At 45.9% G+C, this 110,666-nt stretch overlaps 28 protein-coding genes and 1 non-coding gene across 29 annotated transcripts; 11 read left to right on the top strand and 18 right to left on the bottom strand.

Moving 5' to 3' along the window:
• Positions 1–3,395: 3,395 nt before the first annotated feature.
• On the bottom strand, positions 3,396–6,260 carry LHYA1_G006520 (putative transcriptional regulatory protein; the record flags this gene model as incomplete). The annotated part of the gene is made up of 6 exons (XM_031151457.1): positions 3,396–4,170; positions 4,244–4,983; positions 5,039–5,352; positions 5,408–5,623; positions 5,685–5,890; positions 6,160–6,260. 6 exons carry the CDS (start codon positions 6,258–6,260, stop codon positions 3,396–3,398), a joined length of 2,352 nt encoding a protein of 783 aa, XP_031004031.1.
• Positions 6,261–7,062: 802 nt separating this feature from the next.
• Positions 7,063–7,946, bottom strand: LHYA1_G006519 (uncharacterized protein; the record flags this gene model as incomplete). The annotated part of the gene is made up of 2 exons (XM_031151456.1): positions 7,063–7,432; positions 7,543–7,946. 2 exons carry the CDS (start codon positions 7,944–7,946, stop codon positions 7,063–7,065), a joined length of 774 nt encoding a protein of 257 aa, XP_031004022.1.
• Positions 7,947–8,348: 402 nt separating this feature from the next.
• LHYA1_G006518 (uncharacterized protein) lies at positions 8,349–9,471 on the top strand (the record flags this gene model as incomplete). The annotated part of the gene is made up of 4 exons (XM_031151455.1): positions 8,349–8,456; positions 8,498–8,756; positions 8,976–9,199; positions 9,250–9,471. The coding sequence occupies 4 exons, from the start codon at positions 8,349–8,351 to the stop codon at positions 9,469–9,471; spliced, it is 813 nt and encodes a 270-aa protein (XP_031004021.1).
• Positions 9,472–9,844: 373 nt separating this feature from the next.
• HET-E1_19 (Vegetative incompatibility protein HET-E-1) lies at positions 9,845–13,712 on the bottom strand (the record flags this gene model as incomplete). Its single annotated transcript, XM_031151454.1, has 2 exons — positions 9,845–13,132; positions 13,293–13,712. The coding sequence occupies 2 exons, from the start codon at positions 13,710–13,712 to the stop codon at positions 9,845–9,847; spliced, it is 3,708 nt and encodes a 1,235-aa protein (XP_031004016.1).
• Positions 13,713–15,154: 1,442 nt separating this feature from the next.
• On the bottom strand, positions 15,155–17,290 carry mtr_1 (N amino acid transport system protein; the record flags this gene model as incomplete). The annotated part of the gene is made up of 5 exons (XM_031151453.1): positions 15,155–15,618; positions 15,686–15,811; positions 15,867–16,579; positions 16,647–16,976; positions 17,112–17,290. 5 exons carry the CDS (start codon positions 17,288–17,290, stop codon positions 15,155–15,157), a joined length of 1,812 nt encoding a protein of 603 aa, XP_031004028.1.
• A 3,119-nt stretch (positions 17,291–20,409) lies between these two features.
• On the bottom strand, positions 20,410–22,249 carry TIM50 (Mitochondrial import inner membrane translocase subunit; the record flags this gene model as incomplete). The annotated part of the gene is made up of 2 exons (XM_031151452.1): positions 20,410–21,006; positions 21,059–22,249. 2 exons carry the CDS (start codon positions 22,247–22,249, stop codon positions 20,410–20,412), a joined length of 1,788 nt encoding a protein of 595 aa, XP_031004015.1.
• A 620-nt stretch (positions 22,250–22,869) lies between these two features.
• LHYA1_G006514 (uncharacterized protein) lies at positions 22,870–23,784 on the top strand (the record flags this gene model as incomplete). Its single annotated transcript, XM_031151451.1, has 1 exon — positions 22,870–23,784. One exon carries the CDS (start codon positions 22,870–22,872, stop codon positions 23,782–23,784), a length of 915 nt encoding a protein of 304 aa, XP_031004027.1.
• A 1,908-nt stretch (positions 23,785–25,692) lies between these two features.
• On the bottom strand, positions 25,693–26,412 carry LHYA1_G006513 (uncharacterized protein; the record flags this gene model as incomplete). Its single annotated transcript, XM_031151450.1, has 2 exons — positions 25,693–26,212; positions 26,264–26,412. The coding sequence occupies 2 exons, from the start codon at positions 26,410–26,412 to the stop codon at positions 25,693–25,695; spliced, it is 669 nt and encodes a 222-aa protein (XP_031004020.1).
• Positions 26,413–34,593: 8,181 nt separating this feature from the next.
• Positions 34,594–35,320, bottom strand: RPL23B (60S ribosomal protein; the record flags this gene model as incomplete). The annotated part of the gene is made up of 4 exons (XM_031151449.1): positions 34,594–34,626; positions 34,709–34,786; positions 34,950–35,196; positions 35,274–35,320. Coding segments are annotated over 4 exons (405 nt in total), but the record flags the coding sequence as incomplete, so codon positions are not given.
• Positions 35,321–36,449: 1,129 nt separating this feature from the next.
• Positions 36,450–38,507, bottom strand: RPD3 (Histone deacetylase; the record flags this gene model as incomplete). The annotated part of the gene is made up of 4 exons (XM_031151448.1): positions 36,450–37,301; positions 37,350–37,891; positions 37,942–38,242; positions 38,316–38,507. The coding sequence occupies 4 exons, from the start codon at positions 38,505–38,507 to the stop codon at positions 36,450–36,452; spliced, it is 1,887 nt and encodes a 628-aa protein (XP_031004018.1).
• Positions 38,508–39,184: 677 nt separating this feature from the next.
• On the top strand, positions 39,185–40,330 carry rpn11 (26S proteasome regulatory subunit; the record flags this gene model as incomplete). The annotated part of the gene is made up of 2 exons (XM_031151447.1): positions 39,185–39,256; positions 39,335–40,330. 2 exons carry the CDS (start codon positions 39,185–39,187, stop codon positions 40,328–40,330), a joined length of 1,068 nt encoding a protein of 355 aa, XP_031004017.1.
• A 2,909-nt stretch (positions 40,331–43,239) lies between these two features.
• On the top strand, positions 43,240–44,569 carry erd-2 (ER lumen protein-retaining receptor; the record flags this gene model as incomplete). Its single annotated transcript, XM_031151446.1, has 3 exons — positions 43,240–43,271; positions 43,408–43,789; positions 43,853–44,569. 3 exons carry the CDS (start codon positions 43,240–43,242, stop codon positions 44,567–44,569), a joined length of 1,131 nt encoding a protein of 376 aa, XP_031004004.1.
• A 3,950-nt stretch (positions 44,570–48,519) lies between these two features.
• On the top strand, positions 48,520–49,141 carry LHYA1_G006508 (uncharacterized protein; the record flags this gene model as incomplete). Its single annotated transcript, XM_031151445.1, has 3 exons — positions 48,520–48,635; positions 48,681–48,771; positions 48,842–49,141. 3 exons carry the CDS (start codon positions 48,520–48,522, stop codon positions 49,139–49,141), a joined length of 507 nt encoding a protein of 168 aa, XP_031004005.1.
• Positions 49,142–49,387: 246 nt separating this feature from the next.
• Positions 49,388–50,468, bottom strand: terH (NAD-dependent epimerase/dehydratase; the record flags this gene model as incomplete). Its single annotated transcript, XM_031151444.1, has 2 exons — positions 49,388–49,686; positions 49,742–50,468. 2 exons carry the CDS (start codon positions 50,466–50,468, stop codon positions 49,388–49,390), a joined length of 1,026 nt encoding a protein of 341 aa, XP_031004009.1.
• Positions 50,469–50,857: 389 nt separating this feature from the next.
• LHYA1_G006506 (uncharacterized protein) lies at positions 50,858–51,896 on the bottom strand (the record flags this gene model as incomplete). Its single annotated transcript, XM_031151443.1, has 3 exons — positions 50,858–51,351; positions 51,420–51,682; positions 51,802–51,896. 3 exons carry the CDS (start codon positions 51,894–51,896, stop codon positions 50,858–50,860), a joined length of 852 nt encoding a protein of 283 aa, XP_031004010.1.
• An 8,644-nt stretch (positions 51,897–60,540) lies between these two features.
• On the top strand, positions 60,541–63,566 carry ustP_0 (Peptidase S41 family protein; the record flags this gene model as incomplete). The annotated part of the gene is made up of 7 exons (XM_031151442.1): positions 60,541–60,691; positions 60,744–61,130; positions 61,185–61,534; positions 61,617–62,267; positions 62,320–62,457; positions 62,508–62,629; positions 62,678–63,566. The coding sequence occupies 7 exons, from the start codon at positions 60,541–60,543 to the stop codon at positions 63,564–63,566; spliced, it is 2,688 nt and encodes an 895-aa protein (XP_031004011.1).
• A 2,768-nt stretch (positions 63,567–66,334) lies between these two features.
• On the bottom strand, positions 66,335–68,336 carry LHYA1_G006504 (Uncharacterized protein; the record flags this gene model as incomplete). The annotated part of the gene is made up of 4 exons (XM_031151441.1): positions 66,335–66,944; positions 66,992–67,645; positions 67,694–67,920; positions 67,971–68,336. 4 exons carry the CDS (start codon positions 68,334–68,336, stop codon positions 66,335–66,337), a joined length of 1,857 nt encoding a protein of 618 aa, XP_031004012.1.
• An 832-nt stretch (positions 68,337–69,168) lies between these two features.
• On the bottom strand, positions 69,169–69,268 carry LHYA1_G006503. Its single transcript has one exon. It is a non-coding gene; the product is annotated as a tRNA-Pro (tRNA).
• Positions 69,269–69,764: 496 nt separating this feature from the next.
• Positions 69,765–71,216, top strand: SNX4 (Sorting nexin-4; the record flags this gene model as incomplete). The annotated part of the gene is made up of 2 exons (XM_031151440.1): positions 69,765–70,055; positions 70,083–71,216. 2 exons carry the CDS (start codon positions 69,765–69,767, stop codon positions 71,214–71,216), a joined length of 1,425 nt encoding a protein of 474 aa, XP_031004006.1.
• A 633-nt stretch (positions 71,217–71,849) lies between these two features.
• Positions 71,850–73,133, top strand: cys-9 (Thioredoxin reductase; the record flags this gene model as incomplete). The annotated part of the gene is made up of 4 exons (XM_031151439.1): positions 71,850–71,931; positions 72,030–72,133; positions 72,225–72,927; positions 72,994–73,133. The coding sequence occupies 4 exons, from the start codon at positions 71,850–71,852 to the stop codon at positions 73,131–73,133; spliced, it is 1,029 nt and encodes a 342-aa protein (XP_031004007.1).
• A 4,036-nt stretch (positions 73,134–77,169) lies between these two features.
• On the top strand, positions 77,170–79,586 carry gtaA_1 (Glutaminase A; the record flags this gene model as incomplete). Its single annotated transcript, XM_031151438.1, has 5 exons — positions 77,170–77,372; positions 77,422–77,717; positions 77,764–78,203; positions 78,251–79,317; positions 79,481–79,586. The coding sequence occupies 5 exons, from the start codon at positions 77,170–77,172 to the stop codon at positions 79,584–79,586; spliced, it is 2,112 nt and encodes a 703-aa protein (XP_031004008.1).
• Positions 79,587–80,534: 948 nt separating this feature from the next.
• E13B_0 (Glucan endo-1,3-beta-glucosidase) lies at positions 80,535–81,778 on the bottom strand (the record flags this gene model as incomplete). Its single annotated transcript, XM_031151437.1, has 2 exons — positions 80,535–81,229; positions 81,346–81,778. The coding sequence occupies 2 exons, from the start codon at positions 81,776–81,778 to the stop codon at positions 80,535–80,537; spliced, it is 1,128 nt and encodes a 375-aa protein (XP_031004013.1).
• Positions 81,779–83,836: 2,058 nt separating this feature from the next.
• chiB1 (Endochitinase B1) lies at positions 83,837–85,159 on the bottom strand (the record flags this gene model as incomplete). The annotated part of the gene is made up of 4 exons (XM_031151436.1): positions 83,837–83,926; positions 84,009–84,577; positions 84,634–84,865; positions 84,923–85,159. 4 exons carry the CDS (start codon positions 85,157–85,159, stop codon positions 83,837–83,839), a joined length of 1,128 nt encoding a protein of 375 aa, XP_031004014.1.
• Positions 85,160–88,535: 3,376 nt separating this feature from the next.
• yth-1 (mRNA 3'-end-processing protein) lies at positions 88,536–89,375 on the top strand (the record flags this gene model as incomplete). Its single annotated transcript, XM_031151435.1, has 2 exons — positions 88,536–88,899; positions 88,957–89,375. The coding sequence occupies 2 exons, from the start codon at positions 88,536–88,538 to the stop codon at positions 89,373–89,375; spliced, it is 783 nt and encodes a 260-aa protein (XP_031004025.1).
• An 870-nt stretch (positions 89,376–90,245) lies between these two features.
• SPBC106.03 (UPF0744 protein) lies at positions 90,246–91,863 on the bottom strand (the record flags this gene model as incomplete). Its single annotated transcript, XM_031151434.1, has 3 exons — positions 90,246–91,184; positions 91,241–91,744; positions 91,831–91,863. The coding sequence occupies 3 exons, from the start codon at positions 91,861–91,863 to the stop codon at positions 90,246–90,248; spliced, it is 1,476 nt and encodes a 491-aa protein (XP_031004026.1).
• Positions 91,864–93,767: 1,904 nt separating this feature from the next.
• WSS1 (DNA-dependent metalloprotease) lies at positions 93,768–95,144 on the bottom strand (the record flags this gene model as incomplete). Its single annotated transcript, XM_031151433.1, has 2 exons — positions 93,768–94,918; positions 94,967–95,144. 2 exons carry the CDS (start codon positions 95,142–95,144, stop codon positions 93,768–93,770), a joined length of 1,329 nt encoding a protein of 442 aa, XP_031004023.1.
• Positions 95,145–96,168: 1,024 nt separating this feature from the next.
• Positions 96,169–97,415, bottom strand: het-6_26 (Heterokaryon incompatibility protein 6,OR allele; the record flags this gene model as incomplete). The annotated part of the gene is made up of 2 exons (XM_031151432.1): positions 96,169–96,922; positions 97,054–97,415. 2 exons carry the CDS (start codon positions 97,413–97,415, stop codon positions 96,169–96,171), a joined length of 1,116 nt encoding a protein of 371 aa, XP_031004024.1.
• A 4,325-nt stretch (positions 97,416–101,740) lies between these two features.
• On the top strand, positions 101,741–102,351 carry LHYA1_G006493 (uncharacterized protein; the record flags this gene model as incomplete). Its single annotated transcript, XM_031151431.1, has 2 exons — positions 101,741–101,922; positions 101,970–102,351. 2 exons carry the CDS (start codon positions 101,741–101,743, stop codon positions 102,349–102,351), a joined length of 564 nt encoding a protein of 187 aa, XP_031004029.1.
• An 844-nt stretch (positions 102,352–103,195) lies between these two features.
• Positions 103,196–104,098, bottom strand: are_2 (Arylesterase; the record flags this gene model as incomplete). The annotated part of the gene is made up of 2 exons (XM_031151430.1): positions 103,196–103,364; positions 103,419–104,098. 2 exons carry the CDS (start codon positions 104,096–104,098, stop codon positions 103,196–103,198), a joined length of 849 nt encoding a protein of 282 aa, XP_031004030.1.
• Positions 104,099–110,666: the final 6,568 nt, after the last annotated feature.

Genomic DNA, 110,666 nt, shown 5'->3' with positions numbered 1-110,666 from the left:
TGTGCAGGTGGAGGGGGTGGGTGTTAGATTGGTTTTTGTTGGGATAGCGTGTGTTGGGATAGCGTGTGTTGGGATAGCGTGTGTGTTATCACAGTTGCGATGGGATGGGATGGGATATACCAAGGCCTCTTTTCTTTTCTTTCCTTTCCTTTCCTTTCCTTTCCTTTCCTTTCCTTTCTCCTCATACCCATCCCCACACATCCTCACTAGTCCGTCCGTTACTTACGAAATATAAAACACAATATCCATAACTCGCTTCCTTACTTTTGCCTACCTTTCCGGATCCAAATCATCGTCAAATAATGGACTCATACCGCACCTGCAACCGCCATCGCGGAATCGTATGTATATATTTATAACTTATAGGTTTTGAATGGGTGAGGTGAGGTGAGAAAGAATGTGGATTCTTTTGCAAGGGGTGGGTGGGTTTATATGTATGTATGTATGTATGTATGTATGTATGTATGTGTGTATAGTGAGGTGGGAGGTGTCACAGTTAGTGATAAGCGACCGTGCCAGTCAAGGTGAAGAGCCTCGATATTTGATACGCTATCATTACAGGAACGTAGACTTAGCAGTGTAAGAGATACTCATAGGATATAGAAACCAGTAGCTAGAGTCCCAATCAAGTTAGGAAAGTACAATTCGTTGCGCTGCGCCCATATTCAAGCATTCACCGTTCATCATTCCATGTATATAGCACTCACCAACAAGAGAGTACATCTCTACCACCGTATCCGCAGACTTCTCTTTTCGGATCAAGAAAGGCGTGGCTACACCATAGAAAATGGCAATGCGATCTTCAGCCTTCAAGCCTTCCGGACCAAGGCCTAGGTAACCCCGTTCAGTCATAAACACGGTCCTCTTCCCCACATCGGCGAGGGAGCGCGCGCAGGCTTGCGCCTTCCTCACATAATCCACAGGAAAGACCACCTGGTCCCATCCTTCACGAAATGCAAGTTCCGAGATCATTCTTCTCCACGCCAAGAAATTCTCGAAATCTTCAGCCGCTGCTGGGGTTCCAGGTCCCTTCATATATGAGATGTTTGCTGTAAGAGTAGCCCACAAGGCTCGGTCTCGACCTGCGTCGCTAACATATTGCGTTGAGGACCTAGCAAGCCCGAGGGATTCTACGAGCCATGCTTGCACCATCTGTTTAGCCTCTTTCTGGCGCCCTGGTGATCTGTAAACTGGGTCGAGCGGTCTTGGTGGGAAGATAAGTTTGACAGTATCGGCAATAACGCCGGTCAGCGTTACTATCTTACTTTCCTGATCAATCCTCACCCAAGGCTTGTTTGCGCCACTCGCAGTATATAGCATGCTTTTCGCGATGCCTCCGAAAATTGTCCTTCGCGGGATACTTCCCCAGTCCGGTACCCAAGATGGAAGATTGGTACATGTTGTTCTAGGATTACCGATACCTGCTGCGTGGAGGACGTCAAGAGATGATTCATTGGCTAACTGCCTGCTAGTCGTGACTGTAAAGACGTCTTGTGGCAGTATTTCGTAGTCAATATGCTCTCGAAACCATTCTGAATCAGTAGTCATTCCCAACAGAGCCCATATTTTATCTCTCGGGTCCGTTGCCTTGAAGTTGTAGCAGTTTAGCAGGTTATAATGAAGTTCAAGAGGGCTATGGTTGTCTCGAAGCACCTTCATGCTATAGACCATCTGTATGTTTGTCACTCCTTCAGCTTGTGAACGCTCTTGACCTTCCGATTCTACGACCAGAAGCTGGCCAAGACCATTTCCGGATATGATTGAAATAACATCAGCTAGGACTTTCCATTTGAGAGCACTACCGCCGCAGATCATCAAGACATCTTGAGCAAGGAAGACTTCCTGAACTATCCACATGCGCTGAAACCAGGGTCGCTGGAGGAAATGTGCGAGTGCAGTCCACCGCGGTGAAGGAAACTCGCAATTTGCTGACTGAGTTAAGCTATCCATTGTGACTGGGATATTGCGCCGAAAGAGATCCGTGATGGAATGGAAGAGGTGATCTGTGAAATCAATCGCCTCGTCGCTGTCGTCCGATGGCGATCCTAGCCATGCAATGACTTGTATGGCAGACGAGTAGATATCGCCCATCAAGGGGACTTGCTGGCTCTTATCGCTAGTATCCTTCTGATCAATACATATCGCATCAATCCAGAAATATTTATCTGACTTTTGAGCTGCAATGGCCTTCAAAATTGCTGCTGCAGAGCTATTGAGCTCTAAATACCGATCTTCTTCAACCCACACTCTATCTGTTGATACTGCGTCGCCCCAGCAGTAGGATATCGCTTTAAATACATCAGACAACTTGTCCAGCGACACGTTTGTAAACTTGCACGTCAAGCGATCGCTGACAGAATCGCTAGCGACTTGAATCAGTCTGATCTGTCGAGGCTCGAGTGGAGCAGGGTATTCGAAGCGCCTAGCTTCCTTTCCAGAACTATTAGTTGATGTTTGGACAAGAGCGAACACGAGGACTCACTTCTTGCTCCGAAGTCATTGTGCGAAAATAAATAGGGTTACAACTTACAACTACCTCTGTAAAAAGGTTTATGCCGGTAATGCATGCGAAACTGGTTGTAGAAGCAGCAAATAAATCCTAGCTGCTGTACGAGTAATTAGGCAAAACCCCGCATTCACGAAACGGGCGCTTTCTATCCTTAGGCAGCAAGTTGTCCCATCACACCTGCGACATAGGTAGGAGTGATTATCGAACCGACTCCGTTCTTGTTTTATATTTAGCGACAGTTCTCACTCAAATCTTGAAGATGACTAAATGGGATTCTTGAATACAATTAGACGACGAAGGTAATGTTCGACGGGCAACTAAGTCGGCAGGACTGGGGAAGGCGAAGGTCATGAGCTTCAGGAAGCATAAGCGAAGCGTGCTAATAAAGAGGCTGCCAAAGAAGCCAAAGGCAAAGGCAAACGTGGTCTGGTCTGAAGCGCAACACATGCGAAGGTGGTGCATATAAGCGGAATACCGGTCGTGGAAGATGAGATTGTGCTAGAACCATGGAGAGCCCTAATAGCGCAGATATATTAATGGAAGATATGAAAGATGGGATTATCATGAGGGCTAGAGGATTAATAGTCTCAGCTTGGGTCGGTTTCAGGCAGGCTCGCACTAGCTCCGCGACCTGTTGCTATATAGTAGAGTTGGGGCGGACGTTGATAACAAGGTGATTTCGGTGCGTGTTTAGATTATCATCTGATAAAAAAGACCCACTGCCTTCTGGTATCCCTCGTGTGAACGAATAGTTGCGTAATCTTCTTTCTTCCTCGCTTAATCCTGATCCTCCCCCCTTTCTTCCAATCTAGGAGCCCCTTACTAACTCACGGCACCTTGCCCTAATGAAAAGCCAAAACCAGTTTTTAATCATCCACTCATTTATTTATATAACATCAGGCCTAAATACAAATTCTTGATTCGCTTCACTCAAATTGTCTCCCTCTGTGGTGGCCCATAAATCGGAATCGGGGTTGGGATTAAGTGCGCTGGACATCCACGTGTTACTCATGTCTATATCCTTTATATTCATATCCATATCATCCATATTCATGTCTATATTCATATCCCAATTCCATTCATAGGTACTATTGAGATTCATATTCATGTTCATGGGGTAATCGTAGGTTTGGTCGGGGAGGAAAGGTGCGAAGTTTAAGGGACTGGTGTCTATGGTTGTGGGTGAGTGTGAGGGTTCGGGTATGATTTCCTCGGGTAATGTTGTTGGTTGTGTGTTTGAGGTTAAATTCAAGTCGGAATATAAAGATGAAGACTCGTCGGGTAGGGGTTGTGCGCGAGACGATGATACGGGCTGCGTTTGCGTTTGCGTGGTATCAGGATGAAGATCAAAATCGTCGGCGTTTTCATCACCCGGCATTCTGGTCTTCGTTCTCCCATTCCGGCTCAAGCTCGATTGAGGTAAATGTATATTCCCGCTAGCGTGTGCTTTTGCCACAAAACGTGTAGCAATACCGTAGAGCGCCTGGAACATACTCAGTGTCGGGGTAGCGGCGAAGGAACTCCCAGGTTGCACGGCGGCGTTGATGAAGGATGTGAGTTGGTTCATGAGCTGGATGTCGTGCTGGTGGTGGGTTTGGGGGTTCGAGAGGATGTGGGCGAAGAGGACGAGGGATGCGCTGAGGGGGTAGTAGAGTGCCATCCTAGATAGGGTGGTGGTTAGTATATAATCGATTAACGTGAGAAATATACTTAATTGGTTGATTGATGGATTACGGGGTATGGGCTTGAAAGAGGGTTACGAACCACATGATATGCTGATTTTGCAGGTTGTTGCTGCTAAACGTATGCAGCAGTTGAATCGAATGCCGCGCAGCAGCTAGACAGAGCACCTGGCTTGCGTGCCGGCTCTTCATATCCGTGGTATCGCTACGAGGAATTTTGGATGCTTCCTGGTGGCCTGATAGGCGGTGTAGCAGGATTATAGCGTCGAGATATATAAAGTGCATCATGACTACCGGAACGTACTGCTCATCCGAGCATCTGATGGGATGCTCCGGGCGGATATCAATCGGCATCGCATCGCGCCAGCGCTGGAGATGGTTGTCCAGTTTAGCTAGAACTTTCATGCGATCTGATTCTGATTTTGTCTGTGAACTTGCCGAGTATAGCTCGGTGTAGATGCGGCTTTTGATGATGGCCAGCGTAATTTGGTCCTGGAATATGTCGTGAACTTTGGCGCCGCTGGGGGATTGTATTAACCCGGGCTTCTTGGGTGGTAGGTCGATGGCAATATCATCGTCGGTTATGACGGATGGTCTGCCTAGGTTATGGCTTATTGCTTTCTCCATTAGGTAGAAGACCCAGAAGACATTCCGTCGTTGTTCAAGCTCCTCCGCCGCGAGACCAACGCAATCTAATCTCCGGTGGAGGCCTAGAGTATTTGCTAAATTTCCAGCTGCGCATGTCAGTGTGTAGGCGGGTTGGGGATTAGGACTTGATCGTGTGATGTATAGCTGTTCATGAGTTAGATATTATCACTACTGATAATGTAGGCAATAGGGTTCGTACCATCAGAGTCATGGCTTGCATTGCCATCAAGCTGGCCTCGTTGAAGAACAATTCGTGGAAACAGGAGCTTGCGTTGCGGAAATATTCGACACCAGTTTCCTGGTCGTTCGAAGTATAATCGATGAGACAGCTACCTCTTACGTGCATATCTCGCTCGCCTTCTGTTCTGATACTACCTAAACACAATACGGCATTAAACAAAGCATACCATGCGGTGCTTGCCGGTGGGTTTGCAGAGTATTGTCGTTCAAAGTAGGAGTTAAACACCTTCCGACTAACGATCGGGAAGACGTTGTTAAAAGTGATAAAGAAGCCTGTGGATAAGATAAGCTTAAATGTTAAGAGCTTAGTTTCAGCCTCTCAACTCACAATTAACGTATTGTGATGCAAGATCTTTCGGGGGAAGTGGAGAGTGTTGTGATCGTGGTGTGGGGTACCAGAGATCACCATCGGCGCGACCCCAAACACCGTAATCATGTTTGGACATTGTTTGCGCCAGTTGAGCTAGCTCGTCCTTGTCACCTACTCTTTCCGAGATCCACCGAACTCCTTGTGGAGAGAAAAGTGAGAATCCAGAGGCCCAGCCTAACAGCAGTGTCAGCGGGAACATGCAGTTGATACGAAAGGGTGTTCACTAGGTACATACCGATGAAGTTGGGAGACCCACTGGGATCAATGACTAGGTTTGACAGGTGATTGGACAATTCTGCCTGGCTTTCAATTTTATCAGAGCTCTTCTCTTCTTCCTTCCTTTCTACTGGCTCTGTTGTCCCATGTACTTCGGGTGCAATTATAGCAGACTCCATGCGCTTGATTCGGTTTTCCATTTCATCAAAGTATGCTTCTGTCTTACTTTGGTCAACATTAGCCTCCTCCCTGTTATATGAAACTGGATCCTCAGTACTTGGTCAATTTCCGCCTCCTCTTCCTTTCTACCGGCGTTGTAGTACAGCATAGTTTTCGCGAAACGCATCGCGCGCAACTTTCATCGTTGTTTCTTTGGCATTTTATCTGCATCCCCAAAGAAACTCAGTCAGCAGCTGTGTATAGCTCCGTGTATGTCTGTCTGTCGGAGTCTCGATGCTCGAGGACATGCCTTCATCTGTTTGCACGAGTCACACGATGTTCGGGGATTTCGAGGCCATGATAGTGGCTTTAGGGGAATAGTTGAAGAGGCCGCCGAGTCTTCGGTCGAAGCGACATTTGGCTCGGGGTCGTTCATGATCGTTCAAGAGAGAGAGCGCAGCCAGCGGAGGGAGATTGGTAAGGAAGAGATCGGGTCGAAGTGCCAGTGCGCAAGGATGGGACATGTAGAGTATATGGAAGATCGCGGTATGGGACTTGAGAGGAAGATCGAGGCTGACAGGTTACCTAAATTCATAGCCTCGTCGAAACCCATATATTAGGTAACGACCAACATCGTGTAAAAACTACTCTCTTTTAGGATTGAAATCTAAAACACACATATTATATGCTAGTTTACTATATTTCATACACATTTACAATGATGAAAAGTTATTTGCACTTTGCCTGACCGTCTTATTAAAGTCTATTCATAGCCTAAATTCAACTACGGTAGCCTATCTTGACACATGTGTCGCTGCTATAAATAGAGCGCCACACCTCCAGGTATATAAATATTTAAGTTTTTGGTATATTTTTTGTTATTTCCAAAAGGGGACATCTTCCCAGATCTCGCGATTTAAGTGGAATTCGATTTGGGGGGTGGTTGAAGGCTGAAGGTGTGAGGATACAAGGACCGCGGAAGGGCTGCCAAAGAGTCTAAACAGCGCTATGGAATTGATAAAAGCAAACAGAAGCACCCGTATACTAGGTATCAAATCAGATAATACTTGAACTTGAATTAGATAAAGAGAGTATATTAAAGTGTTCCGCCTGGCCAAAATCTGTTAAAAATACATTTTTGTCAAACACGTGACATAACCACGCTAGTGGCTATAACTCGCTTTCGCTCTCGCTCTCGCTCTCGCTCCTGTAGAAGCTTCCCATCATTTTATCATGCTTCAATTAAGTTTGCTCTTCTCCTTAACAGCCACTCGCTTCCCAATCCATTCGCTTTCGAGTCCCTTGTCCAAATCAGCAGCCATGAAATCCACGCAATTTTCTAGCACAGAAAAATAACTCTGCGCCTGCGCCATAACATTCAGATAATTCCCTATCAGCGGCACCTTTCGGTACTTTTCAGCCCAGGCCGGTGGGGCGTCTGCTTTTGCAACCAAGTTACTAGCTAAAGTGTCCACAGAGGGAGGGAATTGTGGCTTGTCATATTTTGGATTCATTTGGTTTGCACAGAAAAGCGACCAGGCCAAAGTATCAGCCGGTTGCGATTTGATGAGCTTATAGTTCCGCTTGTGGGATGGGAAGAGGGGAATGCTAGAGAGAAGCGTATCAGATCCAACAAGTTCACAAGCTTCCACAATCTGCAGACATCTGGCCTGGACATATGCAGAGAAACAGGATCAACGTGGGTGAGAATGGCTTACTAGTCAAGGAGCAAATATGGCTTCTTTGGACTATCCAGTATGCCAAAGCCACTCAAGAGCCAACACCTAATAGGCGCACCACCACGTTCTCGTCCCGCCTCCAAAGCCGCCTGCACGACAGCCGCAAAAATGGTTGGAAACTCGCCTTGAGAAGTCCAACCTGTCATCGCAGCCAAGCCAGCAGCATTTACGACAGCATCGCAGTTATGAGACAAAATAGCAGCTTTGATGGCGGCGCTGTCGCTGGCAGAGCCGACAACAATGGAATCCAGCTTAGACCTGGCTTCGGGGGAGATCTTGGCGGGCGCGCGTACGTAGCCAACTACTTGGTGCTTATGGGCGAGGAGTGCGGGGAGCATCCGAGAGCCAACGTTGCCAGTAACGCCCAACAAGAGTACTTTCATGGTGATTGATAGGATGGATGCGTAATAGAGGAGGGTAGTATATTTAATTATTAATGTTCAGTTTATCACGAATTAATGAGCTGAGCAGGCAATCTTATATGATTTAGGAAGCCTGCCTACTAGCCTACTCGCTCAAAGGGAGGTATACACGCTAGGTAGTTCGGACCCTCGCATAACCTCCGAGGGTCCCTTTATGATTCATAGACGAACTGATTACTAATAACTCGGTAGCAACGGAATCCGAGTCTCTTTGGACAATCCGAAGTTTTGAGACTCAGGGAATAATTAAATACGAAGCTGTCTACTGCTGGAAACCATGTTCCTTCGAAATTATCTGAATCAAAATTTAGTTGATTGGACATTTATTCCTTTACAATTATTTGAATAAAAATTGGCCCCATTATGACCGATCCAAATCCCGTGCAGCTGCGGCAATGGGCCGATGCTCCATATCCGTTGATCGAGACACCGAAGCATAAGGAAGGAAAGGCAGAGTTTAGTTCTACGAGAGTGCTGCATATCAGAAACAAGCAGAACTGACCGCTCTTTAGATTGGAAATACCGATCCGTACATGGAGGCTGCAAGTACAATGTGTGTAGTTCACAACTCACTCCTCCGTGGACTCAACAGCATATATATCCAGGGACCAAACATCCTACCTGCTGATTACGCGGATTTTATTGGCTATAGCTTGTGCTGGTATTCTGTTGTTCATGAACATCACACCAGCGAGGAAGATATGTTTTTCCCTCAGATCGAAGAAGCAGTCGGCGAGAAAGGCTTACTTGATAGCAATGTTGAAGAACATAGTAAGCATGATGACTTTCTTGATATATCTCTTGCATGATAGACATTTTTTATATCGAGCTTCTATAGTTTGACTCTTCTGTTTACAAGTTATGATTATGGTTAATATACATCCTCTATTCATTCTCCCCGGCCTATTTTCGAACTGCGCAAATACCTACTATCCTCGTTTTTGGTTCGCTTTTCTCATACAATCCATAACTTACATCCGCGAAATGCAGAATCCTTCCAATCAGGCTTAGATGAGTTTAATAATTATCTCTCCGGCCTAGTTGGAAAAGAATCATCATTCAATGCCGAGCATCTTAACAGCATCATCGCCTTATTTGCCCCAGCACTATGCAACCACCTCGCAGCCGAGATCCCAAGTCTCCTAGCACTCAGCAAATACGGCGCCAACCTTCCAATAGAAGATCTTTGGAGTAAAGAAGGAAAGCACACAGTAGTAAGTACCTTAATTCCCGTTGATTAGCTTTTGCTTACCTTATCAAATAGACAGCAATGACGAAATTCAACGCCCTTCCATTCTTCTTCCTCAATCTGGACGTTACGCATGAAGAGCACCTGTGGAAAGATTGGCCGCCTATTCCTGGGCCTGCGAGATGGATGATCACGCATTGTTTTACGTTGTGGCACCGCGGATACTGGAAGTTTGCTAGCTGTGATGCAAGTGGGGTGCCGAGGCCTCTGTACGCGCCAGGTCCACGTGGTGGGTGATTTAGTGCTAGAGTCTTACTGTCAGGTCTGTGTGTGTATGGATTTTCTGCTCAGCGGTGGGTAGGGGGCTTGGGGTTAGAGTTTCTATTTGCATCACGCGAATATGAGTGTATGTTATTGCTAATTTGCTATGTAAGCTGGTATATTATATATGAGAGTTCTGAAAAAAGAAAACATAAGAATGCAACCGTCATATGAATCATCCAATTAATCATTTACTCATTACTTAAAACTTCTGATAAATGGGGTCAGGGGTTCTTTATATCCTATTCTCACTATCAGCGGATATATAACTACCTTGGTATCCAAATATACTTACTACACTATACATAACTTAGCAACGAGTCCTAATACCTGTTATCTAATAACAATTCTAGCCCAGCAGCTTGGCCATCTCGGTGTATAAGTAATTTGGCGCTAGCTGGAGTGGCGTCCGTCCGTCACCATCAATCGCTGCCGCGTCGGCTCCCCCCTCGAGCAGCAGCTTAACCATGTCGACACGCCCCGTCTTTGAGGCCAGGTGTAATGGTGTCTTACCAGTATTATCTTTATGCTCCAGTTTAGCACCCTTCTCTAGCAATGGCTTTACTACTGCTATCCGCCCGCTCATTGCAGCCCATAATAAGGGCGTTCGACCAGATCTGTCTGCAGACTCTAGCTTAGCGCCTTTCTCTAGCAATAGCTCCACTACTGTCTTATTCCAGCTTCGTATAGCTGATAATAAGGGCGTTTGACCAGAATTATCTTTTAACTCTAGCTGAGCGCCTTTCTCTAATAATAGCTCCACTACTGCCTTATGCCCGCTTTGTACAGCCCATAATAAGGGCGTTCGACCAGAATCATCTGTAGAGTCTAGCTTAGCGCCTTTCTCAAGCAATAGCTCTACTACTGCTATCCGCCCGCTCATTATAGCCCATACTAAGGGCGTTTGACCAGATCTGTCTGCAGACTCTAGCTTAGCGCCTTTCTCTAGCAATAGCTCCACTACTGCCTTATTCCAGCTTCGTATAGCTGATAATAAGGGCGTTCGACCAGAATTATCTGCAGACTCTAGCTTAGCGCCTTTCTCTAGCAATAGCTTCACTACTGCCTTATACCCTCTCTCTGCAGCATATAATAAGGGCGTTTCACCATTATTGTCTGCACACTCTAGATTAGCGCCTTTATCTAGCAATAGCTTTACTACTGCCTCATGCCCGCTCTCTGCAGCCCATAATAAGGGTGTTCGACTAGAATTGTCTGCAGAGTCTAGCTTAGCGCCTTTCTCTAGCAATAGCTCCACTACTGCCTTATACCCGCTCTTTGCAGCCCATGATAAGAGCGTTCGACCGGACTTATCTTTCGATTCGACATCGGACTTGCCTAATGCACAAAGGAATGCAAGGATTACCTCTTCGCCGAGCTCCGCGACACTAAAAGAAACACCCCTTTGCCGCGAAAATTTAAAGTCGCGGCTAATATTGCTGGGCTTGTTCCTATTTTCAGAGTACTGTTTGCATAGATGGTGAAGTAAAGGCTTTTGTGGCTGGGCTTCGGCTGCCTGGACTTCTAAAAGTGTCTGGACCGCTTCATGACTCTTTGTGGCCAAAGCGGCAAACAATGGCAGTCCATAACGCTCAGATTCAACCTCAAAGCAAGATGTCCTCTGAGGATGGATTCGAATAAGATCGGCCATATCTTTTTCTGCAAGGATGTAAAGAAGGCTAACTGATGGTGTATAACGCCGGATGTCGTGCTTTTCCATAGTATTGTTGTGTAATATCCACTTTTCAAGAGGGAAATCCTCGAGGAAGTTTCTTTGATTCATTGCATTCCGCTGAGCGCTATTAGCGTGGTCAAAGATATTAAGAACTGAATATTCCAGGAATGGAAACTTTGAACTGATGGTTTCCCGCAATTGTGCTGCCTCGGAAGCCTTCGGTAAAGGGTTTGGTATAGTGATATCTTGGTTTATTGGAGCGTTTAGCTGAGCCAAGCAGCAATCCCTCAAAGTTTCGTGGCTATGACCAACGAAGTTCCCAGAGTCTCCAGTCCATTGGTCGCCGTATTTCCCTAGTAAAAAGTCTCGGACGGACTCGTGGATAAACTGGACTTGAGAGGTCTTATACCGCGTGACTTCGGCTAAGCCTTTGGAAGAACTTCTCACAAAGTCCTTTATCTGGTCCAATTCTTCATCTTCCTGGTCCCAGTAAGTGGAGCTGTCTTTGTCGAGACTAAGCTGGATAGCAAAGTAGAGTTCCTGCGGCTTGAGAGGACGAATTGCGAAAAGGATCCATTTGAGACAAACTTTTAACCGTTCGAGGTTCTCTCCATCGCGTGTAAGAATCACCTCAAATAATTCGGTCAGCTTTTGCGGGATTTCCTGAAGCCTCCCACGGATTTTTTTGATAGAAATAACGCTCTTGGGGTATTCAGAGTTGAGTATATCCAGAACTAAGACGACCCAAAGGAAAATCCCAGAAGATTTTTCGAAGATTTCGGATCGAAGCGACTCAGCTTGCTTTGACTTGCCTAGCCTGAGTTTCGACTTGATATAGTGTTTGATATCTTCTGTATGCCCAATTTCGTTTTCTAAGGTGACTTCGACACCCTTCTGGATAACTATAGTCGGATAATGGCGACTTGAGAAGCAAATTTGCAAGTGAACTTGCGCTTCTTTCGCGCGATCGCATAGCTCCTCAAAGAAGCCAAGCATGCCAACAACCTGATTCTGATCGCACTCATCCAGCGCATCAACAAATATCATCAACGAGCGATTCCCAAGTTTTTGAATGGAATGCGTAAACGTCTGCTTCAGCGCTTCTTCGTGCCATCCATTCCTTTCAACACTTTCCGCACCATCGGATGTCATCCAATCCAGACTATCTTTTAGATCTACCCCATTCTTAAAAAGCTGGTGAAGAAGAGAGCGGTAAAGACCCGTTGTCGACTGCTCCTCGGCTGTGCCCCGCGCGAGGAAGAAAAATGACAGCGTGATTTGCGAACGATCGCTTTTTGCGTTGTCTTTGCTGGTCTCGAAGAGAAATTTCATTAGAGTTGACTTTCCGGTACCAGGATTGCCTTTGATCCAGAGAAAGCCACCGTGGTCTGCTTGCTGTATCACATCGTGCCAGGATACGTATTCGGGTGTAGTAAAGAACCAGCGGCAGGTTGTTGCTTGGGCGGCTTTTAAGCTTGTTAGGTGTTCGTCGATTCTAGTGAAGTACAACTGTTCGATAAGAGACTGTTTTGTGGTGGCTTCGATGCTATCATTGGGTGAATCCTTCAATCGTTTAGCGATATTGAAAGTAGCATTTGTGACAGGTGCTACTTCGTCAAGGTGTCGTTTCCTTGTATTCTCGTAAAGCTCCTGTTGAAGTTCCCGGTGAAGCCTATTGAATGCCTTCTCTGCGCCCTCACCATAAAGAAGTGGCATTTGGATGTCGAAAATACCTAACAGGGAATAAGCCCTGTCTTCTTCACGCCTGGTCTGACGATGTTTTGCCCATGTCATTCGTTCCTCGATGCTAAACATTAATGGGGTAGTTCCTCGAAGAGCCGGGGCCGCAATCCCTGTGATATCACGAAGCTGTCTCTCCAATGATTCCTTGTCACCAAGTCGTTTGCCATTCGAGCAAAAGAATTCAACAGAGCGCGGAGCAATAAGTTCTTGAAGTGTCCACTATATCACGGGCAATTAGTTATTTCCTCTTCAAGAGTGTTTTGAGAGTAGAAGAACAGCAAGTTCCCTTTTTAGGGGCTATATAAATAGTATTTGGAGTACATGAGACGAAACATGATAGAAGGGGTTAGGGTAAAATTAAAGATCCAGTCATCCTTACCCCACGTTTAAACCATCGACTGTCTCGGAAGGCTAATTGCCACGACTGCAAAGACGGGTTGATCTGATCTTGATCATTTGTCGAAACATCTGACAAATATACGTAGCATCTGGCCGCCTTGTGGTACCAGCGAAACATAGAGTTGATGGCCTCGGAAAGCTCACTATGATTCGATTTGTCGATGCAGCATGTGTCCACCCAGGAGTATTTCAAGCGGTCGCGTCTTGCTTGTTCTCCGCAGAAACGTATCTTATCATAGCCAGCCTTGCTCTTGCCGGTACCATCCATCAGGTCTTGGAAAGTGACTTCCTCATTGTCCGCTCCCCATGTATGCGAAAGGATAGCATAGGAGTCGGGAATGTCGACACCGAAATCGATCAGGCTGAATTCGCCATCGTTGTTGTATTCCAAAAGACGCATTATTCGGCTAGAGGAGGGGTGTGACTCGTGTGAGGGAAATGATTCTCGATGGAAATTGAATCGCCGAGTTGGCAGTTGGGTTGAAGTTGAAGTTAGATTCAGGCTGGCATTCGTGTCGGTGTAGCAGGAGGCAGCCTCGTGGCAATGGTGCTACTGTCGTGCAACGCTGAGAGTGCATATACCCAGCCAATCGATAGTAAGGACGATATTGCTATTTTATAATCATTTGAATAAAATTATCGGCTTTATCAGAACATCAAAACTTGAGCGAATGAGATTGTGTATTACTCTATGAAACTATAGGGAATTAAATTATGGAAATTCTAAGCATAATTCTAGCTATTTTTATTTGTTTGACCATTACTCGAGTAGTTGCGTAAAGGACTCGTAGCGCAGTGCTTAGCGACATAATTTAAAGGGGTCGGGTCAAGATATGACAAGACAGGAAAGATATTAGATTTGCAGGATGATTTTCTAATCTATATATAGATTAATCTATTATCAAACTATGAAGCAAATGTTGTTAATTCATAACATAAAGAGCTGCAAAGACGATGATACCGGCGTTTGATGTTACCGGAAGCCATAAAGCTAGTACTATGATTCCTGAAAAAAGACACATGACTATCTGGGTGGTATAACGTCTGAACTTATCCGCGATATAGCCTAGTAAAACTCGTCCGATTATGCTGAAATTTGTTAACGGACCCTGTGTGAAGATAAAATATAGGCTTACCTTGCGGAATTTAATATCAGTATGAGGTTATCAGCGAGGGATAATTTTACTCCGTAAGATGATGCTTGTACCTTAATGTAACTAATCGGTAGGAATAGACCTAGATAAAATAGGAATGATGCGATGGTTGTGAGAACAAACGGAGCTTCCTTGAAAGCCTAGTAATAGCTGCTGACCTGTAAGGAAGACCAGAATTACAAAATCACAAATTCGTATGGCACAGCCAAAACCGACTCTGACCACAAGGTGATCAAGCAAGATAGGGAGAACCACTCCTCTAAAACTCAATCTGGCGACCACAATCCCAAGAGCAAACGCACGCTTCTTCATGAACCAAGGGTGGTACAGAGCACGGGCTACCTCTAAGCGAGTCAATGCCCCCTAATCTCCCTCCTGCTCTACCTTTCCCCTTTGGCTTTATCCTATGTGACCATATAAATACTCAAGTGGACGTAAGTCAAGTTACGGCTAGAGGTATATATTCAAAGTTAATTATTTTGAGATCTGGATAAGTTGTTCGACTTAGCTGCTTATATAAGTATACACAGGCTATAAAACTCTTCACTTCGGTTTTGTAGTACTTTGCAAGCACCGCGTCATTTCATCTCATCTTAACTCATCTAATTCCAACCTTCTTAATAGTCATTACCGCCAGATTATACAGTATATCCTCTCCCTACACATCCCACACCTCCCCATCCACCGCCTAACCATCCAACGGACTCTTACAAACAAACGAATTCGTCGCCCCGCTCTTAAACGCCGCAATCAGATTCTCAATCGCCGCATAACTGCCCAACCCCGCCATAGCCAGGGCGCCCAACATATACACGAGATTGAAGCAATTCAAGTACCACTTGTCGGCAAAGAAGCCCTTCAGGATCCCCTTCCCGCTCTTCGTCTCGGTGCCAGTAGCGGGATCAAACGAGCCTGCAGTGTTCTTGTTCATCATGTAAGCTATGGACAGCATGGGCGGGAAGGTGTATGTGAATTGTAGAATGCAGACGGCGGCGACGATGCCGGTGAGGCCGGAGAAATCGGGGATACCAGCTGCGATCACGAAGGCGATGGACCAGTAGACAGGGATTAGACCGACCCAGACGAGCTTTCCGGCTTTGGTGGAGAGAGGGGGTGCGTGGAATAGTTCGACGAAAATGCTGTTATACATGACTGGAAGAGGAATGTGTTAGAGTGTTTGTTCTACGGGGAACGGGGTTGGTAAATAGAGAGTTAGTACCTTTGATGCCAATGTTGCCATAGAGAGCGGCTGCGATGAGGGCGCTAATCATTGCGAAGACATTACCGGCAGTTTGGAAATTATACTTTCCGATTCCTAGGTAACTTGGGTTGATAACGTATTGGCCTGTAAGAAACTGTCAGTAATTTTATGGGATTGTCTCGGGAGGCGAGGAACTTACCTTGGTATCCATACATGAAGAGGCCATAAAACATATAGATGATATAGATGAACGACTGAGCAGCCCACATGCCCTTCAAGAAATCTCTCGGGTATCTCATCTCCGACATGAACTCGGGGAAGATCATAGCACCTCCATATGAGAAAACAGCTTGCATTGCACCGTTGACACTACCAGCAAAGCCACCGGAAGGAGGAAGTCCAGCCGAATGTTGAACCCCAGGGAAGACGCCATTGGAGTCGGGAGTGATGGATGTACCACCGTTAAGAGTTGCACCAGCGGACTCAGCAGCACCTTTATAATTAGGAGCGGTGTGAGCAGCAGCGCCCATAGTGATGATCATGCAAATAACATTGATCCACACAGCAGCATTAGCCAACCAGCCAAACTTCTGCAATGTGCGAACTTGGCCGAAGAAGAAGCCAGCGAGAGTCCAGACTAAGCAGCAGATGGCAAAGCAGAGTTTAAATTTGGCTGCTTGTGAAAGAGCCTCGCCGTTAGATACGATGATGAGTCCCACACTTAGGATCAGTTGGATCGATTGCAGGATGTTGAATAGGTAGCGCGTCCAGCGGCCCATGAGGCGGAATCCCATGTCACCGTAAGTCTTGATGGGAAATTCGTATGAATCCATGCCCATAAAAATGGTCCATAGCAGATATCCCGAGTATCCTGCAAGAACAGCGAAAACTGTAAAGAGGGTAATACCTGGACTGCAGAGCTTGTCAGTTTGCTATAATCCATCATTTAGAATTGCAAACAGGATTTCATTTTACTTACCCCCAGCCAGTGGTAGCAAAAGCATAAGGAAGTCCAAAAGGTCCCAGGATATCCGTAGTAATAAGGTAGAAGATTGCACTCTTCGTTGCAGTTCTCAATGCACGACTAGCATTCGTCCATTCTTCAGCAGTGATATGGTTGCGGTTCTCAGCCTTGGCCAAGTTCGTATTTGCATTGATTTCTGCACCCTGCTTCTCGGCGCCAGAAACATTGCTTGCTCCCATACCCGACTTGCTGGGGAAGATCATCTGGACCCAGCTTTGTGTCGCGGCGATGTCTCCCACGTGCTCTTCTTCTTCGGCGCGAGTTCTTGCGGCATAGTAGGCGTATCTGTAAGCTGTGGGTTAGCATATCTGCAGAATATTATGACCAAATAGTATAAGAGACTGGGGGAGAAGTGAGATCCGGTCTATTATTACACGATAGGTGATTCAAGTCGCAGAGATATGCTGGAAATATACTTACTCAGCAAAACTGATAGAGGCGTCATGTGGAACTCGATTCTGGGGTCGAATCGCAGGCGTGATACCTTGGTCTGAGTCTGTTGAGAAGACCCCCTCCTCCTTCCTCAACGCGGGATCTTCAGCATCTTTAGAGAGTCGCGGGTCCCCACCATCAAGAGCAAGGTTCGCAAGGTTGGACATGATGCCAATACGAGCTTAGAGTATACCAGTACTCTATTTTACCAATAATTAAGGTGTTGTAGTGGCGAGCAAGTGATCAATGTGTAGGAGAAAGAAGAGAGGAGCAGAGGTTGATGAGTAAAGTATATAGAAGGAACTCGGCGGTTCTTGGGAATACATATGGGGATCTCGTGTCAGATTATTTGTACTCACCGAAGCTCAGGCAAAGGAGAGAAAGCTAGCTACCAAGCAATATACCAGGATTGTAACATTTACCTGCCTATTCGAGATGTTGAACTGGTGATGATACCTAGTGGCGTGCCGTGCTTCTGCAGGGAAAGCATTGGACCAATCTACGAAGTACAATCGCCTACTACCTCGCTTCATTGATAAATATCTGATTGGCGAATCTCACAACCCTGTTCTATTCTATGGGGTACGGAGGTAATTTTCCCACTTGAAGATTTTATAAAGATTATTGCGACGCGTAAAGTATCGCGACTGACAAACCGCGGAAGGGATAGGAACATAAGAAGGTGCTCACCATCACCTCATCCTACAATTCATCCAGACCATCGAGTCCATGCCATGGTGTTGTTACTTTTAAATCATACGATATACGAGTATACAAGCTGGCGAATCACTACCTAAGTAGGTATATCTGCTAACGTCCCCGGCCCAGCCACACATTTGCCGCCTAACCAAGACCTTGGCAAAAGCTTAGCAAAAGCTTATCAAACGGCCCGGGTTCGAAAGGCGCACGAGGCTCGACGTCAAACTAGAGGGGTTGTAACGCCACTGGTTTCGAAACGGCACATATGTAATTTACGCTTCCCAGCAAAGAAGAAACCAAAAAAGAGGTTCAGTTTTGAGTATGACTCGATATCTTCTTGTGTGTTGTTTCGCGGCCTATAATATTTTTAAACCGCGTATTATTATCAAGCGATACACCAGATATAATGCTGTAAGACGGGCAGTTCTCACAATAATCATCCCGTCTTACATTTCTCCCTGCCCCGCTTCATCCCCCCCCCCCATCTCAAATACTAATTGCGGGAGGATGCTCCGAGGAAGGCTCTGTACACCGGGCCCTCGGCGCGCGCCCTTCCCTTATATATATATACCTTCCTCAAAAGGAAATCAAACTACTGCTGTCAGCCAGATATCTACCCATCTGATTCTTGATCGAAACATTCCCGGTCTAAATCCACAGGCTTGGACCAATAGATGATCTTTCCATATGTACTCCGCAGATTCTAGAAGGCTTCTAGCGGTCTTGATGTTATTGATTCGGATGCAGTCTTCCCATAACCCTAGTCTAGTCCAAAGAACCCGCCAAAGCAGCAAATTACATTGTTCATAAATAGTACCCAATCAGAACCCGACACTTGAAAGGCCTGGGAAATAGAGCTGATCACGCTCGAAACGTTACCTATAACTAGCATCGCTTCGTCTGAACGAAAGCGGAAGGTGTATATACTTACCAGACTGACACCCGTACCCGTCATTTTTCGAAGCAGCGTAATCAACGGAAGCGACTAGGTAGTAGGTATCGAGTTTCCGAAAGTGTGGGAGAGGGGCGCGGCTCTAGACGGCTTGTTCTAGTCTCACCGAGAGTCCGAAACTATGAAAGTGATCCGATGCTCAACGTATTATTCAAGAATGGCCTTCTAGCCGATCCACTTCTTACATGCGCACAAGTCCCACGCACATTCTAATTGGTTGTACCATAACGTTTATCATAAGTATTACATTGGCTTAGATCTCACTCCGGATTAACTGCCCATCGCAAGAAATAATCAGTACCGCGATTTTACAACTATCTAAGTAGTTCTCATGTAATCACATTACAGTTATTCTGCTCATAATGGGCCTATTATTAAGCTAGAGGATACATACCCGAAAGTCACGGAACATCTTCTTGGCACTGCAAGCAATGCAGGGCGTTCCATTGCCTCGGGATTCGGGACGCATGCTTGAACCATCAGGACGGTCCGAGTGTCTCTTATTCTATTTGCCTTTTACATGCATATATGCTTTAAACCTGCATATCATGTCTTCAATTGCTACAACTCAGCATCTATTTCATTCTCTCTTTTCAGAACTATATTAAAAGAACAAGGTTAAAAATAAAAGAAGTCACTAGTCAAAGCGCCATATAGTATATAGAAAAAGCAGCACTAATAGGTGAGGTTATAAAACCTATCCTGATTTTCCTCCCTTCCCCCTCCGGCTCCACTGACCTTACTCTCTCCCAACCCCCACCCCTCACCACCGCACTTATATCAAGGACTTCCCCCACCGCAAAAAGCACCATGAAATTGAACACCACACACTACCTGTCACGCTCCCTTAAACCCCTTTATTTCTTTCCGTCCCTCCTTCCTTCCTCCCTTTAAACAAACAAAAACATACATAGGATGTCATCATGTAAAAAAGAGAGAGAACTTACTTCCACCTAGCTATGCCACCAATGACATACATTCTCGCATCCCAGTCAGCTGTTACAAGTTTGCGGATAGAATGAGTGCTAGATATCGTTATAGCAAATACGAGAAAGAGCGTCCGTTAGAACATGTATGACGGTATGTTCATCATATTATAAAAGAGAGTTGAAAACAATGAGCAAGTAAAAAAGCCTTGTTTATATAGATTGCATGGTGCGATGGAAGCTTCGTACAGGATAGATAAGGTAGGATGAGGTGAGAAGAGACGACAGTGAGTAATCAATTCGTGTGTAGAGTTCAGTCATGAAAGGATGGATGTTACAATTTGCCCTTCCTGCTCCGCTAGAGTGGTGCAGTGAGCAGTGTACAGGGGCCAGAAAAATAGCAAGACATGCTGCATGCACGCAGGCTCGTAGATGCATAGGTACATATGCATGTAACCTAGCACTTGAAACGAAGTATACCCCACACCACAAAGACATTGAACTGATTGCAACACATACAAAGTCTACGTCATATTATTATAACATTCCTATAATACAAACCGAGCCCGCAAGCCCCCGTGGCAGCAGCCCGCCATCGATATATCCAGCCCGCTATGAGTAGAGAAGAGAGGATGAGGACCTAACCGGTCAAAACGCTCAAAATGATATACATGAAGCTTTTCATCTCCCATAAGCGTGGCGAGGCTACCTATGTTCCGGCATTACCGGTACCAAGGAAGCCCAAGAAGCCAGACTTCATAGCTTTCATACCCTCTTCCTCTTGTTTCTTCATGGCTTCCGCTTCTTCCTTTAGCCATTTCTCGCCGTTCTCGCGGATCTCCTTGTCAAGGGCTGCGTACGCTCGCTGGCCTCGCTCCCGTGCTACGTCTTGGAGCATCTTGCCTTGGGCAAAGGCTTCCGATGTGGATTGCTCGTTAGGGTCCCTTTCCATCATGCCCCCGGCCTTGATTCCTAGCGCATTAGAGAGGAAACTAGTACCGGAACCCCGAGGAGCCTTTCTTGATTTTAACTCTTCGTGGAACTTCTGTCGTGCAATTGCTTCGCGCGCAGCGAACTCTGTGGGAATATGTTTTCCTTCGAAGGATTTGAGGGCCTTTCGTACGTCGCTGTACGCCATCGTTGGCATGTATTCGAGGAAGGGGATGTATGAGACGAGTTCTTTGTCGTCGGCATTTCCTTCCCATGGCTTCAGGACAATCGCGTTTTCAGGTTGGTTTTGGACGTGTGAGGCTTTTGTGTCCATGATTATGACCTTGGAGAGATCACGGTTGAGATATGCGAGATCCTACCCACGTTAGCATTGATTCGATTCTGAAGTGCGTAATAATATAACATACCTTTACGTATGTGTTTTCTTCTGGTTTGTAAAGTGTCGCCTCGCGGAACAATTGCCATGTTGCTATGCGGAATGGGTCCAACTTCTTGATGACCGGATCCGCAATCATCCAAGGTTGACTGGTAAAGATCACAATTTCGTAATATAGACTGAGATATCGCAAGAAATAATCAACACCTGGTCGTTTCGCTATTCTCCATCCGTGTTCTCGGCTCCATTCAGCCTTAATCAGTAAGTCCTCCAAACTCAACACCAAAGTATAATCTCGTGCAAAGCTTGGGTCTACGTCAGGTAGAAGCTTTTGGAAGGTTGGCTTTTGGTAGTAGTCGAATAGATCATTATACCGAGCCTTTGCACGAGCCCACATCAACCCTGGAGTCATTCCATTTGGTACGTCTGGATGCTCTGACTCCAGTTCTGGTGTTTCCCAGTTGCGCCCAAGAAATAATGTGCCGCTGGCTCCTGCAAAACCAAAGAAGAGATACATATATGAGAATCGCTTATTCCGGTTTCGTTCCGCCGAGGAGACGTATGCAGAATCTGGGAGTTGCCCTTTTCCACCTCCCCCTTGAGCTTCTGTCAGGTTTAATGGCGAGGAGGATGCCTTCCGGCGCTGAGCAGCTTCAAATTCCCAGGTGGAGGGTATGCCTTTTGTGAGATCTGGTAGCGATCCAATCTGAGCCTCAGCTTGAGCTTGAGCTTGAGCTTCTGCAGGATCGATGGCAGACGGCGAGCTAGATTGAGGAGCGGTATTTTCGGATGGAGAGGCTGTAGTATTGAATTCTTCTTGCTTTTTCGAGAATGCTGGATCCTCCCCTTTCCTTGAAGCGGCGTTCACGCTTCCTGCACCCGTACCCTGGGATTTGGGTGTGGTATTCTGTTCCGGAGATGCATTTCCACTTAACTCCTCCTGCTTTTTCGAGAATTCGGACTTTCCCAACTTGCTGTTGACCTGCGAACCTTGCTGTGTGAAAGCTCCAGTCGCAGCAGCACCTGCAGCAACTGGTTTTGAGGGCTGATTATTTCCAGACTGTCTCCCATTACTCGAAGGCTTGTTCTGGCCATAATTTGGCTCGTGATTCTTGGCCATAGACCGGCTCCATAGTTGCGACGATGAGGCTATCCGAAGGGCTGCAGGAGATGCCCCGAGTCGTGGTGTTTGCACTGATCGGGCGAGTACTCTTGACAACATAATGGGCAGCACAGTAGAGAATGGCGTGGTAGACTTCAGCGAAGAAGGTACGAGGGGAGAAGGAGCATTGAGCGTAAAGTCAATAGTGATAATATAATCTCAATCACTAGGTACGTGTACCGCTTCCCTACTTTCTCTGGCGATGCTCTGATGCTCGTGAAATATTTATGCCGCTAATCTCAACAGGGAAAGGTGCGCGCCACTGCCGATTTTCGCATTCTTCCTTATAAGTCTTCCCCGCTCCTCTTCCCTTCTTCTTCTTTTTTTTCTTCAAAGTTGCACTCAGATCACGAAATTTGACACTGCGTTCCTGACCTCCTCCACGGACGCAAGGTTGTATAAGCTGAGGAGATGAACACTATGGCTTGTTCAAGAATTGGATGTTAGGCCGGTGCTTTTCGGAGCGCTGGTCAAGAGCAATTCGATCCCGTTACACGTCGACATTACATACAATACATACAACACCTACTTACGATCCCACAATACCCAATTCACTCCCTCTCCTACATAGCTGGCCTCTTTGCCAATAATACAATTGTACTTGCCCATAAGACTGAGATTCTCGAGACTGTGCCGCTCGATTGCCGTTCAATTTCATTTAAACATCGAGAGCCTTCACAATGACTGCGAGCAGTCGGCCACGCGCGAAGAGACGAATTGGAGCAGCACCACAACCCACGGCTGTGACAGAGAAAAGCCATGCCCCACCAAACAAACCCATTGCAAGCACGTCTACAACTCCACTGTCCTCCGCATATCCCTCCGCGTACCCAACCGAAGACGAAGATGAGACCCTAGGACCCAAAATCCAGTCATTTCGGTTTCTTGCTCTCCCCTCCGAGCTGCGCAACAAGATATACTCCTTCGTATACTCGACTGCTCCTACCGTAATTGATCTCGATCCTCATACCTTCGCTCTACTCAATCAACAGAAGCTCCTATCCCTCTTTCGAGTCTCGCGCCAACTACATCATGAAGCAGCACATCACTTCTTCAGCACACATACGTTTCGTCTCTTCCCTACGTACCCAGGCCGCTATTTGAAGACCAAGAAGCCTCTCCTTGCTCGCCTTCCCGCACACTATAGGGCCTCTATGACTTCTTTAGAGCTACGCTTGGGACCTGGATTCAATAATCCGCCACAGGGATGGATTGTGAATGATGCTTTGGGACTTGCTGATTGTACTACCGTGAGGGTCTTGAAGGTTTTTGTAGAATGCGATCCCAGTGATGCAATTTTCAAGGGGTTTCGAATGGGTGAGGGAGCATACGAGCGTTTCTCCGCAGAGCTATTGAATTCGGTCTTGGAGGTAGTTGCCAGTGTCACGACCGTGGAATTCGATGCTTGGCCTTCGGTCAAGAGGGGTGGAGATATGATGACCGGACTCGGCGAGGTAGTGGCTCAGCACGATAAAGTGGTTGGTTGGGGCCCTGAACGAGGTTGGGACAAGGATAGCGACCAAATATGGCTTGATGCAGTCCTTATGAACGGTCTTGGCAAGGCTCTTAGCAAGAGCGTTGCCATCTTCGGTTGATATTCGACTGGATGCTTGGTTCTGGACCAGCGGAAAGCATTACTACTTATCGTTCAAGGCTTCAAAGTTGATTGCCTTCTAGAATGATTACCAAATGAAATTTGTTAAACCCCCAATCTTCCTCATACTTTGGCCCTATGTGATGTATGCTGGGACCTTGTCTGTTTTCTTGTTGTGTTCACCGGGTTTGTTGCAGATCGCAAACGCTTTCGCCACATCTCTCGATCCTTTCGCTTCTTTCTCCTAGAGGCTCAGCTCATCTCATTATAAAGCGCACCGCAACGCGCACAGCCGCACAGCCGCGTTTTCCTCGCCTCCACAAAAAAAAATCTCCATATTCGAAGTGGCGGTGAAAATGGCTTCATTTTGTTGCACATCGCAGTCCACGTTTTCGTGTGAGCCAGCCACGTGGAATTCTCCACTCTCCCACGTGGCTGTCAGCTGCCTTCTCCAGTAACCTTTTAGGAGTGTTCAGGTTTTGGTGGTGAGCTCGGAGGTGCTATTTTATTGAAAGGAAGCCGTGCTGTGTATCACTCCCTCATGGCGATTAGAGCTCCGCTCCCAAGGCCAGTCAGGTTATATCTGGCAAGTCATTTATTTATACCCAAGAACCACTTTCCTAGGGAAGTGTACTTCGTGTTCTTCATTACTATTCGCTACCTGCTGTATATCAATCCATAGTCATCGCTGCAAATATTGCCTGCAAATTTCTACGGCTAAACAACCAACTCTTATATCTCCCATGGTCTATATGACCATAACACACGACTTAAGCCTTTTCCCTGGCTTGCCAGGCTGTCATTCATGCACCTATATCAGGAATGGTATGAACCTGTCGGAGAATTTGGATATATTGCGAAGTGCAACAATGTCTAGATTAGCTGCTGTCTAACACGCTGGGTTTTGCACTTTTATATAAGTACGTGTTGTTAAAGACCCCATGTAGCGTAATGCTACGCCCAATGAATGGACGTTTCGGTTTTTTTCGCTTGTTCACGAAACTTTGACCCTCGGGCACTTTTGAGTAGAAAAATCTTTTGAACTTTTCGTCGTTCAACAACTGGGGTGGGGAAGGTTCGCGAGTGCAGTCTGTTCGATGACCTGTGCGAGAACCTACTAGGGGAGTTCAATGTATTGGTTCTACCCCTTTCAGTGTGCTCTTGAATTATGATTTTGCTATCTGCAACGATACGAAGAGCATTGAATGGTCATGAACTCTTGGAATGTGCCTCGCCATTCCCAACTCTGCCCTACGAGGAAGTGGTGTGTTGAGGATGTTGGGGAGAGGAAGACGGCGAAGCGTTTGCTTGGGGTGGGGCGATGTTGGGGGTGCATTTTGAAGAGGGAGAAGCAATCCATATTAGGTTGGTAGCTTCAGGTTTGCTGGTGGGTTTGTTGGTGGGATCGTTAAAGTTGTTCTCAGGGGGGTGGGAGTTGAGCAGAGTCGGGATGGTGCAGATGAAAGTGCAACTATTTTTGGGTTAGATTCCTCGAGTTTATTGATAGGGTGGTTGGTGTGCTAATCTCCAGAGGCGGAGTGGTGGTTTGAGGGAGTTTAAACAGCGACTCTTATTGGTGTTGTTTAGAATGCGAGGTCTATTGGACCAGTGGTTCTCTTTTAAAATTCCCACATACAGAGCAGCAAAGTCTCAGGGCGGTATTAATCAATGGTATCATGTTCTACCGTACTCGTATACTCCTCCCATTCATCCAAAACAATACTGACTCGTAACGGACCAGCCGCCCTGTCATTGATATAGACAAAAGAAAGTTATCCACGCCACGCTAGTTCTGTTGCGCCCATCGCTAATTCACATCATTTCCCTAAGTCAATTATACAATACGCCCTCTCTTATATCTTATATCCCACAAAAACACAAGTGCCATCATCTTCAACCCAGCACTGTTTTAACCTCCACTCTCATTTCCCTTGCGCTCTCCCCGTTGCGCCCCAATGTCAATCCCCCTCAAACTAGACACCCTCCCCAACCCCACTGCCAGTCGTTCATGACTCTGTTGATCTAAAGCATATATCTGCAGTGGACTAGGTCCTTTCGGTATAACACCTCTCCCTGGCTTCATCCCAACCTTTGTAGGCTCTCTCAAGGAACCATCATGACATTGAGTCTCCAGCGAGTCTCGAGTGTAGCCTGTAGATTGCCTCTTTCTTTCTTTGCAGACTTTTGGGGGTATCAGAGGCCGAGATGATGGTAGGGACGGAAGTGGTCTCTTCTTATACAGTTCCGCGAAATGGGGCTCTTCGACGGATGTAGAAATGGAGGACGGGGAGGATGGGCAGCGGAGTGCATGCCAATCGTCAGAGTCTGTGGTAGAGGGCAGGCTTGAAGTGCTTCTTGAGGAACAGAAAGATGGTGAAGTGGTCGTCGTCGAGTTCCATTCTCGGAGACAGCGTTGTATTTGTGATGGTCTATAATTGTCATTATTAAGTGGAAGGAGAAAGCGGGGCGTAAGAGCCTACGTGACGGTGAGCCGGCGCTCATATAGCAAGTCAACGATTTCTTGCTCGTTCATATGGTCTTCGATATATAATTTTGTGATCCAATGCCTGTGTATCGACAGTACATCCTCGATGCTTAGTTCACTATGTTGGGTGTCCATCCTTGGCATGTTAGGTCCCGATGTTCTAGTTCACAAACGCTCGTGCAACTGGTGGTCCGAGAGAATGAGAGGCAGGGTGGGTGCGTAAGTCAAAAGAAAAAGAAAACGGTGGCGGAAGGCATATATACATCTGCAAAGTGCCGGGTACCATGCACCATGACAGGTGCAGGCATTTAGGAAATGTCCGCGGCTATATGGGAAAAGAAACAGGGTTTGTATTGTGGTGATTTGCAGCGCTTTGGGCCCGATCCTTTGATGCATAACACTATTCTATAGATCGCAAGGTATCGTTCATGATGTAAGCACAAATGTTATAAGGCAAGGGCTCGGAAGGTGGACTCGTCCAGGGCTCTGAACCCGGTACGTAACCGTACAGGGGATTCAGGGCATCACTGGATGCGTACTCTGTATATTACTTTACGATAGATGGGCTGAAGGGCAAGGGCCCCAGCTGATAACTTTCCCGTGGTTGTGGCCGCGGGGTACTCCGTATTCCATGACCGTGGATCTGGATCCTCGACTTTGTGTAATTTGCTCTGCTATGAAGCAACAAGTTTAAAAAGAAGACATGAAATATCTTTGTATTTGATATTTAAGATCACAATCGCTCGAGTATGAGAATCCCAGAACAGGGTGGCCAAAAACAGTAACTTTAATTCATCGGCGCACAACAACTTGTAAACGGCGTGGGGGTTCGCCCCTAAAGTCGGAAGGTGCCGAATAGCTCTGAACTAATAGAATATCAACCTATCAATTAATTCATATTTAAAAGCAGGAGTGATGAAACGCTGACTCGGGGTAAATGATTATGTGGGGGCCCTATTATGTGTGGAGAAGAAAGGGGCTCTTAGTCGGATTCGCAAGCTACTCCGTGTAGGTCATAGTGCTTCTATATGGGGTAACTTACGATACTTCGAACAACGGTTTGGGCTATGGACTATGCTGGGGACAAGGATAGATATGGAATCGTTATTTTCGAATACATTCTTAAATTCCGGAATCGATCAGGAATTAATCAGTTTAACCTTATTAAATACATGCATTATTCCTTATCACGTAAGCATAGATTAAGCCTAGTACGCATAAACTAAACCTATTTCAGCCGTTAAAAGACCACCTAGGCCAATTTTTACATAAGATACTATTTTATAGAACTATACTAGTGATAATTATCATGATATCACTTCTCTTTACTAAATAATAGCTAACCCTAACCTACTTTAGATATTATTATCCTCTATATAACTAATTAATAGATTCAGTAAGAGTTATTAAATGCAAGAATTCAATTCGTAAGAATCATTAAATTCAGCACTGAATTTAATAGTGCCGATAGCCTAGGTACTGCAAATTCAGCCTGAGTCCTGCCTGACCTTGCAACCGGAAAGTACCGTCTAAACTGGCCAGATCTTAAAAACCAACACGGATTGTCCACCCGAAAGTAGTGGACATTATGCAATTACCCAATCATGCGGCGAGAAGGTTTCCGGAAATAAGATAACTGTAGGGCAAGACACCTTAGCTTTATATCATCAGCGCCATATGCCGGTGGGAATAACGGACGCGTACCAGGAACCGGGTCACAACTAAGTTTTTTTTAAGTTTGCAACACTTATCGGTCTAGCATTGAAGCAATTGTTGTCGCGAACGGACGCCTCGTATGAGAAATGATCTCCATATCTTCTTTGTTTATTAACGCCTGGTATGGCTATATTATCCATACCATACATCTCCACCGTGTCAACGGCTGAATGATGCTACTGCCTTAAAATTTGAATCCAGGTGACTGGACTAGGCTTGCTAACATCCCTTTCCAGCTGCTAACATACTTCGAAGTAACCTCAGGGTTCTTCGCTTTTGTACCCGATCTTCCCTGGCCATGCATCAGATCTACCGTTTCTACTGCATTGCATATCGGTATCTCTTCACTTGATAGAGGGCTGACCAATCAGACAAAGAGAAGTGTTGCTAACAGCCGCCCAAATACAGATCCTCTAACTAAATACAGATTGCTGTTAAATATCAACTTTTCATTAACTACATTTCGTTAGAGTAATGTGATCAGGATGTAAGGAGCCGTACCAATCCTTTTGCCCCATTTCCGGAACAAACTCTGTAAACTCAGCTTGGCGCTCAGACTTAACAATGCATCTCCTTTCGGATGACGAGGAGCGTGAGGAGGCTACCAAAGAACCACGAATCGATTCCTTCTGGCTCGAAGATTTAAGTTAATGTAATATTAGACTAAAAAAAGAATGAGTAGGGACGAAGCACTTGCAGAGTCTACTATTGTAAGAGATATACGTCGTGTGGACAGATATTTCGGTAGTATAGATGTATAAAAAACACCGTTGATAACAAATTGCAGGCAGCAAAGGTGTTATGTCTTGGAATCAACTACCGAGTAGTAGCACTTTTCCACATACCGGCGTCTTCATTCCCCTCCCCTCTCCCGTCCTGTTTATAAACCCCTGTCCTAGCTCCTCACTGGCCCAACGCTAGTATTATAAGGCTATGGTTTTACAATTCCCCAACGCTCCTGCCTAGTGCTTACAGTCTTGAACTTCCAGGCTATAGAGACTTACAGTCCTCTGAAAGACTAAGTCCCTTGAAAACCTTACCGTATTCACATCACATACGCCCTCGTTGGTTATACAGCTATGTCCAAATCCCTTCCCTTCCTCTTGAGTTAAAAGGCTAGTGCTTATCTTCTACCCAATATAGTAAATCGTACCCTGGCTCGCCTGGCCAATCAAAGCACAAATTAACCAATATAGTCGCCACAATGAAGATCTCCAAATCCCTGGATACTATAGTGCGGAGTATCCCTAGGAGCGCATTTTTGACGCGGAAAGCACGTGCCATAATACGGGGCTTTGTACTTCGGTTTATATGGCCATCTACCGTTCCAGACGACTTCTTGTTAGACGGATTCGCCTATGCATGCTATGTCAAAAGGTTAAACGTGGGTAGGTATCATGCAGGGTGTTGGGATATACGATCCGCCCTGGGATCCGCCCTAGGATCCTCCCCAACCTTTCTAGTCATGTGATCTAGCTCATGTGATTTAGCGTAGCTTAGTCAGCGAAGAGGCATCACCTCTTCGCATCCATAACACCACCCAAATGCTAAGCATCAATCAACCAGCATCAAGTCTATACTACGTAGTAGAGAAGTGATCACGTTCTATGTATCACCGCCTGTGATACCAACACAGGGGGTGCCACGTGTACCACGTGCGCTCCATGCGATGCACTACTCGAGTAGATACGATATACGAAGTCAGGGGCGCCCTTACCGCGAAATTCTGTAAACGGTAACAAGTTAACAACAATTTACGCGTCAGATGAGAAGGCCAACACAAAATGGGAACCAAACAACATACATTTCAATATTTCAGTGCGGGGACAATGTAGATCAATTATCCGGTACAATTTTAACTCAATACAGCTGCCTGTACTCCGTCAATACCTTAGATCTCTTATTATTATTATTATTATTTTTTGCTTATTTGTGCACGTAATCGTTTTGAGATATGATACGACGAGTAGATATTCCGTCATATTTCATGCTTTTCGGATTTTGTTTTGTTTTATCTTTATTAGGAGTTTGAAACACAATTGGCCTCCAAAATGGGGAAATTGAGGACGCACGAAGCCGTGAACTTCTACACAAGTTCCTAAAATCCACAATCAAGAGGGGAAGGATATTGGGCTCATACGCAGAGTCCCTTCAGCTATCAAGCATTTTCTTAATCCAGGATTTAGTAACGCTAGTGTTTCTTACCTTATTTCTCAGATAGAGTGATCTGACTTTACTTTAGACTTTGTACTCGTCCTTTCGCCTTAGCCAACTACCTTATTTTGTTATATAAAGTCATCTTGTCCTTGATTTATCCTTCCTGGCTGACTGGCACTATGTAAAACAACTTCCGTTTCCGCTATCTTTTTGCTCTTGGATTCCGAGATTAGAACTCAGAGAAACTAAAATCTTTGGTCCAGCAATTGCAAACTTATCATTCCCGTTATCCCCCTTCAAGAATCTAGGTAAACGTAACTACTTGCTTTAGTTGGCAGCTTTGCAGTAGCCATAAAATCAACAATCCTTTAATGCACCGAGGGGAAATACAAAATAGCAACGTTGAAGTTCTCTCAATACTATATTACCATATACCTGGTGTACTTAACTCCAAGAACCACGCAAGAGAACTTCCATTCCCTAACACCTTCATATCATCCCAAATACCCTACAGCCCTAGCCCTCAACCTGTAGAAGCCCTTGAAACCAATTTTCTTGGGATCTGGCCTCAGACATCTCGTATTTTTAGCAGCTTGCTTATGGTGCTTCAGCGAATTCAAATAAATTTTACTTAGTCTACAACAAATCAAGAAGCAGTAATTAATACGGAAATTAGAGATTACTAAACAGCAACGCAATACTTTAGTTGCTACAAAATCAGGACTAACTAGGTTTAAAGAACAACGCAAAAGCCTTTTCAATTACAACGCATATGTCTCATCCCATCCCCATCTGACTCTAGGTTCGTAAAACCATGGCCCGATAGATTTTGCACTACTATGTCTAGAACATCTCGTACCCTTTGCATCCGCTTTATATAAACACTCAGCCATTTCAAACAAGGACTGTCTGTCATACAACAGCTCTTCCATATCCATCCACCCCGACGGATTACCTGGTACCTCTGGGACGCCGACAACTCGAAACGTTGTGTGACGCAATACGCTATCCTGCTTGAGTTCTTGAATCATAACCCATCCCGGCCGACCGTTGTTTGGTCGCCGACGTTTTGCGTGCTGGATTTCGCGATTATTCCAAGGAGAACGCGGTGTTGGCCCAGGGGGTTCACCGCATTTGCGACATCGGCAGCGCTCAAAGAGTTCTGCCCAGCTGCGATTAATGTACTCTTTCCAGATCTCCGCCATTTGGTTCCAGTATATGGCGTTATATTCGGGGCGAGGACGGCGTGGCTTCTTGAACTTATCTGGGTCCTCGCCTTCTTGCATTCGCATGTATTCATGATAGAGCTTCTTCAAAGATGATGTTTCTTCTGCAGTAGGCTTGAACGGTTCCCAATCCGGAAATGTACTTTCGACGATAGTGGACGGCTCGTCGGAGCTTTGGGCGCTGTTAGCATACCTCACCATGACGATGAGCTTTGAGTGATTTTGATTTGATTGGTGGTACTGTATTGTGTAGAAAAATACGGGCAAGACTTTGATTAAATACTATTCGAACAAGAGGCTGTTACTCATGAGTAATACATATTGACTAATGGCTAACGTGCAAGACTTAAGGCATAATGACGAAGAAAGTGATAAACAAATCACTTCCGTTCGCCATATCAACAAACAGGTGAAGTACAGATACCCAAGACTGACTGCAAACTAACGCAGCCACCCGAAACATCTATTGACAAGAGTTTAAATATCGTACCTAGGAGGAACGTTAGAAATCGTATAAACGCAATACTCTCTCCTTAATAACTCTGAGCGACCTATGAATGCTAAGTGGAAAACAACTTTCGCATAGAAGCTTACTTACAGTGTCAGGAAAACGTAATTTTCACTTCTCACTACTACTGCAACGACTTCCAAAGCTCTATCTCATCTCTATATCATTTTTACTATCTTGAGTACTGAAATCCAGAACATAATTAGCTTGCTGTCCAGGCCAAGAAAGCAAAGAGCGAACTATTGGACTTTCCATCCAAAGAAATGTGACTGTTCTGTGCAAAGAGTATACAATTCATTCCAAAATCTGGAGACAATGGTATTGTGCAATCATCCTACGCGATGCTTGCGTGGGACTATTCACAAAAGTCTGAAATCCTGAAAGTCGTGGCTTGCCGCCAAAGACCATATAACAAAAGAACACAAGCGCATTTCCATATCCAACCATCCATCAACTCCATTCCAAACAATAGCTAAATCCTAGCACGATACATCCCCATACCATCAGCACACTTTGTTTGCTTAGCCTCAAACATATAAGTACTCTCCGCAGCAATAAACCTCTGACTCAACGCCTTTATCAAAACGAACAAGACCTCCCCCGGCACATACATATGATCGATTTCCTGCAGGACGCACCACGACGGCCGGGGCCGCATGCGTACATGGCTTGTTGCAGCACCGGGAGGTTGCCCGGGGAGTTCGTGGCAGTTTTGGCATTCGTTGCGGTAGAAGAACTCTTGGCGGTAGCGGTGGGATATGGTAGTGAAGATGTGGAGTTTTTGTGAATGGAGGTCCAGCATTTCTTGTGCGCTCTGTACGTCTCGGGCGTCGAGTCTTGCTTGGATGTTGAATGTGAGGAGGTGTTCTGAGGCAGTGGGCATGTAGGGGGTCAGGTTTTGGTTGAAGGGTGTGTCGATGGGTGTGTTGATGAGGGTGTCGGAGAGCTGGCTAGTTGATGGGGTTTCTGTGGAGTATGCCATGGTCACCAGCATGAGTATTGACAGCATGGATTGATAGAATAGATTGAGGGGAGGGGAGGGGAGGGGGGGAGAAACTAGGGAGAACGTGGTTTATATACCTCTTAAGACTTTGCGAATTCCATGCCTAGGTTCCGTAGAACTGACAGTGAATGCCCGTTTTTTTTAAATGAGTCTGGAAGTCCATTTGTTATTGAGAAACAACATTCAATTCACAAAAAACGTGTTAAAACTTGCCGTTTTATACCAAAGTGACTTTAGCAGTAGAGGTGCAGACAGGCGCTAAGATGGAGGAAAGCGAAGAAATTATATCCGTTTCACTAGGTTTATCTACGTCCTTAGCTCTACAACAAAAAGAGATACTTGGAAAGATACGACTAGTATTTACTGATTCTGAGAAATAGAGACGAGATAAGAAAGAACTATCAATGAATATAAGCGCTGGCGGTGAGAATTGGAGAGGAGAATAAACGTTCCAACTCTGCATTACACCTATTGAAGCACACAGGCCTTCGTACAAATATCCCAATTCCATTTATGAACTGCGTGAATAGTCTTCCAATACCAATCTTACCAACCCTAGCCATCAATCTTGAAACAAGTGGTGATGCAAAACAAGCCATGTCCAACCATCTACTACTGTATAAAGATGAAAAGAGCAACCACTCAAAAGCAAATTGGTTATATACTTCCCCCTTTCTCCTACATGACAATTCCCCAGAGCTGAAAACACACGCAAATACCCACCCCACATATATCGCTCTTAAAACAGCAACTCCAAAGAGCAGCAATCAGATATATTCAGTCAAAAATCATTGCTAATATGAGGTCGACGCAATAGTATCTATCCTGTTTGTCTAATGATTCAAGCACCCGAGAAATGCAGTAAGGAAAGCTGGGCAGATATCTATAAACCCGCAGAGTGAGACACGAACAAGGAACGCTCCGAATCATAAATAACAAATCAAAGCCGACTTCAAAAGCGTTGACAAAATCGTGGATGGATCCTCGCAAGCAAGTACAAACGAGCAACTCCATTTCTACATCCACTTTCACAGATCCAAGCAAAAATTCCATCTGAGCCTCACTCATAGCATAATGATCTATTGTACTGCTTGCAAAGGGTAAGTAATTAAGGAGCAGGGTATAATGGCATGGATGATTGGATCGGTTTATGAGGAAAGGTGGAGAGGGAGAAAAAGTGCCGGTAGGTAATACTGGGTAGGATACGATGTAATGGAATGAGAGAAGGGGTGAGTGAAGTCTAGGCGATGTGGAATACTGGGCTGGGACAGGTAGTGAGTGGATCTGTAGCAGGAAAGGAGGAGGAAGGAGGAAGGGAAGGGTTGAACATCCCACTGGGAAGGTTCGCTCGTTTGAGATACTGCCTCTACCCACCTCGTCGCGCTTCCCTCGTACAAACCAACGAGCTTCTGTAACAAAGTATCCCTTCATCCATTTCATAGGACCGGACCAAACCCCTCCACTCTCGTTTCACAGACACAGACACATGTATATCGAATCAAATTACCAAGTCCAGCATATATCATTGTGATCGTGATCGTGATTGTGGTGGAATGCACTCAATTCTTTGTTTGTTTCTTGCTTTCATACCCATGCAATGCGAGCGCGAGTAGTTTCAAAAAGTCAAGTCAAGTATCAATCCCATGCCATTCCATTCCATGCTAGACCCAGAACCCCGAAGTCGAAATCGAAAGCGCAAAGAAGCGTAACCCTTTTTACATGACGACACCAGAGTTGCTTGCGATACGCTGGAAAGAAATAGTTAGCGGTGTCGAACGAAGGACAGGGAAAGGTGTAGGTGTAGGGGCAGTTTTGGGGGAAAGAACTTACTGGCCATAGTTCAGCTGCCTCCTTTCCGACGGGTCCTGTGATGGCTGAGCCCTTCATCTCGCCCTTGGGGTTGACGATCTGTTTGTACGAAATTAGCCATCCATCATTCATATCCCCTTAATTTCCATTCCATTCCCAAACATCCACTGTCCCCAATACCAATACCACACATATCTCACAACCCACCCCAAACTCCATTCCACACTAACCCGGCTCCCAAAGAAGGAAATTATAAACTCACCACACCAGCATTATCCTCAAAGTACAAGAAAACACCATCAGTGCGTCTCCATGGCTTGCTCTGGCGCACAATAACAGCAGGCATGACCTTCTTTCTTAGCTCGGGCTTTCCCTTCTTGACAGTGGCCATGACCATATCGCCGACGCCGCCGGCCGGGAGACGGTTCAGGCGGGCACCGATACCCTTGACGGAGATGATGTAGAGATTGCGAGCGCCGCTGTTGTCGCAGCAGTTCATGACTGCACCGCTGTTTGAGGAGAAGAGTTAGCGAAATGGAGGTGCAGAGAGAGGTAGACGGGTACAGGGAGGTATATGGGGACGTACACTGGGAGACCGAGAGTCATCTTTAGCTTGCCGCCGGGGGCACCACGTCTAGAAGGATATGAGAATCAGCAATCTGTTTCTTCCAATGCAATGCGCAATCCATTCTCCAAATCCGTATCCGTATGCCTCCACTTCAATCCCCTCATCTGCCACCTCTGCCATCCTCATCCTTCACCTCCATCTCCTCCTCCTCCCTTCATATTCTCGCGCACAAATGCCCTCCCTCTCCCCGTCCTCTCCATCAATCATCAACCCACCCTCCACGCCTCGCACATCCAAAGCCCCTCTCCCTCACATCCAGCGTCCTCGCATCGCACCGCAGAATCTCAAAGGAAAAATATAACATACGAGATCTTAGCCATTATTCCTACGTTGAATCTTGTTCGGGTCGATCAAAGATGTGCTTCGTAGCGGTAGTCGTTGAGTTGCTTGCGTTGTCGATGTCGCGGAAAGTAAAGTTTTGCGTTTCGAGGCAAGATTTTGGTGGAAACCCTAATCGCTTAAGCGAGCGCACTAATAATTTGATGAAAATTCATCATCGACATCAACTCATCGACTTCACTCTTTTTTTAATTCTATTCTATTCTGTCATTCTGTCCTTTTACTTTTACAGGAGTGAATATGGAATTTTCATAGGTTTGGGTTTATGACTTCTAGGGATATGGTGAGAAAATCAATTGGAACTTTTGCGAGTCACAAGAGACAATAACAAATATTTTGGTATTCCCTGATTTGATTTTTCAATTCAATTCAACTCGCTATTTTCTATGCTATAGAGATACAGAGCATGATGAGAGATCATTCAGTGGCTTGTGCCTGATATCATGAGCCAGCAATGGTTCAATGGTCAGTGTCGGCATATAAGTGATTGCAAAGTTCGTAAAGATAAAGAGCCGGAATGCAGTCTTGACCACCCTATATGCAAGCAAAACCTGCGCAAGCCTTATGAAGAGCCAAAAGAAACATCTTGATAGCCTGAATCAGCAAAATCACAATCGTGTAAATGCAACACCATTCCTCCAGCTTCCCTGTTGCCGAACTCCCAGTACGCCCTGCTAAGTTGCCCTTCCAGTGCATGAGTGGTACATGTGAATATAAAATCTAAAACGAGACGCTGTGCTGGCTGGGTATTGACGCCGAGTTCTGTATGAACAGTCTCTTCAGCCGTCGCCGTCTTCATGTTGGTTTTGAATGTGCCATCTCCGTGGATGTTTCACCCTTCTCCGTCCGCTCTGCTTCACCTTCTTGCTTGGGCACAATTGTATCTGGGACAGTAGTGGCAGTGGCAGCGGCAGGTTCAGAAACAGTCACAGCCGGTGTTGAAACTTCAGGCGTCTTCGATTTGGCAGCAACAGATGGTACAGCTGGGGTAACTGCCACTGCTGGTATAACTTCTGGTGCATCTGTCATGTCGACGTCATTATCAACAATCTCGATTGTCAGTTTCGCAGATTGAGCGGGAGATGGTGCGTTGGATGGTCCAAGTTCTCCAGAATCAACAGCCGCGACACCAAGCGTCTTCTTCTCCATTAATTCAGCGTTGACCTCAGCATTTGCCTCGGTCGCCATTGCGGTAACAATACCATCCAGAGGATGCTGGACTTCAGGAGTAACAGCACCACTATCCATTTCAATATCAGAAGCAGCAGCGTTGGCATTTTGGAAATCCATAATGTTTCGTCGCTTGATCTGCCCGTTCTGAGGTCGAACACCGTTGGCACGTGACTCTTCCTCATCTTCGCTCTCGTCAAGTTCATCATCTCGAGTGATGCGCTGGTCCCACTGGCGTTTGGTATGGCGAGTATCCTTATTCTCATCATCATCCAGATCATCAAGCTCGTCGTCGTCGTCATCAGCGCCTCCTGCCAAAGTATGACGTGGAACTTCTGTCAGTTGAACCGATGGCGCATGAGCGGTCTTTTTCAGATTCTCAATGACTTGAATCTTGATCTTCTCCAGATAGTCTTTTGAGTTGGCGTTTTCCATGTTCGAAGAACGAACATCAAGCTCGTAGTCAGGTCCATAGTACTGATTTTTGTTAGATTACGTCTCACGTGACTCGAAAATGAAGCTTACCTCGTAGTACTCATTGAAAGGAAGAACAGCACCCATCTCTTGGCCGACAAGAACACCAGTCTCGAATGCCCAGGTACGAGCAACATTGCGCATAGTGTAGCCACCACCACCTAGGACAAGCGTTGGCATGCCGAAACCCTTGACGAATTTAACGCAGTTGGCGTGACCACGCATGCTGAGGTTGAAGCAGCCAAGACGATCGCCCGACAAGCTGTCACCACCACATTGGAGGACGATAGCTTCTGGCTGATAGTAGTCCATGACATTCTGGATGACGGGTTCGAAGATGGACTTGTAGGTAACATCATCAATGCCGTCGCGGAGGGGAAAGTTGACAGCGTAGTTTTTGCCTTGACCAACACCAATGTCGCGAAGCTCACCAGTGCCCGGAAAGTACTCTCCATACTTGTGAAACGAAACGGTCATGACACGGTCGGTGGTGTAGAAAGCCTCCTCGACACCATCACCGTGATGAACATCAATGTCTATGTAGAGTACGCGCTTCTTAAAGCGAAGAAGCTCAATAATGCCCAAGACGATATCTGGAAAGGAGGTTAGGGTTTTGCTCGGCTTGGGATAGCAGATAACTTACCATTGACATAGCAGAAACCAGATGCCTCGCTCTTCTTTGCGTGATGAAGGCCACCAGCCCAATTGACTGCAATGTCGCATTTGCCGCGGTTGAGACGAGCTGCACCTTCCATACTGCCACCAGCACTGATACCACAGAACTCGAACAGTCCATCAAATACAGGACAATCATCTCCGACATTGTATTTGCCTTGTTCCTTTGCGAAAGAGTCCATGTTGTCCGGGGTCACCTTTTGCAGAAAATCGATGTACTCATCCGTGTGGAATTGGGTCATCTCATGACGGGTAGCAGGCTTTGCACGCTGGAGAAGATGTTAGCAGATGGATCAAGGTATCTGGCGCCATCCTCTCGAGAGCGCCCAGAGGTCGACCTACATAGATTTCCATCTTGGAATATACTCCATAGTTCATAATCAAGCTGTGCGCCAACCGGATTCTGTGAGGCTTCATAGGATGGCCAGCAACGTAGGCATAATTCCCGACATCAGAGTCGTAGAAGTAGGCAACCCTCTTCTTGCCACCGGAATTATTCATCGAAGGCGGATCAATGGGCGCGAAGGTAGCCATCTCGAAGAGCTTCTGGTTGTAACCAGCTCACAGGATTTAGGGATTTAGGAACGAGGTGGGTATTGGGAAGACAGACAGATTGCGTGGTTGTAGAAATCTATATGTAGATGCGCAGTTGTAGTTTGTGCGAATGTTATGGTATGCGAGGGAACAAGTGAGGTAATATGGAAAAGACCCAATACTGCAAGGGAATCTCGAAGCTTCAATAGCAGCTGCATCCGCATACAAAACTAGCGCCGGCCTTTACCGCCACCGATAGGGCAATACCTTGCTGAACTAACAACAGCAAAATATCTTCCTATTATGCGAAAGAAAGACAATAAGAAGCGTTCAAAGAATAGAAATTACTAATACTCATAAATTGATTTCATAACTTACCTGATGGCAAGATCACTCTTCCGAAGAAAGGCGGGGAAGAAGGATATCCGAATTGAAGAAGGCGAGGCTAACTGCAAGGCTGAGATCACGTGCACCAATCCCCCGCTAAACCCGAACAAGAATGGATTCCAGGCAAGCTGGATGCGCAAGCAAGCTGCTGGAGCTCAATAAACATCAGAGCCGCAATCTTGCTTCATCTTGAAGCAACAACTTGAAATCCCACCAACCCCACAACTACCACTCCTCTCGACCCTCTACGGACTCCCCTCAAGTCGATTATACCATACATACACTGCAAGATGGATAGATTAAATCGGATGCTGGCCTCCGCCGGAGGCATGGGAGGTCTTAACAGCGCCGCCCCAGGATCTGTAAGCTTTTCTATCCCCATGGCTTTGCAGAGGTTTTCTCTGGATTGAAGGATATAATGCTGACTCTCCATTTACCAGGATAACACAACCCTTATCGATAATTCCGAAACCGTCTACATCTCCTCCCTCGCGCTCTTGAAGATGTTGAGACATGGAAGGGCAGGAGTACCGATGGAAGTTATGGGTCTGATGTTGGGAGAATTCGTAGACGACTTCACAGTACGCGTAGTAGATGTGTTCGCTATGCCGCAAAGTGGTACAGGTGTCAGTGTCGAAGCAGTCGATCCAGTTTTCCAGACCAAGATGATGGATATGTTAAGGCAAACAGGACGGTATTATCCCCAAACATCTATATATTACTACAAAGCTGACAATCCCCGCAATAGACCAGAGACAGTTGTCGGCTGGTACCATTCTCATCCTGGTTTCGGCTGCTGGCTTTCCTCCGTCGATATCAACACCCAACAATCCTTTGAACAACTCACCCCCCGCGCCGTCGCCGTAGTAGTCGACCCCATCCAATCCGTCAAAGGCAAAGTTGTAATCGACGCCTTCCGCCTCATCAACCCACAATCCCTTATGCTCGGCCAAGAACCCCGTCAATCTACCTCGAACTTAGGCCACCTCAACAAACCCTCTATTCAAGCCCTGATTCACGGCCTGAACCGCCACTACTACAGCATTGGCATCAACTACCGCAAATCCGCACTCGAAGAAAACATGCTCATGAACCTACACAAGCAAGTCTGGACCGAGGGTCTACAAATGGACGATTTCCGCCTCGAGGACACGCGCAACAAGGACCGATTACAAAAACTTGTCGGGCTGGCAGACGGCTATGAGAAGCGCGTCAAAGAGGAGACGGAGCTGACAAAGGACCAGCTAAAGACGAGATATGTGGGCAAGGTAGACCCGAAGAAGCATCTGGAGGATGTGGGGCAACAGCTTATTGAAGATAACATTGTGTCGGTTTCGAGACAGATGATTGACAAGGAGGCGTCGGCGCCCAAGGAGAAGAGCGCGGCGAATGGGCATGCGAATGGTGATGCGATGGATGTGGAGGAGGAACTGTGAGGGGCGAAATATGAAAATGGCTTGTACAATAGGCGTTTGGCTTTTGGCTGAGCACGAGGATGCCGGATACTAGAAGCAATATCAGGCGTACTTTCCCAGTTCTTTTCGTATTTGTGCGTATTTTCGTGTTCAAGTATCTACTGCATACAAACCAACGTGAGTCACGGGCGAGACAACGCGTCGAGTGGTCTGCTCTTGTCCTCGACCTGGAATACTCGTAACAATGTCTGAAACTCGCATCATTCTTCAACCTCATGAAACCGATAAAAATACCACTTCTTGTATTTTCTACTCAAGACCACCGAGTCTCGCTCGCGCTCATCACATCAGGATCTATGCCAACTAATCCCTGTGTCTACGCGCTTATTCATTCATTCATTCATTCAGTACTCGATTTTCGATCGATATGCTTGAATAGATTAGACGACGCGATTCTCAGCCAAAAGGGGACAAACAGAATTTCTCGGCCCTATCCGTTGGAATCATAGTAAGCGTTACCAGTGCCGAGTACTAGACTGGAATCCATATGCGTGTATTCTGCGTCGAGGTTTGCGTTGGAATCTTTTGTCTTTTCAGCTTTTTGGACCCCGTACGAGACAAATCTTCAATATAGCTGGTCTATGTTATATATAGACCCTTTCATTTCAGATGCCATTGCTATCAAAATCTCCGCTTTTAGGACACACGTGCTTGTTTTCGAGCCCGGTGGCATGGCACGCGTAGCTGCTTCGTGGACCTAGAAAACAGCACAGAACTAGTACTTTTAGAGGCGGACTTTGCGCTTTCAGCAATTATTTTTATGCACGGAGAGCAGAAATCAAATGATGAGACATCAGCAAACGCTATCGTTGAGGAAGTTCTGCATTTGTGTTTAATGCCGCCTTTAATTTGCTTCGACTACCTTGATTTGGGGAAAGAAAGAGCCGCACGAGGAAATGAAGAAAATAGCTAAAAAAGCGGTGATGAATGCGGATTTGTGAATGGTTGTGTACCATTGCCTACAAAGTTATGCGATTGCCGATTTCTACAAATCGAGCGCTGCATTGAGCCCGGAGAGACCTTCATTAGAGTAAGAGAATTGCTATGTTTTAACACCTGCAGCATCCTAATGTCTCGATAGAGAAGAATATGTATTCTCGAGTTCTATCTGAAGCATAGCTTAAACGACCTGTTACATACCTAAATATCGCTATCTTTTTCACAAGACTAAACATTCCATACATGGCAGTTAGTACTAGGTCGCTCCACTATCAAGACAAAAAAACCTCTACGCTTCCATAACTAGGTCATTCCCTTAACCCTTTCCAAGAAATACCTATTCACAACGCTGCTCCTTTGCAGTCAATGAATACTAAAAAACGTCCTAAACAGGCAATCCAAACCTTTTGCTGCACGTCGCGCCAAAAATGACTTTTGGCGGCGACCAATAATTAGTTCCTCCCTTTGGTGTATTCACTCGCAAAATTCACATTAACCAAGCCACCGCGCCGAGGGTATGGTAGTGGGTATATATAATTGAATAAACAGTACGCAAAATACATCAAATGTGTAATGGTGTACTGGTCTAGGGTTCTGAAAAATCTAATCGTCGAGCTTGCTTGGGGGTGTCCTGACCTAATATTCTTTTTGCTCTTTTGGTGGTTTATTTATTAGCATCACGCGCTTTTTCGAATGTTGTATGTTTTTTTCTGGGGGCTGTAATTAGATTCGAGATGCAAGTATTATGAGATGTTTGGTTTTCTTTTTTGTCCTTTTAGGAGGGGTGACTTTTCAACGTGTCTTTTAGAGTAAAGGAAACTTTCTACTTTTCAACATAGCATTTCGACTCTTTATTCGTTATGATATGCATTTCTTCAGCCTACCTCTCTCTTGGAACTTCATTCACACCCTCTTATTCGAATGATCATGTTTGATGTCCTGCCACCAACATAAACTGATTCAATCCAGAATACCCTCCAGCATTAGTCGTTGCATTCGTAGCCCTTTTAGTGGGTGAAATTCCACATCTCCTACAATTCGAGTTGACATTCAAGTCATGGTTATCACAGGAGTTATTTCGTGATCGATGTATGCTTGCCGTTTAGAATAAAAAAAAAAATTGTGCGCTTAATCAGCTTTAAGAAAGATTTTGCTGTTGAGGCAGTTTTGAACTTTTGGTTGCTCGTTGAAGTGCTTGATTTGTTTATGGGGTACCACGATTTTCCCCGCCACTAAGACGCCAATTGTTATGTGAGTTTAGAAATAGTTCAGAGATCCATGCCTAGTGAGCTTATTCCTAGATAATAAGATTGATTTGGGAAGGAGCAGCAACTGCAGTAGGAGAAAATAGTGGACCTAGAAATAGTTGAGAATAAGATGTTAACTTGCTAGTATGACAGCTTTATGACATTGAGGGGCTTTGGAAACTAGGAAGCATAAGCACAAGATGTGTAAGTATCCAAAGAACGTATAAGACTGTCGTTCCATATAGATTCTGGGGGTTTTGAAACGTTTAAAGATAAGAATTGTGAATATCGTAGAAATTAGAATTGTTTCAACTTCGTAGTGATTTGCGAACTAACTCGCCCAGGATAACTTCCTTACATGTTCGAGATTTACACTCCACGTAAATAATTCCAAGAGTTCAAGTAAATCTAAACATTAGAGGACTCTTATAGGAAAAGCAATTACAGTAAATACTTCACAGCTTGTCGTTACAGAAAAGGGGGCGGGAGATCGACATACTAGACGAGGTGTGGCTGTGACATTACTGTGGCTGAAGCGAGGACAGCTGGCTCCCTAGATTCGAAACAACCTACGACATGATAACGACCTGAAGCTCACGACCTCGACCTGCTTTACACATTATACGAGAAGCTTAATCATTAAAGGCGTCTTGGACATAAAAAATAAGGTGGCAGGAACCTGCGATGTCCGCATACTGTAGCCTCGCCATCGACGCGTAAGCAAGCAACAGACCACGAGTTTCAACCTCGCAGCGCTTCCACAGCTCCTAACCGTCCCCGGATTGCTCCAAACCCGCCAAAATGGTGGGAATGAATGTATGTTCCCTTCCCAATACCCCCAGTACTGTGCAGTTATTCTAACCCTCACGATCAGCTGTTCCGTGTCTTGGGCGACATTTCCCACTTCCTCTCGAAATGCATCCTCATCTATGCCATCCACCGCAACTCCAGCACCGAGGGCGTGTCCCTTATCACTCAAGGCCTCTACTGCCTCGTCTTCATAACCCGATACCTTGATCTATTTATGGGCAGCTCGTTATGGAACCTTATGTTCAAGATCTTCTATATCCTGAGCTCCCTATACATTCTTTTCTTGATGCTGCGTGTGTATGCGCGGACACGGGAAAGGGAGAAGGCGTGGCAACTTGGAGGAGTATCGTTTGTGGGAAGCGCTGTTCTTGCTCCATTTGTCATGTTAATTTTCAGATCTAAGGAGGAATGGGGGTTCATGGAGGTATGTGTCCCCCTCCCCTCCCCCGCTCCCCATATCTAGTCTCAGGCTGACACTCCTACCTAGGTTTGCTGGACATTCTCCATAATCCTCGAATCCACCTGCATCCTCCCACAACTCCTCTTACTCCGACAAACAACAGTACCGACCGTTATCGATTCCTTCTACCTCATAATGCTTGGCTCCTACCGTGGTTTCTATATCCTGAACTGGATATACCGCGAATTCGACGACAGTCCCCGGAAACCTGATGCGCCATCCATCATTTTCGGTGTCATTCAGACAGCATTCTATGTTGACTTCTTCTGGGTGTACTACACGCGACAGCGCGTGAAGCTCCGACATGGCGGATTAGTCGATGCGGATGATATGCGTAGAGGCTGGTTGCTGCGGACTGTGTTTGGAAATAAGACGATTGTAGGAAATATCGGCGAAGACGATCATGCACCGGCTCTAGGGGATGAGGAGAATGGGCATGCTAGAACTGATAATGGTCCGAGGTCTAAGAACTCGAAGTGGGGTTCGAGAGGGATCAGCGTTTCTGCTGACGAGGGCGTGCTGGACGAGAACAGTGAGAGAAGAGTGGATCCATTTACTGGGCAGGAGGAAGGGATTATAGATACGGCGGAGGATTTTGAGCCGGATGCTAAGATGAAGGATCCGGATGAGCTGGCGAAGATTTTGGATGATGATGAGGATGATAGTGATGATGGGGTTTTGCCTGGTGAGGGTTCGGCGGCGGTGGGGAATGGCTCGGAATGGAGAGATGGTAGTAGTAAGTAGGATTTGGGGCTGTATAGTATGAGATTGCTTTGTTCATCAATGTTCATTATTCACAATGCCCAGGAGTGTACTGGCGTTACTTGAAGACTCTGATACTTTGCTCTCCGTACTCGTGCTCGTGCTTGATTGGCAAGTCTGCAGGCACTCCTAAAATGTTCGGCCGTGTAAAAGTCTTAGTACACAGAGAATCCAATTGTCAAACGCGTTTTAAGTATCCAAGCTCAGTACCAAAGCTTGATCGCCCACACACATTCACCAGTCTTTATCCATTGTATCCCATGGCAATCCTCGTCGCTGATTTCGAGGCAGAGGAAGTTGTTCATGTATCTCCCTTGGCCGGCCCGGACCCCTTTGAAATTTAGGACGAGATTATTTTTCATCAATCGCTCGATTGCTTTCTTGAAGATTTCTGGGACTGACTGTGAAGAGCGACTAGTTAGCTCTCGTAGAGTGGAACGAATTTTCAGGTGATATACCTTTTCGCGACTCTCGTAGAGATTCTCATAGAACAATGGGAGTAGGACTACAAATTTTAAGAATTTACCTGAGCCTTGAGTACCGCGGCATTTCGAAGCTGCTTCGTTTTCTGCGTTTTGGAATTCGCTTACTCGCACTTTTTACTCACTGTATAGATGACCCTTTTCATCGAGTATGGCATCGTGAACATCGAGGACCATGTGGAATATGGGTGGCCGGAGTCAGCGTTGGTTATAGATATATGGATCCAAAGTCTCGACTTGTCTCAAGAAGGCAGTCGGATGTTCCGACATCCCACCTACCAAGCTTTTCGTAGGTCCAATGTGGTATGCACCTCCAACTCCTGGTGTTTCTGTTTAGCCAGCAATATCTATACCCTTGACAACTCTCTGAAACTTTTAACCCCGAAAATGGGTCAGAAAGAATAAATAAACTGGTTGCCGGCCTACCTAGCATGTTGCCTTTCCGTTATAGTCGTCGTCAAAGTTGGGCTGTAAAAGGGAGTATGTTCTTGGGAGTCGATAGAAAAGGAATTCTTGTTTGCTAAATTGGCAGCTATCTATAGCGTCTATATGGATTGGTTCAATGACCAAGATGGATTGAACGATTAATTCTGAGATGGCCATGTGGTCGCGGACCCGCGGTCACATGATTATGCCCCCCTTAGCTTCACATTTTCACACCTGCACGCCATGGAATGCGTCGCAACAAGAATAAATAGGTAATATTCATGCACGAGAAAGAAAATCAATGCTCTAGAAAGAATATCGACAAAGTCAATTCACCAAAGCCAGGTGCGGTATCTCAGGCAAGTGGCACCTTCCTTTACTATAACTTGAACCGCCGAGCAAGAGGATCTCACATAACAATCCCAACATACAACGATACCTTCCCAACACACCAAGAAACAGAACAACAGCAGGGTTGTGCATCATGGCAATTTCCTCCACACCAGCGGCTAGCTCAAGCTTGTCTTCGAATCCTCCTATCAACGCTCCGTTTTCCGCGAAACCCTCACCCTCTGGTGGCACAGCGACTGCACCACCTGCTTCATCCTTTTCGAATACGACGGCCCCCAATTCCATTCTGGCAAGTCCTTTGGTGGATATACCTGGTGTCAAACCATCGCCGAAAACTTCCACACCAACCCCAAATCCACTAAACAAGAATCCAACTCCTGCACAGCCAACGACTCAATGGTTTGGGGGAGTGTCGTTTGGCAGTGTGGCAGCAGCACCTGTTGGGAATAACTCGAGTCCCTCAGCAAACATGCTATTTAATGGTACGGAAAGTCAACCATCTGTGCTCGTTACGGAGAATGCCTCTTCAGTGTCATTGGTCAATAGGCGTCCGCAAGGTGTTATTTTTGGCACCACGGCACCTTCATCTACCTTCGGGACTTCAAAAGCTGGACTGCCTGCCAGTGCTGGAGAGCCTCACCGTTCAACCACCTTCCCAAAAGATACCTCAACCCCCTCCAGCGCTCCAGACTTGTCTGGAAGTGGTTCAACATCAGGAGCATCAACCTGGCGGTTATTTGATAAGCCAACAACCTCTGGCACTGGGGCACTCTTTAGCCGTCTGACTGCTCCATCTACAATCAAGCCTTCAGGTAACTTAATTAACCAGTCTACAAATAGTACAACATCTGCAACAATCGTTCCTAGTGCCCCATTTGCAAGCCTTTTTCCTCCCACGACACTCGCATCCCCTACTTCAACGAATGACTCTGCGAAAGGGCCATTGAACGGCGTCGGAGGATTATCATACATACCGGCGGAAGATTTGCGGGCTCCTAGGCCCCTGATGTCGTGCTATAAGCTCGTCATGACGCCCCATGGCCTACAGCCCGACATGATTATTCGCGTATTTCGCTGGGAGTTCCATGTTCATTCGATTATAATGAAGAGCCATTCAGCATTTTTCCGAAAATCTCTGGATTCTCCCGATAAACCCTCATTAAAGCCTAACATTTTTACGGCCTTCAAGTATGAGTGGGATACACACGTTGGAAAAGATGGAAACTGGTCGCTTACATGCTACTCAAAGTTACCGGTACGTCTTGGCTTGAGAATGACTGTTGAATACAAATGTCTAACTATTGACAGGACACAGCAGACTACGACAAAATAAAGGCTACGATCGATGTGAACGCGGAGTGTCTTGCTTTTCACAACTTGATGCGAGCATTCCACAGTGAGCCTCTTTGTATTTACTCGACAGAGCAGCTCGATCGAGTCACCAGACTCGCAGGCTCTTATCGAGCTCTTCCTGTACTTTCTAGTGCACTATCCGCAAAACTTCTCGATTCACCAGCCTTAACTTCAGGGATTGCCGTTGATCCATTCCGTATTCTACGAATCGCAATAAAGCTCCACAACTCAATACTGTTTCGGGAATGTTTCATTCATTTGCTCGGTCCATTTCACAACCCCTCTTACAAGGAAACTGCTATGTGGGATGACAAAGATTGTCCTGGTCTTAAAAACCTCCTAGATTTTGTATACAACAACATCTGGGCACAAATCGCAAAGATCGAGCATGCGCTGTTGACTGCAGAAGCACCTACGCAGGCCGCGTATGTAGCGGCAGCAAAAGCTGCCGCGATCTCTTGCAGGACTGTGGATGACAGTGCAAACTCGGTTGTGAACTTGCCAGAGTATTATAGACAGTTGTATGAGTGTCGCCAGGTATCTAAGACGTTCAAAAAGCTCATAAAACCGTTGTTGAAGAACAACTTGAAACTCGATTCGAGGGAATCTCAAGCAGGAGAGAGTGGCAGGTACAAGAACTACTTTTTGTGTGTGAGTATTGATGACAAGGACTTACCATGGGATGTGAATAAGAGAGACTGGTAAGGATGAATGTTGTTCGTTTTTCTTCGGCCTGTTTTAGGACAGTTTGTTTATTGTAGCCAAGCAGGTCTATTACACGGAGGAAGACAAAATGTTAAATGTATTGAGTACATGTGCTCTAGACCTTATACTTCAAGAAAGCAGTTAAGAAGTGAGCTCTCGAGTAACGGTAACAATACTTTAGCTCCATGCGAGACATGATGAAAACGGTGAGGCAAGCCAAAGAACCAAGGGTAGGTAGTCCTAGTCACATGATCAATCTTTAAGCGAATTGCCCCTTTCTTCCGCCCTGCACTTTTGACACCTACTTCTTTCTTCTACATTCTCTTTTTTATAATTTATTCCTTATCTGCAACACCATAACTCCCATTGGCTTGCTGTTCTTTTAACAGCATCCTGAATCCTCCGCTTCGGTCGCGAACACTCTCGTTCTTTGGATTCACTTAAGCGCTCGCTGTTAGATCTTCTTTCACAAAAATTCCGATCTATATCATCTCCTCAGCTTTGGCGTTCTTGAGTTTCATCTTTCGACCAGCGCCGTCTCCAATCAAAGTAATTTCGAAATTCATCAAGCCACGTCAGCCTGTCAGACTTTCTACGACTTTCACATCAAGAAGAATGTCAACTTCAAACCCCATCGTCTTCACGGCTCCTGGCCTCAACCCTGATATGAGCATTGAGGTCTTCAAGCAGATCTTCCATGTCAAATCTTTTGTCCTGAAGGTTCATTCCGAGTACTTCTGAACTTATTTGGATTCACCGGATAAATCTCCTGCCAGCTCGATCTCTGGAATTTTTAAGTACCATTGGGTTACGCTGATTGATGAGGATGCAAACCGGTGGTCTTTAACAGCAAAGGAGAACTTTATGGTATGTGTAACAAACTTCTAAAATACATTCCCTCTGAAATACACAGGCTAACTAGTTTTCTCAAATAAAGACCAGTCCAGATAACAAGCCATATGCTGGAACTTCACAAGATCAGGTTGATGCTTTCCATGTACTTATTTCTGCACTTCATAGCGAGCCAGTCAAAATCACAACTGCCCACCAACTGTGCCTTATAGCTGAGCTTGCCGACTTCTACCGAGTTCTCCCTTTGATGTCCAATGCCCTCAATGGGGTCTTCTTTGACAACCCTGAGTTGGCTATGTCTATCCTTATTTTGCTCGAGGCTGCATACAAGTTGCAAAATAAGCTCCTGTTTCGGGAGTGTTTTGTTCATGTGATGGGCCCTTAGATCCATCCGAGATTTAAGCTGCTGCAGGAGAAGAAGCTGAGGGGCCTTACTGCTGTAACCCGTGCCAACACTACAGCGCAGATCGCGGTTACTCAGCACTAATTCTTTATCATGACTAGCATTTATTTTGATCCTCTTTCAAAAAATAAAGATCATCCGGTGCAATGTCGTCTTCCTAAATGTTTCAGTATATATATTCTAGTATTGACTACATATAAAATAGAGTTGTCTGTCTTGTTAAACAAGTCACTTGCAAACACTTAGATTGTCTGCAACAGTCTTCTCCAACGGCCTCCATCCGTCGTGATCACCCCAATGCTTCAGCAAGGCCAACGTCTCACTCTGATCAGTCGATATCGTGAGATACTCGGGAGTCGGAAATTCAGGAATGGACTCGTGGTCCGGGCGGAGCTTTCGCATAATGACAGCAATGTCGGACCAACTACTATGCTGGCCCCAAATATGGAAGCGGGCGTTCTTAACCTCGGGGTCCAGGACGGCTGCAACGTGGAGCAGCGCGACATCTTTCACGTCGACAAAATATACTATCACGAATAGATTAGCGACCTTGTGAAATGAGGCATTTGCTTGGGAACATACTAGAAACAGATGTGTCCAAGTAGGTTGTTCTGCCCTCGTATAGCTGCGGTATCCAAGAAGCCGTGAATCCAGGTTGCTTCTTGTTAAGCGGTTCACCAATGATTCCCGCGGGACTGATGACGTTGACCGTGAAGTGCGGCTTCCGCTCCTCAACAAACTTCCACACTGCTTTCTCTGCTGCGACCTTGCTAGCGAAGTATACGAGCATCCCGCGACTGGGCTCGTACGGAGGAGGAGCCCAAGCTAAATGAACTGCTTTGTCGTTCCAGGTGTCCCGTCCGATATTTGTGGCATCTCCTACGGAGGGGATCAAGGCGGCCCCCTTTGAGCTGGTATAAACAAACTGCAGCACCGACGGCTCCTTCATTGCCGCCTCCAAGGCCGACATGGTGCCAGCGACTGTCTGGGGAATGACTTTGTTTGGGTCCGGGTCGAAAGTGCCGATTGTGGCTAAGTGCACAACTGCAGAAACTCCCTTGACTGCTTCATCGAGGGCATGGTCAGCAGCTATGTCCGGCACGAGGGCCAGCTCGAAAGCACCCTCGTCAATGTAGGACTTGAGGACGTCTTCGACAAGCCAGGCTGCTTTCCCGATATCTCGTACAGTACCGCGCACTTTGTATCCGCGCTCTAGAAACTGCTTGGCCACCTGTGAAGCGACAAAACCTGTCACACCAGTTACTAGTACCAAGGAGCCCTTGGGAATAGTCGTTTTTAACTCGGACATGATAATAATAGAAGTATCGTATAGAATGAGATTCGCGTTATTGCTCTGGAGTATAAGTCTTAGGACCGGCTGAACGAGACTTATATAGGAGTGTAGATGAGATGATTATCAATCCTGTTCGGTCTTTCTCTTCTGACAAATGCATGTGAACTTTGCATTACAAACTATCTTTGTAAGGAAGACGCTATTAATAGCTGTTCTAGGTTGGATCTATCGTAGTCTCGTATGACTGATATGTACCCAAGTGGCAGATAAGAGTAAAAATTGTTATATGTCCGAGAAAGGAAACAGCAAGTCTTGGCATCATACTAAGATAAACGCCTATACAACTTGGCCATAAGAAATGTAGTTTAGCCGTGGTAGCATGAATTTTCTTCTTGTCTGTGCTATTAAACAGGAATGTAAGCGTGTGGGTCTTGATCTGTGCCTAAAAACCCTTTTTGGTAGATAAATTTACGGAGAATAAGCCTAATAAAACTGTTCGGATAGAGAGTTTGAGGTTCGCCGAGAAGTTGCACCATTTTCAGTGCCCCTAATACGTGGAATTTGGCTGCTACCATGTCACCGAACTGTGCCTCGTCGGAGGCTAGTTCTATAACGTTGGCAATACTCGAGTCATTGATGAAGGAGGGCCCAGCTGAAATGGTGGCACTAAGGCTCTGGAGGCAGACAAGTTTGAACCGGATGGCTAGTTGCGCATAGAACTGCTGCTGGGGGTGATTATTTAGGGACAGGTGGCGGCACGAGGCAAGTAAAAGGCCATTGCAGAATCCCACGTCAGTGAGAGCAAGCCGAGCCCATTGTTCAATCAGAAGCAATCGGATTTCAGGTCCTTGGAACATGGCGCAGTAGGTGTTTATAACAGGAATGACAGCTGTCACATCTATAGTAGGTTAGCTAATACCCTATGCACGATGACTACGGTGACGTGGATCAAGAGAGATCACTTACAGTGGTCAAATAAAAATTGTTCTACTGGCTCGAGAGACATTGCAAAACTATCAAAGGGGTCTCTACGATCAGATCCCAGCACGCTTACAGGGCTACCCATAGTAATCGTATTTACTTCGACGTTTTTTTCCGTACATGGAGCCTGATAGTACCGTTCCGGATCTCGTACAATGCTACCAGCCTGTTCCTGACCCCGACCCTGACTCTCCTGAGCTTGTTGTATGCTATTGTGTGACAGATATTCCGCGGTGCGGAGCCGCCTTCTGCAACTAATTAGCCAAGTTTCCAGTGAAGAGCGAAAGGCAGGGATGGTACACTCTTCGGAAGTAAGATACCAACAAAGTAAAATCGGAGATGGGAGATAAAGAAAGCGGCTACTTACTTCCTGGCATGCGCTTCTCGAGCAGCATGCGAGTGAGCCCGCTGCACGTTTGCCACGGCAGCGGTAGGTTGACTGGATATGTTGATGAACTGCATTTTACGATGTACGTTGGCATTATTAGGCAACATCGAGATTTAATGTCAAGTCTGATGATATAGTTGTTGACCAAGTGATAAATGAAACACGTGAAAGGATATTGCGCGCTTCATCTTCAATCTGGAAATTGAAGTGTATTTGTCAGACACGCGTACATCGTCTCGTGTAGTTACCTAGCTGGTAAACTTACGTATATATGGATGAGTGAGGAGTGACACTAGTAGCTTGCCAAGACTTGCTCCTTCTGAATCTGGAACACTATAAAAGCCACGGTCACATGCCGAAACTCAAGTGAGAAGTTTACTCAGGCGAGAGTCTCTTCAATTTATAATACCTCATTAATTGGGATAGTCCACACCCTGAGAATAAGACCGGTATACAGCACTCCTCCTGACAAAGTGTGATCGATCACGTGGTATGGAAAAGGGTAAATACGATGCAGCCAATGAACGCCAAAACACCTCGGATTGTGATTAGCCTCCACAACATGTTCCTTCTCCATCTCCCGCGCAACAACCCGAAAGGAGGTTAAAGATCTCACACCACTCGTAGTTATGTTTAACTGGGCGATTCTGTGCCTTTAACTGACGGGTAAGAATGTGCAGCCAATCAATGCATACGCTGCCCCCCTGCGGAGTTGGAAAAGCCGAAAAGGAGACGAAAAGGGGCTCCAAAGTCCAGAACAGGGTGTCTGACATGCAGGTCAATATGTCCTACCCATTTTCATAGAATACTTGCTAAGTTATAGAGCATACTGACATGATCAGAATTCGTCGAGTAAGATGTGATGAAACCAGACCTTCTTGCACTCCGTGCACTAAGACTGGTCGTGTGTGCGACTTTGTAAACCCCCAGGAGACCATTTCATCAGCCCGAGCCTCTAAACCACCCGCAAAAGTCAAACAGAGGCTACTTTCCTCTCCTAAGCCATGCCTGATTCAGCCCAAACTCCATTTTCCTCCAACTGTGTCGCTTTCCACCCATGAAGGCAATCACCTGGAGTATTTCCGTCTCTTATGCACTCGATCCTTCTCGAGGTATTTCGAAAATACGCTCTGGGATAAAACCTTGCTTCAAATTGCAACATCGGAGCCATCTATACGAAACGCTGTCATGGCGCTGTCCTTTCTTTTCCGGCACCAAACTTTCCAGGGCGAAGGACATAGTGCAGTGACTAGGCAAGCAATTACCGTCAACTATCTCGAGGCAGTAAAATCCCTTAATCTTCGTCTTGACACTTCGAGATCTAGTTGGGAGTTAGCTCTTCTCGGAAGCCTGGTATTTGCGGCATTTGAGACACTTCAAAGCAATCAAAGAATGTCTCTGAAGCACTTCAATGCCGGCCTAGCTATGCTAAAAGACCTTAAGTCCAGATTTCATGTATAGTCTTCCATTTGCCGGCTCTCCCCTCTTCATGTTTATACTAACAACTGTAGCATAACTCAGCTATTCTAGAGGAACATTTTTACGCTTCGACGCTCAAGCTTGCACCTTTGGAGTATTCTATGAGTCCCAATTTTCGGGGACTCCACTAGTCCCCGACACTTTTCGGACAATAGAGGAAGCCCGCAACGTGCTGGAAAGCACAATCACATATATGGAACGTCTTTTAAAGCCAATGAACAGTCGCTATCGTACGCTGCCTTACTCAGCGATCCCATCCACTGTCTCCGTTCAACTCACCAAAGTCGAAGCTCTCTTCAGGAATTGGGCTCTATCTCTAGGTAACTCACCATCGTTACTAAAGACAAACAATGTTGCAATTAAAGTCCTCGAAGTTCAACACCTTGCTGCAACTGTTCGAGTATCTTCTCTCTTCTATCGGGACGAGTTAGCCTACGATGCATTTACCATGCAGTTCAAAGAGATTATAGATCTTGCCCAATACATCATCGAGACTACCATGAAAAATAAGGTAGGCCTGAACTTCTCATTTGATCTAGGAGTTGTCTCGCCCCTCTACCTCACAGCTTGCAAATGCCGAAATCCAGTTCTTAGGAGGAAGGCAATTTCTCTACTCAATCGAAGCGGCATTGAAGGGCTTTGGGATGGTGACGCAATGGCTGCTGCCGCAACATGGGCTATGAACTCTGAGGAAGGAGTTGAAACTTCAAAGGACTGTGACGGATTTGTCCCAGAAGAATTCCGATTAAGAGAGATTGGCATGGCGATGGACAGGAATAGCAAGATAGTGAGCCCGGTCAGTACCACCAGGTCACCTGATGGGGTATTGAATTACGTTGGAGCCGCTATACGTTGGGGCGAGGAGGTTACTATCATGTCTGAGCATCCGAGTGCAACGGTCAAGGATAGAAGGTTGGAGCTTTGGATAATTCGGTGTCGTGCGCGTAAGTCAAGTCCTGCCTACCAAATGCAGGTTCTGAGCTAGGCCTATTCTGAGCATGAGAGCTCGAATCCACTCCCCTTAAATTGCAGGGACAGCCATACTGATCGTTCGATAGATGTCCAGAACACGAAAGTTCTATCAGAGGATTGGTGGTCTGAAGGCATGCCTGGAATGCGCATTGATGACCCTTCGTGCTTAAAGATAAATATGAATTGAAGATTATGTGTGGTAAGATATCATCATACAGGTCCACACAAGAACACAATCTCTAGCATACCAAACGCCAATCAATCTCCTGAATGTTCCGCCATCCAAAGTCAACCTACTATAGGTTCTTGCTTTGGTGTGATTCCGAGGCTGCGCCAAGCGCACGAAAACGCACCAGCTATCTGGGAAATGCGAGGGCAATTTTCTGTATGATTGTTCTGATCGGTTCAAATTGAACAAAGTGGCGAAGGGTAGAACTTGTGCGCTTACTATGGATAAGGATATGGGCTTTGCGGCACCATGGCCGGGGAAGTGTGTGCAGGATGTTGTGGATCCGAAAAATAGTTTGGGCACCCCGGATGATTGTAGTCATTGATTCAATGAATCGATGGGGGATGGGGACATGTGACAGGCAACTCAGATTACTTCTTCATTGCGTGGCAATTTGAGATTTGTCCCTGTTTGCTTTGCTTGCTAGCTAATGGGATTCTCTTGGCGGGATGTTATTAGTAACATCTCGCCTCCATCGCGAGTCACCAGTACGTACCTGCGCAGCCGACTTTCCACGCCATCGTCCAAGTTTTCCTATCACTTTCCCTTTGTTTTCATGTTCCTACACCACAAGCCAAGATCTTCTTACTACCCCCGTATCCAGATTGTGTTCTGCGAGCACTACGCAGCACATAACTTGTCTTCATCCAGTCCAGCCGGTCTTGGGAAGGCAGGTCTGTATGTCAATGTTTGTACCGCTTCCTCGTCATCCACCTCATCCACCTCATCCACCCCATTGACCTCTGATACCACGCTCTTGACTGCCGGTTTCACTGGTACTGCATGGTACATAAAACTTCGGTTCGATCGCAATATACTCAATATCCTTCCATCACCATTGTCAACCTGCTTAGCTATCATATCAGCCGTTCTTCCATACTCGTCTTGTGCCATGCGATCCGCTCCCGCCATCATCAGACTTCCAACCGCCTCGACGCTCTGGAATTCTATTGCGGCAAACAGCAGTTTTTGCATTGCGTATTTTGAGTCTCGAAGGCTTGCTCCTGCCCCGACAAGTGTAACTGCTATGTCAAGGTTGCCCAAGCGGCAGGCGATTTCCAATGGCGTGTCCCCGCGCCGATTTGCCAGATCTAGTTTCGGCTTGAACTTGAGAAGCATTTCCGTGCAAGCCAAACAGCTGCGAGCGGCAATGTGCAGCGGGGTCTGCTTCATGGCCCTGTTCGGTTCGTCGATATATTTCGCGTCGGCGTTGAGGAGCTCTTGTAAAAGTGGCGCCCTTTGTCGAGTGTTGCCATTGCAGGATGAGACCGCAAGGTGGAGCGCCGTGTTTCCAGTCACGGGTTCCTTGACAGAGAGGTCGAGTTTGCCTATTTTCACGAGGCTTGACCCTATGATTAGATCGAGACGAGATAATAACACTAGTGACCAAATGGGAAGCCCCTCTAGCTGGATGTCCTGCGCTGTATCGATTTCTCTGTTCGTTCCTTTGTCCCTGAGAAGATCCATGAGATTCTCGTTGTCATATTGCCAGGCGACCATGTATGGTGTTCTATCAAATTTGTCTTTGACAGAGCAGTCTGCTCCATTCTCAATGAGGAATTCTGCCGCATCGTATTGATCGTTCCTACAGGCGCTGTGCAGTGGCGTCATTCCGTGGAGGCAGGGAGAGTTCAACCCAAGACCGTGAGATTTGAGTAGCTCGAGAACATTAACATGTCCGTATTCTGCTGCGCCGTGTATCAGAGTACGACCGTCTTCATCGCTACACGAGACATCTGCCTTGTAGTTTATCAAGATCTCCAAGATTTCTATGAATCCCTTCTCAGCTGCGGCTAAAGCTGGTGTTACACCCCTGATATCCTTGGGTACATTGGGGTCGGCACCATGACTTAGCAAAGAAGATACAATGTTGGAATGATGCTTTTCTACAGCGATCATCATTGCTGAGCGGCCGCTGCTGGTCTCTGGCAGGTCCATTTTGGCATGAGACTCCAGTAGTATATTGACGATTTCTTTCTGGTCCTTCGAGGCAGCAAACCATAAAGCTGTGATGCCTCGCGAATCTCGCATATCGATATCGACTGAGGCGTTTGGTTCTTTCAGGAGTGTCTCGGCCATGTCGGTAGAGCCCTGGAGGATAGCAACCATAAGGGCTGATCGATCGAATGTCGTGGGGTTTCCTTTATTGATATCGAGATCTGGAGCATTTTCTAGGAGAATATGCACCATCTCATTATTTTTTCGAAGTACTGCTTCATGCAATGCAGTCCTACCTCTGGCACTGTGTATATTGACATTTGCACCCATTCTCAGCAAACTTTTAGCAACGTCAGTGTTACCCCTCCTGCATGCGTACATCAAGGGTGTTTGACCATATGTCTTCTCCTGAACATCCAATGGCGTCTGATCGACATATGATTTCTCACGACCATCAAGATGCTCAAGCGTTTCGAAGTTCAGTTCTGCAATAATCTCGGTCAGATCGAACCACGCACATACATGTAGAGCATGGATATTTCTTCGAACGTCCCACTTGTCCCGATCGTGAGTGTTGGTTTCCCAAGCGCCTTGGATATAAGCCTCCATTCGTGACTTATCTTCAAGGTACTTCACGGCTGCTGTTACAACTTCAGGATCAGCTGTTCGGACGTGATCGCCCCAATATTGGACTGCGTAAGCAAAGAACGGATGCTCATTGTCTCGTTTTGCGAACTCCCCTTCTGGACACCGCTTCGAGAATGTATCGAAGCCTAGATATCGGAGACATAATCTCGCAATGCAGTTCTCCCCTTCCGGAAACCAAATTTCTTGCTTCTTGTCAAAGTACTCTCGCAATGTTCTATCATCGAGTCGAACTAGTGTGTCTTCTCGTCCTACGGTAATGAATCCTCCAGTGCAATTCAAGATATCATCCTGATCGATCAAGTCATCTTTGTCGTAGTCTGTATCTTCCGGGTCTGCAACCTCTGCCGCCCAAACATGACGCAACTCATCTAATGAGAGAGCTCTGCGAGCAAAATAGACTATGGACAAGAGTTTGATGGCTCTATCAACTTTGTCGAAGTCCTGTTTCCTGATACGAGTGTCTAAATCTTTGTCGTATAAATTATCGATCCTATCGGACATGTCATATTGAGAACTGTTCAGCTTCTTCAAGGCACCCATGATTTGCTTCTTTGTAACTTTGTTTGCGATAGACTCTAAACATTTCTTCGGGAAGATATACTTGTTGCAAGAACTCTCTACAACCGCATGCACGAATTCTTCGAAGAATCTGTCATCCTCGGCGCAGAAGCGTCCTAATTTCGTGGAAGTACGGGCTTTACTTTCCATATCAGTATCGATATTGTCTTCGGGATATTGTTGTTTAATCACGGCCTTCACATATATCTTCAGGTCTTCTAGTGGCACTATCATCTGCACTTCGATGAATGACGGCAAGCAGACGTCGTGTTCAGGATCTGTAGTGCATTTTTGGCCCTGTTTCTTGCAGTCGGGACATAGATCAAATCGCGGTTTCTCGGCACAGTCTCTGCACCGGTAGTATACGGGAAGTGGTGCTTTCCGGCAGTTACTACACTGAACGTACTCGGGAGGCGGCTCCTCATTCGGCCTTGCCATTGTTAACAATTTTAACTTTGGGCAAAACTTTCGGATTTTCTTCTTCATAAGGCTATGAAGAACGGGAAGTCAGCTTTGTTTCTACTTTAGGAAGCTTTTAGGAACGCAGCAATATCTGAGGTGCCACGAGACATCTTTAGAGCATCTGCTCTAGAAGTATAGTGAGAGACTCCTGAAACATGCTGCAGTAGGAAATAAAGGGGATTCCTGTTATTCTTACTCCCGGGATTCCTCTGAAGCTTCATCCAGGGAATCAATGATAACAAAAACCCAGTCGTATACATCTGCTTCAGCCTGAGATCTAATTGTCAGTACACAGACTTTAGGGCAGTGAGATAAAGCATTCACCCACCTTGAGAAGCTTAGCGAGGTCGGCTTCACTTGGTCGCGCATCCACACGCTTATCTTTGTTCCATGCATCTCGGACCTCAGGACTAACGCCGGACACGTTGAGCTGCACCAATTGTTTTATCAAACTGCCCAGTAGGTTATTGGGCGAGTGTGCTTTTTCAATGAAAAGGCAAAGCACGGGGATGTTTGAAGAAGGCTTCTGTGCCAAGTGAGCTGCCACGATGGAGCAAAGCACAGTCTGTATGCCGCTTTGTCAGAAAAGCTTAGACGTCTTGACAGATACAATGTTATACCTTGCCTGTCCCAAAAGCCCCATGGCACCGAAGTACGTCCAATTCACCCCTCTCCCAACATTGAAACTGCTCAAGCTTCAAGAACCAATTATCAGTAGTGATAGCCCCTTCAAAAATCTGACGTTGGCGAGCTTGATTATCAAGCGGCGAGAGCCAACGCTCGATTGCTTTCCGTTCCTTCTCTTCTCGATCTTTATTCTCTTGCTCAATCTGCATATCCTGCTTTGCAGCCATCTTTTTTAGCAGCACATTATTTTCACTCGAAAGCCTGATATTAGCCGTACTCAGTACCAACGAAATACTCGTACAATACCCATCAATAGCAACAAAGAACCCCTCGAGCGACTTCTTCTCCGAATGCCACTTGAAATCCTTCCATTTCCTAGCCGTAGTTTCCTTCGTTCTCAATTTTTCAAGCATCTGGTTCATTATATCCAGAAGACCTGCAAGTGGGGAATCTTTTCTCTTCATGTCCAGAGTCTGTACCAAGTGCGAGTGCTCTGGATCCTCTTTCAGACAATCACCCAGGATCCGCTTGATATCAGCGACACAGCGGAGACGCCGCGTGAACTCATCGCGCTCGGTGGGGGCTTTGAGCACATCGTCGGCGAAGCGGTATGCTTCCTTGAGGGCATCGAAGATGGCGATGGTGCCAGCTATGATGGAAAGCGGATCCATTTTGGATTATTTTCTATTACAAATCGTCTCTTTATCTCTGTAGAGTAAGGGCTAGTAAGAATCAAAACGCATCTTTGGGTGAACAACAACATACCTTGGAGCATGTCCCAAGAAGGTTTCAGAGGCTGAGACTGGATTCGTAAAGACAACAGCACGAAATAAGAACTACCAAAGCTTTCCATGCGCAAATTATTATTGTCGCAATATTTATGAAACACGCCACGAAAATACCAGTTGGGCGGGTGGTAGTCACGACTGCTGACGGTGCCTAAGGTGCCACTGAAATCACCCGAGTGTGCAGTTCATTGGGTGGAGGGTATCACCGTAAGGCGGAACCCTCCTCAAGAGGAGAAGCTGAAAGCGCAGCCACTATTTATAGAACTACGCCGCACCCTGAAGTCCGGCAAATTTGGCTTACTGTACGAGCGGCTGCATCTCATAGGACCTTTATATGCTTGGCATAGTACCATGTGCCTCCGGGGGTAAAAAATGCTACGGAGGTAAAGAGGGGTCCCCAATAAGAGCCGCCTCAAGCGATGTTTCTCCAGTCTTTGGATCGCGCACAGAATCTCTTTTCTCTTCGTTCAAATTCGCTGAAGTTACTTGCAAGTCAGGGTCAAGTGAAGAAAGGTTGATTCCAATATTACTTCACATCTTATATTTGACTTTCCGGACCTCCTTCGGAATCATAGACTTAAAGTAACGCTAAAGTAAGATGCTTTCCAGCCCCCAACTCTAGGCTTCTGCATGCTGCTATGCCCTACCGGGGATTATAGTATTTGCCGGAGTAAGCAAATGCGAGCAATACGCCTAGTGCTTAGTAAAGCCCTACGTACAAGTGTCCTCGCCGCGAATAGTAAGCTGGTTTTAAGAGACCTGCAAGAGCGTTTGGCCATTTAGTTGTATGAAATCCTTCGTTTTATGGAGCCAGCCCACAGTTTAACAATTGTCCAGGGGGAGGGGTACCCCTGAACTATAAGCATCTACTCCGTAATGATCTGACCCGCAATGTATCTTAAATATTACTTGAAGAGGCGGTTCCTCCCGAGCGTTGTGGATCTTGAGGCTCTTCTCTTCTATATCTCGATGCTTGGAAGCCCCTCTCCACGTTCTTTGAATTTTTAATCTTTGAAGATGGCGCGCCTTTTACTCGTTTTCCACGCGTTGCTCTCGTTCTATGTGGCACTCTCGTGCGCCGCACCCTCCAATTACGAGCCTCCAACTGTGACGAAGAGGGCTGCCACACCTATATCGACAGTATGTGGTGATATTATCAGGAATGCTGGTATGTAATGCTTCGAGTGAGATTTTGTATGGGATTGACGCTTTGATCGTAGAACTTGTCTTCCCAGCCAAGCAGGCGTATGATTGCCTGACATCCGTTCCTTTCAACGCCGCAGTAGCGACTCGGTTCCTTCAATATTACAATGATACAATTCAGTTCCAATCAAATTTAGCGTATCTCAAGAACCCGCCCGCAAGCTACCAGCAAGCACCTGTAGATCTTGTTGAAGGCCTTGCCCAGATCCAAATAGCAATCGACAATAGCAAATTTGCAAACCAATATGAGTTTGAAGTTGCGCTTCAGGCCTTGATATTCTCAACACATGATGCGCATTTGAATCTCCTTGCTGGAATCATAGGCGTATTTACCTTTGGTACTGAATATGACATTGCCTCTGTATCCCTCGATGGGATCGAGCTACCCAAGGTCTATTTTTCTAGTAAGATGTTGCCGAATATCTCTTAATAGTGGTGACACTAATTGCAACAAACAGATGATTTGATTGACAGCGCAGTCGATGGAGACTGGCAGCCCTCGGCAATATCAAAAATTAACGACTTGGATGCTCAGGATTACTTGGAAGATTTTGCGGCCACGAATGCTATTGGGAGTCTTGAATCTCATGCGGATTTTAATCAGTTGATGACAAGTCCTGCGCAAGACATCCAGTCGATATTTAGTACCTGGGGTGGTAATTCGATGTTCTATCCGGGCGATGAGCTCACGTTTTTACTTGAAAACGGAACCCAGATCCCTACAAAGTGGCTGGCTGTCTACACCTATCCAAGTAGTACTGGTGCTCTCGAGACTGGTGGCGACTTTTACAACTTCTTCGTCTTGGGGGTAAGTTGTTTCTGCAATTTTTCTGTTCCTCTTCCCCCAACGTGCCCCAAAGAGCAGCAAGAATTGACTTTCAATAATTTAGTGGTATCCTGCTTCATACGACCCCAACGCAACGGAGTCGAGCACTGCTGCCCCAACTGCAACCGAGACGGCTTCGGCGACTTCGACAGCCGACGACTCGGCCGCGACGTCGACTACAGCAGCAGGTTCATGGGATAATGTTGCCTTTCCACACCCCGACATCGCCCAAGCCGATCTGGGCACTTTTGGTACAGGTTTTGTGTCTGGATATTTCCTCAACCAGTCATCCGTTGCCGTTCTGAGTCTTCCGAGTTTCCAGGAACCTGGAACAGCAGTCGGGTCATTCTCAGACACCGTAACGCGTTTCCTCAACGCCAGCAAGGCAGCAGGAATGCAAAAAGTTGTTATTGATGTGCAGCAAAACTATGGTGGAGATGTTTTCCTTGCAGTGGATACCTACAAGCAGTTCTTCCCAACGCAGGAACCCTTCGGTGGAAGCCGAATGCGGGCTACGGATCCCACAAATGCTATGGGTGATGCGATTACTGGCTATTGGGAAACACTGGATGATTCGGATGACGACTATTTCAACTTCTACGATGATGAATGGATGGCTTTGACCCGCATCAATCCTGATACAAACGATAACTTTACATCATGGGCCGAGTTTTTTGGACCTCATGTCTTCAATGGGGATAGCTATACTACTACAGTAGGTTTGACCTTGCATATTGAGTCGATGCGAGGGCTAATAACGTAACTAGCAACGGTACAACTTCTCCGATAATTATTTCAGTACGATTTCGACGGAGGATGAGGATGCCGATGGGTTTACTGTATACGGGACAGATGACCGACCGGCTAATACCACTCAGCCATATGCTGCTAAAGATGTAATCATTGTAAGTGGCCCCCTTGACTCGAGTGTTGCACAGACAATTGACTGTCAAAGCTGTCGGACTCTCTATGCTCATCCGCCTGTGCGGTTTTCATGGAAATGATGCATCATGAAGCCGGAGTTCGCACCGTTGTCGCTGGTGGCCGTTCATCTTATGGTCCAATGCAAGCACCTAGGTATGCAAGCCTCCATGGTCTTACTGTCATATACTAATGATCAAAAAGTATGAGTCGAGGCGCCGTCGCCTACGGGTTAGACTCTCTAGACTACCAGATCGATGTCGCCCAACAACTCTTGCAAGAAAGCAGCGACCCCAGCAGTGCTAATTTCCTACCTAATAGAACGACGGCAACAGATGTATGGATAACGTACGCCGAGATCAATCTCCGCGACCAAGTACGCAGGGGAAGTGACACCCCTCTACAATTTGTCTACGAAGCAGCGACCTGTCGGATCTTCTACACACCCCAAACCTTCTACAACTACACGGCGCTATGGACGTATGCTGCAGACGCAATGTGGAATAACCAGGCCCTCTGTGTCAAAGATTCAACGGGCTGGTCCACTACAAGCGCCACCAACACCTCCGCATCACCGGCCTCAGTCCTCCCATCCCCAAAACCATCCACAAGCGCAGACCCGCAGATAGGATCAATAATTATGAGCGTCTTCTCCGGCTCATCCCCCTCTGCCCACTCCCCCATTCTCGACTCCGGAACCGCCACAAAGCAAGACCAACTAGCCAACGGAGGTACTGCCTGTTCCAGTGACGGCAAATGTCCCACTACCGACTATTTCTGTCTTGAGAAGACCTCTATTAGATGCGATAAAAGCACCAAGAAACCCATCTCAGGAAGCTACTGCGTGCCTGTCTGTAACCCTAACCAAGGTCCCAAAGTTGCGAGCACTTGCACGAACCATGGGGTTTGTCAGCCTCTGGATTCAACGGTACCTGGCTTCAAGAATACGGGCGGTACGTTGGCGAAGGGTAGGAACGGGTATTGTAACCCGCCGCCTCCGGCGTGTAGGACTACTAAGAGTAAATTTACCTCCATTAATGTCGATGATGCGCTTGATCCGCCGGAGAAGAGAGACGCAGAAGAATGGTTTTGAGAGGTTTTTGGGAAAGGGAACAAAAAATATCGGGCATATCCCTACACGGGAAGGAGTGGCATTTCTTGGGGGGGGGGGGAAGGTAATGGGGAGTTCGGATAGACTTGCTAGAAGATACGAACGTGGACGGCGGAACTGTTCGCTAGTAATTGTACTTGAATTTTGTGTACCCGTTAGAGCGTTTGGATTTATAATAGATACCCAGTAATAGAGAACAAAAGTTAAACTTTCACCGCAAGGCCACCCGTAGCTCCACGTTTATGCCTGGAAAAGCGTTCGCGAGCAAGTGATGGTAGAATTTCCAGTCTTTGATCCGTAGGTTAGTCTTCACCCTTTCCTCGTAACTTTCGTTTCTGTTCTGAATTACTGAAACGAGCTTCGAACCTGCATCCATTTGTATATCATTACTACAAAAGCAATGGCCCCCCTTCCAAACACCAGAGAAAACCACCCCCCTCACTGTTCCTTCTTCTCCAATCCCGCCGCCCTCCTCCTCACCTCACTAAACTTCCTCAACCTCTCACTCTCATCTCTCGTGCTCTTCAAATAGATCTCCAACAAAAACACATTAATAAAATACCCCACCACCCCACTCGCTCCGAACACCAAATTCACAATCGCAGTTCGATTCTCGAGCAGCGTCGTGCTCCAATTCGCAGGCACAGGAACAAACACGTCGGCGCTTCCAAGACCATTGGCGAGCGAACCACAGGTTGGGTAGTTCCGTGCGAGGGTAGCAAGACTGCCAGCGTTGGAGCGGTAGAGGTATGCGAGCTCCTCGCAGGTGAGCACGAAGTGGAAGCGGTTTGGACAGACGGCGGTTATGCCCAGAATGAAGAATACCATCACGATTCGGAGAGAAAGGATCTATTTAGGTTAGATTTTGCTTCTGCTTTGGTGATTTCATTCATCCATCTAATGATGAATGGATGGGAAGAAGGGGGAGGGACGAACAGAGCCAGTATATGCCCACGTCCTCAACACCCACTCCCGGTGACTGTCAATTTTCAGTTCGCGGATGGATTTCCATGCCTTGTACACCGATACGCTGGTGGAGATGGCTAGCAGGACGGTGAAACACTGCGTATCGAGCGTTCCTCCGAATGAGCGGTTTGCGATTGCAATTGCCGCTATTCCCACTTTGTCAGATCCGTACTTGTTATTTCCAAAAAGATATATATATATCTTTTTTGGAGGGGAAGTGGAACTATACTTACTGATATTCCCCACCATCAACATGACAAAAAGCGCGCGCCCAGCCACTTTATGCGCATACATAAACTTCCTCCTCATAACAGGTAAAAACTGCAACGGCAGCAATATCCCCGCCGCTGCACATCTCCCAAATCAGCTAATCGATCACGCTTGAAAAGTGGAAATTGGAAATGGGGAATCCGACTCCGACTTTGGGGTGGGAAAAGGGGAGGTGAGCATACGAATAACACTCCACAGATGCAGCTGCATGCCGAATTTCCTAAAGCCGCCCTCGAACCAGACCTTCTCGCCCGGAGCTGCAGGCAGATCCCACTGTCTCCAGTTACCGTAGTATAAGAAGCGGATCGTAGAGAGACTAAAGAGCGCGAATGTGCAGGGGACGAGGAGGAAGAGGACGAGGGAGTTTGGGGATGTGAAGCCGGTGAGTGAAGTCTTCATCGTGGAGCTGGTTAATTTTTGTGAGGGGGGGCGTTGTGATATGAAAAGAAAGGGGTTTGTGTTAAGGCAGAGTTCCGAAAATCGAAATAACAGAAAGCTCAAGTGCAAGAAAAATTTCTTCTCTGTCTAGTGTAGTAGTGAGGATGTAGCGAGATTCAATCCCCTCGGCGAAGAAGCTACAGGAACATATATATACAAAAGAATTACATGATTTGAAAGTCGAACGTTTACTTTTACGTAGAGATATAGATTCGCATTCGCGTATCGGCCGTAAAATTGTTCCGCTACGTCTCTTGTTTGAGGTTAGGGTCGTGAAAGCTAGGGTCGTCGGGACGTTGCAACTAGCGGGATCCTTTACGTCCGTACAGTAGTACTCCGTATATTCGGCCCATATTCACATGCCGATTCCTTCGTCCGTGTAGATGCGAGAAAGTGGATTGCATACCAGCTATTTTCAAGCGGAGGTTCGATTTAATCCCCTGGATATATATCTGGCCGTAGTATACAAGTACTAAATCAAAGGTGCTACTCGAGTAAGCCCTTCAATTGTACCCCTTGGTTAAGCGAGGTGAGCCTTGAATTCAGCCGAGACTGGGCGCTGTAGCGTGACTTTAATATAATGTTCATATTTTTATTCTTTCCATCTAATCACGATATACACAGCACTCAAGAAACCGACCCTGTCATGTCGGATCAATTCTCGAAGGCTTTGCTAACCCACCATCTACATTACAGTCACGTCGCTGGTAGTCAAATAGCATTTGACCCGATCATAAAACGGCAAATCCATTTTCTACAACTCAATCACACCATCCTCAAGATGGCGACCTGAAGACAGGTTTGTACTGGCCGCTTGGCCTTTCGACTCATCGCGAATGGCGATGAGGAGTGATGGACGTACAGAAAATGCGAAATATTTGGAACTTGCGCCAAGTCTTTCAATTAGCCTCAAAGCCCGTCTCATTGCAGTGCCTCACATTATTATTAAGATTATGAACAAGCGCTATATTAAACCAAAGACAACGCTAGTGACGGAAGAAACAACGCTGGGGTATAAGTATAACAACGATCTCTTAACGCCATGCTGCAAAATACCCAGACCCATACATACAACATCAATGAAATCTCAGCCGCACAATCGAAAACAACATGTTCTGCAAGACATGAACCATGACAACCACACCCGTAGGCAACAACTCGGGCCACATGGCCAGATCCGCCTTTGCTTCTCCCGTGACGTCAGAAGCCCATCCGTACCATAGGATGCGTCGGACGATCCAGCCGGCGACTATCTCGCATGCCCAGGTGACCAGAGAGGCGTAGAACGTGAGTCCGAAATCGTACATTTCGCCGCCGCCGATGGGCAGACTTCCACGGGAAAATTGGGGAGGGGAGTTCTCCGAGTCGAATGCGAAATAGGGGTAGACGTCTTTGTTACTCCCGTAATGAAGCACGAGAATGGAGCCCACGAATGTGAGCATAGAGACGTTCTCCGCTAGACCTCTGATGAAGATATTCCTGGCGCAGAACTTCTGGTAGGATGGGAGGGTTTGACCGTTTATAGAGAGGACGCTCAGGACGTAGTGGAAGGGTTTAGACATTGTGAGAGGTCCGAGGATGATCAGGAATGATGATGAGAGGATTTGGAGATATATGAACTGTTCGGGGGAGCGGAGACGGGCGTATAGAGCTCGGACGTAGGTTTGGTAGGTTAGTGCGAAGTAACTGGACTTTATCAGCATGCGTCTAAGGTAGGATAGGGGTTCGCGTACAGTTTGAATATCCAACCTAAGGGATAACTCCCCACCCTCTCACCTTCGTTTCCACCGAGTATCCAGCCGACTATTCCGTCCAAGATGTGCACGGTTGCGACCCAGCTGTAGACGTAGACAATCGTTGCAAGAGTTGTATGTGGCAACGTTCTCAGATATGTCTCGGCATATGCTTCTCCCAAGACATAAGCCAGCATCCCGATGAAGAGAGCTAAGCAAAACCATATGAATCTGACAAAGCTAGCTGGGATCCAGCGTTTCCTCAATGACAATTCTCGACGATTCATATTGTCTGTAGCAAGAGCAACTTCCAGCGGAGCATCAGGATCAAACGTTGATTGCTGGACCGCTGGCCTTCGCTGTGGGTCTCTTCCCACAATTGTCTCGGTCTCTCCCGTCCACCATGAGGATGTAAATATTCGCTGTGTTTCGGAAAGAGATTGTCGAAGTCCCAGATGGCGCTCGTGGTTCATGAGAATAGCAAAGGCGATGATAAGTGGCATTGCCATGGTGAAAAAGGTCCAGCATATCCATACGGTATTGTGTTTCGTGAAATACCTTGATTGGGGGAAGTAGTAAATAGGGATTGGTGCTGCGATTGATATAGTTGCAATGACTGAGACGGTAAACGGGAAACCTAGACTCTGCGGCCACCTTCTGGAATTAGTATATGTCTTCTGAGGGGGGAATACCAGTACTGACCAGTTCAGACTGTAGATGTTGAACACTTTCGTAATCCACATCAAAGCAGTTATATTATAGAAGCCGTAGTACACAAACAAGAAGAACCAGAAGTTGATCTCTACTCGAGCTTCTCCATGACCCGGTACCTTGTGTCCTAGAGCATCCAGACCAAAGCTGAATGCTTGCACATCGTCGTCATCTGGTAGATCGTACTGAGGGAACGGTAAAGCACACCAAGCTACAGCCTGCGATATCATGAGCATATCTCTTTTACCACATCTGCTACAGAACTCACCAAAGCAGCCGGTAGCACAACCAGCACCGTCCATCTTGTCCACCACTTATCCACCACCCTCGCCACAGCGGCCTGCTTCGGATCCAGCCAAAGATCTCTCAACGTTCTCGACAACCCCTTTACCACCCCCACTGCGTCCCCATCCTGACCCTCTGAACTGCTATCATCGCCAGTATCTCTATTCCCAAACACGCCCGCATATCTCCTACCTGTCGTAAAGCTGCCCAGCAGACTCAGACTATTTCTATGGGCCCCATTCCGTCGCGACGCATCCGGCACGGCGCGAAAGCGTCCTAAAAGGGGCGAGCTGTCGCTTGTTGCCCCGCGCGGGTCGTGACCTTGTTGGAAGTCGAAGAAGGAAGGCATTCCATTACTCGACTTTCGTGAGCGCGATGTGCAGGAGATAAGAGGGTTTGAATGTTTTGAAAAGGTTTGGCGGGGTTTTACCGAGATGCAGGGTCCAATTTCGTGCAACTCCAAGGTAAAGCTCAGTTCTATAATAATATTTAATTGGTAGCTGATAGATACCCCAAAGAAAGTTTGATACTGGAGTCTCATTCGTTGTTTTGCTTCTCACGCCCTGTTCTTGTTCTTCCATATAGGGATTGTAGACCCGCGGCTTTACTCCTGTGATCCCACTATACTTGGTTTGTTTTATGCGGAATTGAATTATTTTCACCTACTACATTATAGACTTCCCTAAACCCTCAAATGGTACCTCTGCAATCAAAGTCCTGGCGGAAAGGCGCAAACAACAAAAATTTGCAGATCTTGAGCAAGGAGCCTTCGAGTCCAATGACGGCACTATCCTAAGGAAAGAAAGAAAGAGGAGTTCAATCAATGATCAAGAAGTTGTCCTAGTGGATACGACACCCGATGGACCGAAGCCTGACAGGAGCATTAAAAGGAATTATTAACCGACGGACAGCTTTTATGGTGATATATTAGTTTTTCATGGATTCCGGGGGTTCTTTGGGATGGGTTGAGAATAATTTACTAGATAGAAGTTAGAAGGAACATGGATACTCTTCATAAGTGTTCTTCCTTCTATCAACCGTTTATCATCAAGATTATCCGAGCCTAAGAGACAAGCAGAACAGGCGGACAAATGCGACACCTCGCTAATAACAGTCAATCACAAAAATCAAAGCTGCAACAAATATAGAATAAAATTGCAAAAAGAATGCGTTCTGATGCGGGGCCTAATCCGGGATCGAACCGGAGACCTCTTACATGTGAGTCCTAGCCAATGGCAAGTGAAACCCAAAGCAAGAATTCTACCACTGAACTATCAGGCCTGAGATGTTTTTGAATCCATGTCTGACTATTTTGATACATGTTTGGATGAGTGGAAATTCAGACGTTATAGAAAGGTGGGACGGAGAAGAAGCACCTACTGGCTGGAAAATCTTCAAGAGACACGTTGGGAAGCAGTATCAACTCTACATGTATTGAATATATATATATCGTCAACATTCAAAGTAAAAAAGAAATTACTTTGTTGCGTCGTTGTGAAGGATTCATAAAGGTCTGATTGTACCTGGATCATGTGATCATATTTAAAGTTGGGCGCCAAGGCTGAATACATCATCGCCGCCGCGCCAGCAATCGGCAGCTACAGAACAGCTCAGCTGCCTACTATTCAGTTTGCTATTGGGAATTCCCTCGAATTATGATACGAAAAAGTAGATGAACATCTTCAAACAACCAACGACGTAATTCACACCCATAATCTCCCAAAATATCCAGAATAATCACGCCCCGATTCCGCCTGCCCCGCGCAGATTCGCCGCCATGGACAACGACGATTTCGCCAACGTAAGCTGGCAAAGCGATCATGCTGCCCGTGAACCTGCATCTAGTATTGGTAGTCCGGGAGCTGCAGTTGAGGACCAAGAGAATACGGGTAGTAGGAGACATACTGAGGGGCCACTGGGCACCCATGCGGATGCGCTGGACCTGGCTGGCGTTGGAGAGGGGGTATTGGAATGTACAGTTACTTCTCCCCTGAAAGAGAACGACGGATCAAAAGATGCTTATGTGTCATATCTGGTGACGACAAATGCTGGTCTTCCTATCCAAATAGTGCTGAAGCTATACTGACTATCCCAGACAACTTTCCCCTCCTTCCAGAAACCAACCACCTCAGTCCGCAGGCGCTTCACAGACTTCGTCTTCCTCTACAAAACGCTCTCGAAAGAATACCCAGCATGTGCGGTTCCGCCATTGCCGGATAAGCATAAGATGGAGTATGTGCGGGGTGATCGGTTTGGGACGGACTTCACTTATCGAAGGGCTAACTCGTTGCATCGTTTTCTTGCGCGGCTGGCGCTTCATCCTGTCCTGAGACGAAGCGCGCTACTTATCATCTTCCTGGAGAGCCAGGACTGGAATGCTACGATGAAGACTCGTCCGCAGCGGGGGTCGTCGGCATCTGAACAAGGCGCAACGGGCGTGTTTGACAATTTTACTGATACGTTCATAAATGCTTTTACAAAAGTACACAAGCCGGATAAGCGATTCATTGAAGTAAGGGAGAAATCAGACAAGCTTGATGAAGATCTTGGGCATGTTGAGAAAATCGTGGCCAGGGTGGCTCGGCGAGAAGGGGACCTGGAAACGGATTACAAAGATCTGGCAGAGCAATTCCAGAAGCTTATCACTCTGGAGCCTGGAGTAGAACCGTCTGTCCATGCTTTTGCGGCGAGTGTACAGGATACTTCTGCTGGGATGAAGACGTTGAGGGATCACACGGACCAGGATTATCTGGGGAGTTTGAGGGACATGCAGGCGTATAGCACGGCAGTCAAGAATCTGCTCAAGGCGCGGGAGCAAAAACAATTGGATTTTGAACAGCTGACTGAATACTTGACGAAATCAACGTCGGACCGTGATGTTCTGGCTACTCCTGGTGCTTCTACAACTGGCACAGCAGGGTTCATCCGCAGCAAGATTGAAGATGTCCGAGGAGTCGATCACGAACAATCACGACGCGAACGGCTCCGGAAACTCGAGATGAGAATAGAGGATTTGACAGGTGGGGTTGAGGAGTCGAAGAAAACTACCGAAGCTTTTGATGAAGAGGTTGTACGAGAAGTGGCGGATTTTGAGAGGATAAAGCGGATCGAGTTCAAGACTCAATTTGGTGGGCTGGCTGATGCACATGTAGACTTTTATGGGAAGAATATTGAGATTTGGGAGAGGTACGTGAAGGAGATGGAGAATCTTGGAGCACCGCTTGCTTAGGAAGTTGGCTTGGGCTTGGACTTGGACTTGATTCAATGAATATTTGTTTATGAGATAGATAAATTCCCTGGGGATGGCTGGTTGGCGATTACATGGGCGTTAGACAGCTAGATTAATCGATTGTTTCCCTCTATTTTGAGCTTCCACATTGCAAAGGGCAAGATGCAGCTTCCTCTCGCGTGAACAGAGAGCTCTACGTACTATTTTTCTTTAGCTGGTTATGAGATCGGTTATTACAAATGTGGAATACTTGAATCCAAATGTACCTCGGTGCATCTGGGCCTACCCTGCTGACACATCAACGAGGCTGGCCCGGCCAGAACCTTCAGGTTTGGAAATCAACTTTTTGGAGGGGCAGAAACGCGAAAACGACTTAGGAATCAACCACTTCACTTCCCTACATATAAAAAGCCCTCGTTGCCTCAACCCCCCCCCCCGTCAAAATACCTACGAAATACTCTTCAAAAGCCGGAAAAAAAATTATACACAATTAGGAAGAGAAAAACAGTCAATCTGTTTTCCTCAACCCTCAAACGAACTTTCCGCGCAGGCTCGTCGGGACTAAGCCTCGCAGCGGCAGCAAGCATACAGCAGAAACCGATCGCGAGATCAAATAGCGTGAGGGAGAGAAGCATGCATAGCAAGGTCGTGATTATCGGGTCCGGGCCCGCGGCGCACACCGCTGCTGTGTATCTTGCGAGGGCGGAATTAAAACGTGAGTGTCCCTCTCCTATTAGATTATCTATTGGGAGAATGAATAAAGGGTTGTTTGGTTGCTAAAGAGGAATGGGAATGTAGCTGTGCTGTATGAAGGGTTCCTAGCAAATGGCATTGCGGCGGGTGGCCAATTGACCACGACGACTGATGTAGAGAACTATCCTGGGTTCCCTGATGGAGTTGGCGGTGCTGAATTGATGGTAATACCCCCCCCCCCCCCCCCACCTCTCCATATCCATATCCATATGCAAACCTATCCTACCCTCTTGCTAATACCCACGCGTTCTGCAGGACAAAATGCGCGCGCAATCCGAACGTTTCGGCACCCAGATCATCACCGAAACAGTCGCCAAAGTCGACCTCTCCTCTCGCCCCTTCAAATACTGGCCCGAGTACAGCGAAGACGAGCCCCCGCACACCGCCGACGCGGTTATCATCGCCACGGGTGCGTCAGCGCGCCGTCTGGGCTTACCGGGTGAGGACAAGTACTGGCAGAATGGCATCTCGGCGTGCGCCGTGTGCGACGGCGCAGTGCCCATCTATCGAAACAAGCCGTTGGTCGTGATCGGCGGGGGAGATTCGGCGGCAGAAGAAGCGATGTTCCTGACGAAATACGGATCGCATGTTACGGTGCTGGTGAGGAAAGATGTGCTTCGGGCTTCGAAGACGATGGCGAAGCGGTTGTTGGCTAACAAGAAGGTGACGGTTAAGTTTAACCATGTGGGTGGCGAGGTTACGGGGGATGAGAAGGGGTTGATGAGTCATATGGTTATTAAGGATGTGAAGAGCGGGAAGGAGGAGAAGATGGAGGCGAATGGGCTTTTCTATGCCGTGGGCCATGATCCGGCTACGGCGCTGTTCAAGGGCGTCGTGGATACGGATGAGGAGGGGTATATTGTCACGAAGCCCGGAACTAGTTATACGAATGTTGAGGGCGTGTTCGCCGCGGGAGATGTGCAGGATAAGAGGTATAGACAGGCTATTACTTCTGCTGGTATGTTCCCCCCTTTCTTTTCCCCGGAAGTTTGAAGTTTGAGACACGATACTTATGTTCTGCTAGGCTCTGGTTGCATAGCAGCTCTTGAGGCGGAGAAATTCCTCGCTGAACAGGAAGATGGCCTTGATTTGGAAGCGGAGAATGGGGCGGAGAAGAGCAACAATGTTGTGGTTCCTGAATACAGATCCAACCCTTTGCTATAGATGTTCTCTTTCTCAACTTCTCATTTGCATTTGTCGAATTATGATACGTAGATGAGGATAAGATAAAAATAAAATAGAGACTCGTTCATCTTTAGACCCTTCGTTTGGGCTTTCTCGCGATTCTTTCATTTTGCTCAGTCTTGAGGACGATAAGCTTGCTTACTCCGTAGTGAGTTATAAATCAGAGATGCCAACGTCAGAGGTTCCAAGGAACGGTCTCATTCTTCGATGTCAAGATACCAAGTTGTAGCTCCCCCGAGTGAGTACATTTCAAAAGCGATGTTAGCAGGGAAGGAGCTCCTCAGTCCCACGCCGTCCCAGCATGGCTTTAATTTTCACGAATTTCCAATCTCAGACAGCGTCACATCGACATCACTTTCGTTCGCAATATCAAGTACCATTGCATTCTTTCGTCCATAATCTGTATCGCCGACAGACTAATATAATACAACATTCGTTCAAAACCCCTCTCACGGACAGACAGGCACTTACTTCTTCGCTGCTCTGCCATCCTTCAAACAAGATGGTAAGTGACTCCAAGAATAGGACTGCGAAATCCCAAAAGAGGACTGCGAAATCCCACAGCAGTACTACGAGATCCCACAACAGGACTACAGACAACCAGCCAAGCTCCCCCTTTACTACCATCCGTCGCGCACCTTACATCAGTCCCTTTAACCCTAGGCCGGCCTCTGTCACCAAAAGTACATTCATACATGAATCACGCAGAAGTTTCAGCAACTCGGACGCAGGTACAAATGACAGCACTATACAGACATGTTCTATCTCCAACACCGGTATCTTACCTGCAGATCAAAGGCCGCTGCATGCACTCTTCGATCAGCTGGTTGGGGTTCGCAGTGGCTTGTCCCCGAGGGCTGCGGCGGAGAAGATAGCTCTGCTGAGGCCGCGGGAAGGGGTGGAAGAGTGGCTTTTGAACGATCTTTGGGTTTGTGTGTTGGATTTTGTGCAGAGAGGTAAAGTGGCCTCGTGGTGTTCTAGTTGAGGTGCATGGTGGTTGATGACTATACCCATGTTGCTTGGATCGCTTGGTGCCTGCCCCACATCTGCGGTGGCTATATCATTTTCGAAGAACTAAAGCTGACTCCAATTGTCTCACAGCTCGGCGGAGAACTGTCGTCCTGAAACTGGTCGAAACAATCAGGTCTCTCCGAGATTTACCAGATATTGTTAGGGTTAAAATCGAGCGCGAAGATTTGTTACTATGGAAGGACTTGCCCCTGCTGAAAGAGGCAGCGTATCGACACTTCAAAGGTAAGTAGTACGAGTATATTGCCTTCAATTCCAAACCACCACAGCTAACAGTGCTACCTGCAGTATGCCACCGTTATATAAGCCCTTCTACCATCTATCAACTTAGACAGGCCATGTACTGGAGGAACTCCAACTACTTCTTCGCAGTGCTCACAGGAGCTGGAATCGAAGACCTTTCAGAACTAGCACACCAGGTTTTACACTATCCCCTCGGCACTTCTCATACTGGCAAGACTTGGGTATTGCACAATGGAAGCGGATGTCTTCATTTCGGACTCGAACAATCTTTGCATTGGATCCACCTTGCCGGAAGAGAGGTCTGGGCGAGAATTGCATTTCCCACGCGCGGGTCAACGAGGATCGGGGATCGTAGTAGATACAAATGGCCGTCTTGGAGACGGTCTCTTCATTTGTATAGCAGGTCAGTTGTTCTGCCGAGACATACGAGGGAACTTGCGAGCGAAGCATACAACGTCATGCGTGAAGTGGAGGAAAATTCGACCCAAGTTGTTCATGAATGAATGTCCCGCTCGAACACAATTTCGGCAGTTGGTTCGAGAAAAGAGAATGTCTCTAATGCAGTAGAACATTGATCTCGGACAGGTGCTTCATACATAACGGCTTAGATACATAAGCTGTAGCGACATAGCGGATACAGTATCAATGATATCAGTTGACAGCGATTAGAAAAAAAAAAACACCATCGTCAAGTGTCTCGGGATGTGAGACATTCGCACTCGGGTGGAACATCCCGTACTGTATGAAACACATAGCGAAGTAATGAAAAGAAGTTAATTAGCAAAACAAAACAAAACGTGGATTTTCAAAGGCGTGAATATGAGTTCGTTTTCCTTCTTCGTATTTTTCATCTAATATAAAGTACCTAGGCACTACTCGCTAATATAGATAGATTTTGCATACTCGAGTACGAGATCCATATAAGGAGGCATATGAAATGCGCTCTTATTAATGGCCTCTCAATGGGTATGTTGTGTAACGAAGCTAGGTACGTGTTGTCACCAGATTTGCAACTTTCCACTTAAAATCAATATGTGACCATCGTAATACAGGGAGGGTATCTATTAGGTAAAATAAAATAAAAAAAGCCCGTAGAGAGATCATTTATGCCTTATTTGGGGATGAAACTGTTAAAAGCCTCATTTTATAGTAGGATAAGGGTGTTTCCGGTTACTGAAATCCATATAAGCAGTGTAATAGCATATGATCCTTGAATTGCAGATTTGGTGACAACACCCTGTAGTGGTGTAACGTATGCCACGAGACTGACTGACTCAGACGAGGGAAAATGCAAGACAATGCGGGGCATTGCATTGCATTGTCTTGTGGGTGAGATGCGGGATCTGGTTTGGTACCTTGTACCTTTTGTACTGGCCGGTAGTTCTTTCTGCTGTGAGATGGTTGGGTTACTACTGTAGGTATGCGTCGATTTATTTGTCTTGGTGATCAAGTAAATGACTTTCTGCAATGCTGATTTTTATACTCGTACACGTGACGTGATTAAACTCGGACGGGCCGTTTATTGGCAAAGTTCCCGTTGCGGAAGGACTGAGCTCTACCTATCTTTCGCCGATCTGAGGAAACGGATTTTACTTCATTTCATACAAGTATAGTACTGTACTGTATAGTATTTTATATATATATATAATGAACAGCACAGCTCGACTCAACTTCCTGAACAGCTTGCAGGACCGGGCCCGATACTCGGTGCCCTCGTACGCCACTCTCCCGGTTTCCGAGAGGTCTGATCTGATCATGACCCACGGCTGGCATGTCGTCGAGTCATGAGAACGCAACGCAAGAGCAAGGTCTTGGTCGAGATTTCTTGTGGATGGATGATGGACATGGAACTTCTGCGGGGAATTGTTAATGCGGGGTCGGGTCGGGTCAGCCACCAATGTTCGGCACTCAACTATAATCACTGCTTTTCTATGGAGTACGGTAGGGTAGCTTTCTAGTCCCTGATCTATACGATTGGTTGGTTTTCTTTTCTCGGGGCTTCTATGTGGGCCTGGCTCTTACTTTGTTGTTTGTTTATTTGTTTGTTTATTTGTTTGTTTCCCGTTTTCTTAAGCTTCTGCTTTTGACTTTTAATATACGACGCGTCTCGATGAGAGTTCAAGTTGAAGCCTCACAAAGCCGAACCTTGGCGCTTCATACTTTAAGAGGGCGGTTACGAGGCTGGTGAGTTTGATCTATCAAACCTTGGTGTCTAGTAGTTGGCTTTCAAGTGAGCTGAGAAATCAAACTTCGGCGCTTAGGTCTATCTATTACCGTGGAATTCCTCCGCCATCTCTCATGTCGTTATTCAGATAGAGGTCCGCACTCGATATACAAGGTTTGGTGGACCCTGCTGATCCCTTCCTCGTCCTCTGCTGCACATCATGTGCCTCGCGTATCACGAGCAAGCAGGTACCAACCATATAATCACCAAGCACTTGGCCTTGCAGCTGGCTCTAGAAGGTTGTCCAACATGCACCTTCTTAATCAATCCATTTTAAATTACCGATTCTCGGCCTTGTGATCAATACGACCACAAGCTTGTTGGTCATGTCTCTATCCACTCCTCGACTTGATGGGAATTCAACGTTATATGTGCCCCTGATCCCTGAGCTAGTGCGTTGTGATGACTGGGGAGATGTTCTTTATATTAAACTCACCTTGCTCTTAGTAGGGGCCTGGAATTCTGGTTAAAGTCGTATAGATATTTTTATCAACTTCACTTCAGTACAATACCGCGGATATGAAGTTTCTAGGTCGGGCCCTTGTGGTCGTTTGTGCAACGTTCTTCGGGTCGATAGTTTCTGCTGCATCGACGTTTTCGCCAGCACGACCTCCAGCCATTCCTCTTGCTGTAAAATCGCCGTACCTGAGTACATGGCTGTATGCGGGCAGTGATGGGGGAAATGGTGGTTACCTGGCAGGGCAATGGTCTCAATTCTGGGCGTAAGTTCAACCCCGATTCCACGTTCTCAGAAGTTGATGGTGGTTTTAGAGGGCAAGTTGCTGCATGGACAGGAATGATTCGTGTAGATGGAACAACGTACACGTGGATGGGAGCTCCTACGGGACCAGCTCTAGTAACACAAACATCATTTGAGTATACATCTACGAAAAGCGTCTTTACCATGGACGTTGGGGGACTAGTGGAGATGAACATTACGTTCCTTTCAACTTTAACACCAGACGATCAGAAGAGACAGTCTCTCATATTTTCGTATCTTGATGTTGGTGTGCAATCACTCGATGGGAACTCCCATGATGTCCAGCTCTATACGGACATATCTGCAGGTAAGTCTCCATCATGTGATGCCAGCAATGACTGACCATCATTTAGAATGGGTTTCCGGAGATCACTCCGCTGTCGCACAATGGGATCAAGGTACCACCAGGGATGGTATATCTTATCACAAAGTATACAGGCAGACCCAGCTTCTCTTTAGCGAGACCGCCGATCAAGCGGACTGGGGTTATTGGTACTACGCTACCAAGAAGGTTCATGGTCTTTCCTTTCAATCTGGATCTGATGCTACCGTGCGGGGAAATTTCCAAAGCAATGGAAGTTTGACCGACACCAAGGATACCGACTATCGAGCTATCAATGCCCAATACCCCGTCTTCGGATTTGCTCACGACCTTGGTAAAATCTCAGGCTCCGTCAGTACTTTGTACACCATCGGCCTTGCACAAGAACAAGCCATACAATTTGACGGGGCTAGCGGTGTGGTGCCGTTGACTTCCCTATGGACAAGTTACTTCTCCAGAGAGACAGACGCTGTAAGTACCCTAACCGGCTACCCAAATTTACAAACTAATAGACGAAGCTTTCCTTTGTCTACAAAGATTTCAAGACTGCTAGCAAAACCGCAGCAGCTCTTGACTCAAAGATCTCATCAGACTCGATAGGTTCTGGAGGTCAGGATTACCTGACCATCACATCTTTAGCAGCCCGTCAAGCCTTTGGTGCCCTCCAGCTTGTGGGAAACTCAACAAAGCAGTATCTCTTCCTCAAGGAAATCAGCTCTGATGGAAATGTCCAAACCGTCGATGTCATCTTTCCATTTCACCCTGTCCTACTCTACCTGAAGCCCGAGCTCCTCAAGCTCCTCCTAGACCCGCTCTTCGAGAACCAAGAATCGGGCCAATACCCCAACATGTACTCCATGCACGATCTCGGTAGCTCCTACCCGAACGCAACTGGCCATCCCGACGGTAACGACGAGAAGCAGCCCCTGGAAGAATGCGGCAACATGTTAATCATGACTCTTGCGTACTCGCAACGAGCCCAAGACAACGCATACCTCACGCAACACTACAACGTCCTGAAACAATGGACGCAATACCTCATCGCCGAAGCCCTCATCCCCGCCGACCAAATCTCAACCGACGACTTCGCCGGCTCCCTTTCCAACCAAACGAACCTCGCGCTCAAAGGCATTATTGGCATCGAAGCCATGGCCGTCATAGCAAACCTAACCGGCAATTCCGCCGACAGTTCCAACTACACGTCCATAGCACACGACTACATATCCAAATGGCAAGATTACGGCATCGCGCACGACGCCGTTCCTCCACACACCACGCTCGGCTACGGACTCAACGACACGCATGGCTTGCTCTACAATCTATACAGCGACCAGGAACTAGGGCTGAAACTCGTACCGCAGGCTGTGTATGATATGCAGAGCGCCTTTTACCCGACTGTGGCGCTACCGTATGGCGTCCCGCTGGATACGAGACATAATTATACGAAGAGCGACTGGGAGATGTTCACGGCGGCTATTGCAGGAGATGAGACGAAAGAGTTGTTGATCAAGGCGTTGGCGGCATTTATTGGGGCGACGACTACGAGTCGGCCGGAGACGGATTTGTATAGTGCGGCGACTGCCGGGTACGTTATATCTATTCTCCCTCTCTTTGCCTTTCTCTTCCTCTCCTTCTTCTTCTCCTTCATCATCCATCCCCCATCTATCACCAACGAAACGGTGCGATGGAGAATTTATACATGTTTAGATAGGGGGGTTGTTATGTCAAAGCTAACACATATGCACCAGATGGCCCGGCGAAGGAGCCGGGTCGTTCATGGCGCGCCCGGTCGTCGGCGGGCATTTCGCACTATTGGCCCTCGAGGCGCAGGTGGAAGCTGGGATTCACAATTAATTGTTGGGCTGTACGGTTCTTGATTTGCATGAGCCTGCGATGGGGTGGGGTGGGGTGAAGTTCGTAGTATGAATGAATGAATGCAAAGGAATATATATTTGTGTTTGTTCAATCTCAATATGAGGTCTCTCAGATCTAGATATATGATGTATGTGAAGGGATTGGAAAAGGAATTATGTTCCTTGTTCTTTTCCCCTTTTTATTTTTCCTATCTTCTTTTCTTCTACAAAACAGTAGGAGGCTCGAAAATATTGACAGTGCGTGCGGACGTGATGGGGTGAGTATGCATACAGCTAGGTAAAGAAATAAAGGTAAAGAAATAAAGGTAAAGAAATAAAGGTAAATCTCTAGTAAGATCTTTCTATCTCTATCTGCATACATATACAACTCTTACTTTCAATTTAGTATTGGTGCAGATGTACTTACATTCTAGGTAGGTTATTTAATTATCCCAGATCTATGTACCTACCTACCTACCTTACCTACCTATACTTGATATGACGTATAGTATAATCACGTATCCCCAAAAGAGCATGTATTATTATTATCTCTTTACTATATATATAAGGATGGACTAAACCAATAAACAGTAAGCTACCGGTTAGCTAGACGGGAAAGAAGCGTTTTACTATCTATCCTAGGTCTAGTCTACTTTGACATATCTTCTATTAATTACCTTGGTCTTCACAGCTAGCTAGCTAGCTGGCGGGAATACGGTATGTAAAGAAAAGAAAAGAAAAGAAAAGTCCTTGTTTATAACATTTATGCTATAGATTCAACCAAGCGAACACGAATCACGCTTATATATATACGTTGTCTATATATGTTATTTATATATATACTAATATCTTTCTTGAATATACAACATATACATAACACCTTGTTCAAATATAGGTACAGAATACCACGTACTCAACCTCGGTCGCGCTCGACTTGAGCCGTGCCGCCTCAAGTATGAGCACCAATCCCGCCCACAGCAAAAGTCAAAAGCTGCGGATTCCCATCCGACACCGCACCACTCTGATCCGCGCCGCCCGTCGCCTGCACGTCATCATACGGGAACGCATAACCCCTGTTATCCAGATTCGTCGCATGGACGATACGGGAATAATGGTTGGTCGGATTATTCGCGTAGAAAGAACTCACGTCGGTACTGGGCTGCGTGCTATCGATCAGCAGCGTGGTGCGGTTGAAGGCGGCGGCGAGGCGGGGCGTCAGGCCTGCCATGCCGGGGGTGGAGGTTGTGAAGGGCCCGCTGGAGTTGGAGAAGATGTCGGCGGTGCTGGGCTTGGTGAAGGAGCCGACGGACGGGAATGTGAGCGTGGAGTTGGAGACGGTGCCTTGGACGACGCCGAAGGAGGCTTGTGTGTCGATGCTCAGGGGCGTGCTGCTGTATTTGGCGTAGACGGCGTCGACGTACGCGGTATAGTAGGTGGAGAAGAGACTGTTGTTAAGCACGATGCCGTTGTTAGGGCTTACGGCGCGGAGCACGCTGCCGTTGTTGCTGATTACTAGTTGGTCCCAGCCGGCGCCATCGGATTTGTTCTGTGCAATTAAGGCGTTGGAGATGGTTGCCAATCCGTTTTGAGGGATGCCGGAGACGTGCTGGGTGTTCCCAGCGGCATTCAGCAAGGTCATGGAGACTATAGCTGGTTAGTATTATGTCCTCATTAAGATTGGAAGGCAGCTGAAGATGAAAATCTGGTCGGAAGCCATCATCACATAGTCAGGAGAGAGCGTTAGGAGAGGAGGTAGTTACGAGGAATGCTGACAAAGTCCACATAGCTGATATTGGCATATAACTGATCCGCGTTAAAGGTGAATTCAGCAAAGCCCCAGGTCTTATTATAGTTCGGATCAGACTTGTTGCTGATAGACGGCTCAACAAGCCCAGGACCCGGGTTCAACAGGAACGTGAGGGTATCGTTAAAGACGAACCAGATACGCGAAGCAGAAATGCGAGGAATGGTTACAGTGGCCGTAGAACCGGGTGCTCCCAGCGGAATGGCGCAGTTCTGGGCGAGGGGTTGACCGGTAGAGCTGGGCGAAGAGGGGTAGTATGGCGTCTTGCCGTCGGCTTGCATGATGACCAAAGCATTGTTGTTGTCAATGGCCTGTCCGGTGATGTAGGCATAGACTGTGCTCGAGTTGGAAGCGTTCTGCAACGCGATGTTCAAAGTGCTGCCTGTCATATTGCCGATGGTTTGTGCTTGAGACGGTTTTCAAACTAAGAGAATTGTGCCAGGTGGAGTATCTATGGATAGCGTTTGTTTCTTGGAAAATGCTGCCGTTGTGCAACTTTGTGGAGATACAGATGGTGCAAGGGCTCCTAATATATTAAGGATAGATTAACTGTTTCCGAATCAGCTGGCCCGATCTTACAACAGACATTGTCATTCGCAACGGCCCGCAACGAGAAGAGGCAAATGCTGTGAGAGTGAGGAAACGTTACGTACTTCGATCAGTATGTGAAAGAAATCTGTCTGGTGCAGAAAATATGTTCCAGACCCCAGAGCCTGCTGACCACTTGAGTATATAAGGATCCGAGCCAGTGAAGGCGTTCAGACGACAAGCCTCGACTTGAGACTATAGCGGGTAGATGGCAAACACCAATGAGAGAAGGCAAGTCACATGCACCGATCAAAGTCATGAGCATAAAATCAAAGGAAACGTTGGATAAGAACTGAATGATTTGGTAGCATGATGTTCAGTTTCTTCCATTCTTTGCAGGAGATCTGCCGAGTGTGTGTGTGACGTCAGGCCGGGATATATGTCCGATCTTAAGATCCGATTCCAAGATCTTACCATCCATCTATGTATAGTAACGATCCGAGCCATGAAGTCTATCACCGCCGTGCTTCAAATCATGTGCTCCCCCGCCAAAGAAATGTTTCACTTGCGATTGGTTACCAATCACGAGACCATACCCCGAGATCCGGGACTCCAGCTTTTGTGAGAGTATGGGGAAGGTGGTAATCTTACGTAAGGTAGCTCCCGTCATCTACGCTCATCATATGGTCTGAAGTAGGATGAAGACTTTGTACTGATACTTTCGTTCGTTTTCAAGCACGTTATTTCGACATCATGTGACCTGGGATTTATCCAAGTCAGCAGTTCATATGAGTTGCAAGTTATCGTAATATCTAGCGTTTATCTCAAACAAGTCATTAATACCAAATGCCGGATAAAGTTCTACTTGTCTGCTATATCGAAAACTAATTCTAGTTACACCTGATCGGTAGCTTAGCGCTTATCCTCCTCCACCTCGTTACACTAGGTAATACCTAATCACATCACGTTCCATTCTTTACTTACGGATTAAAATAAGGATAAAGAGAGATAAAAATAGAAGGTTATAGAGTTAGTAGATATAGTTACTAACAACCTTATAGATTCTTAATCGTATTATATATATATTTGAAAATTAGTTTAATTTTTGATATCAAAAGAGAAATGTCTAGCTGTTCGGAGGATATTCCCTAGACTCCTATATCTGCGCAGTATTAAAGCAAGATTGACGAGAAATACAGAGACGGCGTAATAACACAGGGAGTAGGAATTTCGATATTGCGCCTTGCAATGTGCTAGAAGGTTTGGAATATGCAAGTTGCAAGAATAAAAATAAACGTCAAGCTTCTAAACGCAGAGACATAGAGAGCCATAAAGAGATTCAAGCCAAAGCGAATACCACCAGAAATAACAAAACATAGACAGATCAAAGTGAATAAGCATGAGTAATACAGAACATTTTGCTTAAAACACTCAGCTTTCCTCTTCCGGTCAAGGCAAGGTGGTAGTGAGTGTGGGTCACCCAGCCTCCAATAGCAACGCCGCGCACTATGATTTGACGCGAAAGTGTATCGTTTATTACTGTACAGCAAGGCCGGCCGTACCATGCCATGCAGCAAGCACGATATGTCTCACATTTAGATCTGGGAACCGAAATTGCTTTTTAGAGTTATTTCAACGTCAACGTCGTATCGTCGTGCCTCATTAACATCGTTACCTCGTATGTACGGATGTTGGTTCCGGTCCGTTTCCCAATGCAATCACCACATTACCGTCCTGTATATGCAAACGCAACTCAACGCAACGCAACGCAATGCAATGCAATGCAATGTAAGTTATGCAATCCGGTTCCCAATGCAAGAGTGAGGGAGGTAGAGCCATCGATCAATCGGCCTTTCCCGTGTTCGAGTCGTACAAGTACAATGAATCAATGTTCGTAAAGGGGGCTGGCTTATTGCGGCTTAGGAGCCATGCAGTGCTTTGAAACCAGCCGATATCAGGCTCCGCGGCCCGGGTGGCATGTCTGCTGTGCCGGTCCAATAGAATAATCCCTGTGTCACACAACATCAGCATCTCATCCATACATCGTCGTCCTATACACCCTACACCAAGAGGAGGTAGAATTAAACATACACCAAGTCCCTTCTCCCTACAATACCCCGCCTTCATCTTCACCGTCTCCGGGTTATCATACGTCACAAACCCGCCATCGCCACCCGTGCAAAACGCAGCCACAACACGCGTGTTGACAATCTCCTCGGCGTTCTGCCGCGGTAGGCGTTTATACTCAAACGTCCCCTCTTCGCCGCCATGCCCAGTAAAAGGATATCCCGGGCCCGCGGCGCCAAGAAACGAGCGCCCGTAGACCGGGACACCGAGTAAGATCTTCGCGGCTGGAAAGCCTTTCGAGAGGACATAATCAACGGCCGCAGAGCCTGAAGGCTCGTCGGGCGTACCTGGGAAGAGTTGTGCATGGTGTCCGGCTGTTTGGGACCAGGAACCGGTGAAGTCGTAGGCCATGAGGTTTATTAGGTCTAGGTAGCGTTGGGCTTTGTAGAGGTCGATATTTTGCAGCGCCCATTGACCCGCTGGGAGGGCTGCGCTGAGGAGGTATCGTTGCTCTGGCAAATGTATTCTTATTGTGGCGAGGAGCTCCAGGAAGTTTTGTCCCTGTTCGGGATTTGAGGGGTGTTCCCAGTCGACTGTAACGGATTTTAGATGTGATGGTGTAATTAGAGCTGGCATTGTTATGACTCACTGTCGATTCCGTCAAATCCGGAAGCTTCAACCAGATTCTTAGCAGACTGCCCGAAGTTGTCTCTAGTTACAGCGCTAGATGCCACTGCTGCGAAATTCTGGCTTGCGGCACCCCCACCAATAGACAGAATCACCTTGAGATATTCGTGCTGCTGCTTCAATCGCATGAATGCCCCAAGGCATCCAGTAGCGCCGTCAACGGGCATTTGTGCATCGGCCCATTCGTCGCTTAGCTGTGGATGTTGGTTGTCAGATATTTGAAAAAGAGCCATATGTGGAAGACAACCTACGAACACGCCACCATCCGGAGAGACGTGGGCAAAGGCGTAGAAGACGTGACTGATGTAGTTGTAATTCAGTGTTGCGGGCGTCTCTCCTCGGTATACTCTGTAGTTGGGGAAGTATACCGCGTTCTTCCGGGTGAGATCCGAAATGCTGGCATCCAGTGACGGTTGCGATGGCCTTCGGAGTTCAGGTCTTGAACCAAATGGCATGGGCGGAGGAATGGGACCGTAATACTCTGCCATCTTGAAGGATGAGGAAAAAGAAGACAGAAAGCAAACCCCAATGTGCTATTCTAAGAAACTTTTCGTAAGTGTGTTTAAGTTTTGAAATGGAGAACAAGTGAATGTGTATTTTCATGTTCTTTGACGATACTTCCTGACTAGGTAGTGAGCTAGTTCCTGCAGTAATGCTCTTTCTCCAAGATCAGGTAGAGACAGGACGTTGACTTCTCCGGCAGAGCTAAACGCAGTGCACCGAAAACAGCAGTGAACAGATTAACAGAAGGAAAACAACCAACGCAGCATCAGTGCACCGACCGCGAAAGGGGCTGGCCTAGGGGTTATATCAGAAAAACCAACGACGATCGATCAATGATCATATCACGCTTCATAATGATGACCGACAATGAGCGTGCAGATCCCGGCAAGGCTGCTGAGGTGTGGCAACATTCATTGGCATCAGGGAGTATAACGGGGCATGAGTATTGAGGTGTGTGTGGGGGCCTCTGAGATCCCACAAGCCTCAAGAACCAACGGTGCGAGTCCGAATTTACCCCATTCTCCCCTGTTTACAGATGTGCATACGTATAATGTATAATATCCCTTGACTAAGCCTTGATTCTGGGTTGGCAGTGGAGTGCAGGCAAGCAAGCATCAACATGAAGCAGTTGAACAGCACTATTCTAGAATGCCACTTCGTTTCGTCCCCTCAGTTGCTGGATTGACGTGGAACGGAAAGCTGCTAAAGCCATGTACAGCACCCACGGAGACAGCGGGCTGGGCTAGAGCGGCGTGCTAAGTGAGGGGTTGGTGAAGATGTGGCGTCGAGGTAGTGAAGTTCTCGGGATTATTTACTCAGGGAAAAGATGCATCACTAGCAGCATTGTTCATGTTCATGCAGTGCAGTGAAAATGGTGGTGGCTCTCGGCTAATAAAGCAGAGAGGGCAGCGGCAGCCATGGCTTTCCAAGGGAGCTAAAGAGTAACAAGTAAGGCCGATCTTCATGGTTTGCGGCACCGGACCGCATCTCGACATTTTGGAGTGAGAACAAGCGCTGGCTCGAGGTGATAACGAATGATGTTCGGACGTACAGGAGTATAGCGGATCGGTAGCCATCATGGCATCGACGCCATGGATGAGTGACAGGTAGCACATGGCCCATAATGCGTCTAGCAGCCCAGCCCAGCCCGGCCCCAGGTAGGCTGCTGGCTGCTAGGTGCTACCTGCCATCTGCTACCTGCCATCTGCCATCTGCCATCTACCATCTGCCAGCCTGTGAGGTACTTATGGTAGGTAGATAAGTTACTTGGGTGTGGAGAACCGGAGATGCAGATTTGGAATTTCTGGAAGGTCTTCTGTCAGACGTGACAGCTGGCAAAGGTGGTAGACTTGGCTGGGCTAGGGCCGAGGGGGGCCTAGTCAGTCAGTCACTAGTCTGAACAGAAGGCAAGGAAAGTGGGCGTGCCACGGTATCACAGACAGACCCCGCGGTCGATGTGGAGTCGCAGTGTACTCCGTACTTCGTAGCGTATACTTATCTACTGCAGAGAAACAGCCAAGTGCTCGTGTCTGACCGCAACCGCCAGCCATGCAATTGACGTGCATCTCGATCCAACTTGAACTAAAAGTATCTTACTATATCCTACCAGCTAATGACTCGCATCAGACTGCTCATTCATCAACCATCGGATGTGTTTGGCCTGATGGGAGACGGCAAAACCACGGGTGGCCGCAGGAATGGGATGGGATGGGATGGACAGTTGAAGGCTCGAGGAGGCAAGGAGGGGTTAAAAGCATAAAAAGGGGGCCAGAAAGGGGTTTGACGAGGCGAGCCATACTGTCCAAATCAAAGTGCTGGATGTAAATACGAGGTACTGTATAGATTTATGATGAAGGCTTTTGGCACCCCTACCATCAGGGCGTGGGATATCCGATAGCGTTACCAAACTCTGGCGATTTGAGCAGGGGATAAATCCCACAAACAGAACCATGGAACAGATGTGACACCAGATTTGAGAGCCGTCCACCGGCAGACGATAATCGACCATGCCATATCTAGCAGTCACATCTCACGAGTAGCCATGCTACTCCTTAAAAAAAACCAGCCTTTTTCTTGTGGATGCTGCTTACACTGCAACTGCACGGCACGGCACTGCACTGCACTGCACTACACTGCAGAAGGCTGCAATGCAAGAGATTATGCTTGGATAGAGATAGAGATCAGATAGAGCTGCTGGCCCATCCCATGCTGTCGGAACCGCATTCTTACGGTCATCTGCTGGCTCACATGTGCTAACTCCGAGGGGGCACGGCCATACGTCCGCACCGTTGGTGCTATACTGAATAAGAAATTTGCCAGTGGAGTAGTTACTGTACTACGCAAGACGCTACACATCTGTCGGTTGTCCCGAATGTGGATGTAATAAAGGAGGTATTATTTACGTAATCCACGAATTACTTGGGTAGAAAAGGGTAGAGAGAGAGAAAGACAACCGTTGGGGAGCGGTGAAGAAATGAGGGGAAGAAAAAGCAGTACCAGGTGGTGGTGGTATGGATGAGCGATTATATGTCATATTGAATTAAGTTTTAGTTGAATTTACAAAATTAAAAGCCAATACGAGTATACGATTACTGATTAGCTTTAGCGTCTTTTCATAACGCCAATGAGGTTATAAGAATGAGACTCGTCTATCACAATGAAAAAAGATTTATTACTACTCGAGGTACAGCTCTTAGTATACTACTTGTATTATAGCGACAGCTTTATTATAATGTCTGATTATGCAGAATCTCATGTGATATTTGTGATTTGATAAGTCAGATCACTAGGTCGGATTGGGTTTATGTTTAATTAATAAACTAAAAATCACGAAAAGTATAATTCCACGTGATTCGGCAGGACTTCCACTCCGAATCTGCATCCTTGGCCAGGAACCGAAGCCGAAGCTGCAGCGTCAACTTGATTATTTACTTCATGTACCTACCTACTACTACTACCTTAGCTCTATTTAGCCACAACACCAACACCACCACCACCACCACCACACCGGCTAATACAGAAGATCGTGACTGTTGCCTTGCATTATCTCGTCTTACTTTGCCTCACCCTTCCGACGCCTCGTCTTCGCTGATAGATAGTCTGGTCTGGTCTATTGGTGTCATCTGGCACGTCACGAACAATCGCCACAATCTTGCAGTTGCAGAAGATATATCCCTTACGCTGGCATAAAATACATCGGAACGTGAACCATCCGGCGGGTCTTTCTTTAGCAAGCTGTTGCCACGCAACTGGCTTCCCCTTCACAGGCTTGGACGGAACTGAAGCTGTGGTTTTGCTAGAATCTCACCCGCAGCGAGACGATTTCCTAGAATCGCAGCCATCCCCGTCCTGTAGCACGCTATGACGACCGTTCTCTCACAAGGCCCGGGGCCGAAAGACCTGTCGCGTCAGATCCTCGAGCATCAAGCTCCCCAATACACCTTCACCTTCACGCCCTTCCTCTTCCAAACCTACCGCCACGGTCTCTCTCCAAACCGTCCAACATGCAAAGCTTACCTCCAGGGGCACTGCCCCTTGGGCCCATCTTGTCCAGACAAGCATCCAAGCACGGGCAACCAGTCGAATTTCAGTAATATGGTATGCAAGCATTGGCTTAGGGCTTTATGTAAGAAAGGGGAGAGTTGTGAGTTTTTGCACGAATACAACCTGAGGAAGATGCCAGAGTGCAATTTCTTTGTACGGAATGGATACTGCTCTAATGGAGGTACGTGTTGCTCGCTCCCGAATTGTCCAGTGTTTATGCTAACTACGTGATCAAAAGATGAATGTCTCTACCTACATATCGACCCCTCCTCCAAGCTCCCACCCTGTCCCCACTACGAAAAGGGGTTCTGTCCTTTAGGACCCAATTGTTCCAAGAAGCACGTCCGCAAGACCCTATGCGAATTCTACCTAGCGGGCTTCTGCCCTGACGGCAAGAACTGTAAGAAAGCGCATCCACGCTGGCCCACTGATCTACCAAAACCGACTATAAGGGTAGAGAGAGATCCAGAGGAGATAGCAGAGGAACAAAGACTACTAAGGGAGAATGCTGAGAGAGAACATGAGAGGGAACACGAGAAAAACGGAGGCGGTGAAGGCGGCGGGAGAGGAAGAGGCCGATGGCACGGCGGTGGTGGATACGGCAGGGGCCGTGGCCAGGGTGATCAGAGGAGACAACGAGGCCGGGGTCATTATTGAACCCTCGGAGAAGTCCCGACTTTGATTCAACATGCAGCACACAGATAAGCGACAGCACGGGAAGCATGGGAGAGAACTCGGGGTAACGAGGGGGGTACACGCAACGATCTGAACCCGTTTTTCTACACCCTTCGCATGCTTGTCCTCGCGACATAATATTCTTCCTTGCCTTGCAAAAAAAAGCCCGCGGCTCATCGCATCGAACGGAAGTGGAGTTTTAACGCCTCTCCATTCCGAATTTAGCCATACAAACATTACAAGTACGGTACGAGAAGGGTGCTAGCTAGCTCGTACAGCCATCGGTGTGTGGTACAAAGCCGAAACCAGCATGCCGGGCGAAATCACAAAATAGTCTCCACGATTTACGAAATAGAAAAGGGGGGCTCTTGAGCAAGCAGCCGATATCGGATTGATTGATGGATGATCTCAATCCTTTTCCAGCAAATGATATTCCGGCTCGTGTAATACTAGACACGTTTATGATCTCCCGATCCCGATGTAAAGAGGAGCGATGCGAGCTACCTGGCCCTGGCCCCGTCTTACAACGTCTGCGGATTACCCGGGCGGCTCGGGACGCAGGAATTAGGTTAGATGAAAGAAAGGGAATATGCCACGGAAGACACGATTAAGAGGTTGTGTTGTGAGTGGTGATGATAGCTATCCTATCTGAAGTGGAATGTGGTTCCGCTATTAGAGATTCCCTATGCTCTATATTCCGAATCCTAATAAAAGCCTCTGAACTCCTTAACATTACCTATCCTTATATAAAACCTCTTCAAATTCCTAATAGTTTTCGCACGCAATCAAGATGCTTCAACTTAGCCTCTACAACAGGTTGCAAGTCCTCGCTTCTGCTTCTCAGCCCCCTATTCATTCATTCGACACCTCGTCAACGCCCTTATCCCCACCCACATACTGTCCCTCCTCGTTATGAACACTGATATACTCACTCTCTTCCAACCCCTTCCCCTTCTCCTCAATCACCTTCCTCACAATCCCGGCCCCACTCTCCCTTACGCCCGTCCCTCTGCCTCTAACACTCGTCATCCACCCCACCAATCCCCGCGGCACCCAAGTCCCCACAAACCCATACAGCGAACTCCCCATGCCAACGCGCCTCACGCCACCGCTACCACTCACCATAGCGTCAAACACCGCATCGTTCAGGACCCGCAAACTACTCCCCTTCCCGCTCCTGCCCAGCCCAGCAGATCCCGCATTCGTAAAATCCTGCGCATAGGCTGCGCGAGCGGCGTCGTCCCAGCTAAGAGTTTGGGCGAGCGGACTCGTCGCGTGCCGGGAGTGAGCGTGGGGGGCGAAGGAGGAGAAGTCGAAGGTCCCGAGTTGGAGGTGCGTGACTGGGATACTTAGGGGTGAGAGTTCGGCGCCGAGGGTCTGCGTGAAGGAGGTTAGCGCGGCGGTTATAGAGGATTCGGGGAGGTGGAAGGCGGGGTTTAGGCTGGGTATTATATTGGGTGTTAGGACTAGAACTGATGGTTTGGTGGCTGCCAGGCTGGAGGTTGAAGTGGAGGTGGAGGTGGAGGTGTGGTGAGGGTGAGAGAGTGGGAGGGATTGTAGGAGCGGGAGGAATGTTTGCAGTGTTAAGATGGGTGTGAGGAGGCGTGTGTTGAGTAGGTCGGAGAGCGTGGCGGGGAATAAGGCGGCGATTGGCGCGGAGGGGTAGGTGTTTGATGGAATGAGCAGGAGGGAGCGGAAGGTCAGATGGTGCGGCCTTGTGCCTGGGACAGGGGTGTGTGGATGCTGGAGGTAGTTGGTGAAGCGTTCTATCGCCTGTTTTGCACGTTGTGTCTATATACCAATTAGCACAGCACTCTCTATCATACATGGAGAGAAAGAGAACTTACATCAACAATATCAATCATCAACGGCTTGATGTCCGGCCTACTCTCATTTTGAACCAATACCTCCTCCTCAATCGTATTACACACAATATACACAATGAAGCCCCTTCTTTCCAAATCCAGCGCAATAGAGCGGGTCATAGGCTCAGATGGCGAGCCAGCAAGCACCACTACCTCCAATCTCGCACCGGTGCCAGCGCGCTTCGCGCGACGCTTCTTGCGCCGACTGGTGCTTCCCTTGATAACATAGTATGTTGCACCTCCGGCTACTATTACTAGCACGGTGGTAAGGAGCCTATTGCGCAGTACCCAGCTCTGGATGCTGGAGAGGGTTGAAGCTGGGGCGAGCAAGGGTTTTGGAGGCGGCGGAGGCGGCTTTGAGCGCGTGGGATCTGGGAGGCTGGCGGCTAGTTCGCGGATGGCGTTGGAAACGTGGTTGAGCTGTTGATCTACATAGTCGGCGACGTTGGAGGAGTAGCGTTTGATGTCGTTGGGGACTGAGGAGAGCTGTGGGGGAGGGTGGTTAGTTAGCTTTTTGTTCCTGGTCTCTTGGGTGATTGATTGCAGGGATGGAAGGATATACGTATACGTACCACATCGAGGAATGCTTGGTCGTCTGAAGACATGTCGGGCAACAGAGAGGTACCTAGGTAGATGAAGCTTGAAGTGGTGATGGTTGTACTCGAGTAAAATGATGGATGTTTTGTTCCGAGGGTTGAAGCGGGGAAGCTTGCCTTGCCCCTTACAGTACCTTGCCGTCCAACCAGGGTCCGGTCCTCAGGCGAGCATCCTTGGCTGAAAATGTATGTCACACCACCACAATTGAAAGATGCCTTCAACTTTTCTGTGTACCAACAATATCTGCGTTTTCAAGTAAACTTTCTTCTTTGTGAGTATTCTGATGGGGATACGAAGCACAACTTAAGTTATGTAGCATCCTACAGGCCACCCCTTTTGTTGCTACTACACTCATAAGTTGTATCTTCAAATGTTCTATCCTTCTTGTCCTCTGTTTGTTCTATCTATACATTCTCATCAGCTATTAAAATGGCGAAGTCACAAGAAACCGTTTTAAAGCTGAGAATCACGTTTCAATTCTCTCGTCCTCCTGTCCGTACTGTCCAAGCTCCTTGCTATAAAGTCACCCTACTCCCTTGTGAAAGACTTCGATCTCCACCCTCACCCATCTCATGGCATTATTCACAGCTGGCTCAGAACATCAATCCCTGAGATCTAAATAGGTTCGCCATATGAAGGCATCAACAATGTACTTTCTGTCTATTTCTATTTCCCGGTCCCAAGTCCCGCACATCCCACTACTTCAAGCCAACAATTACCATATTTTTTAATAAGTACTATACAACACCTCCCATCAACCTCAGTGACATAGAGCTACCAAAGCTCGTGCTAACGGACTGATATGCGAGTCAGCTTCTGAGCACCTAAACATATATTTTCCTGCGCAACTAAATATCAGAACATAGTATTTGTCTCACACGTATCGACCAGATAAAGGATCTAGCTCGAAGCCCGTGCGTGTCCAAGAAGAAAGCAAATAGTTCTAAAAGCACACGGCATTTAAGCTTGTGCACTGTGTAGCTCGTGGGGGGGGGGGACAATTGTGCACAGGAAATCATACGGGATGTATGTGTGCTTAGCCTTACTCGTATCATGTGAAAGAAAAGGATGGCTATTCTAGGAGTTCCTGTTTACTTATTCATTCTTACAATTCTAATTAGAAACACCCTGCAGGGTATAGTACTAAACAGTATACTAGAGATTTGCATTCCTGTGTATGGTACTTTGCTATGACTACCAGTAGAATTCTGGTGTTCTGCAGTATCTCATGCCATTATGCAGGGTTGCATTTCCCTACCGTGTCCAATGAAAAGAGCGCAAACCAAAACAGGGGCAAAACGTTACCATGTCGCTCTACCGTTCTTTCTCTTCTGACTTCAGCGGTGAGGAAAGTTGTTCATCGTTGTTATCTATGGTAAGGATAGAAATTGAGATTGCGGGGGAAGGATGATACGAGGTGTGGGAATCATATGAAAAATGCAGGGTCAAGTCATTGGAGTAATACTTGTACAAGTACTCTCGTACTCGGAAAAGACTGACTGACAACGCGCAGCGATAGCGGGGTATGCGGGTGCGGGGTAGTTTTTGCGGGGTGGGCCCCGGGCGGGCAGGTGCTAATCAAGCAACTGTGCTGACTGATGAAATGGATTCAGGAATGCGAGGATAAAGTAGGGCTTGTTGATGGTGATAGAAGACAAAAGAGATGAGTGGAGGGAATGACGAGAAGATCTGGGTACAAAATTAAGATATTGGCAGAAAATTATTATTCCTTGTATTGTGGAACATTCAGAACTATTAGGAGATCCTTGGAAGTTGGAATGCCCACCTAAGCTCCTTTAGAAACAAACTATAATGCGCCTCGCATGCCATGTGCCCTGAAACCCCAACGCCTCTTTTCCCATCCTCGTAATAAATCATGGTATCATAAACATAAACATAAACATTCTTTCTCTCAAGAGCTAGCCTTCACCGTGAGACAAGTCGAACAGCTCCACCATTTCTCCTCCATGACAGTTGTGCATTTCCTACAGGTCCATGTAGGAGCCTTCAGGCTAGGTGGATGTGTGGCTGTGGTCTTCTTGCGCTCGGATTCGGCTATCTTTTGCGTTACTTCGGGGGGGCGCTCGGTCATACATGCATCGCAAGATAGGTAGTTCAGAGGGTTGTGCAGTGTACAGGCGTTGCATGTCCAGCCAGTTAGGATGGGTTCTGGATCTGGAGCTGGAGCTGGAGCTGGAATCGAGGCGATTGATTTGGTGACGGGCTTGGAGACAGGCTTTGGTTTCTTCGATGTCGATTCGGTGACTAGACGGCTGACATGTTTTGGGGGTTGTCTTGAAGGACCGGGTTTTGGCTGGGATGCAGAAGCAGATGATTCCGTCTTGATAGTTTTCGAAGAACTAGGTTTTGGCTGGGATGTAGAAGAAGATGGTTCCATTTTGAGAGGTTTCGACGGACTAATTTGACCTGCGCCATTGCCGGAGGGATTCTCTGCTGTCGATGCAATGTAATCATCGCCATATTCTTTCTTCTGATCTTCCTGGACCAGTTCCCACATCGCCTGCGATATCGCACGCTCATTTGCCGCGTCCTCTTCAGCCTTGGTCTTGAACCCATTCTGCGTAGCTTGGTCTACTATGTCTTTGATTTCCTTCTCATCTCTAGCTTCTCCAGATCCGCAACCTTTCAAAACCGTGCTCCGTCGTTCGATGGCATCAACGATCACTTTCCGTATATCCGTCCCCGCCAGAACCGGTCTGCCTCCAAGCTTTTGCCCTGAGCCTGCAGTGAGGGTGCGTCTTCGTTCCGCGGCTGCACGCGCAACTCGTCGGGCTTCTGTCATTGGTATCCTACCTGCGCCCCCCAACTTATGCCCATCAGACAAAAACCCTTCGCCTGTGTAGCCTTTCGACATCAAAGCGTCGTATTCCTTCCTTAGTTGATCCCATAACGCATGAAAGGCTGCATTGTGAGGACCGATTACGTTGTGTGCCAGCTCGTGCAGCATAGTGTCGACAACATGTTCTAGTGGGAGGAACTGGTCCTTGTCTCCTGGATAACGTAGTCGGAGACATATCTTCTGGCCTCTATTCTGATTAATACCTGCGAGCGTTAGTATTGTATCACATCTTATGGGAGATCTCATTATACCTAACAGGTTCTGCTCATCAGGATAGAATTCAGCCAACACAGCAACCCTCCAGTTCCGCGCCCTCATAATAGGCTTGACCAGAGACGCGATCTTCTTTAGCGTCTGAAGAGCATCATCCCTACGAGAGAACTTCTTCAAATGCGAATACTCGGAGACGAGAGCGTCGATTTCCGGCATCTTGTCAAGGTTGAGGTCGAGGCTGTCTAGAATTTGATACTGAAGTTCTAGTGGGGTCGTGTGCTGCAAGGAGGTGGTGTTGAAGTTGCGGAGTTGCGTCAAACGTGAGATGACAAACGATTGAGCGTGTAGCAAGAAGTGCTTCCAGAACGTTCCCAGAGACGCCGGCGCCCTGTTTTTTACTGTGGTTGTGGTTGGGGTTGTGGGTGTGGTTACCTTTTGGAATTGTCATCAAGCGGCGAGGGAGACGCGGACGCGTCCGAAATGTTGCCTTGTCTGCGGAAACCCCACCCACCTACGTTTCCTCTTGCCACACCACAAACAATAAATTGTGCCAAAGAGCAGTGTGTTGTACCCACTCATATCATATCCTCCTATTTATAACTATGCTGCTTCCATTTCTCAAGTACAATAGCATTGCGGGGGTTTGAATTTGCGCTCTCAGCTTCCTGACTTAGTCACATAGCATTTGTTAGATTTTGCGCTTTACAGTACTATATCGACTGCGGCTTCTTTATTCTTGCCAGTTGTTAATTTAAGCGTTCCTTACTTTGCAATTATCTCTGAAGCAAAGTCTTGCATTTCTTAGCTGCAAAACGGCCCTGGCTGCACTATTTAAGGTAGCCCCAGAAGCATCCAGGTGATGTGTACAATTACTTGCTTCTCCGGGGGAGCTTGCAGACCGCATGTTCTTGTATTAGTGCTTGAATTTATATGTGCTATTCTCTTGCCCCTGAATCTCACACCTCTGAAAGCAACAGTATTCCAGGGTCTCCACTCATCAGACTATGCACAGTTTTCGAAGTATCATGGATCAACCTCTTCCACACACTGTGCTTTTTGACTTTAATCATATGCATGTAATTCCTCTTTACTCTGCTTGGAAGAAAGACGGCCAAAGGAAGCTGGCACCGGCTTCCTAGTACGCAGCTTGAAGTCCACCACATAGTTTGGCTCTGGCGGTGTTCATGCCGCCTTGAGGGGCTACTTTGCCTTTGGAAGATATAATAAATAGCATAATCTTCTATTTGATATGAAAGCCTTTTACTTCCTCTACTTCTGCTCTTTGAGCAAAACTCTCATCCATAATTCCATGCACAAAACAACCACCGACAAGCTCGTGATACCCCTCTCCTATTGGGCGCAGAATGAACGGCACGTCGCCCTTCCGAAATATACACACCAGATCTCCCACTTGAGCATGACTAGGCGCAAGGCCCATATAACCCTTGTCAGTGATCATGAAAGCTCTTCTTTGGAATGCTTTCATTGCAAATATCGAATATGGATAGGTTTGGATATTGACTGGCGCTTGTAAGAATTCGGATAGAGGTTTTGATAGATAGCTCTTGAAGTTTTCGATATGTGAGGAGAATGGAGGATAGAGCTTGTTTGAGTGAGGAATGCGGTCTGCGATGAGTGTGCGTCCAAAAGCTTCGTCGCTTCCACCTGGTTCATCTATATAGGGGTCCCGATCTCGCGATGCTACGACTAACTGCCGTCTTGTTGCAGCTTTTCGTAGTCTAACAAGTGATACCCTGGCCGATGACCCGAACTCCAATCTCTCAATCCATTCCAAACCTGGAACGAGAGAGCCGTTGAAATCTGGCGCTGGGTCCACGAACTCAATCTTGTCGAATATTAGACCATCTAGACTCAGGACTTTCATGTCTTCCGAGACTTCTGCATCGGAGCCGTATGTAACACGAGTGACTTTCCCGAACATTGAATTGTCACCTCTTATGTCGCTACCAGATCGGTATCCGTGCAATTGTGAGCTGATATAAAGTAAATTCTTGCCACAGAAAGAGAGGAAGCTTTTCACGGGGTGAGGATAAAGGTGTCTAACAAAAGCTAGTAGTCAGCACAAGACTGAACTGGAGATATGTGTTGTCGTAAATCTGCATACTCTTTGAAGACTTTATCAGGAGTCAAGCGTTCCCAAGCCAAATATCCACCGTCAGCACCGTAATTGCAGTCGATCAAATCCCTGCTAGGAAGTGATTGGGTTGCAAAGTCTGGGACCCATGAAGGTTTATATAGAGTGTTTGCATTCATCTGTGTGAATTGTAGCATTGCTAAACCCGTGTTGCTCGATAAGATATATGCAGCAGCTTCTGTAAAGATTTGCGAGTCGTCTTTCTCACCGGTGTAGTCTATTGGAATGGCCTGTTTCGCTTCACCAGAACGTCCTAGTATTGCATAGATTTTATCTCGTGGGATGGTGGAGCTAAAGGATTGAGTCATGTAACCATAGATTCCGTGATGCATCTTTAACATGTCTTATCTCTTGTATTCCATGCCAAATATTATCCAGGGCAAAGTAAGGGGTCTCCGGGGATATGAAGGTCCAGCGGTCCACGATTTTGGATGGTCTCTGATAAATGTCCTCATATAGGCCAGAATCAATGAAAGTGCGTAGAAGGGCCTCCTTCCCGGCTAGGATTAAAAAAGCTTCCAGTTTAACCTCCTCCATACCACACTTTACAGTCACATTCTTAGCATTCTTGCTCCAGATCACTCTCTCAAAGATTCCAATTCGGCTCCACCACGTCCGTGCAAACAGATCTTGAAGGGCAGGCCAAGGGGGTATATTGCTGCTCTCGATGTAATCTCTAATATCAATCATGTTTGTAGAGCGAATGAACTTCATCGCAAAGTCGCTATCGTCGGCGGCGGGTCCGAGCCAAATACATGTTTTCTCCGCTTGAGTAAAGATTCTTGCCATCTTTTCCATTTGATCTGCCTTTTCCACAGCATCTTCTTGGTCGACGGAGATCGTGTTGACCCAAAGCAGCACTGCTTCATCCTCACGTCGCAAACTCTCAAGCGCAGCTGCGAGGGTAGTAGAGATACCAAATGGCGTTCCATTCAATAGTGTTGATCGAGTCCGATCACTGAAAATCTTCCAGTACAAGCCGCGTATGTATTAATAAAAACCCCGGAAAGTCGATAGAGAATGACTCCGTCTGATCGATACGCCTTCACTGTAGGGAAGTGCCGTATATTGTGGATAATCGTCCAAATAGTAAACATGCAATTCGCAAACTAGACGCTCTGTCCTGTGGCCAGGATATAAAAGCAATACTCGGATATGATTCTTAGTCGTATCCAGTAGAGAATAAATAGCTAGCCTCCTTTTCTAGCGCAAAGGGGGCGTACTGGAATCTGCGATAGAAGCCTTGGGTGCTGGTAATTTAGACGACTTCCATATTTGAACAGATCCAGCTGTTAAAACTAAGGTAGAGAAGGACCCTACAACTCTGCAAGCCATTTGAAAATGTGTACTCTAGCTAAATATTATCACGTAACTACAAAATTTCCGTACCTTGTTTTGGTCAGTTGTGTTCAGCTAATTAAAGCCACCCAAGTTCCACAGTATATCATTCCACCAGCCCCCGAATAAAAGAGCCCGCGTTTGAATTTCTGCTTGCGGAAAGACTGGCGAGCCACGAGACAATGATCTACATGGTAGATGGGTCTGTACGTTGGCTTCTTTCAGCTTCCTGTCTGAATTTAAGCCTCCTAATAGCCTGATATTTAGGCTATCAAGAAGCCTTAAATTACGGTAGGGGACCGGGAAATTAAAGTGAAAGACTCCAATTTGTGTATAGAATCTACTAGTATACGCGATTATATAGAAGTGGAGGATCAAAAAAGTTATAAGGATATAAAGTGGTTGGGTTATAACTAAGCGAGTGTCCGGAAGGGCCACCTTATCGCCAGTTTATTGGAAAAGATTGGAAAAAAGATCAAAATGAATGAATAGTTGAAAATAATAGGGCCTCGTATCTGGTCCCGCAGATTTGTGTCTGATCTGTCCTGTATGGAAACAGTCTAAGCTACTCCGTAGGTTGGGAGCCTCTTTTCTCCACAGTAAGCTGAAACTACGGAGGCGTATACCACCTAACACGAAGTTAAAAGCAGTATCACTTCACTAGCTATCGCTATGCCCGCAATATGCATATGAATATTGGCAGCGTAAGCACTGCTGCACGTACAACGCAACAACGCAGGTCAGATGTGCTCAAGCACCCAAGATCCCACTAGAGGTGTTGTCACGTAGAATCAAAATGACTGTTACTCGAACCTCGAAACAGAATTTGGATTCACAATATGCATATACCATTGCTTCGCATACTCCCTTTAGATCATTCCTCGGTCAGAAAAGCAGGAAGCAATTTCGTTCGTACCCTGTCACTTTATGGATGGAGGTCCTAGTCTCGCTAAAAAGTGTGGTCCGTGCCTTTTGAAGTTATTCCCAACTTCTAGTTTCTAAACTCTTAGTCTTTTCTCTTTATATCTTGTCTTAGTAAAAAAACTCATGTATCAACACTCTACCACTGCATGATATACTCAACGCCTTTCAAGGTATCCGTGAGTGCCTTTGGACATTTAATATGCTTACTTATGCGACAAGATTCCGACCACTTCCTTCACGTCTTTCGCGCCATGCTCAGCTAGGTCAGCGTTCTAGACTTGAAAGATTTCAAGTCCCAACAGCCATTCGCAGGTTCTGGTCTTGGAGAAAGGTAGATCCCGACTTTTCGTTCTCTTTTGTGGACGAAATTGTCAATAATTACGATTGGGACGGTCTTGACTGGCTAGTACCTTCCCTTGGCCCTCAATTGAAGAAGTATTGCGAAGATTTAGGATTATGGGACGACAAAAAATCTTGCCTAGACCCTCATTGGCACGTGGAGGTTAAAACTTACAAAGCACTTCCTCAGAGGCTACCACATGCGGGCAGGTACGAGTGGGTAGGTGGGCAGAGCTCTGACCCACCCAAATGGTTATGGGACACCAAGACTGGACAAACGGTTCTCGCAACTGAAAGGATCCTGCGAGAGGGATATAGAGCTGTGTCGTATACCTCCTCGACAAAGTTTTACAAGCTGAAGGCCGCGCGCTCTTTCACAATGGCCATGCCCGGGACAGTTACAGAGCCCGTAGGAACACGCCTATGATCAACCCTAAGCTTCACTTCTTTTCTAGTATGACTCCACAAGCCTCGGATGACTCGATGCGCGGCATCTTTTCAAATCTCGGTTCGTATATCTACATCCCTGCCCCCAGTTGGGCCGCATGTCCCGACCGCACTCTTCAAATCCCGCACGAGTCTGAGCTTCAACTATTCGACAGTGGCATCCGGAAAGTAAACCTCATTGTCCATGGGGCTACAAAGGATCAGTTGGTCTCGGGTGGGGGCATGAGTGGCGCACTAGACGGTGTCGCGAAGTCATATAATAGGTGGTTACGGAAGTTGCAATGGGGGGAGTCCCTTTGCAGAGCTTATGAACTTCCTGATATATTTATATACCCTGATCGTGACCCTCTGCACCCAGAGCATGGAGGCATGCCAGCGGATCTTGAAGTTCGCTTTCTTCCCCTTGCGCTAATGTTGGAGCCTGATGCCACAAAGGAAATATCTTCGAAAGTAGAAGGAGACCCTGAAATGAAACCGATTTGGGATGCTATGGGTTTAAGCACCAAGTCTGATGATCGAGTGACAGGTATTATTATTGCATCGGACAAGGAGCGCGTTGGACCAAAGGTCTGGTACAAGTGTGGGTTTTATTTATCATATGGTTCTTTTACCCCATTTCCGGTTCCAGAGAAAGAAGGCATGATAGTAGGGAGACTCTAATCTACTATGAAGTATTAGTATGCCGAATAGTAATAGCATCTGGGCAAAAAAAGTGACGATCTAATGTTATGCTAGTAGAGGCAGTGAAAATTCGCTTAAAAAGGGGTTCAGTGAAACTCATGTCAGCATGTCAGCATGTCAGCACATCTTCATGCACTTCGTCGTCTTACTTTTTCTCTTCCTATTGAGACACTGGATATAAAAGAGAAGAGAAGGAAAAGTAGTTTTTGCGATGTTGTATTGCCACTCTCCCCGTATCTGATTGAAATGGGTAAGCTTAATAGGTAAGCTTACTATTTTCTCGTGTACAGAGTCAGCTGTCAGTGTCACGCGAGTCTGAAAATCATGGTCAAAATGAGTTGGTCTGAGGTTCACTCAAGACTGAACATTCCGTATGAAGCGAGATTTTTAAGCTTAATTCATTTCATCATCGTCCATTTTGAGTAGTCAGCGCGAAATTCGTATTCTATGGTTCTTAAAGTTCAAGTCGTAAGAATAAGCGTCTTAGCTCCGGGCGATCCCTTTCGCTTTACGACGGTAGTTCGACGGATAGCGGAAACTAGATGTAGGGCGACATCATGTGGGGTAGTTACCGTTCATTCAGTGGGACAGAATATCCTCGTATTTGTTAGTTTGTTCTACAGTGTTGGTCGCCTCAGCCTCAAGGCATCACCTGCTTGATACGAAGGGCTTGTGTAATTGCGGTGCTGCCGTGTAGATCTTCATGATCATGAGTACAGTACGACAACGTGGTAATGAGGGGTTCATTTAGTATACGAGTGTTGATTACGGTGTAATCGATCGGTAATTGTCCAATTGCCTTCCTTTGCATTTCTTATATAAACTTCGATGCCGATATAGCTTCCCTTCTTTTTTCATTCGTCTCATCACTACATCATTTCATCACCATAGCCATCTCTGGTCTTTCAATACCTCCTCAACGAACAAAATGGTATCACTTCGCAACCTCGTCATCGCGGCATCCGCCATCATCGGTCTCACGATTGCTGCCCCAACAGTCGAAACGAGACAAACTACCTGGACGCCAGGAACGCAAAACAACACCCAAGAATTCTACCTCCATATGACCGTAACAGACGGCGACACCAAATACAACGGCTGGGCGTGTACGTAACCCCTCCCCTTTCTAACTCCTTTTCTTTCTAACCCCACCACAGTAGAAGCATGGCACACAGGTGCGGGGTTCGCGGACCCGTCTTCGTCAATACAACAGGCACGCGCGCCTTCCTCAACGGCACGCACCTGCAATTCGACACTAGTCCGTATGCCTTCTCGGCGCTCGGCAGCCCCAGCGACACCAACTACGCGCGCTGGGAGCCGGTCGGAATCCAGAGCGGGTATGGCACGGGGGTGTGGAAGAGCAATGGCTCGGATGGCTTTGTGGTGGATGCAGAGGAGTTTGGGGGGTGGGTGGTTTGTGAGTGGTTCCATGGGATTAATGCGCCACAGCTGTTTCAGATGATCTCTGGGTTTGATGCGGAGCCATATAATGTTCCTAGTAGTTGTGCTAGGGTGTTGTTGTTTGCGGTTTATATTTGAGGTCCGGGAAGAGAAAGGGTGGGGTGGTTTGAAGCCGTGGTGCGAACGAATTAGATCAGAACTGAAAGAACCAAAACGGGGAAGTGTCTATCGGATACTCTGGTTTCTAGAGATATTCTAGTAGTCGATGAGCTTCTATTAGAACTTTAGTATGTTTAAATGCTAGTCTAAATTTCCAAATTAGCGTCAAAAGTTACCAGAAAAAGATAGATGATAAATCTACTAAACAAATGATAACTCCTAGACATATGGATATATTATATGATATCCCACATTAATATTTCGACGACTTAGGAGGTGTACTACTATTTAGAAAGTTAGAGATTCATTCCAGGGAACGCAATTACTATTTCTAGCAAACTTGGGGATTAGAAAAAGGTTTGGGGATAGTTCTATTTATTCAACTATTGTGCAAAAGGATAATCAAAGGGTACCCCAATCAACGACTAAAGAATTACTAAAGCTCTCTAACTAATGTTTAGGACTACGCTCAAAGGGCCAAGGAGATCCTCGCTTGCAAAATGAGAAAGAACCCTTTCACATTGTCCGTCGCGTGCCATTCAATGTTCGTACGCCGGCGAAAAGCCTATCTTCTAGTCTCTCTGTGGGTTCTTGACATGAATGGTAAGCTCAGGTATGTCTGATGCAAAGCATGGAGGTATGTATTAGTCTATAATCCCACAAGACAAATGGTGATTAGGTCCGAGATCTCAGAAACTTTAAAGGGCTTCACTCGCCATGTAAACAGAGACATCCATCACAATAGCAGAAAAAATACTTAATTTAGTTGCTTGTTTGATTGTATGTCGAGAGACATTTAACTATAATCATTTCTCTGCCTTCTCTACAGCTCTGAGGAAACCAGTGAATATTTTCTTAAAAACGTTTCAGGCGCTATTCTGGGCGGTATCTCACAATCCTCTTTCGCCAAAGCTTTCTTTAACCACGCATGTGCCTCCTCGTAAATAGGTTCGCATTTTCCCTCCCTCTTCTTCTTCTTCTGTGGTGATTTTCTGAAGTGATGTGTGAAACCATGCGAGCACCCCTTTGCTAGGGTTCACTTGTACGTGCCATTCTCAAAGTCTGCTTCCTGATCTTCCAAATACTTTAACCCCGCAAGGTCGTGAATCATGTCCTGGCTTTCCAGCCTCAGCATATCCCATTGTGCCCCAATAATATAGATCCAAGGCGGGAGGTCCTGTTTCCTAGCATAGCAAGGACTGAGTAAGGGATCCCGACGGTTTTGACCCGGAGCAACGTATCCCCAGTCAAACCAGTAGCTCGGGACTTCTAAGTGGTCTTTTGGGCCCCCTTTATAAGCACGCATTTCTAACTTCTCATTCGGAGGATGACCCCAATCTACTATCGGGTAGAACGTCAAGGCGGCCTTGATATGACCATTTAAACCTGGCAGCTGGCTTGCACAAAGCGCCAAGTTGCTGCCTGCACTGAAACCGCCGATCACGACTCGGGTCTTGTCAATGGGTAGGCTTGTATCGGCGAGCACAGCGTTGGCGAGGGCAGCGACATCGTAAACAGCTACTGGGAACGGGTAAAGGGGCGCTTTGGAGTAGTCGAGAGATACAATCAACATTCCCGTGCGCTTTGCCCACATGACACAGAACTCGTCATCGTTTTGGGGGTCGCAAACCGCAAACCCACCGCCGTGTATGTTCAAATACAACGGTAGTAACTCTCCGGGTTTATAGTTTGGTGGAAAGAAGATGTTTGGAGTTTGGGCCGGCATGGGTAGAAGTTTATCAGAGTTAGACGCAGAGACAGCGGTGGTGGATTCAGATATCGATCGACTGCAAAGACGATGGACGCTAGAAATTTGAGGATCGAGGGTATATACTATATTGGATTTTGGGTGAAAAGGGGCAATTCCCCTAGCAGCGCCGGAAGGGGAAGGCGGTCGCTGAGGGCGGTGAGCGCCGAGCGCTACTAAAAGTAGTTCTGCCGATCTCCTTTAACCTCTTTATCACTTCGAGGGTATATACTATATCGCAGTTCCGCCGAAGCTGCGAAACAGGGATCTCCTATCTAACCGCTTACTATTTATAGTAGGCGGTTATATATTCTGCTAGCTAAACTAACCTTGATAGAGAGATTAGATTAGATAATTTAAAATTATTTAACGCGTCCTAGCTAGATATATAGTAATGCATCTTCTATTTTTATAATTGCTCTTCTAAATATAAACCTAATTAAGTTACTTGCATTCTAGTTATTAATCTTACTCTTACTATATATAACCTAGCTAATAGATCTTCTCTACCCTAACTAGACCTATAGTGTATTAATTTATATAAAGTGCTAATATACTATCCACTTAACTACTATTATATATTATCTATATAATAACTATAAAGGTGCTATCTTATATAGTAAGACTTAAGAATATACTTATCTATTTACTCCTAATTATCTCTTATCTCTATAAGATATTAAGTAACTCTATATTCTAATAAATATGCTACTAATCCCTTACTTATAGATCTATAATAATGCTTACTGCTATAAGCTATGCTCTCCTAAATAGCCCTTTATTATTTATAATTAGAATAGAATTCTTAAATATTTAAAGATAGTCCACTAGTAGACTAGAAATAAAGGGTTTGTTGGAAATACAGCCCTTGCGGTATCAGGTGACGCGGCTGCTAGGGGATGCGTATGAGGTTATAGGAACCTCGTCTTCACCTTTATAGTAGCTTTCCTCTTTTAAGCTAATATAACCCCTTTAACTCACTTTCCTAACTATATCCCTATCTGGTCTACGTGTTCTTCTAGAGGTAATAATCCTAGGAGGCATATAGTTCTAATAGGTTCTAAGCCCTAGTTATAAGGATAAAGGTGTCACGGGTGAGTCACGTATACACAGAGGCTCAATGTGGTATTTAACAAGTTTGATAAAGGAGAGAGAAGAATCTTCATCTGGATCTGAAGAAAAGTAAGCGCTTCCTAGTTAAGGCTTAGTAAGCTAAGCATAGGTATAGCCTATGCTTTACCTCTAGGGCTTGCCCCTTATATTACCCCCTCCCTCTACCTATTTATAGGCGGTAAATAATCTATTAGAAACTGAATAATATAGTTGAAACTATAGTAGTAAATAATCTAAATCTATAGATATTATACTACTATTCCCCTTATAAACTGCCTAGGCTCTACTAGATTTTAGATGTAGTCTATCTACTTAGTAAAGCTCTCTTACTTCTTACTTTTACTATTATCTCTATTTAGTTATACTATTTACCCTATAGTATTATAAATCTATATAGTATTATGAATCTATAAATAATAGAGTGAATAGTTGTTAATAAGCGAGTATAAGATCCCTTCTCCTATTTGTTTTTAAACTTTCTTTCTCTATTGCTAATACTATTAAAGTAAGTATAGTATATCATATAGAGTAGTTAAGTGCTTAAGTGCTTAAGATGCCCTCTGCCCCTCCTATATAGACTCTATATAATACTAATTAGAGTTAGATGTCTAATATTATCTACTGCGTTAGCTGCGCCCTTTTAGGAGTTAACTGTATTAACTAAAATATAAGTTGGATTCTAATTAGTTTCTATTAGGTTCTGCTAATTCTATAGTCTAACTAGTCCTATTCCTGTGCTAAGTATGCCTATAAGCGTAAAAACTGCAAGAACCTATATATATTTATTAGACTCTAATTATAAAATGTTGCTAACTAATTAGTCCTTAAATGGCTTATATTGCCTATACTATCTAGTTCTACTCTACTAATACTTTAGTATAGGTTTTAGTTAGTTTCTGCTTCTTTTTAATTAGCTAACACTTAATATAGTGCGGACGCCTTTACTAATCTAGGCAAGGTACTTAAGGCCTAGAAGGCTTTAAAGCTATTATAGGCAGCTAGTCTTCTCTCTATGTATTTTTGCTAGACTCTACTTATTTTATATTGCTAACTACTAGTTTCTAGTCCTATTACTCTAGAGGTTACTAATATAGTAATAAATATAGTTACTTAATAGGGTTAAATATAAGTTATACTCTACTCTCTAATTCTTTTCTGTTAGTAACTATTTATTAGTGCTAGCAGTGTTCCTATAGTAGTGGTTCTTAGGCTATATTATGCTAATCTCTAATTCTAGGGTTTTATATGCAGTCTCCTAGCGTTTTACAGTAGTCTGCAGGCTTATTCCTATTTCTCTTTCTCTTTTTTTTTTTTTTTTTTTCTTTTAAATAGTAAATAAAATTTATTACGCTCCTAATTATCCTAATTCCACTCCTTAATACCTATGCTTTATATGAAATTAGACTTTAGCTGTTTTTATCCCCCCCTTTTTTTTGTTAACTTTTCCTATAATGCTTAAGGTCTATTATAGGTTTTAGGATCTCTATATTTAACTTTAAACTTATCTATAGTAGTATTATTTAATAAATTTTCTAAGGGTTCCTATATTAGTTTATAATATCCTAACTATTTTACTAGTACTTCTCTAACCTTCTTTTTCCCTTTTACTTTATCTTAAGTATATAGAATCTCCTTTACCTGCTACTCTTTATACATCTTAAATAACTTAGGCTCTAGTTATTTATTATTAGTTTCCTGCCTAGAAAGAGGATTATAGCTTGCTAGATATAATAGATCTATATAAAAAACCAGGTGGATATTACTAGGGATCCCTAATAAATAAATAGAGACTAGTAATAATACTTTGTCTACTATATATTTAGCATATTTATAGTCTAGGCTCCTTTTTAGGCGGCTTATTTAGTAGTTACATAGATCTAGCTATACCTTATTGCCTTCCTAGTAGATTAGAGCTAGAGTCCTTTTCTTGTTAGCGCTTTCCTCTTATTTTTAAGCGGACTCTGCTATACTTGATTAATATAAGTTAGTAATCTGTTTTATTTTTTTAATAAATGCTTTAGCCCTTTTTATAGCAGGTAGCTTAGGACTATAATTAGGCTCTAGTTATAATATAATAGGTGACAGGGCCTTATACCTATAAGTTGCAAAGAATAGGCTTATTCTAAGGCCTGCTTAGTAATATCTATTTAATGCTAATTAAGTGGTAGGGAGCTATCTTTTCTAATCTAATTATTCTTGATTAATAAAGTTCTAAAGATATACTTGCACTTCTTAATTTAACCTTTCTAGCCCTCTATTAGTTTATGGGTGGTATCTAGAGCTAAGCCTCTACTATATGCTAGTTAAGTAGTAGAAAGTCTTCTAGAATATGCTTATCTAGTTTATGCCTCTATTGCTGGTAATTGCTTGCAGTATACTATAGTAATATGCCTAGCATTTTATAAACCTTTTAGCGCACTTCTTAGCTTTTATACTAGGTATTGCTTCTAATATAACAGACTTGCTTAGTTAGTCTTTAATTACCTAGAGGTAATAATTACCTTAAGAGTCTAGTAGGTTAGTTATAAAATCTATAGAGATCTCCTAAAAGAATTAGTTAGGGACTAATAAAGGCTTTAGGAGTTCATGTTTATATTCTCTTTATATCTTATTTCTTCTGTAATAGTTATAGTTCCTTAAGAATTATCTTACGTGTCTTAACTATAGTGGCTAGTAGAAGTTGCATCCTAGTATAAATATAGTAGAGTCCCGGCCTAGATATCTATAGACTAGTAAGTTATAAATAGACTAAATTAACTTTATTCTTAGAATATCATTTTATCGAACTATAGGTTCCTTTATATTATAGTTAGCCTCTATAGATACTAGTGCTCTAGGAACCTATAATTTACTATGGTAGCATAAGCGGCTATCTATATTAATACTATAATTACCTACTTAGATCTTTAATTTAACCTTACTTAGAAACGATCAGGCTCTGCTCTATATTAAGCTAAGAATGGTCTAGTATAGTGTATCCTTCTACGCTGTTCTATCTTATAATTCATTTAGCTCTTTATCTTAAAAAGGGGGCCTAGGTTCTATATAGTCTTAAGCGGGTTCTATATAGTCTTAAGTGGGGTCTATGTTAAACTGCGTAGCTAGCAACTAAACTAATATAGTGGCTACTACTACCTCCCCTCTATCTGCTTATTCCGGCTAATTTATTACGCGGTCCGGACTTAAGAACCGCCTAAATCTTGATATCTTATTATCCTCCTCTAGTATATCCTGCTCCCTCTTAGATAAGGCATCTGGGACTATAGCTTTAATCCCCGGCTAATAGACTAAGGTAAACTGGAACTTTAATATAGTCTTATACTATTAAATTTAATACTCTAATAATTACTTCTTTATTATAAAGTACTTAAGGTTTTTATAGTCTATCTAAATTATAAAGGGGCTATATGTTTTTAGTTTAGGGGCCTAGAACTTTAAGCAGGATATAATAGCAAGTATTTCCTTATTATAAATATTATAATTAATCTTAGACTTATTTAACTTCTAAGAGAAAAAGCTAACTGGTTAATAAACTCTATCCTTCTCCTATAGGAGAGTGCCTCCTAATATAAACCTACTATAGTTAGTCTCTAAGAAAGTTGAAAGTATTAGATCCTAGTAGGAAAGCACTAGTGCTTTATAAAACTTATCTTTTAGCGCTTTAAATGCAAGCTCCTCTAGTTTTCCCTAGGAGAATGGGATTTCTTTACTAGTTAATATAGTTAATGGTCCTACTAACTTTAAGTAGTTTAGTATAAATATCTAGTAGTAATTTATAAAACCTAGAAAACAGCGCACTTCCTTTTAGGTTTTAGGCGGCTTCTAGTCTTATATAGCTTCTACTTTTACTAGGTTAGGCTCTATACCTTTTCTATTAGTGTAAATAATAAATCCTAGGTATTTAATCTTCTTTTATATAAATTTACTCTTTCCTAGATCTAAGAAGAGTCCTCTATCTTAAAGTTTATAGAGTATAATTTATACCTTATAGAAATAATTCTCTCTTAAACTACTAGAGTAAATAATAATATTATTTATATAAGCTAAGGTAAAGTCGTTTAACTATTCCTGCAATAAACTATTAATATACTACTAAAAAGTTGCTAGAGCTCTGGATAATCTAAATAGATATACTAACTACTTAAAAGAACTAAATCTTATATAAAATGCTATTTTATACTTATAGTTCTTAGCTATTTAGATCTTATGGAAAGCTGAGATAATGTTAACCTTTATAAGCTACTTAGCTCCTATAAGGTTCTATATAGTCTCTAGTATAAGGGGTAAGGGGTACTAGTCTAGTTTTATAATAGCATTTAATACTTGATAGTTATAGTAGAACCTTAATCCCCTTCTGGGTTTCCATATAAAAAGCATAGGAGCCGCTGCTTCTAAGGTACTTAGTCTAATATACCTCTTTTCTAGGAGTTTATTTAGTAACTTTCTTAATATAAGTAATTTGTCCTTTAATATACTATATAGCAGCCCTTATAGCAAAGCTATTAGAGATCCGTCTAGTTATTCGCAGACCTTAATCTTATAGTTAATGCCTGTTTAGTAAGGGGCTAGTATATCTACTACCTATTTAGAAAATAGTAGTGCTATGTCTTAAATCTCTAGAGGTAGCTTTTCTCTTAACTGCTTTATAAATAACTCTTCCTTAACTTTTAAGGCAGCTCTAATATCCTCTAAGGCGGCGGCGGCTACTATAATGAAATTGCTATTATCTATATAGTATTTATAATTACATCTCTTTATTACCTATTATTCTGCCTTGCTATAATAGAACTATTATTTATTAGGCGCGGTCTATATTTTATTATACGTCTTCTATAAGTTCCCTAAAATTATTAGAAATGCTAGGTTTGGTATTATATATATATAGACTGTTTAACTAAACCCGGCGATATCTATATAGAGTGTAATAACTCTTTTAACCTCTAAATTCTATATAGTAGAGGAGGCCCCTTTTACTTTATACTTTTTATTACTAATATATATAAGTCCAAGGCCTCTTATAAGGTCTCCATTTATTATAGTATAGCATTAGCACCCTTTATTAATAAGAGCAAAAGTTCTAAGAGTTTTCTAAAGGATTATATCTATATATATAAGGTTTCTATTTATAACTCCTTTAACCTCCCTCTATCTCTTTACTAATACTTTCTCTACTCTTAGTTCCTAACTTTAATTAAGAGCTATTCTTTTCCTAACTTAAAAAAGATAGGCTCTAATATTTTATTGTTATCTTCTAATAGCGGTTTAGCTTTAACTATATTAATCTTTACTATTTAAACTAGTAGGGCGTATATACACTTGCAGATGTGGTATTCTAATGCTCTATACTAGTAATAGAGTCCTTTCTCCTAGCATCTCTCTCTTTCTATAGAGTCTTAGGGTTAGGGTTAGGGTTAGGGTTAGGGTTAGGGTTAGG

The sequence above is a fragment of the Lachnellula hyalina genome, assembly GCF_007821495.1.
Source record: "Lachnellula hyalina strain CBS 185.66 chromosome Unknown contig00102, whole genome shotgun sequence".
Taxonomy (NCBI): Eukaryota; Fungi; Ascomycota; class Leotiomycetes; order Helotiales; family Lachnaceae; genus Lachnellula; species Lachnellula hyalina.
This window is presented reverse-complemented; position numbering and strand designations above follow the sequence as displayed.